This window comes from Larus michahellis, chromosome 3 (genome assembly GCF_964199755.1).
Source record: "Larus michahellis chromosome 3, bLarMic1.1, whole genome shotgun sequence".
NCBI classification, from domain to species: domain Eukaryota; kingdom Metazoa; phylum Chordata; class Aves; order Charadriiformes; family Laridae; genus Larus; species Larus michahellis.
Genome location: NC_133898.1, coordinates 99128990 through 99250188, shown reverse-complemented (window position 1 = coordinate 99250188; position 121199 = coordinate 99128990). Strand labels below are relative to the sequence as shown.

Genomic DNA, 121199 nt, shown 5'->3' with positions numbered 1-121199 from the left:
CTACTATAAAACTTTTATGTTTCTGGGACTTAGAATTCCCTTGACAGTGGCTACTAGCCTTTTATTTTAATTTCACATAGAAGGAGGCAAGCTGGAGTAGGCTTCATACAAAATTATGAATGCAACACAAATTGGAGTGGAAAATTAAGAGGTTATTCCACGTGGCTTATTCATGAGAACACAGTGATCATACTTTTACAGAGATTTACAGCATAAAAGTTGTCAGGGGTGGCAGGTTTTCATAAGAACAGCCTCCCCCCTGTGTTTCTACAATCGAAATGAAGAGCTGAGGGAGGCTTAGCGTATCCTGTACAGCACATACGTACAATGCAATGACTGCGCATGAAGCGATGGCATCTGCTCGGGCGTGCTCTGAAGTTTATTTTACAAGTATAAAAGAATAGCTACAACTGAAGTAAATAAACTATTCCTTTTTTATTTGATGACTGAAGACACATTATTTCTCTGTACATCATACATAGGAATTAAGTCGGGGAGGAGGAGAAATCACAGAAACTCTTTATTAAAAAAAAATAAAAATAAAAAATAGGCAAGTGCCTTTTCCCCCCCCCCCCGCAAAGGGAGAAAGAGCCAGAAGGCATCACCTGTGTATTTCTGTAAGCACCATTGTTCCAGCTTGTGTTGCTAAGTACACCTTTAAAAAGAATGTACAACCACGGTGTTAAAAATGCCTTACTGAAACCTTGGTTGAAAGGTTTCTCCCTGTTTGTATTTCTCCTTCATTCCTTATTTTTTCTCAGCTGTCTGTGCAGGAAGTAAATTGATGCTGACACTTCGTGGCACTTGCGTTGCCCCTTCACGGCCCTTTCATGTTCTTACCAACTCTCTGTCCAGCCTGCATTCTGCAAGACGACGGCTCGCAGTACCCAGGAGGGCCGGGAGGGCCAGGAGGACCAGGAACTCCAGGCTGACCTGCCACCCCAGGGAGACCTCGGTCACCATCACGGCCTTCCCTGCCGTAGCTGGCTTTGCCTGGTTCACCTGGAAAAGTGGATGCAGGTCTAAAAATTGGCATATACATATAACTTTACTGAACATCCTCTTCTTAAAAAGCTGTATGAAGATGGCTTTTTAGTGCTCTTGGTGAATTCCCCAGAGAGGTGCCTACTTGGAGGGACAGTTTTCCTCTAATAGCCAGCCAGGCTGTGTTTACACATCTACAGCAATGCAATGTCAGTCCCAACCCTCTCCCGTTATACTGGAGCAGATCTGCTGCTGTAAAAAGCTCTGCCGTGTAACTGATTGCAGCACTGCGGACAACCCTGTTGGTGAAGTCTATGAAGGCGTAGATGCTACTCACTACTTCAGAGTTACGTTAGCGCTCCAGAAAGAGACACATCAAAAACTTATTTTTATTCTCCACTCAGATGTGTTGGGGAAATAGATACATAGAGTGGAACTGCTGAGCACTAAGGTGTCTTTTTACTGCTCTATCTTCAGTGAAGGGATGAAATGTAGTGATTTTCAGTAAGCCTCTTCCTATGATAAATTTCTAAAGACGACAACTCCGAGTTTCACAGATGTCCTAGGTATCAGTATATACTCAACTGATATTTTTTTCTCCGTTTCACAAAGAGAACAAATTTTGGTAGTTTCGGTCCCCATATACACACAGAAAAGTGCTACAGAGAGATACTGATGGAAATGCCTTTTACTTTCCTTCACTGGCCACTGGAGGCCAGTCGTGCTGCACTCGTCAGCAAGAATCTGTCCTGGACCCCTGTTACGTAACAGTGCAATTAATTACCACAAAAATAAAGGAGAATGGTACTTTGAATGTCCTAAATTACGAATGGAGATTTTTGAAGACTGCTGTGGCTGCCAGTGAGATAATCTAGGGTTTGTGACCTTTTTAGTTTGTTTTTTGTTATATATATGGATAGTTGTATAAAAAAAGAGAGGCGATTTTACACATTTCTGTGTGTGTGTGAGAGAGAGAGAGATTGCCTCTTCTATTTTTTTATGGTTTGTATACATTTTTCCTAATCTTTCTACACTGAGTTAAATGGGGTGGTAGCTCTTTAGTAAAAGAGCTTTTAATTCTGATTTGTGACTGTATCGTTACCTATGTAGTAAAAATTATGAAGTACTGTTATTTGGAAGTTTATTGCTTAATGGACATGTTTTGTCTTTCTAAGGCAGCTTGAGTATCAGTTCTGAATGAATTTTTACTCTCCTCTTTATCTTCACCCTTTTAATATTTACCTGGAAGACCTCTTGGTCCAGGGTAGCCTTTCAGTCCTCTGCCTGGAAATCCTCTTTCTCCTCTTTCTCCTGGTTCACCTAAAGCAAATTCATGAAACATTAGTTACAGCCTGCTTGGAGCATTACTTCCAGTAAGTTCCCTCTCTGAGGTGAATGGCAAATAAGCAGAGAATTCAGGTGGATGTATACACAGTCTTAGCACCGTTGAATGATGTCCTGACACATGCCCTTGTAAGAGGTTTGGGATTTGTTTGGGATTTTTTCCCCCATTTGAGTTATACTCAGATGTGTTGGAGGGGAAAGAAAAATACTTGGGGCTGGACAGTAAGCACCATCAAAATATTCCATTGCCTATATAACAGAAATAAACCAAACTCACGAAGCTACACAGGCTATTTTAGAATACAGGCTGAGGGTACTGGCAAATGGCTTTCACAAGACCACATGAACTCTGCTAATAAGTAAAAATTCTCAGGTGCTGGTCCTTGAGACAGCTAGTGTAGAGAAGAAAAGAGGAGCTGGCTTCCACACATTACAGTATTCTGTTGACAACCACATAAGGTATTCATAAAAGTAAAACAAAGGACTTTGTTCTCCTGTACTGGTATTACGGAGACTTTTCTTTGGTGGGTGCCCAGCTTTTCTTCAAACTCATATGTTGTTCCAAACAAGCATCTTATTAAGAGGAAGCTTTTTTTGTTGTTTTAATTGTAAAGTTCAAATTCTGTTCACTGTATATATTCCATAGCAGTACATGTATCTACCACTCGTGAATACCCTATGTAAACTCTTTTTTTTTTTTCCTGCAAGTCAAGAGTCTCAAGTATATGCCTAATAATGTTTGAGCGAGCTTTATTTTGTACTTCCGTACTTTCTTGTACTGCAGTGAGGAGAGCTGGAATAGACTGTTAAGTATGGGGCTTGCCTAGAAATGGCACAGCAGAAACCAAAGGAGCTATGTAACGGGACACAGGAGTCAGTACAAAAGTCCACGTTTTAATAAAAGAATAGAAGATGCACACGGGGTGCTAGAGGAGGAATCTTATCGCTACATTTCAGACTGCCTAGTCAACATGGAGATCAAGCCTGTCTTTGTAAATGCAGCTACTGGAAGCACCGATGTCAGGATACCCATGTATACTTCTGCTATTTCCAGCTACTGAACGCTTTGGAGTGGTGTTTACTGGTGGTTGTTCCAAATTTCTCCAACTTCTTATATCTGATTCTGCTATCCTTCACTATCCCAGATTGCTCATTAAAGTCACGATAACCTCCTTCCTTGAGGCAACTCTTTTTGACTCTGCTGTTGTCGATGTTGTTAAAAACACTGTACCTTAGTATCTTCTATCTCATGGTTACACATTCTTGTGTTTCTGTCTCCTCTTTATCATGCTCTTCTAAACCATTCTTGACATCCTCTTCCTTTTCCCCTTTTATCAAATGTCCTAGGTACCCTTTTCCTCTCACTCCCATCTCAGACAACCCCCCAAATGGATGGGGAAAGTCAGTTCATCTCTGTGGAACTCTGATAACTACCAGGAAGTCAGAGTGAAGCAGTGGGATTTTCTTCAGTGTACCTGCCATGTACCATTGATAGCACTTCCACATGAGCATTCACCACTTCTCTTGTATCTGTAATTGCATGTCAAGGTCTACTGTAAGGTAACTTGGCATTTGATGACAATTGTGATAGGAAACAAAGCATTTTGCTTGTTTGGGGCTTTTTCAATGCTCTGTAGATGTTTTGTTGTGGTTTTTTTTTTTTTTTTTTTTTAATATTAACACAGTGCAGCCTGCTGTGTGCTGAATCGAATTCAGCATATTAGATCACCTGCGTATCTCAATTTTTTTGTTGCTTCTGCAAATACAGATGACATTACCTTAAATGAAAACAGTAGCAGAGCTCCAGCAACAATGCTGTTAAGGTTTGCTTTGTTTGTATTCTATTTCTTCTCTCAAAGGTTTTCCCAATTTTACTTTCAAATAAAACGTTACACAAAAGTAAATGCTCTAATCCAGCAACGGACCGGCTTTGTGCAGAAATACAATTTTTAAATAAAACCTTCCTTCAAGAAAACAAATTGAAACCACTGATGAATAGAAACTAATACATACATAGTGGACTTTGCAGAAAATTCTACTGTATAATCCTTTGGAGGAATATAGACCCACTCAGTCAGGAACAAAAGAGATTAACTTAGATCGAAGTTTTTTTGTAAAGTGTAAGGTAAGTCAATTTTATTATGGATTTGTTCTTGCCAGAGAATCAATAGGTTGTGGTACAGGGTGCAATGATGTTAAATGGCTTAAGTATTATACCCAAGTAAGAGGCAGACTGTTATCAGTCACTTGTAATGTGACAAACTGGATAGACTTAGAAAAGGAGGCTAGAGATTAGTGAACGACTCTGACTGTTTACGTATGCTTTTGGGACCACAAGTCTCACAGAAGCGATGGTCACAACCAGACTGAGTGGAGGAAAGACAGAATCGCTGCTGGAACTTTTCAGCATAGGAAAAACACAAACCTCAAAAGTCCATGAGAGGGAAAATTAATATTAGGAAACTGACTCCTCTGCTTACTACTAGTTCAAGGCAGATAGATACCTATCCTTTCTCATACTATGTAAGTGATTTGATGACAAAAAACAGATTTATAAATACGTCTTGCTGAGGCCAGGCCAATGTGCCCTTTAATCACTGGGGCAACCGAGGCAACAATTAGAAAAACAGCTTAGGTTCCTAATGCAGGATCTTTTCCACATGTGTACAATGCACAGCTACAGCCAAAGGAGAGGAAACAAAAAAACAAAGAAGCAAAACCAGAAAAAAATAGAGCAGTCAACAACTGAAGGCCAGCTACAGAATTTCTTACCTTTAGGACCTTTACGACCGATCTCACCAGGGGGACCTTTAAGGCCAGGCAAGCCACGGGGTCCAAGCTGTCCTGGGAAGCCATTTTCACCAGCAGGCCCTGGAGCACCTGGTGGCCCTGGTCGGCCAGGCAAACCTGGAGCACCAAATTCTGGCCTCTTAAGACTGGCTGCCAGCTGAGCTAGTTGTTCTGCAATGAACAGGAATTAAGCAGTAAGTGGATCTGAATGGAGAGATTCCCGTGTTCACTGAAGAGCATGTATTCTCTGCTACAGAAACTAACAGGTTACAGTACAGCACCTTCCTTACGTACAACGCTGTTTACAAAGTTTGTTACATATAAGATACTATCTTGGTAGTACTAGAGGGAAACCATAGGCACACTGTGGAGCTGGTCATTCTAAAGCCTACATCGTAAACATTTAATGTTTGCAAGCTGAAAGGACTTAAATGTATATGGTTTATTTAGAAATGCCCTTAGAATTTTCTATGTCATTTAAATTTCAACCATATAGTAAGAAAACTTACTCATGCAGTTGCTGCCTCTTAAAAGAGGTCTCAGTTACTACTTGTTAATCTTTATTTAAATCCGTCTTTGCAAGAACAACAACTAAAAAAGCATGAGGGCAGTCATCTACCTTCTTTTTCAGAGGAAAGAAACCCTCAAATTGGTGCTTCTGGGCTCAAGTTTGATAAATAATTGAACGTTTTACGTTGATCTTTTCTTAAGGTAAATCAGCAGGAGCTTTGTTCTTCATTAGGCATAGGATCAGCTGGCCATTCCTTGGAATCGTTTAAGCTAGCTATTCCCCTTTCCTCATCCCTCTTTCAGGCCACTGCTGCAACAGCATGTGAGCAGTCCTCTCTTCCCTTATCATTTCTGTTCTATAGTTCAAAGCCATCTTCCAAGCATGCCTTAGAAATAACTTTCTCTGGATACAGCCACACAAAACTCCATATGACATTTGCTATCAAGTCTGCATGACTTGGCAAGACTAGTTATTTGCTGTCCGCAACCAAGAAAATTTAAGAAGACGGGGATGGGGGGCAGATGTAAAGGATCTGAAATAAAACAGGAACTATGGCTAGCAGATACCTGAGGAAGACTGGGGATAGCAATCTCCAGGCAAAGCCCACTCAGGACATGACCTTCAATTACGGTTGTCTTTAAGCTGACAAGGTTCCAGGGACACATATGGATTGGTTTCTTCTTTTTGGTTTTGGTTGATTGGTTTTAAGCATGACACTATTGACAATTACAGGGGTTCTCAAGAGGGATGCAATTAAGTTAGTCTAGATTTTTCCCATAGCCTTCTCTTCACTGCTAATTCTGATGGTTATGAATAAATTCAACCATCATACCTGATTTCACTACAATCTTCCTCAGTATTACTGTGTCTTTCAAGAGACCACTTTAAAAGGCCTTATTATCCTATCTATAAAAAGCTTTTTTAAAAAAAACCGAAACCTGTTGGGCAGTGTCAAGAACAATGATGGCTACTGAGATTAGATTAAATCATGAGCAGCAATTTCATTCTGGTAAACTCCTGACATTACAAAGGCATAATACCCCAAAGGGCATCTTCAGTAGCAAGTATGGAAAAGTCTCTTTGGTGCTTACAAGGCAGCATAAATTTTTAAACTCAGTAAAACCCATGCACCCAAGTGTATTAGAAAAGCTCCAGATTTCTGTGTGTGTCAAGAAGAACTAAGCAAATATAATCAGGGTTTTGAACATATGCCTATTGCTTTCATTTTATGGCGTGTTTCCTACACAAAGCCTCTCTCCGGACTTCTCTTTTTTTTTTTTTTTTTTTTTTTTTTTTTACTTATTTTGCACATAGTTTGTTTGCTGTAATCTAATAGCATACAAATGGTAAAACAACCTTTCTGTGAAGTTGTGTATTTTTATATTAGTAAACATAGCAAGCGATTTCTACAGAAAATACATGTATTTCGTAAAAACACTCTGGTATATCATATGGTTACTCTAGTAATAGTGTGGAATCAACAGGTGTTTCAATGAGGCTGCAAAGTATATATAAAATAAGGGACTTCTTTCTCATATTTTCTCATACTGTGTCCACCTTCACATGTGGGAAGATTTTCTGCCAGGTCCCCTGCTGAGGCTGTGGTATTTGTGCTGGATAAGACTGGGAAGATCGTGTTTGCCTCCACAGCAGTAGATTATCCACATTTAAATGCACAAGAAACAAGTACTTTTTAGCGTACTTACCTTGCATGACTCTCATGCAAACCTGCTTAATGTGCTGATCGGTTGGTTCTTTTCCCTAGGATTAAAAAAAAAAAAAAAGTTTATAAAAACAGTTGAGATAACAGTACATCTTGTAAGTGTGCCTGATGTGAAAAATGCTGGCCGGTCGATAAAAAGATGTTCCAATCCCTGCAAGTGCAACTATTCCAGCTGAAGTCAATTTGACTAGCAAGGTAGACACTACGTGTGATACACCCATGTATCAAACATGTGCACCACAGGAGTGGGTGGGTGTAAGAAAATGGAACTGATCAGAAAGCTGAGGACCCAAGGACCTCACTGCATACAACCCTAAGATTTCTCTGGTGCACAAATGTGGCTGTTGTGTGGGACGGTGTATTTCAAACTCTACTGTGGCGCTTCGGTTTCGTATGCACACGCATCTCCCGATGCAAGAAACGGAGTGGAGTGAGTGACAGATGAGTGTCCGAAAGATGCCAATTACATGAAACCAGTACTTACAGCTGGACCTTGGCTGCCAGGGAGCCCTGGGGCACCCTGTTCGCCCTGCAAGCCTCGCGGTCCGGGTGAGCCTCGCGGCCCTTCCATGCCAGGCAGTCCCCGACTTCCCTCAGGGCCACGGGAACCAGAGTCTCCAGGATTACCAACCTGACAGCGAAAGAGAGGAATTGCAATGGACTGCTATACCGGTATTGGACTCGTTCTGACATATCAAAATGGTGACAGGAGCTATTTGCAAATGCAAAACAATGAACGCTGGGATGTAGAGAACAGCTTATTTCTAAATAAGGGACAGGAGTCAGTGGTTATGTGATTTATAAACTTTCAAAGAGGTCTGTGTTCCTCATTTAAACGGGAGAAGTGGAAAAATAATATTCTGTCAAATGACGCAAATTGGCACCCATAGTGATATGCACAAGACATTGGGGTTTTTTTGTCAAGGAACAGATCTCCTATACTTGGTTTCTACTTCTGCCCTTGTGCATGTCAAGTGCGACTTTTCTAGACATCAAGTGCTCCTTAAGTTACAAAAATTCCAGCTCTGTGCTTGCTCCAAATGCCTTTCATGCCTTTTGTAGAGAGTACCACAGTATGAGCCTGTATCATCTAGCCCCCAGCTGCTTGGGAATACACATTTTTGCTTTGTTTACATCTGTCAGAGACACAGCTCACCGCACACAGGTTCTACTGCCTGCACCTGAGCTTGCACATAGTGGAGGGAACACCCTCACACAAACTGATGCTGACAAACTGCCTGAAGAGACGCAATGCCAGCTTATTTCACTCAGGGAAGGGGTAGAAAGAGCTATTTACTGGTAAAGCTTCTTGACCCCTGGCGAATGAAAGGATTGATATGGTTACGTCAATATGTCCACTTACATACATTTAGTAAATAAAGCTATAGCTTCTGCTCCAGTAAGTTTTCTAAAAGTGATTAAATATCATGCAGAGTGAGACCTATGCCAACAGGCACCTCTGAGTTACTTTCAATACAAGTTATTTTACTACAATTAATCAATAGTAATACTAATGAACAAAAAGAATAACAAAAAACAAACAAACCCAAATAAAATTAACACCCTACCCCAAAAAAAAACCAAAACAAACAAACAACATAACAAAACCAAAAACCAAAACAAACAGAAAAAAAAAAATCCTACATACTTATGGCTTCCCAAAGCCAGTGGGAGAAGAACAAAAAAAAAAAAAAAAAAAAAAAGGACAGACAAACAACCCCCACTGAAAGAGATGCTCAAAAACATGGAAATGACTCAACTGCGGTATCAGTTAAAACCACAAGATGGAGCCATTTCAGTTCCACCTATGCTGCATCTCGGACAGCTAATTGCTGTCCCCGTCAGAAGAAAACCCAAAGAACATGCTTCAATAGATATATTAAGAAGAAATTCTCTTCGTGAACTATACAACCAGGAAGGCATCATTCCTTTCTTGCCCATCCTGGTGAGTTATCAGGTTCTCTGATGGATTACTCATCCCTGTGTATGTATTCATGAGGATGACAAGCGCTCTAGGGTCTCATCAAGAGAAGAGGATTTAAAAAATCTAGGGGGAATGCAACTACAGCTTTCTCCTCTACTGCACCTCTTCCTCATAAGATCTTGATCACCAGCACAGAGTCTAGCTTTCGTTTGCTTAGCTTCAAAAATCACACCAACTCCTGAGAACACAAGCATAGCTCTTTTTGTTATGTTCAGCCTCAGTTCCCTGTAGGCAGAACTGTTGATATGTTACTATCATAGCCCAAACTGTCAGCTGCTGTAACGATCCCACTCGTCAGTGATCTTGAAATAAAAGAATGTGTTCAGCTCTCAAATTCTTTTTGTTATGTGACATACAAGCTTCTGCTCACCTTCCACATCAAAGCTATCACTTTGTTATTTCTAAAAAAAAAAAAAAAAAAAAAAAAAAAAAAGGAATCGGGGCCAGAAATACTTCTGCTTTCACAGACATCACAGTCCTGCTGCCAGCTTTTTCACAGTGTAAAGATTATAGGCTGCACGCAGCCACTGCACTGAGCCTCCTTTATATACAACACCTACTGTACAAAGGGTGCATTCATTACCTTTAGAAAAAAAAAAAATTAGTTGGCCAGAAAATTGCCGTTGAATAATGTTTCTCTTTTATGGAGCTTAGAATTCTGGATGTGAATTCCTTTCCAAAGCAAATTCATTTTAATATTAACTGTATTCAAAATCCAAACAGAAGAAATGTTGGGACTCATTCATTTTAACTGCGATGAAGAGCTCAGCTCATTATTTGTGTTTTGTTTCTCAAATCAGAAACCCATCTATCTGATCTACTAGATCTCTGTATTTCTGTAACAGTGCTTGCTATTCATCATACTTACAGCTCCCTTTGCTCCTGGCAATCCCATATCACCCTAAGCGAAAATAAGACAAACTATATTAGAAGAGAGCATCCGTTATCATAGACATTACAAATGCAGTAAACTTGACACAATTTTTTTCACTGTAAAAAAAAAATGCTCACATATTTAGTTGATTTATGCAAAATTGCACCTGAAATGAATAAAAATTCATTTGGAAATAAACCTTAAATTTAAGATTTTTTTTTTTGGTAAAATTCCTTTCTCAAAAACATTTCTGTAAGGTACAAATAAGAAAGCATGTTTATTATAATTGGTTTGGTATTGCTTATCTTAGAATTAGATACACGGCTCTAACCTCTCAAGCCACAGTTACAGCACAGGGAAATCATGGCAGATTGCTTGGAAACCTTTAGAGGAAGCATTATTTAATCAGGAATTTCTAGTTTGACAGAATTATGGATCTTTTACAGTGTTGTGTTAGCCCTGACAAAACTGCAGCAGAAACCAGGCAGGTGTCTACCCAATGTGCTATGAGGAAGCCAAACCCCTAGAAGCTCCTGTTCTCAGCAACCTGGATCCTGGCTTGAACAACCCTGAGATCCCTCTATCACTCAACACAGAATAGTAGTCCAACTCCTCAGAAGTTTTTAATTTTCCCTTTGAATTGGGGGGAAAAAAAAAAAAAGTTTCAAAATCTTGTAATCACCTATGAAATAGATTAACTCATCTTCTTCAGTGTTTTTTTATATTACTCTTAGAGAGCTTTCTGAAAATTGTATTTTCCCAGTTCCCACATGTCATTGGTGAAATAATTGGTTTTTAAAGGTCAGGAAGGCTACTTTGTCTGTTAATGACTGTGCCATAAGTGAAGTAGAAATAACAACTGTTATCAATTTAAAAACAGACTGTCAGCACATTTAAGCAACCCATAGTATTGTATGCTTCCTGGGAATCTCTATAGTGATGGTAAAGCCACATTACTGGGCATCTAGCTCACTAGGGCTGTTAATTAACTTTAGAAGCCTTTCAGAATGGCAGACTGTAGGAAAAAAAGTGCTCATTTCGAGCACAAAACCTGGGTACTGTTTTTTAAATAGGGAGCAGTTTACTTCCTTTTGAAAGCGCAAGTTCCGGGTTTGCTGGATGGGGCCCCATAGGAGCCACTGGATTAGTGCATTTTTCTTTCTGTAGGAAAACAAATCCTCTTTACCCAAGGGGCACATGAGCCAGGCATTACCCGCGTGAATTCACAACATGCCGGATTCCTGTGGTATATACACCTTCCTCCAGCAGTATCACAGTGCCACAGCCTCTTCCCAGACCATCGTTCCTCTCCCTAACAGCTACATGCGACAATTTATTTTCAAAGATAAAGGCAACAGAAAATGTTTCCACCAAGTCTGAGTTGTTAAGGATGTTTATTATCTGTGCTCCTGTTCCACCTGAATTAAACTACCTCCACATTCTCACTGCCTCAAACACAAAGAAGATATACGTGTGTGTGTGTATGCATATATATATATATTTTCATATATAAATGCTTGGTGTATCTCTACATATGTGTGTGTGTGTCTATATATACACACACACACACAGAGACACCCCCTTCAAGGCAGTTTATACTGTATTAAACACCTAATAGAATACACGTGTTTCAAACTGCTTTCAAAACAGCAGGAATGGCGTGACTGGGCTAATAATGCTGTGGTTCTGCAATGCCCAGGTGATATAAAACCATGTAACCACGACAAACTGAAATCTGACTTTCCATGATCAAACCATATACTTGAAGCACTCCAACAACGCTTTAAAGTTTTAACTCATGACAACAAGATATCAGATCAGGTGAAGAGAAAATAACGCCTTACTAAGTCACCCTTTTCTCCTCCATCTCCTTCTGCTCCAGGTGCACCCTATATAAAAAAAATAAAGACATACTATCAGCCTTCAGATTTAGTCAATGCAATGTACTGCACCATTTGGTAGTGCGACTTGAAAGTACCATGACCTGTAACATGACTTACTTGTTCACCCTTTGGTCCTGGTTCACCCACTGAGCCCTAAAAGGTTAAAGATAAAATAAAAAAATAATAATAAAAAAAATAATCAGAATTTGAAACTGCAGGTTCAAAAGCTTACTAAATTATCTTCAGTCCTCCCTACCATCAATTATTAATGCAAGAGACCTTTAAAAGCTGCAGATTTTTAAGAATGACAATGAAAGCACTTAAACCTTACTACATAATTAAGGTGACAGACTGAAGGCAAGTAATAACATGGAACATATACTCCACTGCCACTCTGGGTAGTACAGATTCTGACTGTCAAACAGTAGTTCTCCCCTTTACATGTCAGACGCTCTTGCAGCTGCTACAACTCTGCTCTGCAAATTGGTTAGAAGTTATAAGTAAAAAAAAAAATCCAGTAAATATATCACTTTTTCTAGCCCTATTAAGCATTCTGTATTGCTGTAGGCTATATCAGCCCTGCTAACGTGGGATAAGCACACTGAGATATCCACAAGTTCAGTCACAATCTGTCTTGCTTGCTGTTTAATTCTCAACGTTTTTTAGCAGAACTGTCTCTAGAATTTTGATCATTACGGTCAAAGTCGAATGGCTTGTATCTTAAAGTGGATATTCCTTTAAAAAAATAATAAAAAACATTATGTTGCATCTTAGAATCCTGTGACAAAATGTACCTGTATGGACAGGCAGGAACCAAAGAGGAATACATTAATGACCTGATTCATTTCAAATATATGTAATTTGTTTCTATAGTAAAAGTATTTCATTTGTAGAACAGTGCTATTTAAGAAAAATCTAAGTATTTGTGTCTGTTAGAAAACCAGTCACACCATCCTTAATTCTTTGCAGTCTGTGCACACTCAAATATATACATTCCAAAAGAACTATAGCTGTGCATAAAAAATTTTTCTAAAACAGATGGAGATACAGGATTTTCTCTCACATTTCAGAGATCCATTTAATTCACATAAGATATAGGCACACAAACCAGTGTAACATCTACAATTTAATTAATTCAGATTTGTTCTCATGTTCCTGAGGACAAGGAGTCAATACTAAATTATCCACAAAGCTAAGCAGTGGAAATCGCAGACCTATTTAACATTCCGAATTTGTCAAACAACACTGAAACTAGTTTGTCTGAAGTGTTCTCAAAATCATGCCTTATTAAGGTTTTCCAATTACTCACACAAAAAGACATTGAGTTCCAACGCAACATCATTTTGGGCGTTCTTATTCTCCACTTACTATTCTTTAGAGCAACAAAACTGCCAATAATTAAGGTTGAGATGGGAGAAGCTTTTGCTTTTGTGAAACTTGGCCTGTAATATTTGTATTAGCAAACACAAAAATCACAGCTGAAACTATCTGAATGTATTCTGCCTTAACGCCCAAAATTTCAATGGAGACAATGGGATAAGAAGTCAAAATATGAAAACATCCACTTTTGACATACTGCTTATCTATTTGTAAAAATCACTCTCAAACCATGCCCGGGAATTGTTTGGGAAACTGCTAGTCAGCCAAAACTGTACCAGGGACTACACTGACTATTTAACAGTATAAAGGATCATGTTCCAGTGCCAAGGTCTAGGTCTTGCCCTGGTGCTTTTAATTTACTAACATAGACAGAACCAGAGTGTCTGAAACCAATTCAAAATGCATGAATCAGTAACAGTGCAAGTGATGAATGCTGGGGTTTGGCCATTCTCCACAGCATAACTACTCTGTAAGATTCACTGAAGCACAATCCATCATTGTAACTTCTTTTGTATTGCTGTCTCTGCCAAAATATGTCAGGTGTCAGACGGATGCACTTGACTCCTTGACCAAACTAGTGGCAGTTTGGTTCAGGCTCCAAAAGTAGTAAAGGCCTAGGCCATAACCAGGCCAAGAAATTCTCTACTTCCAAACTCTTCTCTAAAAACCCACAAAGAACACGATGTCATGGTGAGCATTGGTGCACATGCACTTGGAAACTGGAACACCAACCATTCGATTAGCACATGAATAGCAGGTGCTTCTTCCAAGACTCATTTTCAAGGAACAAAGAAAGTTGTGGCTACTTGGAGTCTCATGTAAGTCACATGTAACTTGACTATGAGCCAACCACTTTATTCCATAAATATGACGGTCTGAGTGAGCCTTTTTTGAGCTCTCCTTGCTAAAGCAGTTGGCTGCATGGCATTGATCTCCCCTTGAGCTGGGACGCCTCTCAAGGTTCCTCCTTGAGGCTGAGAGACCCCCATGACCAAACACAGATCTTTGGGAAGTGACTGACATCACGCCTAACCTTGTATTATAGTGCACTAAGATTTTGTGTTGGTAACTTTGATTATGTGTTGTTAATTTTGAATCATTATTATATCCTCTGCAGTAAGTAACACAGTGAACTTTGACATTGAACTTTGTTAAGTCTCACTTTTACAACATCTGACTTCAACAAAACAACTTTTGCTGATGCCTTTGGCAATGGTTCTTTAAGCAGTCTACATCTCCCCCATGACAAATTGGCATAGTCGACAGCATGACAAGTAGTATCACCAGTTACTTACAGAGGCATGGAATAAGTCTGAGTCCCAAATTCTCATAAGAACAGGCTCACAAACATTGGCATAACTGGGGTGCCATTGAAGGACAATTAAAATCAGCAAGAATTTACTGCAGAAGCAGTTACAGGAAGAAAAGGAGAAAAAACAAAAGTTGAAAGAAAATGTCAACATGATGATGCTCATGCGGGCTCCACGTTCCCCTGACACCACGCAGATTAGGAAATTAATTGTGTCCCCAGAGGACTGGGATGGTGACATTTGGGGTGATCCTGATGAATGTGATGAGGGAAATGATGACCCCCTCTTCCCTCTTCAGACACCTCTGAATATGAGGCTAGACCCATCATTAGAGCACTCTGAAGGACCTCAGGGTGGTGCTTCACAGTATACTACACAAACCATTCCTTGGGATCTGTTGCAATTGGCAAACTTACAAGAGAAATACAACAGAAAGCCAGGTGGACCTGTTGGATTGAGTTCAGAGGAAGGCCACGAAGATGATCAGAGAGGTGGAGCACCCCTCCTATGAATACAGGTGGAGAGAGCTGGGGTTGTTGAGCCTGGAGAAGAGAAAGCTCCGCAAAGACCTTATAGAGCCACCCAGGACTTAAAGGGGGCCTACAGGAAAGATGGGGAGAGACTCTTTATCAGGGAGTGTAATGATAAGGTGAGGGGTAACGGTTTTAAACTGAATGAGTGTAGATTTAGATTAGATATTAGGAAGAAATTCTTTACTGTGAGGGTGATGAGATACTAGAACAGGTTGCCCCAAGAAGTTGTGGATGCCCCTGGACATGTTCAAGGACAGGTTGGACGGGGCTTTGGGTAACCTGGTCTAGTGGGAGGTGTCCCTGCCCATGGCAGGGGCATTGGAACTACATGATCTTCCAACCCAAACCATTCTATGATTCTATGAACCTGAAACTGAATATTCATGGCACATACGCCTGAGTGGCAGTGACCGAATAATGTTAAGTGGAGATGAAACAAACTGTTACTGGAGTCCAGGAGTTTTCTTACACCTAGGACCTGCCTGGCGAATGAATCCCATTCTGTCACCCTTAGGGTAGCTTATGGGGCTGGGGGAACAGACGCCTTGAAACGAAGTGAACTTTCTATGATTCTATGATTTTCTTCCATTCCCTAAGCGAGCTCTCCACTGCTGTCACGAAAGCTGCCTGCATACAAGCTATGCACACATGAGGAGAAGCTGGTGATACCCCAATATCCACCATGGTAGGGGGCTTGGAACTAGGTGATCTTTAAGGTCCTTTCCAACCCAAACCATTCTATGATCCTATGATTCTGTGATTATGTAATATTTAAGCCACTAAATGAAGGAGGCACTTACATTTTGATTGGCGGTGGTGTTGTTCTAATAGATATGGGAGCACAAATTTCAGAACTAACCCAACAGGATGCTGAGAAGCTGGGTGTGTGACCCCGGACAGCAAAGAGTTAAAGTCACCGGTGTGAATGGAGCAAGTGTTGTATGCCAAACTTTGAAAATTAATTTATGGCTCCTGGGTGCTTAAAAAGCACAATGAAAATATTTTGAGTTTCAGTGTTTTGACTGGAGGAAACTGGTGCTTGCCAGATGGCAGTATATGGTCCTGCAGTTCAAGTACCAACCCCAACCCTGATAGAAGTTGGGAGGCTACTGTATGTTTACTCTGCGCACCCCCTGCACTCCCCAATTTGAAAACTACCAATGTACCACAGTATCCAGTTTCTGCTATGGCACAAAATGGAATTTCGGACATAACAGCAGACTTGGAAAAATGGCACACTATTTCCAGAACCCTGTCCCCATAAAATTCGCCTATCTGGCCCATCCAAAAGCGGAAATGGGAGATGGCACCTGACAACAGATTATTGGCACCTGAATGTCAACAACACAGCTCCTCTAACGTCTGCAGTACTCAATATTGCGACTTTAACAGGCAGCTGCACACCCACAGATGGCAGTAGAAGATGTTAGAGAGATGTAATTTATGGTCCTTTTGCAGGAGAAGGATAAAGAGGAATTTGCATTTACTTGGGAATTTATACAATATACCTTTTACAGACTCCCACAGGGTTATAAACATTCACGTATGACTGCTCCTGCTGCGCTTGCTGAACTTTTACAGACAGTCTCACTTCCTCAGGATGTGAAACTGTACCAATATGTAGACGATATTCTGATCAGAGAGACTTCCCCTCAAAGAGTAGGGGAAGTGGCAGCAGCAGTGTGGCAAGCACTATATAAAGCAGAAGTTGAGGTTCAACCTGAAAAGTGTCAGGGACAAAGTAGAGAAGTAAAATTTTTAGGTACTTGGTGGATTGCAGATAGTGCGGCAATTCCACCGGACACCCTAAGTGAAATGGAACAATTGCAGATATCCCAATCTAGGAAAGAAACACAACAGCTAATGGGTACTTTAGGGTACTGGAGGAAACGTGTACCTGGATTTTCTATCATTACTCACCCACTGTACTCACTTTTACGAAAAGGAAACCCATGGAAATGGAAGTAAGAACATGCAGAGGCAGTCAAAACCCCAATACAGGAATTAAAGACATCAGCCACTGGGGCCAGTATACCCCCGCAACTCTATTATAGCAGAATGGGCTTTTGCAGAACATGACACTTACTGCAATCTATTCCAAACTGGCCAAAAATCCCTTTATTGTTTTACTCAACTACTTTCAAAGGGACAGAACAGAGATATTGCAAGTGAGAAAAGGGACTTTTGTCTTTAGTTCAAGCAGTTAAACAAATTGAGAAAATACACCAGCAATAACCTGTTCAGGCTAGAGGGGCCATTTAATTTGCTAGAAACAGTTCTGAAGGGAACTGCTGCCCCAGAAGGAACTGCACGGAAACCCACTGTCAGGAAATGATACACCTGCCTGGTGGCAGTAGCAGCCAAAATGCAATTGACTGAAAACCGTACAAAAATTGCCACGTTACAAATGCCTGTGAACACTGACCCATTAGCACTAAACCAGCCATCTAAACCTTCGCCAATTCTACATGCACCTCCCCTCACTGAGAGAACACCAAATGAAGGTATTTGGTTTACTGATGCCTCAGCAAAGAGGGTAAACAATAGATGGTGGTCTGAGGCCGCTGCATTAGACATAACCACTGGCAAACAAATAATGGAAGAAGGTGAAGGTAGTACCCAAGTAGGAAAATTAAAGGCAGTTGTTTTAGCAGCACGAAATGGAGCAAGAGTCATCTATGTTGACTTCAATGCCGTGTGGGCAGGTGCCATGCAATGATTTTGTCAATGGAAGCCCTAAATTGGGAAGTAAATACATCTCCAGTTTGGAGAACTGAAGTTTGACTATTATTATTAGATATAGCTAGACAAGAACAATTTAAACTAGGATGAATAAAAAACCATGTAAAGAATGACCAGCCAGCCACAAAATGGAACCAACAAGTAGGTGAATTAGCCAGAACTAGAGGACTAAAAACAGGAGACATGCCAGGCCAGATCTCAAATGGTACTGACTGGGAGAATCGTTGCACCAGAAATTAGGTCTCACAGGCTAAGAAGCACCTTATTTTGCAGCTCAAAGGTGAGGTTGGCCTCTAGACAGGAAAACGCATTAAATCATCCTTACAGAATGTCCTCAATATAAATTGAAATTGCAAATGGATCACCTGCTAAAGCACCACCCCTACATCTCAATAAAATAAAAACCCTGTGGTCAACGAGGCAAATTGATTACATCGGACCTTTTGATATCAGTACATCCTCGTGGGACTAGAAGTTTTCTCAGGCCCAATTACAGCAACTAAATGTCAGAAGACCATCAGGGGAATACCCTCTTGGTTTTCAGGTTTACCAGCTAAAGTGACAATGACACTCCAGCAAGAAAGTGCAGGAATGAGCAAAGCAGGGAGACATTCAATGAGTATTCTATACCCTCTACTATTCCCAATCAAACATGACAGTAGAAAGAGCAAATGGTCTATTAAAAAGGAGTTGTAAACCACACAAGCCCCACTGAGATCCTCGATTGCCTAAAATGATTCACCAATTGAATAACCAATATAAACTAACAGGGAACCCAGTCACTCATGCATTCTTTCTGTCAGCACCTTATGGAGCACCTCCATCAGATGTAAAAATGTATCCCATTGGCCTTTAACCAGAGAAACCCGTTATGGTAGATTTACCATAAATTGACACTGTCACAACGACACTAACAAAACCCTGCAGTCCTTTGGCCTGGGAAGCAGAAGACAGCAGTGGAGCTAAGCATCGTATTAGCTGCCAGGTGGATACACCCTAGCCACTAACTAGAAGGGCTAACCAGTCCAGAATAATCCGCTGAGACTTGTACTGTTTTTTGTTTTCAGGAATGATACCAGGAATGACATTGGCAAACCTCCCCTGGAGATCAGCTTAACCATTGGCTTATCCTTCTCACAGGAGGAATCATCACCAGCAGGGATGAAATTCGGTTCAGACATCAACAAGCCTCATGCATGGGATGGAAGCCTCCAGTTCTTTTGTTTATGCTGATCAATACAGTAAGCATAGTACATTCTGCACCATACGTATTTAAAATTGATAGGAATACCGGAATATTGGGGACACCAAGGCAAAACCTAATGATGACAATCACAGGTAATCATACAATGATAAAAGCAAATAAAAGTCACCTTATTTCTTCTACACCAGGTGACAAAATCTCTATTGAATGTAATGTAACAAATCATTCAAAGGGAAATACCTACATGGTCATCAAAAGGACAAATCAAACTCAATCAGAAGGCAGAGCAAACTGTTTCTCACAGCCCAGTTGTATAATTACTTTTGTCTTTAATGACACAACTATAGAAGCCTGTGGACAGATACAGGGAAAGATAATGCAAATGGGCTACCCTTAAAGGTCACACTAACACCTATTTCTAGCCCTCACACTACATCAACAGCCACCCCTACTGCCTATTAACCTTCTCCCTGTTTTATTACTCCCACAGCCGACCAAACTACATATCCGCTAATTTCTGAATTCTGACCTTATGCTGTTAAATGCAACCAGCATTAAATGCGACCAGCAACAAATGCTATCTAATCCATCATAGTCCCTCAAACAAGTGGAACTACCAATGCAGATTAATATCTCTGCAGTTAAACCTACCTGCTCACCATTCCTAAATACATCCTATACAGGGTGGTTTGCGTGGTTGCACAGGCAAACCTTCACCTCTCCAAAACGAACAAGGAGAGATGTGACTGGTGTCCTAGGAACAGGATTAGGAGTATTAAACAGCAGAGATGCTGAAGTTTTAGCAAACAAATTAAGCTCAGCAATGAGTGATTTGCATAAATTAGAACATCCACTTCAATCTTCTTTGCTGGCACTGGGAACTAGTCAATGGCTCTTGTCTAATATATTGCCTAAATGGGAAAGAACTAATGAGAAGGACCACCAACTTATTGTAGATGCACTCGGTGTTGCCCAGAATAATATCTCTCTAGCTCTTAGCTGTACCCAAGCTCAGTTATGGGTGCAATCTACTGTAGTGGCAATTATAAGGGAAGGCAATTGAGGTCACCTTGACCACTGAGATTCGAAAGGTAATCTGGGAAAATTAGACTCAATTTGAAAAGGGTTCCCAGTCTTGATGTATTTAGTCAATCTCACTTATGAGCCCATCGACAGTAAAGCATTGCTTTAACAATAGGCAATGCTTCGGTATACACCATATACCCAATCATTGCACTGGGATTAAATCATGGATTAAATCACAATGGAACTGTACTCTACCTGTTACAACATGGAGTATGGGCCCAGCAAAATGGGAACAAATGGCAAACTGTTGATGTGGCACACGTGTTGTGTGGGAACGACAAGGGTTTATTAGTGAAGAAATACCATTAAGGCCCAAGACGTTTGTCTTGACACTGAACAAAATGTTTGTGGTTGGTATTCAGCTCCTGTCACATCCCACCAATTTTTACAATCTAACTATACATTGTATCAAGATTTATTACCAACCCCCATTGGAATGAAGCTCACATTGTTAAGAAAAATGTTGCAACACGATGACCTGCGTCAATTGCTAAAACGAATTCGAAACAATGAGCAAAGAACCCTGATTACTATCTATCATGATGTAGAGAAGATAGAGCACGTCCTAGAAAGAGTGAAAAAAGATGGAGAACATCACTGGCAGAAAACTCTCCTCAGACACTCACCAACATCAACCAGAGCTTTGAATTTGATTTTGTATCCAGCTGTAGTTTTGTTAGTTCTGACTTCATTCTGTTTATTACTCATAATCAGTCATTTGACTTTCAGCTATTTGCAGAGGGCATTAAACTGACCCTAGGATTTAAAAAAGCTCCAGGCGTAAGACGCTGTCATCTGTCAGTTATATAAACAGAAACCTCATGGGTGTAGCCTGAATCTCACTGGGTCTGCTTACGGCATCTACATTCTGCTCTTACCCTAAAGGTCCAGACCTTTTATACAGTAAATGAGGAAATTCAGGCATCTTTGGAGGGAGACTGTCAGCACTGCAACAAATACTAGTTATTTTCCTTCCAGATACGATTCCTCCGGTACATTCAATCTCCCTCTGGAAAATTCTGAAGTATTAACAATGTAATAAAAGAGATGATTGCTTTATGTCAATACTTACTTTTGACCACAAACATACGTTCCTGATCTCAGCATTAAAAAATAAATAAAATAACCAAAAAAAAACCCCATATGAGAATTACCTCAACAACAGCAAAGACTGTATTAGAAACTTGTTTTAAGTACCTGAGCAGCTTTTAAAAACTGCGAAAAACAACTGCAAGCCCTATCTAGCCCCCCCATGATGTAAACTGGGAACACACCAGGGACAGGATTCCTCTGTTCAACTAAAAGACATGTACAGCAGTGATACTTATGTCTCACTAACAATTCCACACTTCCTTGATTATCAGTGGAAAGTTAGAGGCACTTCAAAAGTGCGATTCATTTAATACTGAAGTAGATGTCTCAAGTAAGAAGGATGAAACACAGTGTAGACTATTTCCATAACAAAGATGTCTGAAGTTTAGTAAGTGAATTCCATCCCCTGTAGCCTCCTATAAGCAAGAGGACATATTTTTATATATATATATATAGCCTTCACTGACATTTATTCAGGAAAGCAAGATATCTTCTGCAGGATGTGAGATCCCCAGGGCCCAGTTCTTCCTTCCTAACAAAATACTAGAAGAGGTACTTATATGCCGTAAGTGTGCATGTACGCATAGCTGTCATTAGCTGCATTAGCCTGTGCATTTCCATAGCCAGTCCTAAGACACGTGTAAAAGGCACTGTATCTACTGTAGACTGGGGCTGAAGTTCCAAAGCTGTTTAATGACCAGAGACCATGACTTACAATTTCAGATCTGGCTGAGTCAATGATTTGCAATATGATTTAGGCCTTTAAATGTTTCAAATTCCGAAAAAAGGAAATATTTATACTAGTAATCTTATTTCGGTCCCTTAAGAAATGCTGTCAAGACTTTTCTTGTATATTTTGTGAGCTACAAGTAGTTAATGGGCACCTAGAGCACCGCTTTCAAGTGGTTAACAGATCTACATATAAAAAAAGAAACCAGACATTAATTCATGTAAAACCCACAAAGAATGCTCCAATTACTGTATTTACTCCTGACACCAAACTGTAGTCTGTATGTATGAGTGCATTTCTTACCCGGTCACCCTTACCACCAGGTAGGCCTGGAGGACCTGGCAGTCCAGGAAGTCCAATATCACCCTGGGGACCCTGTAAAAATAAGTCAAGGGTGTAAATAAACTTACCCAATTTGTTTTAGAATTAACAACTAAAGGGTCATACCCTGACAAGCAGATGGGACAGAATCTTATTCCCAGAAAACTCCTAACTTGATGAAAGAGGATTATCTGATGGAAATAGAGTTCATCCAAAATACAGACCTTTAAACAGCATCTTATTATGATTTTATTGCTGACAAACACGAGAAATGACTTACACAGCTTTCGACCCTCCAGTCCCTCAACGACAGTCTGGCTCTCTTAAAAATACTTCCTAAGATCTTGAGCTCTATGATTTGCACATTCCTCTAACAGCAGGCTCTTTCAGCCAAAACCTCCCCAGCTATGCTTCTGACTGTTACTGTGTAAATACTGCTGGAGCACCGGTAAAAGGTGGCATTCATAATCTTCTCCGTTCATTAGTTTCACGCAGCTGTTAGCAGAAAGCTGGTCTTTCACTGCTCCTGTTCCCCGGGTACACGCAGCCCACACAGAAGTGTGCGACCCAGCTTCGCACATCACAGGATTTATGTTTTTTTTAAACAGAAGAAAAAGTCCCACACATCTCCATATACTTTAAAACAGCATTTGCTAATGTTAGCACAGTCACAGAGGACTGAAAAAGAAATTCAACAATCACTCGTTTCAATGTTATTTTCAGTTCACTGCATGGATAAGTGGGTAAGTATAGTTCCAAATGATACCGTAGCTTCTTGAAAGTAAATATGAGCACTGAATATGGAAATAAACTGCTTACCAATTTCCCTGGTAAACCTGGAGGACCTGCAGGACCTGGCTCCCCTCTGCTACCCTTATAGGAAATAGAAGAACATCATTACTTCCTGAAATATTTCCTGTGAACAGGGAATAAAATATGATAATTTTTTTCTTAATGTTTAGTGAATTACACTACTTAGCAGTCGGCGTCCTTTTTTTTTTTTTGGACTTCTGTTTATTAGCGTAAAAATACCACATACATTAAAAATGGTGAAACTTCCTGAGAAATGTAAAGAGTTTATTTAAAAATGGCATGAAATATTTAGTTGGCATTAAATGATTCAACTAATTCATTCTGCTGAGTGATTATGCACAATCAGTTCCCCTTCATGGGACCACACCTGAGAGTTACCTGTCACAAACGCCTTTACTTCACTAAGACAACTCGGACATGCATGCACAGCTTTAGGCTTCTGCTTAGTTTCACCATCTGAACTCTCACATGACCACATACTTTAAAGCATGATACCACATGAACAATGAACAAACGTGAAAAGTGTGTGCAGAAGTCATGCTTAAGACTCATTTAGATTAAAAGAAAAAAGTCTAGACTGTTATAGGGAAGGGTAACGTTTGAATATCGTCCATAATAGTGATAAGTATGAATATGCTTTTTTACTGGATTTTTACTCTATATCTTTACTTCAGATCTGTTTATCCATTCAGATCATCATATTCACATTAGCATTATAAGTCTATCCTTAATGCAGCTATTTGATTATATACTCTGGGTAAACCTGTCACTGAGTCAAATCTTCAACGATTTTAAACAATTTTCAAACTAAAGTACCTCTCTCTAAAGGGTTTTGTCTCTTATGATTAAATTATTCAGAACAGCTCAGTAAGTTTTATACGTTTACTGTCAGCTGTACAGATATATACCTGCACAGATAAATTCAAATACTGTCCCAACACAAGCCTAAGTCTCACTTGAGACACTTTTCTTACTTCCACTGTATGAATACATAAGAGCTACGTGCTATAAAAGCATGATATAGCATTTAAGATCATAAAATATCGAGAACTGAAGTTATTTGATATGTAAGTAGATAACGTGTAATATAACTTAGAAAATACGGAAAAAGAAAGATCTAAGCATTCTAGTGCTGTATACAACAAATAATTTTAAATTCATTTATTTTCTTCATAATAAGAAAAATATTGTGAAATACTAAAAGGAGATGGCAGACATGGCCTTTTACACAAGGTCATAAATGCAATGACAACTTCTCACACAAGCTTAGGAAAAATAACTCCACAATTCAAAAAAATAATTAGGTATTCTGGAGAGATCAGAGAACCAAACATAAACAGACTTTTTCATACATTTCCTTCAAAATATGCTGTGGTGTTAAAATCACTATTCTTTTAAAGTACTTTGCATGATTTCTGAAGCTTTTTAATGTTAAAAAAATAAAAGAAGAAAAAAGCCCCCCACATCACCTTCACCTTACAATCCAGAACATGCATTAACCTTTTTGAAAAATTCTTATTTAATCACATAATTTTGTACTACATCTGTGACCTGGAATGCTACTACATTTCTGATGCAGGGAAGAAAATGATTAGAATTATGATCACTATCAGGAACCCGTCTCCTCGTATATGTCATAACATTCATGCCCGATTGTTATACAGTTGTAAAACAAAAGCAATGTCACCTTCCGTAGAGTTAAAAATAATGTAATAAACCTCTTAAGCATATCAAAGGTTCTGCTGGTCATACAGAATGCAAGAAAAATCTTCCTTTGATTTCAAATGCAAAAAAAATCTTTTATCAAATATACACTACAGGCACTTTTTCAAACACCAATGTTTTTTTTCTAAGGTGGTAAAGAAGCCTAGTATACAGAAGACTGGAATACAAAAGGATAGTATTTCCTGTAAATATTGACATTATGTCTGTAAGGACCGGTTACTTCAAACTAAGGGCCACTACTTCGAGATCTGCAGGAGTTGTGTTTTAGCAAGCAAGAGGGGTACTGTAACCTAAAGAGCAATCAGGAATCCTGTTGGCGTAACTTAAAAAACTGTAAAGCTTCCTCCAAGTTGTACCTGGCTGAAATGGCCCTGGGAGAGGATTTACATTCAGATAGTTGCTCCTGGTTCCCTTCATAGGGGATGAAGAAAAAAAGGCATCTTGAAATGTCCTCATGTAAACATTTAAAATACATCATGAGTCACATCCCAGAAGCATCTACTTTTCCCCCACAGCCTATAAGAGTGTTTCTGTAATAACTGGTTCAGGTGTTGACATCTGTACTTCTTAGATGAAACCTTCCTCTGTGCAGTTTGGCCATGTCCTCAGCCTACCTTTCTTACACAGCGGCCCTATATATAACACAGCCCATAGTTGAAAGGCACTCACAAATCACAGGGCATGCCGCAGTGGTTTTAACCAAGAAAAAAAAAAAGAAGACCAGAATCTGTATGTTTTATGCACTTTTGACAGACTTCAAAAATTCCTACTTTCCTAGAGGTGGAATGCTTTAGGAGGGAAAATAGCTACTCTAGTTTAGCATGAGCTAGGACAGACTGGCTTGCACCCATGCTGGTAGACTTTCCTGGCCTACAATGAAGGGAGGCAGCATTGTCCCTGAAGTACTAGAGATTGTTTCAGTCAATGGCGCTAGACAGTGTGGACCAAAAGTATGTCCAGGACCACTCCAGTACTTTAACAGTACAAAAAATTGATTTCTGTTGAGTATATCACCACTTAGCATGGGAGCACTGCTCAGGATAAGGTCATTCTCTCAAAGGACAGCAAGGCACCTGTGAAATGGTAGGGTGGGAACCTATGGTACAGCTCCGCCATACCAAACATCACCAGGATGCAGCCCTTCCACAGCTGATGAGCTAGACTGTGATTACAACAAAATCTACCTTCCCTTTGTTCCAAGGCAGGATTGCTGCGCCACTCAATACATTTAAATGAAGATGTAGCGTCTCTCTCACAGTTCTGTTAGATCTATATTTAGCCTTTGAATGTAATATACGTAAGGGGGTGTTACAGGGTTTACAGTAGACCTTCCTTTAGGTTGTCTGGGATGGTTTTCATCCTCACTGAAATTTTGAAGACTTGGGTCTTTTGTAGAATTCCCACAAGCAGTTACAGAATGCATTCTTATGCTAAAACAGTTTTGTTCACTGGTTTATTGATTTCCTGTTGACCGATTGATCCTGTTAAGGATGCCTCTGTTAGTGGAACAATAACAAGAATAAGAATATTCCCCAGGTAACTTGCATCTCACTTAGCTGCCCAGATAATCAAAACATTCATGAGAATCTGTTGACAAGTAATTCATGGTGTATACTGTAATAAACTCTCATCTACTTAAGAATTTTTGTTTCATGATATATATCATACCAATTTTTAGCATATTCAACAACAGTGCCATAAAGAATTAAATCTGTGCAGAATAAAAAAGAATAAGCAAAGTACATTTTGGAATGAACTTTTTAAACTTAGTATTCCAAAGTCTTTTGCAAAATGTAACCCATTTATCAATTATATGCTTGTGAGACTTTAAATGACCATCTTTTTTTTTTTCCATCCGAAGTCTCAGAGGAATTATTAATTTAAATTCAATGATTTATCCATGGGAGCATCAACAGGACTCTTCCTTTGACCAAAAAGCCGCCAAAAATATAAACTATTATTTGCTAGAAGAGTAAATACACAGCAAACTTTCTCTGATATTGTAAATGCACCTTTGCACCTTTCTCAGGGTAATAATTAAATTTTACTCCTCAGGATAGTGGTAAGAGATAGGTATAGCATGCAATGTACCTTCCTCTTAACTGTATCATGCTTTGGGCAAAAGCAGCAGCCCAACAGTTGCTCTTCTCTTCAAGGGTGATGCTGTGGCCAAGTATAAAGGACAGGGACATTTCCTATTGGCTGTATCTATAGTTTTAACTGTAGTCTAGGACAGCTTTAGTACACTAACTCCGTAACAATTGCATTTTTTACCCAGGTTATTGTCTACACTGCTTAGGAGAAGCCAACATTGTGATATCTGCTGACATCCAGAGGTCTAGCACACCTGGAAGTCAAAGGGAGCTGTTGTTGGAGGTGAAAGGATAAAGAGAGAGGTATCACACAGGAATCTGACCTTGCGGTTTGAAGAGACAGGAGTGGATAATATGAGAACTGGAGAGGTTCGGAGATATTACTCAGGTTTGTCTGGGAGAGAGGGAGCGAAAGAGGAGGAAGTGCTACCCTGTACAAATCACGCTGCAGAATTGTGCAAGGTCAGAAAGCTTAGTCACATCCATCTAGAGGCTTAGGTTTACTGGATATCAAGCATACCTGGCAGGATGGAAATCCACTTTGTTCTTTTGACTCTGCTATAGTCTGTGCAATGCTAACCCCTTTAGCTGTATCTTATATATAAACTATGACTGACCACTTGTGGAACACCTCTGAAATTATATATACAAAACATCTCCACTAATACCTAAACATATCATACAAACTGAGGCAAGGACATTTCATTCTATCGTACTACCAATACCACTACACCAATACCAACTATGGAAAATGACCCATTATTTCAGTTGAAGTAATGTAAAAAGAATATGATAGAAAAAACTAGATTTCAGTTATAATTGTTAGGGTAACCAAAGACACATTTCAGGGTAGATAAGAAAAAAAATATATTAAAAGACTTGGAAAATGGTTCAGCTGAAAGTAATTTAAGATGCTGAAAACTGTTTTCTCAACTTAAATTTAGGTTATCTGAGATTTTAGTACCAATTCCAATGTACTCTCTTTATAATAGCAAAGGCATCTCCATAGAGCAAGTCAGCCCAACCAACCAGGGCCCCTCAGAAGTCTTTCAGAGGGGGTTGTGGTATCAAGTCTTAGGCAGCTACATACTTAACGTCAGTTGCTAATGTTCGAAAACATGTATTGCATCCTAAACCCTTAACATTGTATACACGCTGGCCTGCATACAAATTGAGTTTGCTCATTTTGCTAGGCAAGCATTGAACTTTAAGTTAAATGGTTACTTAAATGTTCCAAACTCTCTTTTTACTGTAAAACCGCAGGATGGGATACGTGTTCTCCAAATATTAGCAATTTAAAGGTTAAACAGCTGAAGAAAAACAAGGAATGAAAAAAGCAGGGGCAGGGGTCAGTATTTCCTGCAGACACAATATGAAAAAATAAATCTTACTAAATCTCAGCAAATATGAAAGAAAATGGTTAAGCAGCTTAGGGAGCATGGCTACATTCCACTGATTAGGAATGACACTCTGATGTTTGAGAATTGCTTCCTTTGGGCCACCTGCTATGATGACTGGCTTAGAAAGGTTTAAATCACAAATGAGTTTGGTAATTACTTGGATTGGCTAGCATAATGTGAAGCAAACATAAGGTTAACCAACAATTAGAGTGGAATGCAGAATGTGCAGAAAAGAGAAATTTTCCATGTTGCTCCAGTTGTTTTTCTGTTTTACTGAAGGGATGTATAGTAAACTAAATCAACCAAAGTAAAATTCTTTTTCTTCCACTCAGGTGCCAACTTAAGTTTTCTAAGGAAAAGCAATGATAGACTAAAATGGTACCTTTGAAAGTAATTTTCTCCAGCAGTGAGGTAAGAGTCTCCCAACATGAGTTTGCCTATTTTTAATTAAAGCTAGTTATCTCGTTGTGAACTATTTAATATCTTCCCTGTGAAACTGTAAATGTTTACAGACTCACAAAAGGCCAAAATTTGAATCTGCTGCTTAGTAAAAAATGCTGTTCCAAATACATTCCAACAGCTGTTTAATAATGAAAAATAACATTGAAATAACGTGGTTTATGCCAGAGGATGCTACAGGCTATTTGGTAAACAGTATAGTAGCATTCATTTGTCCCACAGAGTCACTGATGATTGCTTAATAGCGCTCCATCGTTTAAATCCTCAAAAAACTACACGTAGTTGAAGTGAAAATTTTCCTTCAAAAAGATGTCTTGTGCAAGTAGCTAAATCTGAAAAGTTAGGCAATTCTTTTAATATAACACAAATGTTGGCATGTTATTTTTCCCTCGTGCAGATATCAGCCTGCTGTCCACATTAGCAGGGCCAGCCTTGTTATCCCCCCACAAACTTTCACTGAGATCCCTTCCTCTACAGTTATGGCCCTCCTGGAGCTACCAGCCATGCTGTCTTTCCCCAGCAGTGATGTGAAGAACAAAGGTAAGTGAAATGGGAAAGTGAAGAGGATCTCTCATGTGGCTGCTGCCATGCAGCAATACATTAAGGGACTGAAGTTCTCCATATCTTGCAAAACATAAAGGTTTTTTCCACCTGCGAGGAAGACAACCAGCCTCTCTTGACTTCTACCCAAGTCTTCTATTACAAACAGTGAAATAGAACAAAGGGTAAAGGAGAAAGAAAAGAACTGAGGTCAGTGCTAAAGAGGATAATTCAAAGTTATCCTCTCTAGGGAAAGAGGAAAAGAGGAAGGAAAAGCAGAAGAAAAGTGCCCGAATAGTAACCACAAAATCCTCAGGCTTTGAAAGTGTTTGGTTACTTTGGTCAAAAACTATCAAAAGTTAAGGTTGTAAGAAAATTTCAAAATCAAAAAAATACAAAAATATTTACAAGAAAAATTCTAAAAAAATTCTCTTTAGAGCAATTATAAAAGCTTTTCTCGACTTATTTTCAAAATTTCTGGGTTTAGAAGTTTGAAAATCATGGCGTGAAGAATTGTTTTACTAGCAGATTTATTTTTTTTCCTGGAAATGTAAGGGCAGAGTCCTAAAAGCTGAGGCTCAAATCTATCTACCACATAAACATGCTGCAGAAGAAAGAGAAAACACTCTTTATTCTGCCCTGAAAATAAATACAAACTCAACTTGGACCAAAGCTCACTAAGGTTCAATAATCCAACCCTGTGTCCTTCCTGATCAAAAAATCCTGATCATTCCAGGTTTTTGTGTAGAAGTGAGATTTTTCCCAGTGTTCCCCCCCCCCCCCAAAAAAAAACCCCACACCAAAAAGCCATTCCAGTCATATGCTGCCTGTAGTCTTGAGCAGAAGAAAGCTAAACCTAGTTATTTTTCAAGTCTCTTTATAGCTTTAAAGGAGCTATAGATGAGAAGTAGATTACTCTTTAATGCTCTACATGAAAAGTTACTTTATTATGAATAATTTACTTCCTTTCTCCATTTTGTATTGACCAAAAGCTTTTTCTTTCTATGCTTTTGTTCTAATGTTCACATGTTTTCCAAAATAAGTGCACTTTGTAAAGACTGAGAAAATAAAGGCAAGATATCCAGATGTCTTGCTGGTCTCTAGAGCGATAAACAGAAAAATCACTGTATTTAGTCTGCATTAAGTATTTCTGTTTGACTACAGGGTTACTAATAATTAACCTTGCATGTCAACTCCTGTTCTATGGACTGCTGATTTTGTAAATTCATGTTCACATTGTAAGGATTAAAAGCATAGTTTAGCAGATTACAGTGCATTATCAGAGTGGGCAATTACTTTGGTCTGATTCAATTATAATTCTTATTCCTATTACAAGTATAGAAAATATCAGCTCAAGAAGAACAGGGCTGAAAACTTTTTCTAGTGCACCCAAAACTTTTAAATACAAACAACGAAAATAAATGTTTGCCAGCTGGCTATATGGGAGCCTGAAGATACCTGTATTCCATCCTAGTAAGTATATGCTCATATAATCTGCTTTTTATGTCTTTCATAGGCAGCTGTGGACACAACATTCAGACAAAGATTCAGTCTAAAATAAATGTGATCTCATGAATGAATGCATCTAGCACATGAAAACACAAAGCATAGAAGAAAACAGAAGAAAATAAAAGAAAACAAAATCCGTTACTTGGCTGACTCCTGTTGTATGTTTAAGAGTGAATTCAGAGAAGATATTCCTGACCCATGAAACACAAATATATCCCTATCAGTAACTCTCTGGGCCCTGTATGAAGATAAGCCTACAACTGCATGTGTAAAATTGTTATGTCACTGCATGATAGCAGAAGCCAGGAAAAATCCAAGAAAGTATCCCTAGGGTATCAGTGGCAAGAGAGAAGTTTGCAAAAGCAATTGGTTACAGAGCCTGGAGCCTTGTCAATGTCGTCAAACTGAATTTTGCTATATGAAAATTTTTTTCAAACCACTGACGCTCTCATCTCTCACAAAAGGATTAACAGCAAAGGGGAATTACATCAACCTTGTATAACTTCAATCCATGCCAGGTCCACTCTACAGGGAATCAGAAGTCTGTACCAAGCGGACTATTGAGTATGCCAAGCATGCCATCGGTTCACTTTCCTTAGCACATTTATTTCCTGCAGCAAGCTACCTGCCCAGCGATTCCTCCAGTCTTCCGAATCTTTCTAGTGTTAAGGAAAATCTCCAGTGAAAGAAACTACAGCATCAATGATTCCAAGCAGAGATAAATGTTACACTTCACATCACTGTACCTACACCCATAGTGCCCACCAGAAAAGGCCGAGGCACAGGCCTGAGCAGCATCCCACCACGATCCATGATAAATGGTTAGCATGCTTTTGTCTCAGGCGAACTGGACTTTCCTAGAGAATGCCCTGGAACAGTTTTGGGAACACAGGCAAGAGACTGTTCCCCATATGCAACTTGTTTGCACCCAGCCTGCTCTTAGACATGAGAGGTTGTTAAGGGAGTTTAGCAGTATGAAGACAAATCACACCATGCCAGTTGACCAAGGGGGCTGAGGACAGTCTCTAGCCATTTTCTTTACTAGGTAGGACATACAGCTATCTTTCCTTCATACCTTGCTTCACTGTTCACATTAGATGTGTAAGAAATAGGTCCTAGCCAAAAAAAAAAAAAATAAAAAAAAATCATGTTCTGAATACTTAACTCCAAAGTCCAAAACCTTGTAATACACAGTTAAGCTTTGTAATATACAGCACAAGCTTCTTTAAGAGGCTGAAACAGTTAAAGACAAGAGCAAGCAATCTGCTGACAGCCAGTGAATTTAAACTTTTCAATACCAGCTGTGGGAGTTGACTGTTGCACTGGAAGAAGGGGAGTTTGGTTCCAGCTTTTTGTCACAAACCATCCTCATTCCCTCTGTTTGGGCTTTTACTCGGCACATTTAAAAACAAAGACCAGAATGATATAAACAAAGACCAGAAGAATATAAACAAAGGTTTAAAATTTAATTTATCACCAAAGCCAGAAACAGTCATAGGACATGTGCTTCTGGATTTCTCTATGTGATGATGCACATCCACCTCGTACAAAAGGGGGGTAAGAACACCTAGTATTTACCTTAAAAATTAGCACTTGCACTGAATAATATTTTTATTTCATGGTTAGTTTCAGCAACCATGACTTGAGACGCTGCAGTATTACATATGCTCAGTTAGAAATTTACTCAATACTTACTGGTGGTCCCCGGGGTCCTGTTGGACCTGCTTCTCCCTCTGGCCCCCGTTCACCCTGGTTTTGGGATAGGAAGAATACAACAAATTTGAAAAGTGATTTCTTGCACAAAGCAAAACTTTTTGTTTTTCTAGATCTTCTGAATAAGATTAATGATCTCACCGGTTTACCAGAATTTCCCATCAAACCTGGCACCCCAGGGGGACCTCTATTACCCTGTTGGACAAAAGATGAAAGATATTAGCCAAATCAATTGTTTACTGTTGCATTTTAAAATAAAAAAATAAGGAAATCAACAGTGTCCAAAAAAGTCAGCCTGTATTCATGTTTTAACTTCCATCTTTATTTTGGTTTTCATTTAACTTTCACCTAATTCCTTCTAATGTTTCAAAAGTCAGATTTCAGTTCTTTTGTTGTTTACATCCTGACAAATCCCAAATAGACTTGACTGCTGCTCTCAAATCACTGAAGGATAATATAATTCTATGTAATTTCAGAAGAAATTCACATCTCAATCTAGTTTTCTTTTTCAATTACTTATCATTAAACCTAAACATTTTTGTCTGAAGCATTCCATAGTCTCAATCATACAGTACTTTCTTAAACTTAATTGGAATTGATGTTGCAATTTGGTGGTACATAGATATCACAATCTCTGATTTAATCAACTTATGGCAGCTAAAAAATACTATTCTTATTATGAGACCCCACATTTCAAACTGTAGTGAGATAGCCATGTCACATGCCTCCTCTAGCAATGACTTCCACAAATTTAAAAGGAAATGGCCTTTTTTAGGTATTATTTAATGCCTGGAGTCATTAAAACCACATCATGTAGCAAAATAATAATGAAAAACCACAGTACTAAAGTCGATAAAAGAATGTCTTTAATTCTTTCAGCCAAAGGCTTGTCTCTTACCCCAACAGAAAGTTAATAAAATTTCACTGAATACTTTGGAACTTGATAAGCACAAGTACAATATTATAATAAAGTCAATACCCAAGATGATTTACCTTTGTCCCAGGAATGCCTTTCACACCCGGAGAGCCTGGCAAACCCTGAAAGAAGTAATATTTACAGTATTTATTTGTTGTTAAGGGGATTGGAAATGGTGTTAAAAAACATCTTTATCATGTTAAAGTATTTTTAGTCCTTTAACTTGATATCCAATAGCTTTTATGCAATAATGATTTTTTTTTTTAATCCAATCGCACTTTTATCCAATAATGGACCAAGCTTGAATTCTTTCTACTCTCAAATTAACACAAAAGGAGTATTATTCCTACTTCATAAATTGGCAAAAGGAGCATGGAAAAGTGAGTTGTGGCTTTTCCTGGCTTATACTACAAATAGATTCTTTGTCGCAGTATTCTGAGGCTGTAGGTGGAGAGTTTAGTAAATGCTTTTTGTTTGCATTTCATCCCCCTCCTCACTTCTACTTGACAGTTCAGAGCAAGTATGCTTTTACCAAATTTTCTTCCAAGCTCAAGAGCTTACTTCGTATGACAAATTTACTTCCAGTTCTGTTTTAATACAGCTCCTTCACTATATCCTCAGAGCAATTACTCCTGTAGCATAGTGTTTCAAAGAAATTTCTGTTTAGCTTTTGACAATTGGCACGGTTTTCAAACTTACTGAGTTAATGTGCAAGGATTACCTTCTAAAAGGGTCCATGAAGCACTACTGATTCCCCATAACCTCACCACAGGGGATACACTAGAAAACTTGGTCCCCCCCATGGAAAGAAGTATGAGCGTGATGCATTCCAGATGTTCTGAGACAGCAGAATATCAAAAGGAGGTGATTGTTCATCTAAGGTATGTTAGACTAGCAGGACAGCTCTTCCAGTTCACCCTGGGAATCGGTTTGGCCCTGGTCAATACAATGAGACCAGCTCTAATCGTGGGGTCACACCATAATATCCACAGGGTCTCAGACATAAGAAACGCTAAAAGAATTGCATACTGTCCGCAAACATTTCGTAAGACCGAGTTCCTTACTACAGTGTCATGAGGAGATTTAGGCTTTTGTGCAAGTTTTGGATACACATAGCGGAATTTGCCCTTGCATTACACGTACTCTTCCTGAGCCTTTTGCTTAGGTTTTCACTTAATTTACTCCAACATTGGCATCAAACTAACCTATATGTGGCCTTTGTGTGATTTGAACTCAGCTAACATTCAAAGGTAAAGTACGAGATACTTACTGGCAGTCCCTGAAGCCCTGCATCACCTGGAGCTCCAGGTTTTCCTGGTTCGCCCTGAAAAATATTTTAAGTTGTAATTTATGCAAATCAAACAAAAGGGAAAATTTTATTTCTGGAACACAGAGCTGCAGTACTTTTGGATCTGCAGGATGGGAAAGTTCATTCAGTGACCCTAATAATGTGCATAAAGCCTTGGGCAGCAGCACAATAAAAAGCCACAAATGAGTGAATAAATCTGGGACACTACCAAAGCCTTACTTTTGCTCCAGGCATTCCAGGGATCCCTTCCCGGCCATCAACTCCTGGTAAGCCCTTGAAAGAAAAAAAAAAAAAAAAACAAAAAAAGGGAAAAAAAAAAAAAGAATGTATTGTTGGAGACTCTTTGCCTAAGTACTCTGATATACAAATTAGCATGACATGAAGCAAATGAAGGAATTAAATATACGTACAGACTCGCCTTTAGGCCCAGGGAGACCATTTATTCCTCTTGTACCTTGAGGGCCCTAAGAATAATAATAATTTTTAAACACACTGAAATGACAGATGCAAAGGATGTCAACACATACTCATTCAGATATGCATTACTTTGAGAGTACAAATTATGCTGTATGTTTATATGCTATAAGTAACCAATGTTTGCAAGTCAACATGAGTTGAAATTTGTCTGTGCTCACCCTTTCTCCCTTCGGACCTTCCTCTCCCAGTGGACCTCTCTGTCCTTGATCCCCCTATAAGAAAAAAGAAAAAAAAAAAAAAGATTATTTTAGCAATAAAACCAGAATAAACTTAGTTGTATTATTAGCTAAAACCACCAGTAAATCAACAACAGTACAATTCACACTTGGTTAAAGCAGACATCTTAAACTCATACTATATTTAAAAATGCAGTTTCTTAACACTGCAGCTAACAGCTACATTTAAAAAAACACAGCTCAAGCCATCCCCTAGGAATTCAGGAGTGTCTAAGCAAAGGATGTTGCACTCACTTCTTCAATCCATACAGTTGCTGGCTATTCCAAGCATAAATTCCAGCTGGGGGGGCAGGAAGTGGGGAAGAATTATAAAAAAAAAAAAAAAAAAAAAGAAGGCACAAATTGCCCTGTACTGGTTTTGTTCTAATGAATGAATATTTTCCAGTTTAAAACCTGAAAATTCCAAGCCATCCTAGTGCACAGTAGGACTCAGAATGAAGAGGTAACAATAACATAGTGAGGCTAAAATGTGTTTGTCTACTCCATAATTCCTTGGAGACAGTAAGGGATTCTGGACTTGACATCACTGTCATATCATTTATTCATCTATGGGAAATCAATGGAACTGGATTAATCAGAGGCTTTTCTGATCGACAGCCACTAATTTTCAGGACTTAGTATCTAACTGGGTAGTCCCTGGGAAGTGTTTGGCTAACACACACTCTACTTACAGGCGCACCAGGAAGACCTTGAGGACCAGGGTCACCATCAAGCCCACGAGCTCCCTACAAAACAAGCAGGTAATGCAAGACATTAAAATGAAGTACTGAAACACTAACAATTTATGCTCCCTAGTGGTTTGCTGGGAGCTGCAAATTCTCTACAGCTGAGGGATTTTTTTATAGCTTTAATTTAATTTTTAAAAAAGAAACACCAACCCAAACAAACAAAAAAACAAACAAAGGAATTCTGGCAAACTTTATATTTTTTTTAATCTGTCCTGTTTTTTTGTGGAGGTATGAAAGGTGTTGTTTTTAACTATGGAAAAATGTCATTCAAAAAATGACATTCAGTTCATTCTCTAAAAAAGAAAAAAATCATATCAGACAGCGAGGAGGTAGACCTTTTCACGCTGCTTCAGAAAATGTTCGTATCTTCCTTAATAATACTATATACTTCACCACATAATAGAATAGCATTAAAATGTGAACTGAAATCAAGTGCAGTGCAGCTATTTTTCTCACATATGTTTCAAGAAAACAAAGCAACTGCTACCCTGTAACTAATTTAAAATGGAGAGAAAAAATAAATGTTCTCAAAAAGATTTACTGAGAATAAGGAATTCCTTTGTGAAACAGATGTAGTAAATATTTCAAATAGGCAAAAGAGCACAAAAATGAAGGTAAATAACTACGAAGAATTAGAAGATACAAAGAAGGCCAGAAAAGCAAAGAAAGATAGTAATAGCTTAGCAAAGGTGTCTGAGAGGTTAGGAAGGATCACTCGTGAGAAGGCTCATAATCAGGACAAAATTGATGTTTCTGAACACAGACGATCACGGAATAAGATTTCCAAGGTTTCATTTCTGGAGAAGGAGACAATGGCATGATTGCTACATTTTACTCCTTCCAGAAGTTTTTGGCATATAGATTGAGCAAGAACATAAGAATACAAATGTAACAGTCAGTTTTGAAATAACAGTTAGAAACACATTGATGAACAGCAGGAAAATTACTCAGCAAAGACCATATAAACATGAATCCTAATGGCAGCAATTTAAGACACAAAAGATATAAGAGACAGAAAGAATGGAAAAAGAACAAACTCTCAATAAAAAAATCCTGACAAAAACTGGGACAGTGGAAGCAAAAGCCTTCAAGAAGATGCAAATCACAGGAGGGACTGCTTAATAAATTTTAGCTTTAAATAAAATATGCTGTAGCTTATAACAGCTGTAACTTGCTACCTTGCTAACTACATACTTGCAGACATGCCAAACTGCTATAAATCCAAGGATCAGAGGAAAAGGTGTAAAGAGTACATATACTTCATTAATGAGAAGGACCAAGCTTCTTTTTTTCCTAGCCAGAAGTACAGTAGCTGTGGAAATACAGCTATCGGGAGAGAGAAAGTGTAGGGGAAAAAAGGAGAAATTTAAATAAGCTTTAAAAACATGCAGGGGTGTACATTTTTTTATCCAGGCCATTTTATGGAAAGCAAGGTTAATACTTACTTTGGTACCTTTAGGTCCCATTATACCAGTTATACCTCTGATACCCAGGATGCCCTAAAAATGAAAAGTATACACAAATTATGCTTAAATCTTTTCATGCTGGTTTTCAGGCAGAAGACTCAGAGTTTTACATGCTTTTTTAATGCTTATTGTACTATTTTCTTAGTATAAAAGGAGAAATCCAGCTACTTCTGTATTAGGATTCTTAATTGATATAGTAATGTAGTATTTTATTAATTTAAGACTTTTTAAAATAATAACAAAACCATCGGGTTGAATGCTACAACCACAAATAGGCCTTAAGGACTGAAAAAACCCACTGATTTCTCTTCTTGACTACCACAGAGTTGAAGCATTTTCCCTGTGCAGCCTGTGTGACAGGAACACACGAAGGCCTTCTTTGCAAAAGTGCTGTGTTGTCTTAAGTGGGGTATAGAATGGATGCAGGAGAAACGTACCATCAGACTTTATAGAACTCTAGAGGTAGACAAAAAATCAGGCAATGTTTTTGAGAATACAGGTGCTAAGTTTATATGCCCACCACACCTGAGAGGCTGGACTGATTAGACATCCAAGTGCAGCACGATATTTCATAACTGTCATCATTTCCCTTGAAAATACAGTCTCGTGGGAAATTTGGCTTCAATTATTTCCTCTTCCTGAGAGACTGAAATTACATGACATGTCTGCTCTCTGAGAGACCAAACCCGCAGGGCATTTGTCCTGCAACAAGTATTGTTTCATTAACAACTGTGTTAATGAAACAGCTACAGGCGCTTCAACGCAGCATAGGCAAACCTTCTTCTTGACCAGACTCTACATGAGCAGCCCTTTTACTTGACGCCAATGAAGTCAGATGGAACCTTGCACACAACATTTAAAGCTGTGTCAGCCCAAAATGTGAGAAAAAAATCACGATAACGCAGCAATGACTCCATCAGACCAACAGGGGAGAGACCCACGGTCTAATCCTTGTTCCAAGATCAGAGATGGAAGTAGGCACACTGTGGTACTTGCTACTTTCAAACAAAAGCAACACCTCTCCCAGAGGTGGCTATCTTATGCAAGTCTTCTTGGCAATGCATTACAAAAAAGTGTCTGATTACTGGTGTTGCTGTGGAGACCGGATTCCTAATCCCTTCTGTGGATCTGAGCCTTACATTCGTTTAGGTAAGAAACATACAAGAAAACACAACAGAGCCTACAGCCTCTCTGTCTGTGCCTCTGAAACCTTGTCTATCCTCTTTTCCACATGAATCTTTTCCACAGATTGTCTATCTGACATCACTTTCTGCATATTATGAATCCTACCTTTCAATAAGAAACAATTATTTTAAAGCTTATTTGTAAGGTCATCAACTGGTGAAACAGTAAAGTGAAATGAGTAATGCGTTTTAAAAAAAAAAAAGGGGGGGGGGCAGAAGGAAAGCCAGTCTCTAATTGTTTTTTAATTCTACTGTGTTATTTCACAGTGATTGGAACTTTACCAAACCACATTAAATGAATCAATCCCCACAGGCCCTTCAGACAGCGGAGGCTGCATCTTACACAAAGACTTTCTCTGCATCAGGGCACCAGGGATATTTTTTTTCAGCATCAAACACAAGAAGGATTACACCCTTTCCTTTATTTAGTCTCTGTTCTTTCTTTATCTTTCTCTAGTCCTAATCCAGAGGTTTATGTTGTCTTATGTTCATAAAGAATTCTGTAATTTAGGATTTGGATGTCATGTGCATCAATGTAAGCTCCTCTACAATATCACATCCAGACACCAATGGCGTTAAAGAAATAGTTTCACACCTAGGAAAAAAGCACAAGACCACATCAGAAAATAAATTATAGAAATTAAATATGTCATGCCTGTGCCTATTTCTCTTACTTAGAATGAGCCCTTTGTTCTGTTCAGCTGTGGTAACCATAAGAAGAGCTCCTCATTAGGAAACTAGCTGAGGAGGTATGTGCTAGAACAAAGTCAAGTGAAGCAGGACAAGAAAATAATTCCAAAATCATAGATGTGATTGAAAGATCCTTCCTTGACATGCTAAAAGCCAAAAAAAAATAAGAAAAATAATAAAAAAAAAAATCTGTTCTTCAGTGGTTGCTACTTCACCCTCAAGTTTTAGCTAAGCCTGAATTTCACAGTTGACCATGTTTTAAACAAACAGTAGCTTTGCAAGGATGAAGTCAGAGTCATCAAAATTGTGGAAAGGAAGGGCAATGAAAAAAACAAAACAAAACCAGCAAAAGAACCACAAATAAAAAAAAACCAAGTACTTGCACAATCTAAGCACAACACAAGATTTAGGACATGAAATACTTTTTAAAATAAGCCTTTCCACAGAACTATCTAGAGCTTTGTGCCAAGCAATAATGTAGCTTTTTGGAGGGACTTAAATAATTCTACTTTCACTCACAGACAATGTGGCAGAATAAAGAGGAAGGTGCGTGGAGATTTTATAATATCTGTTTTCTTACAGTAATAAGAAAAAAAAGATATGACATAATAAAGCAAATGGGTAACACTATTTAAGAGGAAATACTTTACTGGAGGGCCTTGAGCTCCCACTTCACCAATGGGTCCTTGGTCTCCTTCTTCACCCTGGGAAAGCAAAAGGAATACATCTGTAGCTAATCCATAGCATGCATATTGCTCCCTCATCATAGAAGGGACATTTACTGCGTGCTGTTTTCTATCACCATGTCCTTCTTGAAGGAAACCCAAATGAAGTCATACTACTTCCTCAGAACATAGACAGATACCCATTTAGGTTCACTTTCCATTCAACTATTAGTCAAAAGGGTAATTTCAAAGCAACCCCAGTATAAAAAAGAATAATGGTATTTTACTCTTAATCTGTCCTTCCTTTGATGTTGTTTTTTTCCCTGATGTTAATCTCTTTAGCTTTTGTTCTTCTTTTACACTAAAAGTGTAATGAAAGTATATTCATATATGTGAACAGACTGGATATGTTAGTAGCTTTGCATCACAATATCTCATTGCGCTTCAGAATTTTTGAAAACTAAAATGGTAAAATGCCTTATCCTAAGAAACCCCTATATGATTCGATGATAACCTCTCTCATACAGTCACAGTGCACTGTAATGGAACAACAGTACTTACTGCCAGTTTAATTTGCAAAAAGAGAATTTGGAGCAGAAGACAACTGTTTAATAACCAGGAAGAAATAGGTGAACTGTTTCTGATAAATTAAATTTGTTTTCCATATGCTTGGGAATAGAAAGCCTTTTTTTTAAAAAAAAAAACAAAAACAAAAACAAAAAGAAACAAAAAAAAACCAAACACTTCTCTGCTTTTTCTCCTCCAGCATTGAAGCATGGATCAAGGCAGTGCATTTCTTCCCAACTTTTCTTATTTCATTATTAAACAAGATTAATTCAAATGAAACACCTTAAAAGAGTTCACATTTCAGTCTTCAAGCTGAATCAGACTTTGCCTCTTTATTGCAGTTATAACCTTTATTTGCCTATGAACATCTACAGTGTCCTTTCCCTCACAAACACATTTTTCCCCCCTCTCATTCTTCCTGTTACTAGTCATCTGTGCCACAGAACAATTTACTTGGCAAATACACAGATTTCTTCTGCGTTTAACTGTTTGGAAGTTTTCCAATTAATAAATTTTACTTCAGTTTTGGTCATAGGTTCCATATTAATTAAATTGAATGATATCACAATAAAAAGCAAGAGAAGTATGACTTCTTCATCGTAATAAATACAGAGTACAGTTGAATGAAGAATAGAGCTATGCCTTTGGTTAATCTGGAGCGTTATGATATGTAGTATATCTTTATGCATTCTGGTAAAACAATTAATAGTTCTCACGAAATATAACACTGCTTTTGAAGAAGAGGCTAAACTACTATTAGCTTGCTAAAAACAAGAGCAGGTTTTCCTCTTAATTTTTTTTCTTTTTTTACCTTATAACCTTGTTTTCCTGGTTCACCAGATTCTCCTTTTGAACCTTTCTGTCCCTAAAATAAATGTAAAAACCAAAATAAATAAATAAATAAATATTACTAAAGTGCCTCTGTAAGGAATGCTCAAACAAACAGATTCTCTTACCTTCATTCCCATTAAGCCAGCATGTCCTGGGCGGCCAGGTGGACAAGCATTGGGACACTGGAGAAGCATCCACATAATTAGGACCACATAGGTTGAATAAAGTTATCTGAGACTATTTAAAAAAAAAAAAAAAAAACATGGACAACTATCTTACCAACGGGTCACCATCTTGCAGGCCAATTGTTCCCTAAATTAAATGAAATTAATCAAAGTCAGTAAAAGAGAAACAACCAGACCTGACTCATTAGACACTATAGTCATTAAACAAAACAGAAAATACTACTATCTAAAGAGGGAATCAGAAGTATAATCAACCAAAGAATCTCTGACGTGAAAAGCACCTAAACTGTAGGATCTTATTGTAGGATTGCAGGTGCCTACAAAATCCTGTCCTCTAACTTAGATCAACTTTTCTGAAAAACGAAGTATTTCTTTTGGTTTTTATGCTACCTAAAACATGTTTTCTATTAAATACAGAGCAAATATATCCAAACCTCATGAATTTCCAACAAAACCCAAGACAATTTCTGTAATAAGGATAATTTTTTACTTTTCCAATTTACTACCATTCAGCAAAAGGTAGTAGATCTCGGTTTAGATCTTTACTGAGAAAATAATCTTCCCACCACACACGTATTGGTAGAGGAGCAAGATGTCTGGCAGTTAATGGAATTGCAATAAACTAGAGATCAGTGTACAATGACATGGACTCAGTGGGGGGAAGACCATTCCTCATATTAAATCAAATACTTGATGGAAGTTAATGGGCGGCTTATGAGGCACAACAGGGAAAAATACGATTTCACAGCAGCAGCTGGATTCTTTAAAGCCCAGCGGGAGGGAGCACGCTGTTTCAGAGAGCAACAAAGGGGAGTTTAAGGAATGAGCTGGTCTCCTTTTATACAGAAGGATTGAAAAAACGCTGAGAGTATGTTTGGGTCCATAATGTCATCAACTGGAGTGGGATTGTGGCACTTCAGAAATCTAAAAAGGACAAAACTGGCAAGGAATAGAAGCAGCATACGACATTGTTGAGAATTCGTTTTTACTTGTTTCCTAAATACTCTTCTCTACTTTACCGTTCCCATCTTTTACAATGCCTCTGCCAATTTTCTGGCAACTTTCATGAAAACAAGAAACATGGCATAAATAAAGCATATGGATTTAGGGTCTGTCCAGCAAAGGAACAGTACAGCTTTTAAAAAGAGGTTAGTATGACACACGTTTCCCAGCAGTTTGCATTTCACAGCACCCAGCCTCTGATGTGTCTGCCAAGCCCACCGTTTCCTCTCTCTGGGTAGGTAAAATAGCCACAAGACAAAGGCATAACGCGCATCCCTCCTCCCAAGAGCCTCAAATAAGATAACCGTTCCCCAGGAGAGGCAAAGCACTGGTGTAAAGCTCTCTTCTACCCCCTGCAAGTAGCAGGCCTGGTTGCAAGAAAGACATTAGAACTTAACCCAGTTGGGAGCACGCATTTCTGTCTCATGAGCCAAATATTAAATTTTTGTCCTCCTAGAGAAAGGCATACCTCTGATGAAGTACTACCGGTGAGGCCCAACAGAGACTATAGTTACAGTAATACTAAAATGCACAGGGAAGTTTTAAACACCTGTAAAAGTTACAGTTTCAGACCATTTGCAGAAATGGGAAGATGTCATGACAGAAGTTACACAGTTTGCATTTCAAACTAGCTTTTATAACCATAAAGACTAGAAACTTGCTTTCTAAATGAAAGATCAAATGTTGATATGATTAAATGAGTTGTATCTCAGGCTTTGAATGCAAACCTTTAGACATTATGAATTAATATAGCCTGCTGACATCCAGCAGTCGGTATTCAGTTGAAGGACTCAGCTGTAAGACTTGAGAGTTTTGTTCAAGCAGCAACAATACATAATTCAGACATTAGCCCATATTAAAGGCAATCACTTACCCGAGGACCCGGTGGTCCTGGTGGCCCTGGTGGCCCTCTTTTTCCTGGATCTCCCTAAAAAAAGGTAAAGTAATTTCGTTGATTCATAGTAATAACGAAAAACAGCAGTTACATATGATATCACCCAACAACAGTGAGAAATGAAGTAGCTACAGAAGGACAGGCTAGGTAGCTAATTAAAACCTAAGCCCACAACATGGCTCCCATAGTAGAATGGGAAAACCGATTTTTTAGTAGAATGGGAACGATGTTGTTGAATAGGAGTCACAAAAAACAAAATAATTTTCAGATGCTTTAGAAAGCTGAAACATCTGACTACAGGATCCTCTATGCACTCCTCTGTCTTATAACTGTTAAAGTTCTCAATTAGAAGAATCATAATAACTGGCAAAAATGCCCAAAGCACAGAGAGGAAAAAATCCCCTTTATCAGAGCCCAAGATGAATTTACAGAGTCAGAATCTTCTCCTGTTTATGAAGTTTTGATGCCCAGTGCTTTCAGAAGTAAAGACAACACAGGACCTCTGCAAATTATTTTTTGAATGCTTTTAAGTAAAATAAATCTAATATTCTGACAGGGACAGCCTTTAACTTAATATTGTCATTTCAATATTATGTTTGATATGTTATTAAATCAAAAATGAAATTAACAAGATGAATACAGAAAAATTATTCACTAATTCTCACAATGCATGAGTTATAGAGCCATAGGTTTAAAAACACTAAAAAGGAATATTTGTCTTCCGTACAGGGTATAATTACATTGTAGGACTCATGATCACAGTGTGTCGTGGAGGCCCATGATATATATGTATCCAAAAAGGGACTGATTGCGTTAATGGAGGATAAGCTTATATGTAGCTTTTGAAAACGGCAGCACAGATGCAGTTTCTGATTCAGGCAGTCTCTGAACTGCCAACTGCCAGAACGTGGCACAGTGTGACAGAAAAATGCCATTTTACAAATAGCCTGTACACTTCCCTAGGTATCCATTATTGCCATTGCTACAGACAAGACAGTGAGCTAGATGGATCTTCCTCTGAAATAAATTGGCAGTTTTTAATATTCTTTTTTATATTCATTAATATGACTGAGTGCAACACACGGGGAGAGGTGCGCATTAAAAAGGAGGCTTCATTAAAGAAAATTTTAATGCTATTTCAGATTTCAAGTAAAAAATTAACAATTGGTTTCAATTTGCATGCCAGTGGTAAAGCATGAAGTCAAAATATGATGGTGTGCTGAAACTGAGTGCACAGTTTAGCATTAAGGTCAGTAGATGGAGTCACATCTAAAATGAGACTAAGAAGAAATACTGAATTGCCTTGTTCACTGATATGCAAACGGCAAACATAAATAGTATGTGGTCATGTACCATAATGTACATGTGAGAAGACAGGAGTAAAGCTAAAGCTCTGCATGTAATGTTAAGTTTTACATTTCCTGTATTTCTGGCAGGTTTGATTTTAGCTTTCCTTGAATAAGAGGAGAAGAAGAGCTTGGGACACTCTATGAAACATTTAGTTCTAACCTAATGGGTGGCCCTGACTTTGTGATATTGTTCCTTATTTCTGACGAGCTTCAAACACAATCTTTCCTCTACCGGTGATTACTGGAAAAAGTGTATTTTCAAGTGCTGTTGTAATCCAAATAGTGTTTAGACGGCACAGTGACTATTCATTTTTTTCCTATAAGCACCTTCTAGCAATTGAATAAATCTACATTTTCAGCAAACATGGTAGTACTTACAGGTGGACCAGCACGACCTACTTCCCCAGGAAGTCCTGCTGCACCAGCTGGACCCTGTAACAACCAAGTTAAATAGTATTTAGACCATACAATACCTCTATAACAAGCATTCAAGGAGTGAGAACATGTAATTCTCTCTAACAAAAAACTATGCCTTCAGAAACCAGTATTTTTGCCCTACATAGCATAGACCTAAGCAACCCCAGTAGCAGCTGAAGAAAGCATACATAATAGACGTAAAATGTCAGGATTAAAACAGTCTCTTTTTTCACTGAATTACTTTTTATTACAGTATAACAGCTTTATTGAATATTTAAATGGATCCATTAAACTGTATATTTATGAATTGTAAAAATTATACTTACAGGTGGTCCAAGAAGTCCCTTGCCCTGTGAAATATGAAAAAGGTCAGAAATGTGGGGAGGGTTCCACACCTAGTCAAGCTGTTTGCCAAGAACAGAATATTTAGGATTAAAAGGTACCAAAAAAAATGATGTTTGATTCTGCAAAATCATTTTGAAAACTTGTTTCACTAATGTCAAATATCAGTTGTATTACTAGATAATCAATATCAGGAGAAAAATTAAACTATTGATTAAGTTGCCTTGCAGTAGCATTTATTTACACATATTTATAAATATATATACTTCCACAAAAGAATGAAGACATTGAAGTCTTTGGGTTTAGCTAATTATCAAGTACCATGACAAACACATCTATGCTATAATAATTTCCTTCTAACAGTGCATTTAAATTGATAATAAAAGAGGGTTTTTTTAAAAGTTGGGGTTTTTTTTGCTAGCGCTTCCCCGAGGTCTATGTCCATTAAACTAGCACTTTTTGGTAATCAGAAAGAGCACAAAACTGCTTCTGTTTACATTTTCCATCGGTATTGCTCTGAATCATTTTAATGAGAAGTGTCCAAGATACAAATTTGTTTCTGCCTATTTGGACAATACACTCCCTCTAAGAAAACAGATCCCCCTCAGTCTTGCATTACTAAAGCAAATGGATAATTTTATGGAGAACAGCGTCAATGGTGTGTATAACGCTGGCATATAAAATCACAAACATACTCAAATCTTCAGGAGATTTGATGTAATAAAGTGCCTGGGCCGAGTGGAGCTTAAAAGCCACAGAATACCATACCAGGACCGTATCGGCAAGGTTGTCTTTAAAAAACTTGGTATAACACAGGGAAAATGTCAAGCATTTATCAGAGTCATTCCATTTTAACCATTTAATATGCAGTAGAAAGTAAACTTTCATCTTGCATAACCTACATAATTTCTCTGGTATTACTTAACACTTCTTTGCTGCAATTCATTGTATTATAAATGTCTATATTTGACTATACAAATCAAACTTTCACTGCATCGCATATATGATATTAAAATATCATCTGCCTCTGAAAGAAAGAAACTTGTATGTTCCCACTGGAGTATCCCCTTCCTAGTCCACCTCTAAGTGGCCAGGAAAGTCAGTGATATGATACCAAAAGAAGCAGCTACAGTTAACTGTGTCCAGCCCACACACAGGCCTAGGAGAAGCCAGTCCCCAACTTTGCCCGTTCCATTGCCCATTCCTCACCCTCCTAAGCAGGACTCCCAGAAGCAGGGGCTGTCCCCCAGCAACCCATGCCTCCCCCTTACCCAGCTACTCCATCCTCCTGGCCACGAACTCCCTGCAAGTAGACCAAGTTGTGGAGTTGAGAGCTCCAGGGCAATCAGCCAGGAAGAACCTACGCAGAGCAGTTAATGATCCCAACCAGCTGCCCGTGTTCCTGCCTCTGCTTGTGTCCTAAAGAGGAAGCTTCTACCAGGCAGCCTGGGACTGTGGCCTTACATCCCGAGATGCCTGCTGCCTGCTTTGGAGGTGCTTATCTGCTCCATGGAGCACAAGGAGTGCATGGGCAATGTAATCAACTGGTTCAGGGGCACTCACCCTGTAGATCTGGTAAGTACCTTCACATGATCAACACAGATCCGCCTCCATCCACCACGAAGAGTCACATACCAGTATTTGTATATGCACCCTGTGCCGGAAGCTGTGCTTTAGCAGACCTTAAAATATTAATTTCTCTATCACTAAATAGACACAATCCTACCCATGTGCCAGATCTGTAAAACACTAGTAATATCAACTAATAGAAAGAGGGAACGAAACTAAAAGAGAACAGAGTGAAGGGTGCAAAGCACGTACTGAATGTAGCAGCCGCAGGTCCATTTACCAGGGCCAGATCAGAGATATCACCAATATTTGGTGGTAAATTACCCAAATTAATTTTGTAAATCTGTCATTTGAGAGACTATCCACAAAAGAGACGAGACAAAGAGAACAAATTAAAACTAAATGATGAAGCAGGAAAAAAATAGAGGAAAGGGGGAGTAGAGAAGATAACTGAAGATTGCCAGGATACATTCTGGGGAACAAAGGGTGACAGAAGCAGAAAAGCAAATGCTGTATATAAAACTTCAGATACTTAATATGCTTTCTTTCAGTTACCCTGAATTCCTAACTCAGCCAATAAATTCCACTGGATGAGCTTGAAAAACAGTGATAATAATTTACAACTAAATAATGTTGTAGCCAAGACTTCTGACTTTCTGTTTTCACCGAGCATGTTAACAACTTAAGCAAGTGGTTTTGTGAGAATTAAGTCTTTGGATAACCATCCAGAGACTACTCCACTTGCAAAAGGCCACTGCGTGAATTCAAAGCAGTGCATAATTACACCTAAATACTCAAATAATCATGTACCTATTATGCAGACTCATAAGTGTGCTCACTGTGTTTCTAATAAACAAGGTCTCATGGATCAAACCAAAGACCCGCAAAGGTTAAACAGCCCCCTTATGTCACACTTGTAGTAAGAGCTTCTCAAAAAGTCTCTGAACCTGAGAATTAGAACCATCACACTCCAGCTCTACCACTTCTACTCTTTTTTCCTTTTTTTTTTTTTTAATTAGGTTTAAACTCTAAATTTAATCTCACTAAAGGTGAGATGACCGGTGTTGGCCATTTTGAGAAACTTTCATTAACTGCTCTATTTCTTCAGCAGCTTAAAGCCATTCATCAAAAGGAAAGCCTGTATAAATGGAATTTTGCCAAGAAATTTATTTTGAGCATTAATCTTTCCACATGGATTCAGTATGTATGGGTTAACAACCATGGAGCTACAAAATCAAACACTAGGCTTCTTCCTAAAATGTGAGGTCTAAGGATTAACCTGAACCTTAATAATTACAAAGGTAATGACAGGAGGTGACTAAGTATATCCATCTTTTCTTTACCTTTAAATAACTAAGAATTCTCATTTCCTCATTATAAATATTCCTGCAGATTCACCTTTAAATACAAAGGCAGAACAACTCCAAAGGCAATTCTTACTGAGGTTCATCGAAGCATTATCACCTTAAGACTGAAAATCTCAGAGCAAACAAACAAACAAACAAACAAAAAAAATCACTAAACTTTGAACAATGGTCCAAAATCTCATCAGATTTATTGCTTTTACAGTATCAAAATATGGTCACAAAAGACCTGAACCAGTTAAGTGCTGCTCTGAGTGGAATCAGCATTCTACTTTGACAAATTGGTCCAGTTTGCAGCTTTCCCATAGTAACATCTCCACTTCTAAATTGAGATTAACCCTCTTTATGTATATTTTATATACCCACTTTTTCTGAAGGCTCTTAAATTATTCATTCTCACATTAGTCTGTTAATGGTGAGGTAAAATCATGCATATTTTCCTCGGGTCAGCTTTTATTTCAGTTGACAGGCTAAAATACTACAGTATTTTAACCTAGTATTTCAGTAATTCAGCTTTAATTCCCCATTTTATTCTTCTGCCATAGTAGTTCATTTCATATACACATTTTTCCATATCATCCAGGTAACATATCTGACAGGAGTTAAGCTGTCTCTTGATTTCAGCTACACATTTTAAAATGCATATGGCCCAGAAATTATATTCCCATCTACTTGACAGCAAAAATTTAAAATAAACAAACAAACAAACTCACTCAGCCCCCTGGCAGAAAAACACAGGGCTGTCCATCTGCCTAGAAGCTCTCTCAGTTCTGCTATTTTCTGTGACTAAATTTAGCTCATATACTGAGTCTACAGATTGACCAGCCATTAGAAAAGTATTACCTATTTTCCAGATTGTTAGGTAAGAAACAGCACCCATGAAAATTAAGTGCAAATACCTACATAGAATGATTCATCTTAAGTTTGAACATGCCTATAATGTAACATCTTGAAGAGTAATGTTATAATTTCCTCTCTGGACAAACATCAAAATTATAGTTTAATATAAATTTAATGAAAGTTAATGGGACAGGGTCAAAAATACAAAGATACAGTCAAAGATACAGAATTTCACCTCAGGGAGTGTTATATCAGAATACAATGCCTCTTTTATTTGATTCCATTAATTTCTCCAAAAATAATCTAATTTGCAATTAAATTTTCATTATGTGCAGCCCTATCATGCCAGCCATCTTGCTGAATTACTTATTTTCCTTGAGGCTTTTCCTGGATTCCTATATAATCTAAGTTTCTACATTCCAACCATCATTCACTTCTTCAACCCTGAAAAATTCCTAAAATTCACAATTCTTTTCAGCCCCCAAAGATGGATGTTAAATCCAGCTGCATGCCAACCGGAACAGTAATCTTTGCATATCCTTTCCTCATATTTTTTTGTTTTCATATGGAACAGCACAGGAAGTCCCATCCAGCATTTACACTTCAGTTATCCTATCTAGACACACGGCAAGGAGCTGAAACAGGAATAACTGTCACAGGAATAACAGGAATAATTTATGCAAATAAAACATGGACTTTCCTGTCTCTACAGCATTTTCACAAAGAGATGGAAAATAATGATATGCATCCAAAACTTGTGACCACATCACACATGCTCCTTTCCTTTCTACAGCCTACAAGCCAAACATATCCTTTCAGTAATATCTGCACACCTTGATATAAAGACAAAAAGGTTCCTTAATGTACTACTTTAATATCTTATGAGTTCTTTGAAACCTCAGAAATAGTTTCTGGCTTTTCTTCACGACATTTAATGGTAAGGATCCTTCACAGTGGTACTGAAGGTCTAAAAAGCCGCTTCATATACTAAATGTATTACTTACTGGAAGTCCATGAGCACCTGGCAGTCCTGGCTCACCCTTTAAAAGATAAAAAGTGAGTGTTTCAAGAGGCATTAGGGTAAAGTTTTGTAAACAACATACAGGATGATGCTCTCACCTTTTGGAAGGTATCATTTAGTGGACATATTCTGCAAGTATTATTCACTTCATTAATGCTATGCTGGTTTCAGTGAGACTTGATAGAAAGGAAAGTCTTTCTCAATATTAAAAAGATACAGCCTCAAGCCTTCTTTCCCCCCCAAAAAAATAATTGAAACTTGCTGGTTATTCTCACTTCTGAAGTATATTTCATTTGTCTGATTGCCGATGAAGTCAGGTTTCACTGTTCTGGTTCCCACTGCGTATTACTATGAGATAATTATGGTACAACAAGATGACTGAAGATGCTCAACCTTAATGTCACCAATGTAACGCCACCGTTCCTTACTGCTGGCTGGGGGAGTGGAATTGGCTTTGTACCATGTGAAAAAGGCCCAATGGGTCTGTATGCTATAGATGTTTTAATACTGTAAGAAAGGCTGCAGCATATCATTAATCCTGCTTTAAAAAAAAAATAATAATTTAATGCATAATTTTGTTCTTACCTTCTGCCCTTTTGGTCCTGTGGCTCCACGTGAGCCATCAGGTCCTGTGAATCCCTTTGGAAGCAATGTATACAATGTTAATGCAAAGGTTATGTTGTCTTCTTAACCACAAAATAAAACATTCTGAAACATAGAATAACGAAGTTATTAAATGACATAAGCTACTGCAGAAGAATTACAACTCAAACACCTATTTACATGTACAGATAGAACTACACAAGTCCAAAGTACTAGCTTCTGATGACAAACACCAGTGCTTGTGATATGCCTTTCAAAAATTATTTAGTAAAATCACAATTAAACTAAACACGTGATCTCACATGACCTTATTTCCTCTCAATGGGACACTGATGAATTTAGTTCATGACTCAGGTTAAAAACAAGAACTGTCAGTATTTTCCATGTCAAATAAATTATTCATTGACAAAAACAAACAAAAAAAATTCAACAAAGCTGCCAGGCTGGATTTGAGGTTAGTCTTTGAACCACACTTGCTTATCTGGCTAAAATTAAAAAGCAATCATTATATTATAACTATGAATTCATTTGGAGATTTTTTGTTTTCCTTTGCTTCCAAAATTTTAACCAGTTTATTTGGCTTGGAAATTTCCAGATATCCATAAGAAACACCTTGCTTTTACATTTGTCACTTTTCTTTTTCAGTCCACTTCCAGCAATTCAGTGTTCACCAAAGGGATCTTGTCTCTGATAATTTGCTTTCAAAAGCTTACACGATCATTACAGGCAATTACTGTACAGTATCTTTACTCAGTCTATTAAACATGACATTGAAATTGCCTGTGAAAGAAAAACGAGATTTAAAAAGTCAGAACTGTCTCACCAATTAAACATGGAAGAAGGTGTTATAAATCTAAAATCCCAATTAAAAGCTGAGCGCACAGTGGGAGGACAATAAGGTCCCATGTTTTGTCTTCAAGTGAAAATAAAAAAGGTTCACCATTTCAGAATGCAGTATTCTAGTATTACGGTGTCACTCATCCACTGAGGGAATATGCAAGTGTGAAGAAATATCAAAAGCTGAGCTGAGTTTAAAATGTTCTGTTTCACCTGTTTGTGTTACCATGAATTCTGGTACGGAAAACATGCCTTAAGCGAAAATTATAAGAGGCAATGGTTTTTAAAGATCTGCTTATGGGGTTTTCACATGTACAAATGGGTTGTGGTCCTGCATTGTTTTCAGGAAAAAACGAAGTGGTACGAGATGCCACTCATGGCAACACCGTTTCCTCTTACAGATTTGAAATTTGAACAGTTTAACTAAAGACTGTTTCAGCTTCGTGTCCACTAAATCTCTTTTCAAAAGCAAATTAAAAATTAACCTCTAACAGCACTGCAATCTTCAATAAATATTAGGCTTTTTCATTTATATAATTTGCAATATTCTCTAATATATGGGTTTGTTGAATATAATCTTTATTTTTGATGCTTTAAACTACAAAAGGATTCTAACACTTACGTAAATTAAACATAAGCTTGCTTACCTCCTGGCATGAGATCTAAGTACTAATGTAACGATCTTGCTGCGTAGCAAGAAATACCTTCAAACACTGCTCTCAAGAGAAATATGAAGTTTTCCAAAAATGTATGAAGGTGTTTTTATTGACAGTAATTTATTCAAGAGATACAACCTAACGGGCCATCAACACCAGGTGATGTTGAAACTTTATTCTTCTGTATTAATTTCCACAGAGGAAGGAAGATACATCAGCAAGTACAGGCTCTGCAGTGGCTGAAGTCTGGGAGGTTGTTGGGGTGTTTTTAAAATCATAGAATAGTTGGGGTTGGAAGAAACCTTTAGAGGTCAAGGACTAGAGTCCAACCTTCCCTGCAATGAACAGTGACATCTTCAACTAGATCAGGTTACTCACAGCCCCATCCAACCTGACCTTGGCTGTTTCCGGGGATGGGGCATCTACCACCTCTCTGGGCCAGTGTTTCACCACCCTCATTGTAAAAAATTTCTTCTTTTTATCTAGTCTAAATCTTCCCTCTTTTAGTTTAAAGCCATTACCCCTTGTCCTATCGCAACAGACCCTGCTAAGTTTGTCCCCATCTCTCCTGTAGGTCCCCATTAGGTACTGGAAGGCTGCTATAAGGTCTCCCCAAAGCCTTCTCTTCTCCAAGCTGAAGAACCCCAACTCTCAGCCTGTCCTCATAGGAGAGGCGTTCCACCCCTCTGAACACCTTTGTGGCCCTCCTCTGGACCCACTAAAACAGGTCCATGTCTTTTCTATGCTGAGGGCTCCAGAGCCGGGCACAGTAATAACTGTGTTTTTAATAACACTTTGGTGTAACATCAGTGTAACACAGGGCTGATCTGACTTTTTGTTCCTTCCTATTTTCTCTGTTTTAGGGAATGAGACCTAAAATTACTAAACACAACCCCTCCACAGACCCCCTTCAGTCAGGAAACATGCCCTGCCAGCCACCCCCCTCCCCATTGCCCTCAGCCACTGTGGGCCCTCCTGCCCAGGCCTGGGCTTGGGTCCCCCCTCTTGCCCTTCCTGCACTGCAGGGTGCTGAGCTGGGGCTGCTTCCACCCTCTGAAGCCAGGGTGGCAGCACCCAACAGCCGTTGCTCTGTTCCTCAGCTGCCACCCCGGCCATCCGCAGCCTGGCTGCACTCCTCCAAGAGAGCATCTTCCAGCCTGGAGAAAAGCGCCACTCCCCCATGTGTGCCACTGGCACTCACTGGCTGCTGCAAGGAAGCCAGAGACCTCAAAAGGAGGTCGTGCTTCTCCAGAAATAGACTAAACCCAAGTATTTTTCATTAAAAAAAAAAAAAAAAAAAAGAGGAAATTCCAGAAAAATCGAGTGTACTCACATCAGCTCCCGGCTCTCCAGGCAGGCCGGGGGATCCTGGTTTGCCTGCATCCCCATCCGGACCCTTCAGGATTTAAATGGACGGTTAAGCATGTTTCAGAGAGGGAAGCAGAAACAAAACTCAAAACCTCTTCTCTCGCAGGGGCGAATGCAAAGTAGCTGAAATCACTTACCGGTGGACCAGGGGGGCCATTCGGACCTCTCTCCCCCTAACAGGATATGTAAAAGAAGGTATTAGTCAGAGCTACAGTGACCTTTTATGGTCCCTCGTGAAAAACAATGATTTGCAGATTACCAGGAATAATTGCAAACTGTTTCTTATTGTAGCAAATTAATATTAACATATTAATTAGACATATTAATATGTATATAATAACACATGTACAAATACGTTATATTAATTATTAACATAACAGACTAACAGAAATGACCACAGAAACTTCAGATAGGAATTGAGGGAAAATACACAGTAGCTCCTTTCAGGAATAATGCCACAAATCCTTACCAAGCTTTAGTATGAGTGATACTACATAATCTCTTTTGAGATTAGAATTATAAATCCCCTACACCCCATTTCAGGCAAACAATCATAGCATATGAGGCTGATTAGATAAAATAAGTAATCCTATATTTTCCATATCAGAGATAATCTGAAAGGCTACCTTCTCCCCCCACCCCAGCCTGCTACAGAGTACAAAACCCATGAATTCCCATGTGGATCTGCAGCCAAATTTAAACTCCTCAGGGTCAAATGCTGACAGCAAGGACAATGCGGGAACATCTCGAGGTATTTTCAATTTCCTAGGGAGGGCATGGGAAACACTTACATCGATACCATCAATACCAGGAACTCCTGGTGGCCCTGGTGGACCCGGGGGGCCTGGCGGACCAGGGAGACCTCTCTGACAAAGAAGAAAAAAAAAAAGGAGCAATTAGATCCCAGCAAACCTGTGCGAGCCAGTCGGGGGGGACCAGCACAATGAGAAGCAGCTTTTATGGGTTAGTCAGGGGGTCACAGCTGTGGTGAGGAGTTGTGTCCTCACTCCACGCTTGTCAGGACCCTTGGGACCTGTATCCCATCTTAGCTGTCGCTGCCACAACCAGCAATGCTCCCCCCGTGGGCAGAAGGCGGGTGAGGTGTTAAACCCCCCATCCCCAGGCCCACCTGCCCTCCTGTGCCCCTCGATGCTGGCAGGGCCAGGGCAAGGCCGGGGGGGCTCGACTCCCTGACCCAGCAGGATCTGAACGACGAATGGCAATGACAGGGTGGCAGAAATTTTGAGTGATCTTTGCGAATCAAACACTGAAATTCACTAAGCTACTCTAATTACTCATTCAGCCAACACAAAGGAGACAGTCTTCCTAAGAAGAAAATCTGAAACAACCTTTTCCCTGCTTCACTGACGAGCTCGGCGGTTTCCCCTGTTTCCTCAGGATTACATTAGCATCTACAGAGGCGCTTTCTCAAAGCCCCGGGCTCCCGAGGGGGAGGCGGGAGGCGCCACACGCCTGTGGAAACTGAGGGAAAGGTTTTTACAAGTCTCCATCCCTATAATGGGGGGCTCTGTTCTCCTCGGAGCGAGCTCTGGCTGTGGCCCCACAACAGTGCTCTGTGAGCAGGAGGCCGGCCCGGGGCCGGCTGGGGCCCTGAGCTTGGCCCCTTGCTCCCCACTGCGCTGCTGCTCTGGACACCTTTCCTCCCCACACCAGTCTTCCCAGCAATAATCCACCCAGCATTAGTTGTGGATGGAACTCAAGCCCCGCCATGTCACCAAGTGCCTGCCCGATGCCCACCAGGTAGCACCGTAGAATCACAGAATTGTCTCGGTTGGAAGGGACCTTTAAGATCATTAAGTCCAACCGTTAACCTAACACTGCCAAAACCACCACTAAACCGTGTCCCCAAGCACCATGTCTCCCCATTTTTTAAATACCTCCAGAAATGATGATTCCACCACTTCCCTAGAGAGCCTGTTCCAATGTTTGACAACCCTTTCTGTGAAGAAATTTTTCCTAATACCCAATCTAAACCTCCCCTGGCACAACTTGAGGCCATTTCTGCTTGTCCTATCCATGTAGGCGCACACACACATGGCACCCACCGCCCTGCGGTCAGCTCGCCTTTGCCAGCAGCACGTCAGGGTCAGCTACAGCTACTGAGGGGGAGAAAAGGGTCAAAAACCCCGCAGCGGGTCGGTGGCAGGGCATGGCAGAGAGTGGCCTTCAGTCCCTCTTCACCCACACCCTTTCCCTGAGCACGGAGCATGGTCCCTTCCCTCACACTTACCTCGATTACCGTCTGGCTTATCTGCAGGGGGAGAAAAACAGAGTCAAAGTCAGAATAAACTTACTTGTGCCAGGCAGAGGCAAACAACCTGCAGGAAAAGCCCTGGCGGCAGGAGGCCCCGGAGAGCCCGGGCCATGGCGATGGAGGGACCGGCCTGCGGCTACTGGGGCGGGCAGGCGGGCGACCGAAAGGTGGTGTCGGCTCCTACAGCCCCTCACGGCGGCGGGCGAACGCCTCGGGGGAGGGTCGCGGGGATTGGAGGAAGGCTGAAGGCTGGGAAGGGGAGGACTGAATGCCAGCAGGCAGCGCCTTAACCCTTTGCCCTGCTGCTGTTGCTTTGGCCACCGACCCTCACCTTCCCCCCCACCCCAGCCCCCGCCACGGGTTTCCCGCCCTCAGGCTCCCCGGTGAGGGGACGGCGGCTGCCAAAATCCCTCCCGCCTGCAAAGCAGAGCTTTCCGACGTCTCCCACCCAAGCAGCGAGAAGGATGGGAAGGGAAGGGAAGGGAAGGTGTGGAGGGGGGGAGAAAGTAAGTCACGGAAGGGTTAAAATGAGACTGCTGCTGTGCTGGGGGGTTGGATTTCTAAAGGCACCGAATGCCAGGCAGGTGTGGGGAAAACGGGCGTCTCGGGGCAGAAAGGGGGAGTAAAAATGAGGGTCCTGGGGGCTCCTGGGACTCGGTGGCGGCAGGGCAGTGTCGGGCAGGGCGCTCACCCGGGCCGGCAGCTCGCCGCAGCCTTCGCGCTGGGGTCGCAGGGGGTCGCAGTGAATCACCATCCACTGGATCTCGAACTGGCGAAGGAGATAAAAATCACGTTAATTCGGGTCAAGGGAGGGGGGTGGGGGTGTGTGTCACACTGGCCGAGGGTGCAATAGGAGGAACACCGGTCGGGCTAGCGGCGTGTTTTGAACGGGAGGTATTTAGCGATAATAGTTATGGGTGTATCAGAGAGCACAGTTCAGAGCAGGGCTTCACCCTGCGCTTCCCCACGCCCCAGCCGGGTAATATACATCTGTGAAATTTCACATCTTCTTTGAACATTTGTATTTGGCACAGGAAAACGACACAGGATTAAGGCAAACCTCTTCTCAGAAGCTGCAACTGAAACTCACTTGATGTGCTATACAGATTAAAAAACATATTCTCTGCTGAAAGTTACTGAATAGCGCAAACATACAGCTTCAGAGGTATATCCATTGATATATAGCGCATCACGTGGAATTTTAAGTACCAGAAGCATATTAAATTGTGCATACTTATTGTACCTAGGTTTTAAATCTTGGGTTGTTTTTCCCTTCCCATCACAAATAGTATCAGTTTGGCTTATGAACCACTAATGAGTGGTTTCTCCAGAGATTTCTCAGTTTGATGATAACACTCAGAGGCTCCTACTCCTTTCTTTTCATTATAGATGGCTCAGGAGTTAGGGGGAAAAGAAAGTTTTGGGTTTTTTTTCTTGTTACAACAGAGTCCTGGTATTGAAAAGACTGAGTTCATTTTTCTGAGAAGCTGAAAATAGAAGCGAGTGTCCGGGGGCTTTCACTTCTTATTTCTTTGCTTCTCTGAGTCTTTCTTTTTATTCTGTTGAGCTAAAGTAGTTCACCACCATCCCTTCCACAACATAATATCTCAGTGTTGCCTGGCTGCCTTCTGTGCTCCCTCTGGGATATCTCATTGCTCTGTTTGGTCCCAACCCATAACTGATGCAGAAGGTGGAATGTCACTCTGACATGCTTTCCTCTCCCGCCACCATCTTTAAATTGACTTAGTTGCATACTGCTAGACCTAATAAACGCTTTGAGACTGAAGTCCTTTAAGATCTCTGCAAGACTTTTTTTTTTTTTTTGCTTTCACCTTCACGGCTTCAGCGCTGCCACTCCTGAAATCCTCGCTATCACATCTCTACTGCTCTGTTTACTTTGCTGTCATCACAGTTTCCAGAGTGCTGAGACTGGAGCACAAAAGAGCCTGTACCCTCCTTTCTTTTACCTGTTACCTGACACCACTATCTGTGAGTCAAGCCTCTACCTCCTTTATCCAGTTCTCATTTTAAAACCTTTCCCAGTCCTCAATAATAGACAATTGAGTGTATCCTACAATGTAATACTACAAGGCAGCAATACAATAATAAAAATAAGAGGGTATCTGGAATCTGAAGGTGAGGATTCATAAAAAGCCCTAAAAATGGGATCAAATTATATGATAGCTTGCTTCATACCGCACAACTAGATTCTAAGTCCTGAGTCTCTACCTTATTCACCTCCAAAGCTCACTTGCAGAGGGGAAAGAGATCCATAACTGTCTCTAAAGCAGTTTATAATCTTTTTCTGATTTAAATTAAAATAGAAATTGTTTTAAGTGACAGAATTTCTACTTTTTCAGTTTAATTTTAAATTAAAATTATATTAAATAATATTAAAATTGAAAAGTCATCAATTCAGTAGCTGGAAATCCCATAATTAAGATTGCCTGTACAAATGTAATCTGTATATAATCTGAAATTGTGTGATTCCACACTTTTTTCCTTAGAACACTTCTCTCATTCACAAGACTGATGAGGAAGGCCATACTGCAGAAACTGTAAGTTTGGAAGTAAATGAGGCAAAAGGTAGTAAAAAAAGAAAGGATGGCTTTGTGGAAAAGGCAGAGAGATGCCACTGAATGAGCCTGCTTTTGCATCACAATTCTTACATAGTGCCAACAAGTTATTTAAAACAAAATAGCTACATTAGGGAGCATTCTGCATGGGGCGGGAGTAGGAAATTGGATGCCTGAAATGAAGTATCTGGGTACAAGTTACACAAAAAGGCTGATCAGTAACAACTGTAACTGAAATCAATAGTCTTGAGCTGTGCTTTCAACTTTTAACATGGTACAAAATCCGTAAACACTGAAATAATGACTTTTAGGACATACCACCAGCAGTCAATATCTGCATCAGCACAATCCGGGATTTTTATGTACATAATCATTGCCTCTTTATTTTCTTTTGTGTGTGTATGTGTGTCTGGCTGTCTGTCTGGTTTTTGGTTTCCGTACTAAGGTGAGAAAGATTTGAGACAATAAAATGCTAATTACTGGGTTGCGTTAGACTTTGATGCATGACTGTCCAAGTGCCAATATCTGTGTCTTAAGACAATACTACTACACATTTTTTAAGTTTGGACCCAGTTTTTCAACTTTGAAAATAAGCAATATTAAAATGGAGATAAATTTCTTAATGAGATTAGAAGACATGATTGCTCGCTGCAGTGGGAACTTGATTCACTGAGTCAGGAAATCCCTTTAGTGTCTCATGTTTTCTTCCAGGGCTCTTGAATGGCCAAACAGTCACTTTGTTTTGTTCCAGACGGGATTTGAGCGGTGAGCATTAGGTAAGGCCTGGTACTCTCAGGAGTTTAAGACATACAAAAAACATCTGAATAAATGATGCAGGCATCCTATGCAGAAAAAATACCTAGCATTATTTACAAAACACTGTACCATAATGTGAATGTAAAAGAAGTTAAAATATTTTGAACATGCAGCTTTAATTTGACATTTCTTAGTTCACGGTTCCTTAGTTAGGCAGCATTATTTTTTGAAAAATAAACTGTGGTTGCTCTGTAAACTTTTTCTTAGAGCTTTTGTTATTGTTTTGTGGCTATATAAAGCAAAAATTGAGATGAATCCCATCTGACTTTTTTTAAAATGAAAAATAAAACTCTTTAGCTGTCAAGGTAGTAAAAGGTGTGACTGGCCTCCCATTGATTTAGGAGAGGTGAGAGAAGGGCAAATATGTCCTAGCCTTGCTGTCAAGATGCCTTTTCCCTGGCCAGTATTTCACAATGGTCATGTTGATTATGTTAAGCTGATTTAAAGGATGACACTATTTGGAAGACGTCTCATGTAGATGCTCTATTGATATCAGTACAAAGTGTTCCTAAGGATGAAGTACAGGCACAAAATTCTCAGAAATTAACCTCAGATAAATCAGGGGTAATCATAAATAAAAGTTATTAAAATGTAAACTTTTCAGACCCATAGGTGTTTAAGATCAAGATCAAGATTTCTATCATCTGTTTTCCGTTTCATCTTAATTTCTTATTCAGCACAGATATAACTGGATTAGCTGTGTCTGCCTGTTCACTGTTTTGTCCTCTTAAATTCTGTGGAAATGCCTGCAAATGCACCTAGCTTTGCGCATCTCAGTATCAGCTATGCAATTCAGTTGTCTTATTAGTGCTTTAGATGAGAGAGGTGAAGCTTAAGTAAGATGTAAATGAAACCTAAATATCTAGGGTAGTATTTTTCAGCGTAGCATCAGTCACAGGGAAGCATTTAGCAGTACCGTAGGCTTTCAGGAAAACCGTGACCCTCAGATCATGTTTGTAGGTGCCTCCTGGGAGTACTGGCTCCCTGTGACCCCCTGGGCTATTGCTGCCTTGGGGGTGATTCAAGGGAGGACATCCCTTCAGGGGAAGCACAACTCAGCTAAGCAATTTGCAGGAGAAGGTTTTCTGCAACTTTTCATCAATGATATCTGTTTTTTCTAAGGGAAGACTGCTATCGACTGTTTGTACAATTGTCAAGTGACCAAGAATAAGCTACACATATTTAAACACATCTCATTCTAGAGCTATTTTAAACAGGTTTTATCCATTTTCCAACATTTCTGTAATGGGTTTTTAGAGCTCTAACTTTCCTTGCATCTTTTTTAAGAACCTTAGAACAGTACAGCAAATTCTGGTCTTATTTGACTTTCCATAGCAAGGGTTCAGCCTGCTGAACGTGAGATTTCACAGGGTGAAAAAAACCTGAGACGTGACTTTTTGCAATACACGGGCACAATCTGTTCTACTGTGTAAATTAAGTTCTGTTCAGCAAATATTGATAAGCAGCTTCCTCTTAGTCATGTAGCTGCCCTGAACTAGTTAGCAGCATTAAATATCAATTAAGTAGTGACCAAGGACCACTTCTAGCAAAGCGTTTGATATCTATTAAGAAAAAATCAGGGTAATGCCTCTGAAATCACAGAAACTAAGGCAATTTATATCATCTCACAGCAGTTAATCTTTGAGCAGTAAGAAATGAATGCCCTTACCTTTCTATAACAAAAATGTGACTTAGGAAATAAGTTCCTTTTCAGTTTTGAAATGATGATATATCTTTTATTGCTTAGGGTTTACAGTAGATTATTTGAATTACTTTTAGATAAAAAAGTGCTATTTTGGTTTTTATCTAAAAAAAGATAAAATGCAGCTGTAAACCTGTATAAAAATTTGCCCCCCATAAAACATTCCAGAAATCCTGGAATAAATCTTTGTAAAGGCTCAAAGGCAAGCCATAGTTTCTAATGGAACTCTATTACTCTCCTAGGCAATCATAGCAACAACAAACAATAAAGAATCTCTTTTAAAATGACGTGTATTACAGTGCACCTATAAGAAGTTGACCTATTCTGCAAGATAAATAGAGCACTCACAGAATACTGAAAAAAAAAAAGAAGAATAGGAAACACATAATTTACGTCCTTTAAAAATTATACCACTGGAAGTAATATACTTTAACAATGCCTGGAAATAAATTAGAAATCGTGCCTTGGACATACTAAATAACTAAGAGAGTTGTTTAAACTGATTATACTCAAGGAAGTTATCCCTGAACATAGATTTATTTACTTGATTTGAAGATAAACTAATGCACAGGCTAAAACAGAAACTTGTGCAATATAAACAGACATTTTAAAATTACTAGTTCATCAGATTATGTGATTTATCATAATTTCAGAGAATATGGTCTTCCTAAATCTACATTTTTATAATATCAGGTTGGACTCCTACTATTGTCATTTTTGGCTTCATAGCATAGCACAGGCCATGCAATTCAGTCTAGTGAGTCCTTGTCAAACCCACAGTTCCATCTGAATTAAAGTGTATTTTTCGACATCCAAACTTGGTTTAAAAATGTAATGTGATGCTTACCTTCTTCCTTCCCTTATAGTTTGTTCCAGTGCTTCATTATTCTTTTTGTCAAAAAATGTGCATCGTATTCCCATTTTAAGGCCTACCTTACGCAAAGATTTCATATTTTTTTTCATAAAATACACTAAATGTGACTAAATCTTCCCAGAAACATGCTAAAGGAGTAAACAAATATTTTGCACGCTAAGTGGTGAATTGTAAAAATCACAACTCTGTTTTGTCCTTTCATCCTTGATGGTTTCCTGTACTTAACGCAGCTTCACACTAGTGCCTAATGATGTACGTGCTTAAACACAGATGAAGCAGAAGTCAGTGCTAGACACTCTCCCCTACCAGATGCCTGAAGACCTTTCGGTAATCAGCGTTCCTCATTTGTATACCTTGCTGAAAACTATACTTGCAAGTCTCTGCAAAATATGGGCTGGAGAGAAAGGGGGATAAAATTCCAGATTTCCTCTGCTGCTTTTCCTGACTTCTTTAATTCCAGCCAAAGGCCAGCCAGAGCATCAACAGAGAAGGGGGAAAAGTCCAACTTCTTGCCAAGGTGACCTTAACAGCACATCTCTCTCCTTGGTTTTAGGCTGCCATTTCTAATTTTTACTTCAAGAGGCAGCAGGAACCCTCCTCATTCTTAAAGGAATGACTCTGTGTCTAACTCGAGGGCACAGTTTACCGTAGCACTGTATACTGGGTGTTGTAATACTATTACGTTAATACCTATAGCTCTCTGTGCATTTAATCTAAACATCTTTCCAAAGAGGAATACAGTATTGGGGTAGAAATTTCTCCATCCTAGTAACATCCATAGAATATGTAATGTTTTCATCATCTCATCCATCCATTCATCCACCAGTATCCCTCAGACCACTTAGAAAAGCTAAGATACGTATGCAGCTAATCGCTACCTTATCAGCTCCAGCTGATTACTTTGGAATGACATTTTCAAAGACTAACTTTTGTGTTCAACAGAACTAATATAACTTTTCAACTGTTGATATTTCCTAATCCACAACTGTAGCAACATACTAGATAGACACTTTCAGACACCTGGGGCAGCTTTCTGACATCTTTTTTCAGGTAAAACTGATTTCTACACAGTGCAATATAGTAACCTATACATACAGAGGTGATGAAGCATGAGATGCTTTTCTTCTTGCAAGATTTCCCCTTACAAGTTTATACTTTGCTGGTTCTCCTGTGGCCACATCTTTTGCAAACAATATGAAATATCTTTAAAAGATTATATCTCACTTCACTGTTTTTATTTCAAAGTTGATGCAGAACTTTAATGGAGGGATATGGAAAATGGTTACAATATATTAAGCGGCCAATTCTCTTTTGCCATTCAACTAATTTTGAAATGAGTACCCTATATATTTGTGTGAGTGTGTGTGTATCTTACCATTTACATGCCTTTAACACTTGTTAGGAGGATCCTTGGAAAAGGAACAGGATAACATATGGAACTTTGCAATGTTTTCTGTAATTTTTCAATTGTGTTTTGAAACTATTTCCTTTTAATCTACAAAGTGAATTCAGAAATAGCCTTCCTATCATTTAGTGCCACCGTGAGACAAAATTGTTACCTTATTCAACATAAAGTGCAGTATAACTCCTTAGCTGAAAAAAACACTAGCTGAGAAAACACTTTCATGGATGTCTGACAGGCAAAATGCAAACGTGACAGCTACAAACTTTTTTCTCTGTCAGAAATTACAGGTATGTCACTTTGTATGTGTTTTAAATTAATTGCTCATCTCAGAAACTAAATCAGATAATCAAATCACAACCCCCCTGAGGTTTTTCATATTCAGTTTTCGTTGTTGAAGGGCACAAAAGCATTCAATATTTACCTTATGTCACCCCCAGTGTTATTTTCTCCATCAAAACAACTCTCATTGAAGTGTAGTAGCATGAAGAGGATATTTTCAGCATTAAATCCCCTAATAGGATATAGAATAAGCCTTTCACTGCCTACTCTGGCTACACAGAAGCAGCACTCTGCAGTGAGTTTAGGTATCTACCGCAATGCACAGGGGAAGTTAAATGTCTACCAAAGGGATTCACGGCAGCCATGACATGGGGGTGTGATGTCCTGAGCTAGCCAGGAGAAGGTATTGTGGAGATGAGTGATGTCTCAGCTCTGCTGGGCCCTTCGCTTGGATTGGATTTAGTCTCTGATGCCATACTTATCACTCGTTGGATTCATAAACAAGAACCTGCTTTAAGAGTTCACTGTCTACTCCAGGACAGTCTTTTTCAAAAAACTCAAGCTAATTAAAGAGGAAAAGTGACTGTTAACATGATCATACCAGGTCGGACAATGAGATTAGAGCAGTCTCCTGAGATATAAGGTAGTCACGTTAATCTCTGATTTAGCGCTGAGATTTAAACGTAGGTCTCTTTTTTCCTGCGTGAACGTCAGAGTAGATCAAAAAGGACCTCCGTCGATCTCCCTTACAGGAGGTATTCCCTTTTTATTAAGGATTTAAAATATTTATTCCATCAGAGACACATTTAATTATCTCTGGCTGATGATTGGTGCACACATATGAGAGAGGGGTCCCAGTTCTTGCTCAATGAATGTTTTGCTCTCTCTGGTGTGAGATGCAGCCCACAAATCCATGTCCTGAGACTTTCTTCTAGATCAAGCTCCGCATATGAGATAAGCAGAGGAACACACAACTGGTACATCCAGACAGAGCAGATTCCAGTGACAGAAGTGTGGATGTCTGAGAAATTTCACTTAGACATAATCTTAGTCATCTCTTACCTTACACAGTATTTATATGTGCAAACTTTAAAAAGTAATGCTAGTACTTACCTGCCAAGGAGTTGTTATTTTCTGCCATTTCTGCTTCCAGAAAACTTTTGAAGATGCATTCCACAAAAAAATACTAAGTGTAAAGATCCTATAAAATACTTTTTGCAGTAATAAAATATTTTGGAACTTACCGGAACTGAAATTTCAGGATTATTTTTAAGTTTTCCAAGCACAGCAAAGCCATCAACGCTGATTTTGCCTTTTGGTTTTATGTTTAAGGATTCTATTTTAATGCAGTCTATAAAAAGTGTGACACTGTTTGCTTCCACACTTATCATAAGCTTGTGCCATTGGGAGTCAAACAAGAATGGCAAATGCAAAAATGATGCAGTTTGGGGACTTCCATCCGCTCCCTTATAAGAAAATTCAACACTTTTCATTTGACCATTAAGATTCACTCCAACTTGTTCTTTTCCTGAAGAATCCTGAATCTGCCAAATAGTCCAGTATTTCTGAAGTGTGGCCCCAGTCATCCGAAAAGTAGTTAGAAAGGAATATTCATCAGGCAATCCGTTGGAATATATGGCACTGTGTAGGATCAAAATAAAGTTAAATTGTTGTGAGTTCTGAAAAGCTCCACGTATCACCACAGAGCAATGAGAAACAGTTACTCAGTGGAACCATATTTCAACCATGCTTTTACCAGTGCTCTTCCACATATAGAATCCCCAAACGGGATGTCCTTTTGAGTCATTAGTGTTGCTAATGGTAAAAGGAACTAGTTCAGAAATGTGTGTTCTTCCAACGTTGTACAATATTTATGAGAACCTTTTCTCAGTGTAATGCATGGAGCAACGACAGACTTCACACTTAGAAAGTATATCCTACAATTATGCTATTTCCTAGTATTACACTTACAAAATCAGTCAACATAGTGTGACTTTATAATTGACCAAGTAGATAGCCAGTGCAGATCTAATTTGGTTTTGAAGATATAAGAATGTCTTTTGCAAATGCATTTTCTTGCTCAGCCTGACGATAACTAGTTTGTTAACGTATTAACTATCACTTCCGCAGAAATCAGTCAACAAATCATTCATAGACAAATATACGCATAGTAAGAACCCACACTAAAAATGTATTATGTCTTGCAATATTCAACCACAAGACTACAAGTAGCGGGGAACATATTTTCTACATATAAAACATTTCATTCTTTTGCATTTCCTATAACATGACATTTGAAAACCCAAACAAGTACAGGCTGTGTCACTGTGCAAAACAGTAATATCATTTTTTATCTCAAATATGTCAGTGAATCCAGTAGCATGTTTTTAAAATATGCCTTTTCCTATTCTATGAATTGTAAAATTGTAGTGTCATGGTCCAGTGGACATCAACACATCGATACATTATTTGCCATCTATTCACATTTAAGAATAAGTTGCATTTGAATAAATTTATTAATTACAGAGACACGCAGAGCTATTTTGTCACTAGCTTTCATTAGAATAACTTCTCAGGCAAGTAAGCATTTTGAACAAAGATTATTTTTGAGTGGCAGATCGATCCTACATCAGCACTAATTTAGACATTATTAGTGAGTCTTAGGCCTTAGGCTAAGGGAAAAAAAAAAGGCAAAAATTGAATAAATTAGTTCTCATTCTGTATGCCTGATAACTAACGATTTAGTAAGAGAGTACTTCCAGATAAAGCCTCCACAATTTGTAGTTTGATGTTTAAGTGTCCAAAGCTGTAGTGCAATCATATTCCAGCAGGCGACGGCACAGCCTCAGCAAGATTTCAGTGAGGACCAAGGAAAGGCTGGAAGCAGCAGCAGCAGCTTCGTCTTATTAATAAGCTACCCAAACTGCTGGTGTTTCTCCCTTTTCCCCACAAGCCTTTACATACACCTGAAAGCTGGTTTATGAGGAAGAGGAATGTTTAACTGGGAGATTATTTCATTACACAAGGTGTGGAAATACACAAAGGTGGGAGAGGGGGTTCCTTGCCATTATCTTTATTGCTATGACTGGTGACTCTGGTGGCTGCAGATGCAGTAGTCTGTCCCAGCTGGCTTTGTCTGATAGCATTTTATCTAACTTGTGTTATTTTATTGTTCAGTTTCAGTTTGTACCTTACCATCTTAAATGCAACTGTCAATGCATGGACACTGTACCTTTCCTCCTATGAGCCATTTCCAGTGTGTGCTGCTGTCCCCTATCATTTTGTTAGGCTTCTAGCTTACACAATATATTATATATTCTTTCCCGCTCCAGGAACATACTCCCTCTCCCCATCCAGACACACATTAGACCCTTGCTAAGCTCCTGATCCATTTCAGCACATCTTTTATGTCCCTTTGTGTCCTTCTTCCTCCATAATATATCTTAAATAAGTATTCAATGTCCTCTGCTGCTAAAACCTTAGCTCATCTGAGTCGTTTATCTCTTCATTTGCTGAATCACACTGTTTGTTCTTGCACATGAGCTGGTTTTCCTACCACCTTATTGAAAGTGGCATTGTTAGGCAATCTTTTAACTAGCCTCTGTGTGACATTCCACTTTCTCTCTATCGAGTTCAGTGACTCTAGGGAACCTGATACACCAAGCTCTGCAGTTAAAGGAGGCATTGCTAATCCCAGCTCCTCTGAGGAGAGATTTTCATTCTTTCTCTGCACTGACAAATTTTGCTGTCATGGCAATAGTGGTTAAAATGTCACACACATTCTCACCCCACCTCAGCTGACATAACTACATTGGGGAAAAAAACCCAAACAAACAAACAAAAATACTAGTAAGTATTTCTATTAGAAGATTGTTTATACCAGATTGGCAACAGGATTCTTTGCACCATATTTAGCTATAGCGCTAGTCCTTTACAAGCCATCATATGTGTCCTCCTTCTTTTTCAGAAATTAAAATAGAAAAGAAATATGTTAGCTTTTTCAAGTGAGATATAAAGAAGAGAAGTTGTATAAGCACTTCTGACATTAGTAAGAGAAAACTAAATTATAAGAAACGTATACAGAATAGTAAAGAAAGCGCACAAACATGGAGAAATATTTACATTTTAAAAAACTTTTAATACCCTATCAGAAGAACTGCTGCCTTTAAACTAAAGACTCAGTATCAGTAACATGACTCAACACAACGAAGCACACCATGACCCATCGCCAGAAAGGTACTCTGCAGGGGACTGTTACTGTGTAAGATTTATACCTATAATTCTACAAGTAAAGCAGAGACAGATTCTCATCTCAGTTACTCCAACAGTAACACAAAGCAATTCCATTGGCTTTAGCAGTATCAATGTATTTCAGTACACAGTTTTTCCCAAAGCCTGTGATCTTTATGTAGGCAAAAACCCTACTGAGGTCAGCAGCTTAAAATGCTAAGTATTTGGAAAATAAGGCAAATTTAAAATGATATTTCAAGCACACAGGCCAAATTCAGTCCTGATCCATTTCCTACCCACTTAAAATTGCCAGGGATATAAGCCATCAGATAACTTTTTTCATTCATTTTTGTATCGTAAGTTTGTAAGATGGCAGTCTAGTCCTGCTTTCCTTGTGTACTCAGACTATTCTGAACTCCTTTATGTGTGAAATGAGTGCAAGATCAGTATGTTTGATTTTTTAAATATAGTTGGGGGGTGATAGATATAGTTGGGGGTGTGAAACATTTGTAATTCATCTAAGGGAACTTCTGAAACACTATTGCTTTCTTTTAATCTCTTTCATAAATACCCAAGAGTCTTATTAATCCCATAGCTTGAGTGCTTACCAGGAAGATTTCTTTAAGATTTCAAGGCTAAATCCTGTCAAGACATCAATATAACCAAGATAAGTCATCTGGCTGAGCAGCAGAAACCCTGAATAATCCCACTGACTTCAGAATTCATCAGGAACAGCAAGTATTTTAAAAAGTTAACTATGTATTGATTTGAATACCACAAAATAACTGCTTATTTTATCAAATGCGTTTCTTTAAAAGTTAATTTCTTAGGTGAGCTCCATTGCCTACTGAGATAACTTACTCCTTGCTAAATGAAGATTTTAGAAATGTTAGTACAATCCACTAGAGATGGCTCCTCTGGCCAACATCATGATAATGCAGTACCATGTACCCAGGGGTGGGCGTTCCTTTGCTCAAGCTGGAGACACCTGTGTCTGCACCTCCTGAAGCTTCCTAGAATCACAGTTGACCTGGCAGACACTACCTGGCAGCCATCAAATAAGCAACAACAATAAAATCTAGATAAGCATTTTTAAAAGCAACCGTCCTAAGTCATTAACGAGAAGTCATTTGCTAGGACTCATTACCCTCAGCTGGTCTCTGTTCTTCAGAAACATACAGTTCTGAGCTAATTATTTCTCTTATGAGCTAATTAACTTCTTAGCTCCATTTTGTCCTTTCCATTACAGTGTCATCATCAATATGAAAGGAGAGATACTATGTAAGATATCTTTCTGGTAATGCAAAAGGAAAAGCATGTGAAGAACTTTGGTGGCTGAATGTGGAAATGCCAGACCTTCAGGAATAAGCATTTCAGCATTACTTCACAGAGAAGCATTATTCCCAAAGGAAAAATCAGGAAATCCTCCTATGAAATTCTCTGGATGTTCCAAGCTTACCGATAAAGCTTTATAAACTTCCAATTTTCATTTTATAATTTCTAATTATACTGTGGGTTGTTGTATCATCTGCTAAAGTGGTCCACAGAACACCACTACCCCAAATATAAACACTGCTTGAAAAGCAGCTTACATTTTTATATTGCTCTGCTGTCTACTGAGATGAGGATGCAGGCAAAGAGGTAACATTTCTAGAAGGCTACCTTCATGCTACTAAATTCAATATGCCCAAGACTGTTCTCTGATACTAAGTTCAGCTGGCATGAAAAAGTTTAAACCTGCTTACTTCCAAAATATGATGACTATATGCAAGCTGCTTGTTGGGAATAGTCCATGGCCTATGCTAGCTGCCAAGCTGTGCCCAGGAATTGTTTCAAGAGTGCTAATTAGTCTGGACCCAAAACATGCCAAAGTCCTGTATAATATTTTAACAGTATAGACGATCAGGTGTGAATGCCTTGGAATGGTCCCTGATGTTACTTTATTCATGTGGACACAGGGGCCTTGTGATGTGACAGCTGCATTTGTGAAGTCAAAGGATTAAGATTTCACCTAGTGCATAAAGATAGCTAGCCCTTTTCCCCCACATGAAAACATATCATGAACATATTCTTTTGTGCTAATATTTTTTTCAAAGCTTGCAATTAAAAATCAACACTATTATTACCCAAATTGCCTGTATTAATTTTGTACTTACTAACAAATGAACACCTACAACAGGTACATAGATTAAATTGAAAACTGACAGGTTCACCGTGTCAGAGACAATGGGTATGAGTCATGGCAGTTTCACAGGTTCTTACTACACAAAGAACGCTATGTGATTCTTCAGCAGATTTTACGCTAGAAGAAGCAGTGGCCAATAGGAATTTATGTAGATGATGGGAGAAGCTTAAGACTTGTGTGCAATCATTTCTGTTCATTCTGGGATGTACTTCTGGATCTTGGCAAGTACACTAAGTAGCAAAAAGATCAAGCTACAATTTAGCAGTGGTTTAAGGAAGCTATGTAAGCTTTTCAAGGCATAAGCTATTGCTATAGCAAAAACTGAATAAATATGCTGAGCCATGCCCATTTAATTGAGCCATTCCCATGCCATAGCCACTGTAACATGGGCTTGTTTGAATTAGTATAATGATCATATGCTAGTCTAAAAAACTATTTTACTAATCCTGATAAATAGACTGAACAGTGACAGTCAGGCAAGTGCTCTGAGCTGATACTGTAATTGGCTTGCACGCCATTTCTACATGTGTGCCCACCTCCCCATCCCTTCCTCAAAAGGCTTGAATGCCTTATGCCAAGGAATGGACTTAATTACGGTGACCCTTCCCTATTCCATAAAGCAAGAGAAGACACTGTCCATGGCCATCGGGTTCCTTGCTAGTAATATGGCTGTGAGAGGACATCTCTGCAGCATGGGGGCTGCTGTTGCCTGCTGTGTTCATTGAGGGTCCCTCCCCGGTGCTCCTGTAGCACTTACGCCTTGATACCTATGTCAGCGGCCCCCCTGAGGAAAACATCTCTTTGTATTTTTTCCCATCTGACTCTAGTTTTGCCTCCCCCATCTCCTGGCGAAGCAGGAGCTCACAGCCATGGGGTCACGAACCGTTGGGTGACACCCTCTCCGTGCCTGCCCGGCGACAGCCACGGCGGCCCCCGCCGCTCCCCCGCTCCCCTGTGGCCGGCGCAGGGCGGTGTTTCAGGACCGCGGGCGCGGACAGCTCCGCGGAGCGGGGGCGGCTCGGGCGGCCCCTTCCTTCCCCTCCCCTCCCCTGCGCTTCCCGCCGCCGCCCGAACCCCGGGAAAAGTTCCCATTATCCAGGTGTGAATAAAGGACAGCAGGGGGGCGGCCGGAGGGAAATGCAGCAGGAAGTCAGGGTTGCTGCAATGCCGGGGTCTGAGAAAGCCAGAGCTACGCCCCTGCCGTCAAAGACGCTCAGCCTTGCTTGAGGTGCTCTGCATGACTTGCTAACTCATGTAATGCTTCTCAGGCGTTTCATCATCGCAAGTTCATCCCAGTAAAACCAAGCTACCATGCCACATTATAAAGATTATGTGAAGAGTTCTATTTTTTAAAAAATATCTTGGAAATAGCCTAAGGTGTGCCTCTCCTGAGCTGTTAGCCTCAGCTACTTTCTGCCAACTTCACTCCTTCTGAGTCAGCTTATGGAGAGGGGCACACTCTAAAATAACTCTGGAGCAGAGCAGAAAGATCAGGCTCAGTGACAGAGGAGCTGCACACTGATGCACTAGAGAACCGTTGGGAGTCAAGCCTTAACCCACTCCCTTGGACAAGACACTCAGCTCAAGTGCAGGTGACTTTTTAGTTTGAGTCAGAGCCAAATTTCAGCTATACCGTGAGCTAGCAATGTAGTGTGACAGCACCATGAGGACTGAAAGTGACAGTCAGTGTCTTGAATGTGGTAAATTCATGGTACTACAGCACCGTACACAGCCAACAAGTCCGGTGGCGGTAGTCAGCTCAGATGCCATGGTGTATTAATGCAGCTGGTATCGGCTTGATCAGGGGTAACCTGTGTATATCAAGCATATATCTCACTAAAGCCATCTACAGCAATAACTCTAAGGTTTCTTAAAAATGAAAATGTTACAGCTTTGACTGCTGCTGAGCTAAGAAGCATGAGTTGAGAATCTGAGAATCTCCAACTTCTAGTGAAATAAAGATCCCATTTGCTGTCTGTGGTTGAATTCATGTTTATGCACTAGCGGCCTTGACTTGCCACTGGGATGGAAAGTAGTCACGAGTCCCATGTAACCAGCCAGTTAAGCTGTAAACTATCTTAGCTTAACAGTTACAAAGGTAGAAGCCAGGGAGGACTGCAGCAAGCAAAAGCTGTGATAGCTGGAGTATGAGAGAAACATTTTGCACTCCAAATATTCCTAGCTGAAATGGTAGTTCAATTAAAGGTTTTGCCAGTTAATTGCTAAGTAAAAGCATTCTTAATTACATAAGGTGCTGGACCAGAATCCAGACTTGCCTAAGTTTGGCAAAGACATCTCTACCCTGCTGTACTGTCTTTATTCCCTCACTGGCAGCATGTCTGGCCTGTAAAGTCCAAACACAATTATATTCCTAAATCCTGGCTCCTATTGCAACTTGCCTGTGACATGCTGGCAACAGTTTATAGATTAAGTGACCATAAATCAGCAAGGAACATAAATGTACCGGTTACTCAAAAATCAAAAAAAAAAGGACCCTTACCATACAATTAATCAGCTTTTAACCTACCTTGTCTCTGCAGTCCTTACATGATCAGAAAGATCTCTTTGTGTCACTGTTTTGAGAAGACATTCCTCACTCTCCTCCTGTTATCTTTTCTTTGCCTCCCTTCCTCTTTTCAAGTCATCAACAACTTTTGTCTTCACTTCCTAGAGGTAGATCTCTTTCTATCGGCAAATCTTGAGGCATCCTGATCAATATCATTGGTAGAGGAAAGTGGAAGTCCCTGAAATTGCTGTTACAGAATCAGTCTGGTCTGTTGGTAGCAATGAAAATAAAGTTGAACTCCTCTTTCCCCTTCCAAAAGCTTTGCAAATGAGGTGATCTAGTTGGCCAGAGGATCTATCCCTTAAACAATAATATTGCAAGATATGTATATTTTAAAAGTAAAAAAAAAAATGCATTACCTGGTTGGGATCCTGAAGTCTACATTGGGTCCCAATTTATAAGCCACTTGTAGAGAAGTGGAGCCCACTACTCTCTGGATAATTCCTTGGGATGCAGCTTTTTCTATTTGGAACTGAGAAATCAGGTCAAAGCCTACAAGAAAAAAAAAGTATGTCCAGATTGTAACTTTCATTTTAATTCCGTTAGAGAACTGTGCAGTCGCAGAGCTGAATATAACCCAACAAAGTTTCTGAACAGCAGCTTTTTCCTGAAAAAGTTGGGATGCTACTTGCCTGGTAAGTCATCTTGGCCAATCCTTATTGTTGGGCAGAGATCAGTTCTACGACTGGCACCCAGAATGACTGGTAGTCCTGCAAAAAAGGGTGAATTTATTAACTATGCGCCTGCACATTGCCTCAGATCACCTTAAAAAAATTAAGTGAAGCAACAGTAAGAATATTATGAATTAAGTAGAACTACAAATAATAATAAAAGTAGATGTATATAATAATCCATTTAAACTGTATTTAGAGAAATCAGAGGTCTAAGTAAATAAGCATCTGTTTCTAGAAAGCTCCAAATTTAAAATTATAAATTGATTGATTACTTGATTATTTTCTTAAACCTTTAAATGAGAGGGTTATAATAATTCTTCTCTTTCAGGGTTATGGAGAAATAGTTGTGGCATAAGAAGGTCCGCTGTGTGAGGAGTTTTTGGTTTGGAACTTTTGGTGGTTTAAGCAAACTTTGAAAAAAAAGCCAGTTACCTAAATCAACAGTGTCCCTAGTCCCAAGGAAACTTAAACAAACCTCATGCCAACTAAAGAGGCTGTTGAAAAAATGTTGGTATCTTTTCCATCCTCTCTGGTATTCCATGTGTTCCCACCTTCCTCTGTGCCACATTTCATCAGAGAATGGTTATTCATGAAATATAGAGAGGGGGCAAGAAGAACTTACAGACCTTTTTTGTTGACCCAAACAAGAATGTAGAAAAGAATGTAGAATAAATTTGTTTGAGGAAACCAAATTTTAAAATCTAATTTTTCAGAATCTTATCTGTCAAAAATCCCTGTAGTGAGCATGAAAACCTGGCCGATCCCCCTAATTTAAGGAAGAAAGAAGGAAAAATAAACATCTTTTAGAAGTTTAAGGGTCCTGTACAAGTCCAGCATCAGGTCAATGTGGAAAATGTTAGTAGAGTCTGGACGGGGAAGACTGAAGCATGCGAGTTGGAAGGAGATGCATTTCTAACCTACAGAGAGCCTCTTGTGTGCTGCAAAGGCTCAACCATAAATGTGGGTTTCCTTCTGACAACATAGGCTTAAAGGGAACATTCAGGTTGACATGTTACACCTTAGAAACAGGCTCATTCTATATTATTTGATGAGACATATGGCTGACTTCCAGCCATTTACATTTTGTGCCCAGCAAATAAAGTGGAACCAGTTTGTCACCACACGTAGCAGAAGAATATCTAACTAGAAGCGCGGAAAGACTGGGGGAGGTTTGTGTATTGTATCTACCACCTATATCCAGATTTTAATCCTTACCTTAAAACTTTATCTAATAGTGAGTTTACAATAACACACACAGCTCTTGGTTTTTCCCCTCTTTGCCTTATCCATCCATCCGTACAATCATACATACACATACACAGTTAGTTCTCCCTTTCTATGATGGCTAGCTAGAGAGGATTTTAATTTTGAATAAACTCAGAATAATTCTCCTGACAGTGAAAATTACAGAAAGATGAAATGCAGATAAAGTCTGTCTTCTTACTTGATTGTTGCTGGATGGTGGCTGAGATGAAAGACCACAGAAAACTACACACGTAAAAGAAGCCTGAAATTTTCCTGTGAACAGAAAGAAAACTCCGGTATGAATCTATAGTTTCTGACAGATTCTGTTATTGACTTTCTCCTCAGAGCCATGCATATTAAATGTATAAAAACACAAGTTCAGGATTTACTAACAGATTTGACAAGACAATTTCTTTACATGAAAACTTTTTATCTTTGCCTTATAATAAAACATGTCAATGAAGCTCTTCCTATTTAGATTTCCTCCATATAATGCTGTCATAAAAGCAAACCACAAAGGCAGCAGCTGGCAAGGACAGCTTTAACTGTTCTAATCTCTTATTTACAGATTTCTCTAAATCCCACTTGTTCTCTTACCAGTTGCTTTTCATCTTCACTGCTGGCTTTCTTCACTTCTCTCATGTGAATATGTGGTGTATATAGTCACACTGTCGGTTCCCCTCTCGTTAGCCCTGTAGAAGAGAGCGGCAATGGGTGCAGACGGCTCCTCCTGCCCCACGCAGGACCCAGCAGGGAGGGAGGTGCGGGCTGCTGGCTCTGTTTTAATCTTGCGAAGGGAAGGAGGTGGAGGCTGGACAGGCATGTGTGTCCTGGTGGGCTCTGAGGGCGGATCTCTGGAGCCAGTGGAATATAAAGAAGCCAAGAGAGTGAAGAAAAGGCTGCTGCTTGTGCCAGCATCAGGGCAGGGAGATTAAGAAAATGTGAGTTCGGCGATGCTAGTCGTTGACTGGTGGGGTCTGCTGTTCAGCCAGGCAGATGAAAGAATAATATGTACCGGGGGGGTTGAGGGAGCTGGTGGCCCTGACGCAGTGTTAAGACTAAAAGCTTTGAAAACAAGACAACCCCAGTCCTATAAAGAAGGCATTTCCATTTCTTGCTGGTTTACTTGCTGTGGGAGAAGCCTAGCTGGTGATGTCCCATTTGGTTCTTCTGAATAAAACCAATTATTTAAAAGGATTTTCATTTCTTAAACTTGAACCTTTTCAAGGAATACGCATAGGCATTACTAAGCAGACTCCTGTTCTGCAGCTGTCATTAATAAAGCACTCACTTTCCATAGGCTGGACATATTTGGACACACAAAGACATTTATTCGTATTTGGTCACATGGATGTAAAGAGAGAGAGAGAGACACTAAAATTTGTAAGCATGAAAAGACCAATGAAAAGAGGTGAACAGCCAAAAGATCACAATCATTACCATCATCAAAATTCATGTATATATGGAAAAGTATGCTAGTTTGTGCTAATGCATCACATTTATAAAGTTTCGTCTTCTCTAGATTCTTAATATTCTAAGGTAGTTTAAATCTCCAGATTTATTTTTTTTTTAGGTGTGGGATATATCAAATGCAATGATCTCTGCTGTCTGCTGTGAGTCTGAAGCAATAACTGAGTGATGAACTACCACATTCATCCCAATTTGCTGTAACTCACATTCCCAGTATTGGGAATTCCAGTGTCAATGTTGTTCACACCTTTATGTATATTCTTAGAAAGGGAGAGGCTGGATAATAGACATGAACAGTTTGCCATGAATAATGTCTCATTTTCATGCCTAAGCAAGCAGATCTTGGGTGATACCACTTTCTCCCCCTTCAAGAGAAATGTGGCACAGATACCATATGTTCATCATTGTGATGCTGGACTGCAAGGCTCCCTGAGCGTACATTTCTCACAAACTCTATTTCTGAACAATCTGTAATCAATTTTCATTTGTATTTAATTGCAGCAATTCTCATGGGTGAAACTTCTCTCATGCCTGGAATATTTTCCTAATCCAGGATCTTCAGAAGTCATGCTTACTGAAATAAAACATGGGAGACACTATGCAACTAAAGTTGTAAACCCCATTTAGTATTCTATTTGTGGGCAAAGGGAAAACTCTTTAGAAGATGATAATAAGCTCTGGTTGTCCTGTGTGCATTTTGATGTCTTCATCTTGAAACAAAATTCACAATCTATGATGAAATTCCTGATTAAGTGTCCTAATAATAATTATCACATTATCTTCAAAGAGACAGAAAAGTATTAGCAGACAAACTAATCATAGCTGATTTATTAGCCCCATGATCTCATCAATACTATTGCCATTTCATGCAAATGTAAATCAAGACAGATGGAGTAGATATCTTTATTACTTGCTGAGGGCCACAGAGACAGTCCCCATCCTGCTAGTGCTCGTGTCTAGATGATCTGACTATTTTGATGTGCCTCTTTTTATGAGTTGGGCTAATACAGATTTTCTTCAGAAAATCCCAGTGCACAGTGATTGCTGTTTAGTCAGTTGCTCAGGGATCCATCATCTAAGCACTAACTGATCAACTGTTGAAAGCAGATTGATTAAACAACGGAGAACATGATTGTCCAAAAGATCTCTGTTCTTTAGCTAAGGTATGGTGACTTTGTTCAAATACTATCACCTGAAAACAAGCTATGTAGGAATGTCATCAACTCACTAGCATTTTAAAGTGTGCTTACACATATGACTTCACATTCCTCTCCTCAAATATCTGATTCCATATTCCTGTTCTTCTGTGTAGCTTGTGTTGGAGAACATGTATTCGTACAGCTGTCTGGTGAGACTGCAGCTGGATTGGACGGAAATAGCAAACAAATCAGGTGGACCCAGCTTCTCTTTTGCTTATAAAGGTTGCTCTCTGTGACAAAAAAGGTTGCAGTGAGATGGCTCTAGTTAGACTTTCATAAGGCTCAATCCAACAGAAACCACAGAAACCAATATTTGGCTAAGTAGCAGCTGTTAACTGTGGCAGAGAAGAAGGTTCCTCAGTTCAGGCTTAGGCTGATGGCAATTTAGGATAGCTAAATTAAGCCATCTCCTGATGTTTATTGTTTGACTGAGCTTGAAGGAGCTTAATGTCACTGGCTTGTACTTTCAAGAAGGATTTTTAGGAGGGATTAGGCAACTAGGCAAGTTTGTTCTTCCTCTGAAAAGTATTTGTGGCATATATATGCATGTACTGAGGACTCAACATCAGGCTTGGGAACTGGAGGAACCAACGTCCAATTCGCTTTGCTGAAGTGAGGCCCCTGCCCACGTGAGTGGTCTCACAAAGGAGCAATGGTTGGTGCCCCCAGCCCTGCCCCACTCTTCCCCACATGGCTGGAGGGGAGAGGAGCAGTGAGGAAGATTGGAGGGAGGTCACTTCTTATCTATCTCGTATCTCCTGGAAAGTTGCTTTTCTCTCAGGTGGTCTTCTCTCAGTTATGCCTTCAGTCTTTTCATTTAACTTCAGCTTCTTAAGGTGTTCAGTTTACAATAACAACAATCTGCTTTATACATTTCAACCTTCTTTCTCCTTACCTATAGCACAAGGGTCACTGCTCTCTTTGTAGTTTAGCAGACTGTAGTTTAGGAGACTTTAGGTTAAGTGCATACCACTCACTTAAAACTTGTGTGAGGTTGTTGTTATGTTGTGTTTGGCTCTGATAGCTCAGGATGAACTGTGTGTGACTGTGAGTGATGGCCTTACTGAAAGACCTGCTCTTTATTAATGACTCTAAGAGTTAAGACAACTTGGACCTGCAACCGATCTCACTGACATCAGGGGCAAAACTTGCACTGACTTAAGCGCCTTTTAATTAAACCAGCAACAAATAATTAAACCAGCATCCAAAAGTGTAGGGTAATTGAATTGACAGCAAAACTATAACCCTTGTCAGGCTCCAACGCATTATTGGAATTTAACAAATAGTTTACTATCCAATAAATTCTTACCTTCATCATAAAAATGTACTTTTCTGTCCAAAATTTTATTAATTTTGGCAAGGGAAGGAAACCAGCTTTTCTTTCCAAGCTGTCAGATGCCACTTTTTGTAAAGACCAAACAGCTTCTTTCTAGGAGAGGTCGCTCCAAGAAACCTGGGAAAACGTGGGGCCAGATTCTCATCTCCTCAGCGCAATCATCTTTCCAGGTGAGCCTCACTGTAATGGCATTGCAGCTAGTTTGTGAACTCCCAGGCTGTCCCAATGTAGTCTCCAAAATTGAACAAATCCCCCTGGAGTATTCTTGGAGCACAAACAGAGATGGTCTATACATGGGGCCAGACAAACTTCCACCATAGTTCCACGTCCTTGCCATAATAATTCTTTGTATGGTTGAGGTTTGCAGTTCCCATTACCTTTGGATGAGAGTCTAGGTTGTGGTATCTTTCTTATTTTAATTTCTTTCTAGGTCAGAAGATTTGTACTTTGTCTCCAGGGGTGCCAGACAGTGATTATCCCTGAGTGTTACAGTCAGTGATTCCAATTACCTTAAATACAGGAGAATTTATTTGCTAGGGGAAAGGCAGAGAAAATCAAAAGAAAAGTTAAGTAGACTCCAAGCAGAACTATGCTAATATTGCAATGAACACAGTTGGGTTTTGGCAGAAATTAGGATTCTGATCTCACTTAACCTACATCTGTGTCCATCTACTGATCACACTGATTTTACTGATTCTCAACAACCGAAATAAGATCAGACAGAGACTTTGCCTGTTTGTGTTAGTTATTTGGTGAGCATAAAATGTAATGACGAATTTCTCATTTATACTAACAAATAGTATTTCTAAGAGCTGTGTCCAAAATTCACAATTAGATCTAACTAAAGGCAAAAATACTCCAAATTTGGAAGTATTTTCAGTCACAGTGTAGTAAGTCTTAACAATATTGTTTCATGGTATTCTCTATCACTGCACATCACCTAAATATTATCCCAGCTCACTAGCACATCATTTAGATGATGAAAAACTGTTTTTTCATGTTTCAACAGAACTGGGAAAATATAATATACCTCTAAATACATTCAGATTCTTTTTGAGCCAAAATTACGTTACCTGAACATAAATGTCAATTCTTAAAACCAGAACTTTTCATAATTGTTGACCTGATGGAACTTAGTTCCATTGATATTCATCTCTAAATTCTGCGGCAAGCATAATTTATTCTACTATTACGAAGTACTCTTTGCGAGAAATCATGTTCTTGCTAACACCAGTAACAAAATGTCAGTTGATTTAAATGGGATCAGGATTTCCTTCTCTTGCACAAGCATATATGCACCACAGCACTGGTTCAAAGCTAAAAATACTCATCAAAATAAAATTAGTGCATGGTTATTTTGGACAGTGACAACTTTAAAGGGCGTGCTTTCTCCAGCACTCCCTGCCTTCCCTGGCCAGGCTCGGCACCCTGCCTCCCGTCCTCAGCCCAGCCGGGATCCAGCTGCACGGCCACAAGGATTGCGCAGGTTTCCCTCAGCCCAGCTTGATGCCCCTTGTGAGAAAAAGTCAAATGAGACATGGCAGAGGCTGGGAGGTCCTGACAGGGCACGGAAGGAAAGAAATACTCATTTCCACAAAAGAGCAAATTCTATGGCACAAATTCTGATTTCAGTGGCAGCTGGAAATAAAAGCCAGATTTCACAGTGTTGAAGACCATGAGGTTTCTGTAGCAGCTTTTTTTTCTAAAATTGGGATCTCCCATGTCCTCAGCAATCCCCTAAGTCATTTCAGGCTTTTTGCAGACTTAGGGCATCACTGTGTCAGTTCACACTTGTCTGAAGAACTCTGGGATGGGAAGAGTTAGATGGACTGTTTGTTCTATAATGAAAGCTAGGTTTCAACGAAGTATGGTATTAGGGCAGATTCTAGGACCACAGAAAGCTGGCACATACAGGTCTCTATACAGAATTAATGACATTTAGAATATATATTTTAATCTGCAATATATATTCTGTAGCAAAAGAACTGTGCCAAAATGTAAAACTCGCTATTTTCTCTCATCTGAGAAACATAAAGGACATAAACATGTAAGAATAACACAATAATAAAGTAATATGAAGTATAATTATAAGAGTTTGTAAGTATTTAATTATTTATAACAAGTCCTGCATTTCCATTGCACTGATTTTGCACTTCCACATACCTGGTTATTGATCTCAACAGAGTTTTCTGGGTTTCTGGTCAGAAGCTCATTTGGAGAATGCTAAGACAACAAAAATTTGTTAACATTATTCCCCCTGTTTCCTCTCAGTGAATCCACCGTTACGCTACAACTGGCAGTGTGCTTCTGAGCAATGTGCCACCAAAATGATAACTATGGAGGAGAAAACAAAGGGTAGATTTAATGAACATTTTCAGAGCAGAAGGCAGCTTATTAACGAAGTCCCACAGAGATTTGTACAAAGGCCTGCGCCATTCAAAATATTCATACGCGTGATCTGGAAGGAGTGTGAATAATGGGGAGGTAACATCTGCAGACAGGAGGAAGTTACTTGAACAATAAAAATGAAAACTGAGGGTGTGAACTGCTGGAAGGTCTCAAAATACCTGGTAAGCTTTTGATAAAATAGCAGGTGAAATTCCACATAAATAAAGAGGAAATAATTGGTAATGAAAAAGCAGTTCTAAATTTATGGTTGCTTCTACCATTCCAGAAAGGTATCTGTCAGCTGCAATAGGAAGAGCTATGAAAACATACCTCAGCGCTCAGTAGTGGGCAAAAAGCTAACTGCTTGTTAGGAACAATTAGGAAAGCAATAGTGAACAAAGCAGAAACCATCAAACTGCTGCTGTATAAACCATGGTGAGCAGGGATGATCAAAGGTTTGGACTGGTTTCAGTATGAAAAACAATTAAATAGATGAGGATTCTTCAACCCTGAAAAAAAAAAAAAAAGAGAGATCTAATGAAGTCTAAGCAGCATGGGAAAAGAGAATAAAGAACAACTGTTGCTCTCTTGCAGAACAAGGACCAAGTTTATCAACTGACGCTGGAAACCAGAAGATTCAAAACAAGCAACAGCATTTCCCCATACAACATGTAGGCGAGTGGCGGGATACTTTTCCATCACTTTTAGCGTTCACAATGGTGAATGCTAACACAAAGTTGTATGGGATCAAAAAGAGTCGTGGCAGATTAATGGAGGAAAAATCCACCAGGAACCACCTCCAACTCTCAAAGTCCCTGGACCACAAATCACTGCAGACTGGGAAAATACATGGGAGAAGTGTTCCTATGTACTTGTTCCATTCCTATATGCTTCTCTAGGCATCCACTATTAATACCTTGACCAGAGAAAGTATGCTGTACCAGATGGACCTTTGGTCTGACCTGATACAGCTGTTCTTATCTTTTAATACTTAAAAGACTTGCAACACTGAAAATCCAAAAAGGAAAGACCGCCCTTGTAATTCCAGAACACGTTTCAGAGGACTTAGACCCGAAACAAAGCCAGCCATGGTCTGAGAAGGAAAGGAGTTTCTTTCTGCTATTTCCTAACTTTTCAAAATGTGAGATACCGGGATGGAAGTTTTGTTCTTGTATACAGAGAGGACTCTCAAAGATCATCTCAAAGACTGCATGTTAGAGAAGAACCCAAAAAGCATAGAAACATAGCAAAATTTAGACCAGGGAGGACCTGTGGAGGTCACCTGGTCCAATCTCCTCACAAGACAGACTCATATTTCAGAGTCAGAGCAGGTTGCTTAGGGCCTTTCCAGGCCGGGACCTGAGTATCTCCAAGGACAGAGACTCCAGAAACACCAAAAGCAACCGCATCAGGGTGTAGCCACTACTGTGGTGACAACTTTTTCTGTTTGTTCAAGCAGAATTTTCATTGCTGCAACTTACGAACACCTCGGTACCTGTGTTTGTTAGCACTCAGAGCTTTTGGGCCTTGTTCCCCACTGTCCTGCCCTTGAGAAGGAGTGAGAGAAAGACTTTCACTACCAGGAACATGTGATTTGATAGTTACTGTCTATCTAGTTCGTATAGCTATACGTAGCTATACGTGCTGCAAGAACATGAAGAATTAAGTGCTCAGACACTTTAAGAGCAACTGCATGAATTCAGTAAAGAAAAATATCTTACAGTGATATCTGGGGGATATTTCTTCTGGAAGACGACATGAAGAACTTTTCTTAAGAAACAAAACCACAAAAAAGAGGCTGACCAGGAAAGTGTTTATAATCTTGATTTATTTTTTAATGGTTGGCTTTATAAAAGATTGGTAAATGTTTTACTGCAGGCTCACTTAAGAAGGAATGTAACATGCCTATAAATAAATCCATGTTGATTATCTAGCAGCATAAGCTTCTCTGTCTCTCATGTTACTGAAGCAATGCTCTGAAGTGTATCTCATCAGATATGATTAGATATTTTCTGTTGTCATGTGTAAATTAGTCACTCACTCCTGAAAATGTCAAAGAACTTGTTTTGCTACTTTCTCATTTATTTTTGTATGTCCTACAGTTGGACTGCCCAAGACACCCGCTGTTACCATTTTTTTTTTTTTCCTTGGGGGTCTTTTGCCACCAGTGGGCTTCTTGTACAACAAGCCTGAAAAGTCTTACTATCCAAAGAAGCTACATTTTCTGGATCTCTTTTGGTTAAATTTTTGTATGTAGGTTTGAAGAATGTATTTTTCACAGTAAAACTTATTGTAATACACCTCAAGATTTCTCACCTTTGCTTACAGCTGACATGGTACCTGTGTTCATATGCTTTCCTAAAACTAAGTACTTTACAGTCAATGGCCAGAACTTGTGTCCTTACAAATTACGGATTGAGAAATCTGTAACATTTATAACTACAATTTTTTTGAGGGAAGATATTTTTTGTAAAGCCAATATCAATTAAAAAAAAAAATCCCCTGCAAAAGCATTGGGAACGTAATAATGGAAATCTATCTTATATTGTGGCTGACAAATCAAGAGTCAAGTGACTCACCATGAAAACCAAGTAGGAATGTTTCCTATGTATGGGATTCTCATCTCCATCCATGGGAGCCGTGCACAAAAAATGGGAATAAAAATAACCTAGGTACAATGCTCTGAAATACCAAACGCATTTCTTCCCAGAAATTGTGATCTTGCCTGGGTTATGCGGACTGCGTTGCATGCTGCAGCCACTCTGGAAAGCAGCCAGTTACTGCAAAGATTTACAGCATACTTTAAATAGTTGAGAGGGAAAGACACGTGTTCAAGGGGGAGGCAGTGACGCGGAGGATTAACAGTGGGAGAGGACTTCTGCCACTTCTAGGTCAGCGCTCTGAGTCAAGCCTTGCTCGGAGCCAAACAAAAGTTATTACTATCTCATGTCTGCTAGTCCGTGCGAAATGAGTTAATGATCACAGGCCAGCCCTTGGCAGACAAGCATCCCACTGCAAAATCACTCTCCCTTCTCGAAACATTGTAAGAAAACCAAGGACTAATTGGGCATGGAAAATGAACTACCTTGCCTCCCCTAACCGAGGTCTTCCAGGCCAAGGATGAAACCAGGTGGTGGGGAAGGGTGAGCAAGCACCTGCTTCTGTGGTACTAGCAATTTTGAGGATAACCAGAGGACTTTACAGCAGCGCTAAAATGATCTTTCCAGCCCTTGTAAACCCATTTGAAAAACAGGTATGTATGAACAGCACTCTGTTTGGTACTATATTCTGAACAATATTTGAAGCAGAGAGTTATGGTTGAATTCTTAAGAATATTTAGATTTGTTGTAAGAATTTGAAAGACCAATTCAGGTGTGAGTTCTCTTGAGCCAAATCTTCAAAAAATGAAGGTAGTGGACTGAAGAGGACAAACATCCTGTTTGTGTTGGGGCAGACTGAATTTATCGAAAGTGTATCAGAGGCTCATATACTAATTTAGCTTTACAGGGATTTCTGGAGGTCCTCCAGTCCAACCCCCTGCCCAGAGCAGCGCTATCTTCGAGTTCCTGAGGACCTGTAAGTTTTGGTTATCTCCAAGGATGGAGATCCTTCAGCCTCTCTGGACAACTTGTTCCAGCATTCAATTACTGTCTCACATAGATACTTTGCAAATATACTTATTTAGACCATTCGAGCTGAACTAGTTAGCAGTCCTGGAGTAAAGAAGTGCCAGCAAAACTTCTTGCCACAATCAGCATGTAAAAACAAGTGAGAACCTTTTCTACATGTGCTGTCACTCAGGCTGTCTCCTGTACCTCTAGAACATTTCTCAGAGTATTGCAGATGCTTTGATGTAATTGGGAAGAATACTCCAGGGCACTGAACACAATTTTCAAGGTAATGCAGCTCAAATTTGACACGCAGTGTTCTCCGGGTCTGTGAAATTTCAATACTTTTCTTCAGGAACTTTCCTGTTTTCGAGCTATCTGTGTCTTTAAGCCTCCTCCGTAATCCTGTTTAATGCCGCTTATGGGAAACGTGGGGTTTTTTTAGGCTGAGTTCAGGTCTATATTGGAGGAGCCTTTCCTGGCATAATAATGACAGAGCGTGGGATTTCTTACGACATTTTTATACTGGAAAAGTCCTAGTATATATATACAGTTAAATCAGATAAATGGGCTTTCATCAGCATAGTGTATCTCACTTGCTGAACTGGCATAAGCCATTCCAGGAAAAGCAGAGCTTCATTTGAAGGAAATTATCTAAATTGAGGGCACAAATAAACTGTCTGTGGCAATGTGATTAGTGAACTTATTTTTCCGTCCGATAGGTGGAGTTTTACAATCACCGATGCTCAGATTCTCATGCTATGCTTTTCATTCATTATAAATTAAATTAGTCCTAACCACATATTAGTACTGTTTAATATTGATAATGACAGATGAATGTATGCATAGATGAATGAATTATCGTCCCTTTTCATCTTTAGGTAGTGTGCAGGTTGTTAAGACACCCAAAGTCAGCAGTGATGATTCTATCTTTAGTTATATTGCTGAGATATTCAAGAAATGGCATCTTTCAATTTTTGTTTTCAAGCTCTCTAACATTACCTTCAAGACATACACCTTGTTGAAAAAGAACTTTCTGCAAAAATATCAGAACACTTTGTTCTGTCAAATATTTATAAGCTTAACATTCTGGTATTATGTTGCCTGTTATTCATCTGATGTAAATGATCTTTCAGTCTTTTCTGCACTCTCTGCATCTTTGGCAGAATTAGTAATACATGTTAATGATTGTCCACCTTTTAATTACATAAAGACATTTCAATAACTTCCCCATCATGATCCCATATTTTTGATAAGCTGATTTCTTACTTGTATATTTGCTTAACACTGTGCATTCTGCAGAGTTTTCATTCACTTTCCGACACAATAATCCTCTTACTGTAACTGTAAAAACACCTAAAAACAAATGCAACTGCAACAGCCAGGAGAGTGATCATTGACCAAGCTGGGATGGATGGATGGATGGATGGATGGATGGATGGATGGATGGATGAAGAGCTGTGGACTGACAGCTGCTCCTCAGCCTTATCAGAAGCTAGATCTATTCCTTTGGGGTTTAGCTCCAAATTCTCATGTTTAAGTCATGCTCCTGTATTGTATCCTGTCCTTCTGACCCGTGCATCACTCTCTGCACATGGTGTAGGCAGCAGCACACCTGGAATGGCAGGACTTCAGTCAATCCCAACAAATGGAAGAAGAAATTGAAGCTTGAGCTCACATATGCTGGACGTGTGTGCAACCCGGTTTGTTATTACATACAAAACAGGTGTGGCAATACCATTATCTGTAAGCATCCTGATTATTGCTGATTTGAAAAGGTTGTGCCCTGATTATTCTTTCAAAGATGGGTTGCAAAGACCCGACCTCTGGGGTGGAATCCATGTTCTGGATCCCAGAGGCAGGGAGGAAACTTGCTGAAACCTTGAGTCAGGTACTTAGGCTCCAGGTGAGGATTTGAAGCATGTTCCTATACCTACCATTTCCTGTTGGTTCCCCATTTTGGAGGAGTAAGCCTTAAGGTATGCCTGCCTCTCCCTGTGCTCCGTGTAGGTAGCGTAGGTGACTAATTCTGTGACCTGCATTCTGTTTGAGGAAGAGAGGCTAAAATTAAACAGTTGGGTATGTATGCATTTAAATCTTGTTTAGTCTAATACATATTTCTTTTTAAAAAACTTTCTGGGCATTTCAGTTGTTATATAATCTTGGCATTTACCCTGGGAAGTGCCTGGGAGAGTTATCTTCTGCTACATTTTGTACAAATACTTAGGTGAAAAAAAAGAAGGCACACTGAGATGGGCTTGATGGAACGCATCAGTCAGGTGAGAGAGAGCCTCTAGAGATGCTGTCTGTTGAATTAATCCTAAAAATTTATTCAACCAACTATTACAAAGTGGTAAAGAAGCTAAAGAAAATAATTAATTGACTGGCGTCATCCATTACTGATCATATCTTTCCCTTTTGCAACTGAGGCTGAGAAATCGCAACTTTAGCAGGTTTTTTTCTTTGTGGGTGTCCTCTTAAACCAGGTATATTGAATTGGATAGAAGCCAAAGGTAGAAATGTCTGTAACTTATCACACGTTCCAGAACAGTAATAGTTTAGGAGTCTCTCTTACATTCAGAAGAAGAAAATATTACTTGGCTAGAAATTTCTATCTGATAGCAAAGAAAGAGGCCCAGAAAATACTGTAAATGCTGCAGGCAAGAAAATTATTAAGTACATACCATGCTGTATGCAGATTCATACGCTATAGTCTGGCATGCGGTTACAAGTAGTAAAAAGGAGCTAGAATTAGGTTTTCTTCACTAAATTATAGCTATATTTATTAATATTTATATAATCTCTCAGCACTAAATGTCAGGATTATTTGGATGCTGGGTTCATCACTACTTACCCAGTGGAATAACATGTTGATAACCGAAGGATGTCCAGCATTCTGAAATGCTGATCCATAATATTTTCCTTGCTGGATAAATATGGATTTAGCTGAACTGGTGAAATCAGATCACCCATAGGGCAGCTGGCTGTAGAACAAGAATTACTACCTTCAAATATACTTCAAGGTCATCATATTTTTACGTTGGATCTCAGTGAAACCAAGACAGAAGAGAGGGGAAGCACACATCCTACAATAGCCCAAACCTGCTCCAAAGGCATTGATCAGCCCTTTTCTTGGCCTAGGCTTGCTTATGGGAACAGGGGGCTGCTGCCTGTGTCTCTAAGGCTACAACGCGCTTAAAAGACCTGTGCCAGCTTTGGGCTCAGGCTGACTACAAAACCCACCTGCTCTTGTGGGAAAGACCTAAGTCGTCCTTTCAGCCCCACAGTGGGTGTCACAAGAGCAGGCAGGATATAATGGGCAACCTAGCAAACAAGTGGAGTCTTGGCACATCTAGACTGTGGGGAAATGTACACTCAGGACTAGTGTGGGTACAAGTTTTCTCCAGTATTTCCTCAAAGTCACTTTTCTACCATTGAGAAAGATGGTGGAGTGGACAGCTGTCACTTAGGACAGGATATGAGTTGGTTTTCATACTGCACAGTGTAGGTATATCGTGTGGATTCCCTGAGCACTGGTACCCTCTGTCTTTCACCGTTGTAGTCGTACAAAACCATTGGACAGCCATACAAATTCAATGGAGATTCTTCCTTACAGCATTATCAACCACCTTACAAAAAGATGCTCCAAAGAACGCACTATACAAGATTCAGCTGAGATTTCCATTTCTCTGGACATACTTCTGGACGTGAAGTGAAACTGATATGTATTAAATGCCGGACTGTGACCCTGGACCGAGTGCCAGATGCAGATGGGAGGACTATGGTCTCCAGAGAGAGCAGTGCCCTTCCTTTAGGGAATCCCTCCATCTCAGAACCAGCAAGAATGAGGAAAGTCACATCATCTCTTATTCGTTAAACACTCAGGGCTAGAACAAATTTTACACTTACCATTTAAGCTAAGTGCTTTGTACAAACCACATAAAACACAACTCCTTTTCCCAAAGGCTAAGATTAAAAAAGAAGAAAAAGACTGATGGTGCTGAGTGTTTAATGGGTTGCAACTTAAGAGATCTGATTTGGAGAGGACAGCCAGCTCACACTGTTTAGGGAGCACGGCCTTCAAAGGAGTCTGCCTGGAGTAGCGAGGGCTGGCAGCATCCTGGGGGTTCTCCAGGGCAGGGTCTGGCTCTGCTGTGGCATTGCTGGGGCGGGACCAACAGCCCCAGGGGTCTGGTATGGGGTCTTGGGCCAGGGCAGGGTAGGGGGAGACCAATCAGGGACAATATGGCCCCGTTAGTGCCTTCAGATTTTCAGACGATATATCCAGAGTCAGCAGATCTTCCTGAAAACCTTGGTGCCAAAATCTAAATGATAATTGTAACATGTGAAGGAAGCTACTCTACCCACAGGGAATGGCTTGTCCAGGAGGGACTTCAGCTGTGGCTACACCAACTCATTTTAGTACGTGATACCTCATGACAGTCTGCAGTCTTCTTGTTTAAAGCCTGGAGAAGAAGGAGGAGATTTAATTTGACATGCAGTTCAATAAGCAACCATGGGAAGTAACTCGAAAAGGGGCTGGTGTTCTCATCCAGTTTCAGCATTTGAGACGATGGTGATGAGAGGAGTAAATTTTAGTATCAAAAAGACTAGGGGATTGAACCATTGGAATCAGGAATATGGTCAGCTCAGGAGATGGTAGATTTAAGAGAAACCCTTTTTTTCTAAAGAAAAAACAAAACAAAACAAAACAAACAACCCCCCCCCAAAAAAAAACAAACCAAAAGAACACCTAGATCTTTGTCAGAGAATGAACATGAGAGAACTAAGAGAGACAGAAATTAACATGATCCCTAGGTTGTGATTCACGCTAGGGAATGGAGCCCTGGAGAAAGGGTATTTACTCTGTGTGGGACACCTTGAGTTTAAGAAGTTTGTGTGATATCCAGATTGTAATGGAGACCATTCCCCTCAGTAGAGAGGGGAAGTATATTTTAGAGTCGCTGTCTTAGAAGAGCATCTTGGGCAGTACATTAACGTCCATGAGTTGCCTACAAAACACTGGGGACAAAACCAAAGCTCTGAGGGATGCCGAGAAAGATTGAAAGAACGGCTAGGGCGTAGAAGGAGACCCAGGTGAACAGCCTGGAAACCATGGAAGGTAGAACATCAAGGAGCAGAAAATGATCCAGAGTCTAAAAGTCAACAAATATGAGAGGAAGACAGCATAAAGCACTTGAAGCTCAGCCAGGAAAATATGTATTCAGACTGTGTGCACAGTTTCTGCTGCAGTTGTTCTGTGATAAAGTATCTGTTTCTGGCAAAACCAATCCAGATTACAACATTTATAAAGATCTATACTTTTCAAAGAATATAGATAGACATTTCACTACCGCTCTCTTTTATTGTCTTCCTGAGTTACTCCCCACAATGTCTACAGAAATCAGTGGAATTAGTCCTGATTTTCAAAGACACAGACAAGGCTGGAATCTGGCCCAGGAACATATATTTCAAAATAGCTGGTGGACACTGGATATGAAAGCCCTCTAAATAAGTAATGGACCCTTTCAGTGTGGCTGCTTGGTCTGTGTGCGTCCTACCGGCTGCTTGCACAGCTGACACTGTAAGAGCTGCCGGAGGAAAGACAGAGACAGTAGACAACTAGGTTGAACATAAGCGGTGATAGTAACAGGGCTTGGGCAGCAGCTCTTCAGTGAGACCAAAGACACTCCACTGGGAGACAAGTTTATGTCTGCCCAATTTTTTTTCTCACTGAACACAGAGATTTTTTAGAATTTGTTATGGTGTTCCCATGGAAACTTTCTCTATGTCACGCACATTTGCCTTGCTATGGGTCACATCCTGTTTCATTTTCAGTCATTATTATCATTAATGTAGACGGCGGTTGCTTTATGACCACCTTGCATCTCTGTAGCTTACATACGCCTAAGACGACTCCTTAAGATTAAGATTTAATTGTCCCAATTGTTAGGATTTAGTCTCTCATTTGCTTCCTGTATACGATATGGCAAGGAAAAGATCCTCATGGGCTTTGTTTTCCAAAGCAAGCAAACTGTTTCAAGTAAATTGTTCTAAAATAGCATCTGATGCAGTTTGCATAGGATATTCTCATTCTGATGTCTATAATGTTCTGAACCCCTAATACAACTAGTGAAGGGTCATTAATTGTAGTCTAATAGTCGGACCTGTTATAGGGCATTATCCACAAGACAATTTGCTGTTTAGTGTTTTAAAAACCTGTATTTGGGAAAAAATGGCCAGTTGTGCTTTTCTTCATTTTAACTACTAATATTCAAGCTGTGAACATTTTCAGACAGATGCTGTAGTGCTCCCATTATGATCGTCTTTTTTCCATATATTCCTTCCAGAAATTTTTACCTGTTGGAGCCAGGTCACTGTAGTCCAAGATAAAGCAATTTTGGATCTTGACAGAGTAAAGAAACATATATATATATTAAAAAATATATGTATATATATGTACATATGTACACATGTATATATATAAAAATATATATGTACATGCGTATGCCTTTAAATAGATGGAGTTCTGCATTTGCTTGGCTGGAAAATTGGTTTTTAGCAAAATAGCCCTCAAAGAGGAAAAGCATATGAATATGTTGATGAAAATCAGTTTAGATCTGGCCAAGTTACAGCTTGCTGAAAATAACACCTTGCGCAAAAGCAATCTTTTTTTAGAATGAGCACTTAAAATTAAAAAAATACTGCATGAGTGCACAGCTAATATGATCACATATTTTCTCCAATAACAGCTGTTTCTCAAACAACTCACGGTAACACCCAGCTTTTTGCTGCAGCTCCTTCCAGCACTTTCTAATAAATAGCATTCTGTGTTTCCATATGCCATATGCACAATATGTAATAAGATAGAAGAAAACACTATACGTTTATATTTAAGATATAGAATCAGCATGTCAGTGTGTAGCTGCGTGATCCAAAAGAGCTAATGGAGCAGATGGAGAGTTGGTGAGGACTGATGCCCCGTTTCCTCCTGTTTCTACAGGAGAATTTATCCTGGCTCCTTTGTCACTTTAAGAGGATGGAAAGCACATCGCCCTATTGGCAATGGGCTGTTGTCACGTGTCTGCCTGGTTACAATTCCTTATCACCCACAACAGAGCACAAGAAACCTACAGGCGGGGAGTAAGAAGTTCATCAGCGACTCCAGCAATGGTGCTTTCCCTTCGGCGGGCTGGAAAGGGGGAAATTAAATTGTCTTCTTGTTCTTTCACTATATTGCAACAAAAGAAGTCCTGACATACCTGCCTTTTACAAGTGCTTTTAAAATATTTTTTATCATGTACCTTTGTCTTCTTGGTAAAATATGCAGTGCCAGTATTTTCAGTCTCTTTTCAGTGCAGAGACATTTGCTGCACCTTTATCATTTTCCTCATTCTTTTCTGAGCTTATATAAGGTACAGTGTCTCTGAGGTAGATCGATCGGTGTAGTACAGCGTATGCAGGTGAAGCTGCACCACTGATTTGACTAATGGCTGCCTTCTCTTCTTATTTGCATCTTTTTCCTCCTGCGTCCTAACACGGTTTTGTTTTTCAGTGCCCAGCTGCTTGTAAGCGTGATACCGCTTTTGCTACAACTTGTTCTCTTCCCAACAATATGTTTGTCTCTTTTGTTGGGTTGATAGGAAACAGAAGGCAAGCCTGTGATCATAGGAAACTTTTTAATATCCAGCCACAGAAGAGGGCATCCATATTGACAATGCACCCTTAATTCTAGGTGGCTCTATTGTCAGTTCTATAATTCTAGTGTTGAATGTATTTTTGAAGCACTACAGAAGTCATCACAGTGGAAGAAAGAAAAATCTTGAGAGAACTCTACTTTGTTGGAATTCATGCTTTATCGAAATTATCAGAATAATAAGATCAGGATGAGAAATATCTCTCCTCCCAGCATTTCGTGGATCTCCTCCTCTGCAATAATGTCAGCGTCTTCAATCAACTAGCTGATCTACTGAGAGCATTTTCATTAGCAGAAAGGAAGTATGACATATCCCATGCTCTTTTTGAAATTGTAATAAAAATTAAAATGATTTTTTTAAATCTAGTTCAGATAAAAAGCAGGCAATCGCCCATAACTGATTCTGTAAGTCTTAATCTAAAGCAATGACTGGATAAAACACAACACCTTTGTTTAGGTCTCAGTCTTTTTCTGACTGCAGTAGAAGATTATTCCGTTTAAACTATTTTCGTATCTCCTAAACTGTTGCAGAAAACCACCCAAACATACTACCTCTAATTTCCTCAGGATGTAATGTCTACAGAACATGAAAGTGTGTCCTGTGTTAGAATGCACAATCCATCATGCAAGATAAGACAAAAGCATATAATTACAAATTATTCTGTTCCATAAACATAGCTTCACAGTTGTGCTACCTTTAAATACTCACCTTTATTGGGAAATAAGACAAGCTCAGACACAGATCGAACAAGTTAGCTACAGCGTTACTCCAATTCCCACAGATCCCCCAGTATTATAAGAGGGATTTGTTAGAACAGGAATGTTATCTCAAGCCTCCTGTGTTACGGATGTATTTGTACTCTAAATGGAGATGCGGGGGACAGAACTCTATGCCCTGTTCAAGGTCTCTCTTAAACTCACAGTTTGGCAGCTACAACAGACCATGGGTGAGAATAGTGTCCAGGCAAGGAAAAGATATTCAGAAATAAACTGGAGTGATTGTAAGAACAAATTTAACTTAATGAAAACAAAAGGGCCCCTGAGCCGTTTTACTTCCATAACTCTAATTAATCAGAATTAATTTTTCCTCATTCTCAAATGTGCTTAAAAGTCAGATTTTCTTTTAAAATGTATTTTAAATGCCACCCCATTTATCTTAGATGCCCAAAGTCTGCCAGCTCTCTGTATGCACCCCAGAGCCTCTGTGGCTGTACCCATTGATAGATACAAAACGTTGGGTTTGGATTGTAACATCCTCCACTAAATTTCACAAAAATAGTTTGCACAAACTTGCATAGCCCCAGGTCCTTATCATCTATGCATGACCATCTAAGCTAATTTTAACTTGCAGAGTTTCTTGAATACTCTGCAAACCTCTAGTTGCCATGGAAACCCCTGCACCTCAGCATGCACGTATAAAACTTCCACAAGGAAAACCACGGAGGGAAATAGTGCCTCTTCTCAGGTTAAAGGCCAGTTAGACTTTACGAATACTACACATCTCTAAATCAGTATTTATGCATTTCAGCAACTGACATGGTTTCACCCACAACAGATTGCATGCAATGGTACTGCGTAAATGTCCCACATAACAGAGAGAAAATCATGCTTTGCTATTGTCAGCCTGGACAACACAATAAGAACTTTGCAAAATTCTTATTAAAAAATTACCAGCCCTTGTATAAAAGTCATCTTGTCCACCCTTATCACGCCAAGGATGAGAACTGAAAAGAATAATGATGTTTTTACTTGTCCTTATAAAAAGTTGCTTCTCCCAGGCAAACAGGCAGCTGGAATTTTGAAATGAAGTCTCAATAATAAGCGCTTCAATGAACTTTACAATACTAATCTGAACAAAAACAATCAGCTGAAATAAACAATGCACATAGAACCACATTAAAACATTAGTCAGTGGCCATAAATGCATGCTATTTTTGGTGGCTTTTGTAGCAAGAGCAAGCTAGTGATAAGCAAGAGAGACGTACCACAGGAAAGGGGAAGAGAGGAGTATGAGCCATCTGAAACGCTCTTCCAGATGTAGCTTACCATGGGGCATCATTAGTACCCACTTATAGTGCATGTTGGTTCTTTCCGTATTGATTGTATCAGATGGTTAGATCTGGGTTTTTTTACCTTCCCTTTATATTGGAAAATATAAACAATATATTCTAAAACATCATAAGCAGAAAAAATGAGTCAACGAATCTAAAGGTCACAAAGGATATCCTATACGCTTCCACTCCACTGGTTATAGCTAATGTTGTTTACATTGTTGTGCCTTTTACCACCCCTCTGGACTTTGCTGTTGTTGTAGCGCGTTAAATCTGGATTAGAATTGAGGCACGCCTGATTTCGGTTCCTGGTACTGACACTTTCTGACCGTTTCAGATGGTTCATTTAACCCCTCTCTCTTCAGTCTCCACATGTGTGTAACGGGAGGGCACATTATTTATTTCCAGTGGGTACTTTTGGTTTGAATTTATTATACAGCATTGCAAATAGATAAACCAATGTCTATACTAAACATTGTTGTTATGCATATAAATATTATTGCTAGATTGAAAAATGAAGAAAAAGAACAATATCAAATCAAGAAGCCACAGTCAATTTATGGTTTGTATGGTTCTGATCCCAGCTTACATTACTTCGAAAGCTAATGTATGAATTTTAATCAGAATGGTTATAAATTTTTTATATAAAATAAAAGAAATATCTGCAGTGCAGGGCTCACTAAGATCCATTAAGAAATAGCACAAGAGATAATTCTCTGTCACTTTCAGTAGATTACCTCTTCCCGATAAAATACTTTTTTATTGATTTCTTGCCTATTAAAGTCCATGGGGTCTTTCCAGAAGGGATGCTTACCAGCTTTTAACTAATAGCATTACAACATCACTTCCACCTTCTCTATCAGTAATAAAAAGTAACAAAACAAATCATCTGCAGTGCAACATCTGCTGTGGAAAATGAAACTGCTCTGTTCACCTTTATGTTAATGGACAAAGGTCATGACAAATGGAAAACTAATCCAAAGTTTTTAGCAATTTTCATATGCATCCTACATGATTTGAAAATGGGCTCACTGTTCTGAAGGCATTTGGTATCCATCATACAGGGTTGGGTTTATACAGCTGGTTTTCAGTCCGTCAGCTGATGATGGCATCAAACGCAACAGAAACAGAACACACCATCAATAGCATCATCAGCATCTTTCTTATGATTAAAACTATTGCAATTCCAGTATGTACCCCGAATAGAAATGTAAGGAGAGAGTGATAAGATGCTGAGCATAATACAGAATCACAGAATCATAGGGTTGGAAGGGACCTTCGAAGATCATCTAGTCCCATCCCCCTGCCAGAGCAGGGTCACCTAGAGCAGGTTGCACAGGAATGCGTCCAGGGGGGTTTTGAATGTCTTCAGAGACGGAGACTCCACCACCTCTCTGGGCAGCCTGTTTCAGTGCTCTGTCATCCTCAAAGTAAAGAAGTTCCTCCTCATGTTGAGGTAGAACTTCCTATGCTCAAGTTTGTGCCTGTTACCTCTTGTCCTGTCCCCGGGCACCACTGACAAGAGCCTGGCCCCATCCTCCTGACACCCACCCTTTAAGTATTTATAAGTGTTGATAAGATCCCCCCTCAGCTGTCTTTTTTCCAGACTGAAGAGACTCAAATCCTTCAGCCTTTCTTCATGAGAGAGGTGTTCCAGTCCCCTAATCATCTTCGTAGCCCTACGTCTTCATTTAGAAGTTAGACTGGATTAAAAGTCCTTGTTCAGGTCAGGTGCCCTCTTTATTGTAATGCTAGAAATCCAATAATCTAGATGAAAATACACAAAATATAACAAATGTATGAACTTTATAAAGTTCTTGTTTTTTAAAAAAAGGATGACTAACATGTGCAGGCCTGAATCCTGACTTGATAAGGGTTACATTTGATTTCTTTGCTATTAACCATCCAATGGAAGAGAGTGACTCAGTAAGTCTTTTGACAATGCAAGAGCCTAGAAAAGCAACGATGCCTAGCATGATCCCAACAGATCCCATTTAAGACCAAGGAGGGATTTTACACGCCATAACAAACAACAACAGTAAAATAATGTTTCAGGAAGGTGTATTTTATTTTGGTTTTACAGATGGAAAAACTTGGGAAAATTACAGTACCAAAGATCAGACAATGCATCAACAAGAAAACCAATACAGAAGCCCAGAGTCCCGACAACTTCAGTTAAGAGAACAGTAACCCACAAATTCATAGCATGGCAATGTAGGTTGTGAAGAAGTTGATGTGTTGAATAATGCCGTGAAGATGCAAATTACTATTTTCTTAAAACAAGGTGTTAGGACTCCTGGCCTCTGTGCTGAAGATGCTAACTTCCCGAATATTTTGAAAGATGTTGAAGTCAGAAAAATACACCAAAGAACATGTCAGAAGGTATTGTAGTAACTTGTGGACATAAAATTATTTTTAAGGGGTGGGAACATTGTTCTTTCTCTTTTCTTATGTGCCTGTGCATCAGACAAGATCTGGAACCATGTTGCAAAAGGAAGGCAACAGGTGAGGCAGAGGAAAGTTCTTCTCCCATAAACGTTTGTTTGACCCAGTAGGATGAGGTTGAAAGAGGAAGTGCATACAGTATTCCCTCTATGAAGGCTACTTTATTAACTTTCCTAGTCCTTTTCTTAATGGTTTCACAGGTTTTTTTGTCTGTTAGTCTTGGGATATTTTTTCAGTGAAATCACTTTGGCAGAGGTGGGGATGGAGAGAAGAAAGATGTCAATGGAAATCATGTTATCATGCTGTTTTGACTGTAGATGCTGTATTGGACACTTCTTTGCTGAACTGTGGCCAAAGTGAATCCATTTGGAAGATATGATCTTTATCTTTTGACAAGCAGTTACACTGCTGCCAATGCCAATTTGAATGTTAGCATATGGTTTTGTGCTGCCTGTCTTTAGCTATATGCTCAGCTACTTAAATTCAGGTGTTTTTTTCACTGTATGTGAACATGCATGTAGAATCTTTTGAACCCTCAGTGCCAGTTAGTATTTAATAACTGCAAACACAGGATACCTGTCATGGGGCATCTGAATGACCTCAGCATTTCAGCCTGCAGGGCTTGCGAAGCTCATCCTAAGCAAAGGTGGAGAAGTCAGGGTGACGGTGCCAGGGCAAGCCAGGTAGGAAGGAGGGCCAGGCTGCACAGTCGAACCATGCCAGAGGAGGGGAGCAGCCTCTCACACCCACACCAAAGGCAGAGGCTTCCACACAACCCTTCACTTTGGCACTAGTAGAGAAAACTCCCTCTTCCTACTTTTTTCACAGGAGCTCTTTTATGTGCTTTGCACCCTGGTGATGAGGGGCCATCTCACCAGACTTTACATCCAGTTTACACTGGAGATGTTTTTTCTGCCTTCCTCTCTTCTAAGTGATTGATTGCTTTAACATACTCTCTCATTCATTCCTCCTTTGTCCCTTCCTTCATGGTTCTTTTTTTTTTTATTCCCCCTTCTCCATACCAAAATAAAACTGTTTCCTATTTTCACATTATTAATTCCTCTACCCCCAGCTCAAATATCCATAATATGTTAAAATGTCTATGACCCAAAGAAGACCAAAAAACCCCAAGCACCAGAATGACATTTTTTATTCACAGCCAGATCCCTCCATTTGTATGATGTATAAATTGCATATATATTATAATCTTTAAGTTGAAAAAGAAAGGAATAAAGAGATTCATTAAAATCTTGGACAATTTTTACCAAAAAAAAAAAAAAGGCAGCATAAATCTCAGCAGAGGGATACTTATTAAAACGCGTTATGATATATCTCATTAAAAAGTTTGGTAATCTTGTAATAAAGCCTATCTCAAGCAAAATTCAGTTTAGGAAAAGCCTAGGAAGAGTCTCTGAGGAGGAAAACCACTCCTGATGAAGCTTAATTGTGACTTCCCACAGTGAATAAACTCTGTGAACTGAGACGTGGTAAACTTGGGAGGCAGCGGATTAGATGGATGAAGCAAACATTCTGATTGTTATCATGTGTATACTGCTTGACAAAAGACCAGGGCAGCTCCTTTTTAGCAGCTCATAATTCCTATAGCCTGTGTACCTGCTAAGTAGAGAGGAGAAACTGTGGGATGCTAAGCGCAGTTTACTGCTGCTGCAGAAATGATGTTAGACATTCACTGGCGTTTCTCATACATCAAAAGCAAGTAAATGACATACAGAAGATCAGTGAATTATGTCCTCAGAAGCTATGTGGGTTTAGATTAGCTTTAATCACAAGCATTTGTTTACACAGCATCGCATTATATTTCAAACCACATTCTCAGCAGCTCTGATGTGTCACACAGCCTCACTTGATCATAAATATTTAAAGAGGAGCACGTCCTAATCCAGATTTTAACCTCACATGTTTTTCTCTACCCTTTCTACATAGTGTCACTGCACGGCCTCGCTCCCTTGCCCTCATGATTCTCCCCTTCCTTCTATCATGGATTTTGTCCTTCCTCCAGCCTCAGCATTGGACCTGACCTGACAGTGCCATGGGAAGAACAGGGTCTAGGCAGGAGCGGGCAGTCCCACCCAGCCGGCACTTCCAGCTCTGGGCTTCTACTGTAAGAAAGAGTCCACGGGCTAGAGAAATTCAACCGTGAGTGAGCAAAAACAAAGAGCAGCCTCCCATGTGACAGACACTGTCAACAACACTCGATATTTTTGGTTTTCATTGTTTCCATTTTAATTTATGCTTAGTGTTCACTATAAAGCTTTCCAGCCATTTCCTTCACACTTTTTTCAACTCCACCTCAGTTCAGCTGTCCTCAGCATGTATTCCTTCCTTCTTGCCTTCCTCTCCCCTGGCCTATTCCCCCATCTTTTTTTTTCCTCTGTACTTATCTTTCTGTCCACCAATTCTCTTTAAACAAAATTCAGCTCCAGGAATGAAAGCATCCTTCCATTTACTTCATGGAGAGGGAACTAAAAATCATGGAAGCAGCAGAATATTTTCACATAGACCCTCTGCTTGTAGGATTTATCCTTTCCTTAAATCCTTTCTCTCTCATGACTGTTTTGTTTGTAACAATTTCAGAAAATGTGATATGAGTTTCATTATGACCTCTTTTTGCTAGGGTGGTTTACATGATGATGGTATTTTGTGATGAAAGGCCATCCAGGGTGGTCTATAATTTACTACAATATGGTCTTCCAGTTGCAGCTTTTCAACAATGCAATCCTTAGAATATAAGGATTTTATTAGCTATAACTAAATGCAACCTCCTATCATAGAGACCATTCCAGCCAGGAGGTAATGAAGGTGTGAATAAAATCCAGCTTATTACCCACCGGCGTGGGATAGAAACTTTTAGCCACCTGATGATCGTAGAAAGTACCACTTATGAATACATTGCATGTGATAAGGTGGTAGTTTAATACAGGTGGTTGTTCTTTGTAGTATCTGATCAAGTCATTTAGCGGATGCAAGCAGATGTTGAAAAGGATCAAGAAAACGTGGATGTTGACACGGAACATTATGTGTTAATATGTTCATAATCCCGTACGTTATGTGTTAATTGGTGAATGTAGAGCTTCCAACAGCTTTCATTAGAAGCATTCCTCCAAACTGTTTTGTGGTTTTCCTTCTTATTTCAGCTTCTGTGAAACTCACAGAGAAAGGATTATCCATCAATGCCAATACATGAAATAAAACAATACAAATGGGCAAGAGCTTTCCTTATGCGAACAGATGATCATCAGAGACTTTAGTGAACGGAGCTCTAGTACAAAATCTCTGAATCTGTTCACTTACTCCAGGGCTGAGCTCAGTTTTGCAACACAGCCCTTTCTTCTCTTCCGCGTCCTGCACGCTGCCTCATATGCTACACAACAGACATGTTCCTGCTGGGTTTCAAATTGCTCAACGGGTAGAGATTTGCATAAAAGCAAGGAAAGAAAAGAAAAGCACTGTGACCATGCGGTGTGGAATGTACAGGATAGCTAGAGACGGGTATTTTAAGGGAAATCATAGTGCAAAAGCCAGCTGCTGCGTGGTGCGGATGACAAAGTCAGAGTTCAGGTTGCCTTTGTGGCAGCCGTCACACAATACTGTGCAGCTTTGCTTTCTACTCCAGCTTCTCAGATTGTCACGGATGTCTTTGAAGATGTGATTGTGTAGCCCAGCTGATAAATGTCTTTAGTGTTACGGAAAAAACCAATTGTTTACAAGATAAGACATGTTTTGAAAGTCTGCGTTCAGTAAACTATGAAGTACCGTAGTCTGTTTTGTAATACTCTGGTTTTGTGGTTAGAAAGTAAGTTTTGGTAGCTAAAGAAGTGTTACAAAACAGGCCCATTAAGCAATCACGTATTCAGATGACTGTACAGAGAGAGACTAATTCCTGTTTAGGTTTAGCTAAGTACACATGGTGAAAGAATACCATTAGCTTAAGTTTTCTTGTTTTTCTTACTCTAGTAATGTTGTAACTTCAGCCCATGGGAAAAATGGGGTGCTACTTCTATCATGTCAAGAAAACATGGCAAATAAGTGGTTCATGCAGTGCTCGCTGGCCGTTTTACTAAATAATTTCATGCTCTGATCTGGTATAGAGACAGAGATCCTAGCCTATCCTAATTGCTTGGCTGACACAGCACACAGCCCTAACCCTCTGTCTTGGGATTCTCCAACATGCTGATGTTCTTCGTAGAGACAGGACCAGCACAGTTATCTTCTACACCCTCCTTTGCACACACAGCCTTTGGTGTAAAGGTCATTTTAGGGATAAGAGAGGTAAGTGGTGTGCTTTGAGGTGCTAGTTCCCAGGTTGTCTGCATCAAGGACTTCATCTGGGAATGCCATTACTCCCTTCTAGCTCTTACAGATGAGTTTCCTCATGAAAACAAAGTTTTCTGTGGGAAAATAAGGATTGGGTGAGATGAGGGAAGGTGTGGTGAATGATGAGATCTTATTCTGATGTGAAGGTGACCCATGAGAAATAAGGAGAGGAGGCTGGAATTACAAGCCTGGAAATGTTCCTAAATCCTTCAGGACAGACATAACCCTGACCTGGTTTTAGGATTTCAGTTTATCCCAGGGCTGGGGCCAAACTGGACTGATCCTGTTCTCAGTTACAGTGCTGTAACAGTCCTTTGGATGAAATCCTGACTTTACTGAAACCTGCTGAACTCCTCCAAGTCCTTAGCAGGACTAGAATTTTAGCCTTTATTTTATGATTTTTTTTTCTCTAAATACATATATATGTGTATAAAAAAAAAGGAATCAGAGATATTGCTATCATCTGTCCATTGATTCACTGAACATGGTTTGTAGATTTGCTGTCCCTCTACTCAAACCACGAACTGAGGCCAAATATTCCTTTTTATTTAAACTGGATACTGTGATTTTAAAGAAGAATCACAAGGTGTTTTTTTCATAATAAATTTGAATTCATTGTTTTTAAATATAGTTGACAATCAGAACTTTTCATTTAGAGTTGTTTACAGTTAGTAGTTTCTCAGTGGCAACATTTATGTGTCGGTTGGAAATGAGAGCCATCACACCAGCGAACCAAGAATAAAATATGAAAACTACGCTTGTTATGACAATTGTACTAGCAATCTTTTGCTATGAGTGCCTGTAAAACTGTGTTTGGAGAAGGACCTCACCATCTCTATGTTATATATCTTCACTAATTAGAAATGTCTACTACCAGACTGCTAAGTATCCATTTAAGTTCTCAAACCCCTTTTTCTTCCTACCTCTCTCAGTATCCTTTTTACTTTACCTGAATATGAAGGTGAATATATTACTGTTTTCACAGATGTCGACAGTAGAAAATCCTTGTTAATTCTCATTCTTTATGTTTACATTAAAGATACTGTCATCTGTCATAGCAACAAAATCTAAGCTCAGCATGTAACCTAAGGGAATAACTATAACTTTGAAAGACAAACAAACTTTTCTTGTGAGGAATTTGCAAATGAATATCCCTTGTTCATATTGTTAATTAACAACTATGTATGTGTTGTGTTTTGGGCTGAACTGGCCGCTGAGACAAACAACAGACGCCCTCCCCCATCTCTCTCTCCAAGGAGAGGAGGGAGAGAGATAAAGAGATTTATGAGTCTAGAAAAAACCTTAACTACTTTAATGAAAATATTAATAAATTAATAAAATAATAAAAAATAAAATAATGAAATATATAATATATAATATATATATAAAACCATACCAAGCTCCCAGGATGATGATCACATCACCAGCAGGCGCTGGGAAAGTCCCGGTCTGGACCCAGTGACAGACAGGAACTGGATTCCAGATCTGGATTCAGGAACACAGGGATCGGGACAAAAGGCAGACAAACAGACAGGGTCTTCCTCGGACATTGGCCTCTGAAGAAAGAGAGCTGACCCTTTGATCCCTCAGCTTTTATACTGAGCGTGGGGCAAATGGGATGGAATACCCCGTTGGTCAGTTTTGGGTCACCTGTCCTGTCCGCTCCTCCCCCAGGTGGGACCCCTCTGTGCTTTTCTGCTTCTGACCCTCCAACGGGGCAAGTAACAAAGTTAGCTGGCCTTGGTTGTTGTAGCAATAAGTATAAGCAGGAGCCTCTCTGCATACCATTCCTTGGCATAATCAGGTTTTATCACTCTGAGAACAAAAAGTTTCTCAACAATATGCTGTTAATTTCAGAGAGATTAGTTAGTTAGAAGAGGCTTAGCTAAAAGGTAAAATTGGTTCTGTTTTACCTCGAACCAGGACAGTATGACTCACCAGATGTAGAATTCCAAAGAATAGATTACACCATTTGTCTAAGATCATATGGCATAAGTGCATCATAATTTAAAATAATACTTATTTCCAGCCAGTACTCCTCTGTTTAACCATAACTTGATGGTATTGAAGGCAGCTGTTTATACCTGATAGTTTTACCTTTTGCTGGGTGAATACAATGGTGGTAGTCTAACTCCTGCGTAAAATTCTTTTTCCCAGTGATTGCCCTTTTAATTAACCAGATGAAGTCACACTTAATATCAGTTCAGAAATTCTAAAAAGTTCTGATTGTTAACTTTATTTTTTGAAATACAAACATGAGGCTATTAAGAAAAATATATGATGGACCTTTGAAAGTCATTTATTTCTGTGTTTAAATAAATATTGAATTATTTTAAAATCCTTAAGTTGTAAACTATAAAAAATACATTAAGAAATACATCGCTTTTTAATAGTCCTGATTCTAACTTTTGATTTCCTCCCACTCATTTTAAATCTTATGAAATATTGAAAAAATTTAAAAGTGAAACCTTTAATTTACGGAAAAGGAAATGTGGTATAGACATTGTAGATTCCAAGTGCTGTATTCCTCTGAAGCCAATGTGCATTTGCAGTGCTGCTTTTGCTATGCACACATGTGTATAGCACTGTAATGCCAGGAAACATTAACATGATAATGGCTGCAAGTAGGTAATAAAATTTAGAATGTAGAATATGTCTGCGTATTACTAAAAAAATAAACAAAAAATTAACAGGCTTTCCCCCATCAGTTTTAAGATATTAAACAGTATGTTGGTGGCTACACTTATTCTGCAGGCTATTGGAAGATGGCATTTAATGCCTTTGCTAGCTCAAGTAGAGCCTGATATCTGTTCAACTGAGTTTGCCTTTCAGGCATTTCTAGAGATACTTACAGTCTCTGCACACATATAATGCTTTCTGTCTGAAAATGAAACCATTATCCCAGTGAGCTTTCAAAACTGCTGAACTCTTAGGCGACCGTGCAGCCTGCAGTATTTGGAGGAAAAGTCACATTACACTTGTTCTGCATTTTTATTTTTATAAGAATTGTCAACAGTTCAACAGTGTTTTTGTGAACACAGAGCTACACAAAAGGTACACATCTGTAATACTCAAAACCTTGATGTATACAGAAGACAGACTAAGGACCATATGGTGTTTTCCCTTTATAGGGTATAGAATTGTATTTAGGATTTTTGCTAGTAGCACTACATTTAACTTACAAAGTGTTTAAATCAATGTGATGAAATAGCACAGACGTACCCTGTGTTGTAAATACACCCACTGGGCCTCCTATTCGGTTAGTTAATTGGGGGCATAAAGGAGCTGAACTTTTAAATTCACAGTGTAAAAAGGTCTCCTGACTTTTATAGTTTTCTGAAAACTACCCGTCAAACCTTAGGATGACCTATCGGTATTGCTGTTATGTCGCATTCTTTCTACATTACCATAACCATAGTAATTAGTTACTTTGCATTAAGTACAATATTTTTTTTAAAGGGAAGGTGGACATAAGGGAGTCATTTTTAGATCCAAGTCTCTTTTTTGCACGATGTAATATTCATACGTACAGGATCTGTCCCAAAAATTGCCAACCATTCTACTGTTGTTTAATCCTTTTTCTTAATTGATCTTAACTTTCTTAATTAATCTTGCAATTCAGTTACACTCTAAAATTTCCTTTACCGCACAGACATTTTATGTACATAACTCATGGCACTGATGTTTTTCTTCTTTCCTTTAGGGTGGGCTATCCCACTGCGCTGTTGATACACTGTAGTAGTCATGCATCAGAGCTGTGTTCCCCGTATCTTTGGAAGAATATTGCTCCCCATTTTTAGAATTGAGATTCGGTTGACACTCCAGATTCTATATAATTTCTTTCAGAAATGTTAAGGAAATTTAATGACGAGTCAGGGACTACTCATGCCAAACACTGCCATCAGTCACTCTTATTTTACAGACTTATCCTTTTATCTGTCAGCACATTGTACATCCTGAAAATTCACTACAAAGGAGTTGACTGGGGACTTGAACTCTGGCATTTATGCAAAGCATGAAGGGACATATTTGCTTTCATACTGAGAGGGTTCCTTATGCAAATCACATGGTAAACAGAGAAAAAACTGAAAAATGGCTGATTTATTGGAAGAGACTTGGATTACCAGTCTCTCTCTCTGAGAAGATGGCATTTATAATCTTGATGTTGGCATTTATGTCATAGCGTTAGGTGTTTTGAAAGTTCTGTTGTCGTGTTTGCTCATATTCCATAATATGCTTTGGACAGATGATTCCCACATGCTTTATCCATTCTTCTCGCTCAAAAGGAAGGACGGGATTACCTGCTTGAGCCAAAAAGGATACGCAGCACAAAGATGTTGGAAAATGGGTGATTACAGAGCTGATGATCCTGTTAGCACTGTGATGAACTTGGCATTATGATTGTTTTTACCTAAGCCAAGAGGTTGAGATTATTTTCCATAAACTGAGATGAGAAAATTCACAGCCTACACTTATGTTCCAAACATAGAGACTTTTTTCCACGTTTCCTTTTTAAGTATGTAATTGCTAAGTTCATCCATAATAACCAGAGATTGTTTAATTTTACTATAAATGCTGAGACAGTGGGTCTTGGAGATAGATTTATTGGAATTGCAGCCCCAGTTACTACAGAATTCATAGCTGACATGTTTAGCATGTCTTTTGCAGTGGTAAATTACCATTTTGCTCGGCAGTGTATTGAAATTAATCTACTACATAGAGAACCCTGTCTTCTCATTTAAATAATTATTGACCTACTTCTTTTTTTTCCTTTTTTTTTAGTGAACCCGACGGCAAAAACTGCACACTGCCAGTAAGACAGGGTTAGCTTTCTGCATAAAGTGACTGACTGCATTTTAATCAAGCAGAAATAAGAGTTCAGAGGTAAGTGACAAAAATAATTAGACTCAAGGAAAGTCTTCCATACGAATAAGAACTGAAAAGTTTAGGTTCAAAAGGAAATGAATAAGAAGAGACATGAAGAAGTATACTGTTAATGATATGGTGCATTAAAAAGAGCGTAGCCAGCAGACTGAGGGAGGTCATACTCCCCCTCTGCTCTGCCCTGCCCTGGTGAGGCCCCATCTGGAATACTGTGTCCAGTTCTGGGCTCCCCAGTTCAAAAAGGACAAGGAACTGCTGGAGACAGTCCAGTGGAGGGCTGTAAAGGTGATCAAGGGACTTCCTCTTATGTGGAAAGGCTGAGAGAACTGGGTCTGTTTAGCCTGGAGAAGAGAAGACTGAAAGGGGACTTCATCAATGTTTATAAATATCTAGAGGGCAGTTGTCAAGAGGATGGGGCCAGACTCTCTTCAGTGGTGCCCAGCGACGGGCATAAACTGGAACACAGGAAATTCCATCTCAACATGAGCAGGAACTTCTTTACTTTGAGGGTGGCAGAGCACTGGAACAGGCTGCCCAGAGTGATGGTGGAGTCTCCATCTCTGGAGACATTCAAAACCTGCCTGGATGCATTCCTGTGCAACCTGCTCTAGGTGAACCTGGTTTGGCAGGGGGATGGGACTAGATGATCTCCGAAGGTCGCTTACAACCCTACCATTCTGTGATTCTGTGTGATTCTGTAATATTTGCCAACTGCAAGCTGTGGGGATTCTCCCACCTTCCTTCCTCTTAAGCATTTTCTGGAAGCCCAGAAACTGAAAAATAATGTTCAATCACTTGCCTAACTCTGCTGTGTCAGTCCAAAATTTGCCTAAGTCACCCTTAAATTAAAATGCATAAACATGCTGCACCTTTTACCCCACAAATCTGGAAACACTTTCTTACCTTCTTCCTAAACATTTCCCATGTTTTAAACATTCATCATTAAAGGGAGAATGAACAAGCCCCCTCAGAAGTCTTGGGCAGAGCCCACAGGCCACATCAATCCTGCCTGACGAGTGCTGACCAAAGCTTTCCTAAAGGCTGCCCTCACCTCCTTCTCCTTCAGCCGGACATAGAGATGATGCCATCAAGAAAACAGGAGCAGAGAAAGGGAGAAGTGGGACCCAGCTTGTCCAGTTTGGAATGAGCCCAAGGACCCTTCTTCCTGACGTATGGGCATGGCCACTGCTCCCTCTGACAGGAAAAATTCTCCACTGCCTGTCCCCGACTGCTGCGGAGTAGTATCGCGTGGCTAGTAGATAAGTGGGTAGATTTATTGACCCTTCTTCTTACGAGGGTTTCGTAGTGTATACAGCAAGGGATGAGTGAAGATGTATGCAGCTGAGCTAAGGCTTTCTACATCACATGTGTCAAGTATACTGCTGTCCTTAAGAGATAATATGGACATAACCATTATCTTTTTTTTTTATTGCTGTTGTGATACTTCTGTGCAGAGTTTTTATTTTCTGAAAACTGTTGCACAACTTTTCTTTCACTTGGATTATACAAATGACATTTAAGGACATACTCCGTATGAAAACCTGAGGTAGTAACTGTTTCAATGTACCATAAAAGTCAGGAAATGAGCTTTGTTTCACCAAGAGAAAAGCCCTTTCTGGCCTGAGCTCTTCTTTTTAGACCTACCTCAATGTGGATGTTCCTGTTCAGTCATTTCATTGGTGCAAAGAAAGTACAGGAATCTTTTTATACCAGCGTTTCACTTATCTCTTTAAAACACTTATGTGCTGTGCAAGAGACTGTTTAAGGAAATGGATCATGGAAAAGCAGGTGTGCCGAGATATGTGTGTGAAGGAAGTGAGCATAGCTGCCCATCCCTGTACTGTGAGCATTCACAGTTTTTCCATGGTGTCCATACCTCCTCTGTCTCTATCAGTGTACTGTGCTGCACCACCCACTGTATATATGTATGTGCATGAATAGGTGTGCCTGTGTGGATGTGCAGGAAGCAACAAATAGAATCATAGAATCATAGAATCATTTAGGTTGGAAAAGACCCTTGGGATCATCAAGTCCAACCATCAACTCCCTTACGCCATATCCCTTAACACCACATCTAAACGAGTCTGAAACACATCCAGGAATGGTGGCTCCACCACCTCCCTGGGCAGCCTATTCCAGTGTCTGGTCAGACACTGGAATAGGAGTAGGAGTAGGACAGTCGTGTTGACAGTAATGGCAGGTTTGTGTGGGTGAAGGTAGATGCACTCTGTCTTACAAACCTAGGACAACAGGAAACAACGTCTCATTAAAGCCGTATGTAAGAAACAGGCGACTCATCTAATAAGTCATGATTGATTCATGTGCCAAAGCCCCCATATTGAGATTCAGAGCAATTACAGTTGAGTCACGCAGATAAGGAGACAAACTCCAAGCTGGCGCAGGTATTGCCAAGACATGATACAGCATCAGTCACCTGGGGTGGGGTGAAGGGAGGTGCCGCTTCAAAATCCTGGGCAGGGCTCAAGGCCACATGATGAGATCAAAGGAGCAGTGTTCATTTTAAAAGAAAACATTCCTCCTTCTGTCTGGATATGAAGAAAAGCTTAAAAATGTAACAGACTACCTGTTGCTTAATGTACAGTCTGAAATATTAGCCTAATTAGGAGTAAACTGTCCTGCTGTGCCTCTCTGAAATGTGTTGCCAGCTAAAGGAGGAGCGTGTACGGTAGGGGCGAGGAGGAGCAGAAGCAAGGAGATGGTCAACCACTGCAGTTGAATGCAAAACCGGGCCTTCCTTTGACCCTGGAGGGGCCCTGGGCATGATCTTCTTCATGAAAAACCTATCCGCTCACATTTTCTTTCTCCCCTTCACGTGGTGATTTCGTGAAGCTATGAAAAGATGATTTATGCATGAAATACAAGAGGGCTATGAGTCACAGTCAAGCTGCACGAGTTCATTCAATGAAGCGTTCCACACTAGACCAGCTATTATTCGCATTCACTGCCTTGGTTGAAGATTCCTCCACTGCTTTGCACTGCAAACAAATAAAGCACATAGTTAACTACGCTACCTACTGGGAACACAGCCACGCATCTTTGGGAGACTTGCCCTGACACGGCAAGGGATCAAACAAAGTGCGCTTAGGGGAGATGGTAGCCCTCAGGAGAGTTCAAAGTGTCAAAGCGTTCTGTCAGCATCGTCTAATGAACCAAGTATTTCCAGGCGCCTAGTCTCCGTGCAGCGGAGGTGCAATGCGGATGTGTTGCAAGAAGTCTCACTCTGAAGCTGCAGAGTGCTGCACTTCTTCCTTGGCCTGTTGCCTCTCTCGCAATGTCCCTGTGTCGCAGGACGGAGGTTGTCACTTCAGACTAGGTTTTTATGGATCTTCAGCCCCCGTTCTTTTCTCTAGCAGAAGTCTGCCAATCCTGATGTCTATTTAAACCTGCCAGGTTTCTCCTACATGAGTTTATTGTAGCAGCTCCCCACTTACTTATTTAAAATGTGCAGAAATTTATAGAAATACATCCACTCTGATACAATCATTTAAATTACAAAATCTTAGTACTCCCCAAATGTATAATACATTGGAAATACAACAGGTTTAGTAAGATTTTTGTCTAAATGAGTAAATGTATCTCTGGGTAATAAATTTCCATTATTACTTTGAGAGAAAAATTAATTCTGTCAGTCACTACCTAAAATAAAAGTGGCATTGTTATTTCCTAAGTCACTCTCACTCTGCATTCTTTGCTTAGGGAGTATTGATTTGAGACTTTGAGAATCTGGAAATGGAAAAATTACAAAATAAAACAATGCACTGAGAAATGCTTGTGATTAGCTTTTCTTTAGTTAACACAAAAATAAATATAAATACAAAAATAACATTTCCAACTTAATACATGCACTGCGTATCATTCTGTGCATGTTCTCTTCGTGGATGCATAGGAATATAGATACAATGACAATTAATGAAAAAAAATGCAGAGGTGTCTTTCAGTACTTGGACTAGAACTAAGTTCACATCCTGGGATGCATGTGAGGTAAAAAAGGCTGTTTCATCAGACAGAAAATTACCTAAAAAGAGCTAAAAATGTACAGTATAGAGTAACAAAAGCCACAGGACAAACTGGAATAGCTGCTGCCTTTGGAGTCTGTTATCTCAAGCCTCTGTTTGGTCATGTCAGTCTGCTTGTTGGACATTAGGAACTACCATGATTGAAATCAATCAAAATAATTGCCATTAATAATGACTATTTTGTTATTAACAAAAGGAAAGGATAATTCAGGAGGAACAGCAGTGCAAAGAACAGTAATTTCCTTTTTTTCTGTACCTCTTTGTAGAAAGTTTAAGCTGATGATGACACCTTTGAGAGCGAGCCTGTTCTTGGAGATACCTAACAAATCTTGGTCTCACAGGGAGACGGGGGATAAAAGCTCTAAAGCTGAGGGTGGAACAGAAATCCAACTATTGGTTACTCTAGAGGACATTTCTAATCTCTTTGTTCCCTTAATAAAAAGAAGAGTCTTATTGGAATCTACCACAAATACCTGAAAAAAATGTATAGAAAGACTGATAAATTCTTCTGCAGAAAGATAGAATCTGTGTGCCGTATCACAGATAATCTACGCAGTTTATTACCTGTATACTGTTTATTAACTGTATAAGTTATTTATTATATTGATAACTGAGAGAAATCATGAGGATCAGCTTTTCAGTAAACTTCTTTCTTTTGAACAGCATTTAAAGAGGCCAGTTTTTATACTTTCAAAGTTGAAAATCTGTTTCAAATAAATCCAAATAACATTGCTCATGCAAATCTTTCATCTCACTAAATTAATGAAGGGTTTCTGACTTTTAAGTAGTTATTCAAGAATGCATTACCTTGTTTTCATAATATGTCTTCTCTTAAAAGAGTGGGTGTAATGTGAGTCATTTCTTTTTGAGTTGCATAAGCCATCAGTTGTGTATGACAGCTGGCCAAATTAACTTCTCAATTAATGTAAATATTCTAACATAAATAGCTACTTTTCTTAGTGACCAAAATACCACCTTGCTATACTGTACATAGTATGCATTCAGACAATAAGGGTACCGAAAAATAACTATCTGGCATGTGCTAAGGTATAGAACATTTGCACCTGTAATCTTAAAAGAGAGCCACTGTCTCAAACACTTAAATAAACAAGGTTTTCATCCAAGAAAGAGAAGACAAATTATACAGAGGCAACAAACAGTCTTAGTAGAACATTTTGAATGGTCAAGGCTTGTTTTGAGATGAAAGCATTCAAAACGTTCCCAGAAGAAAATGTCTCCAGTAAGAAAAACTGCAGCATCTTTTGAATATATTTAAATGGAAAACTGGTGCCATGAAAGAAGGTGTCACGGCCCTGAAGGCACTAATGGGCCTGACTGTCCCTCCCCCCATTGCCCTGGAGTTCCTCCACGATGCCCACGGCCCAGGACCCCAAGTCAACGCCCAGGGCTCCTGCCCCAGCCCCAGCATCGCTGCAGCAGGGACGGTCTCCAGCTCCCCACAGCCCTGACCTGCCCCACCATAGGCCAAGCTGAGCCGGGCCCACATCCCGTCCCGGCCTTGGCTCGTCCCCATCCCCAGGGAGGGGACCCTCGGCCGCTCCCAGCCCCAGCCCCAGGGAGCTGCCGTGGGTGCCCTGACAGGGTGGACACTTTACAGGGCTGCTTTCAGCTCTGCAAAAACATACCTACATTCCTTAGCCAAATTTCTTTGCAGTGTTTTTTCAATCCACAAATTTCTGTTTAAAACATGAAAACGTTAGAAAGCCTGCTTTCTTGAGATGAAGAACATACACATGCTAAAGCTTGAAAGGCAGAGATTTCCCATTCTTCCCCTCAATCATAGGAACACTGGTTGTCAGATTTTATAGACTGCTTCTTGACCAAGTAGCTTTTTTAATATATTTTAACTTCCAACTGAACACTTGCAGTAAGTATGTCATATGAATCGCAACGTCCCAGGCTCACCTAGATTTTCTAACACCGATTAGAGAGAACGATATGGAAAGCTGAAGCAAGTAAAATCTGTAAAATACAACTTTTAAAATATCACAGAATCATGAGGCAATTTACACTGGAAGGGACCTCTGGAGGCTGTTGAGGCAAATGTCCTGCCCAAAGTGGGGTGGGCTCATAAGTTTGATCGAGTTGGTTTTTTTGTCCAGTCAAGTTCTGAATTTCTCAAAGGATGGGGATGCCACAGCCGCTTTGGATGCCTGTTACAGTGCCCACACATGTCCAACAGAGACAATTGTTCCCTCAGACCCAGCTGAAATTTTCATTGTGGCAACTTGTGTAGGCTGTCTCTCGCCCTTTCGGTGTGCACCTCTGAGGAGAGTCTGGCTCTGTTTTCTCTGTAACTTCCCCCCTTCCCCCATTAGATATTTGAAGACAGTAACAGGAATCCCCCTGAGCCCTCCCCTCCTCCAGGCTGAACAAGCCCAGCTCCTTCAGTCTCTCCTTGTACATCGTGGCCTCCAGACCCCTGACTATTTTAGTGTCCCTCCAGTGGACTCACTCAGGTTTAGCAACGGCTGCCTTGTAACAAGGAGCCCGTACCAGGACACATTACCCCAGATGCAGCCTCAGAAGCACTGAGTGGAAGGATCCCCCCCCCGGCCTGCTCTTTGTGCTCCATCCAATGCAGCACAGTGTGTGGTTGGTCTTCACCACATGGGTGAACTTCTGACTCCTGGCCAACTTCTTGTTTGTGAGTTCCTCTTCTGCAAATCTGCTTTCTACCCAGTCAGCAGCCAGGCTGCATGGTTGCATGATATTTTCACATCCCAGATGCAAGACTTTGCATTTATCTTTCATGAACTTAATGAGGTTTCTTTTCATGAGGATTTCTCCAGCCTACCAGAGTCCCTCTCAAAGACAACCCTGCCCTCCAGCATTTTGGTGTTATCTGCAAATATGCTGAGGGTGTGTTCCACCCTGTCATCCACATCATCAATGAACATGTTAAACAGTTTTGACCCCAGTATCAGTCCCTGGGGAACATGGTTATAACTGGACAGCAATTGGACTACAAACCCCTTGAGTCCAGTTGTTGTTGGTAAATACATGCTGGCCATTCCCAATCCCTTTCTTGTCCTTCATGCCCTTGGAAATGGCTTCAAAGATCATAGAATCATAGAATTTTTTAGGTTGGAAGAGGCCCTTTAAGATCATCGAGTCCAACCGTAGACTTAACACTGCCAAGTCCAACACTAAATCATGTCCCTAAGCGTCACTTTTACACATCTTTTAAATATCTCCAGGGATGGTGACTTATCCACTTCCTTGGGCAGCCCGTTCCAATGCTTGATAACCCTTTCAGTGAAGAAATTTTTCCTAATATCCAGCCTAAACCTCCCCTGGTGCAAGATAATTTCTCCATAACTTTGCCAGGAATTGAGTTGGGGCCAACTGTCCTGTAGTTGTCCTGTAGATAGACCTTCCTTCAAGCAATTCTTCAAGATGCCTTTTTCCAGTCACTGGGAATGCCCCCCTGACCATCACGGCCTTTCAAAGGTGATAGAGCCTGGTCTTATAATCCTGTGGCCAGTTTCCTCAGCGTGCTGTCTGGACCTAGAGATTTCTTTATGTCCAATGTGCTTAAGCAGTCCATAACTCAATTCTCTTTTATTATGGTCAGTACTTCTTTCCCCCAAACCAAATCAGTCAGTACAGAGATCTGGAGATGCCTGAGGAAATACCTACTCAGTAAAGACTGAGGCAAAGAACATACTTCTTTGTGTTTTCCATGTTCTTTTTCAACCACCCCATTCAGCAGCTGGCTGCATTTTTGCTGATCTTCATTTTGCTGACGAGGTACCTACAGAAGACCTTTTCACCTTTTACATTTCTCACCAGCTTCAAATCCAGCTGAGCTTTGGCTTTTCCCTGCATGCCTGGGCAATGCCTCTGCGCTCCTCCCGGGTAGGCTGGCCCCAATTCCACCTTCTTTACATTTCCTCTTTGTATTTAGGCTCAGTGATGTGCTCTCCTTTCAACCAAGTTGGCTCCCAGTCATACCTGCTCGATTGCCTGCTTAAACATATTTAGGATTTTCAGGAAAAAAACCCAAAACTATAAACTTGTTATATACTTCAAGCATCTTGGTTATAAAATGTGTAGGTGTCATCAATAGCTCTTTTGAATAGCTTTGATGTGCCTGAGTCAAGAATATATCTCCTTTGACATCTAGATTCATCGATAAAAAATAAATTTTAAAAAAATGAAAATATCTATCTAAAATTTGTCTTCTTCCTAGATTTCTTATACTTATTTCTTACAAGTCTCTAAGATCCTTTCCTGCTTCCCTTCTGTATAGATGTACAGATGCATGGATAAAGTAACGTGCTATCAGCCTGTATATTTACTGTGTGAGTAAAAGAACACGGTAACTCATCCAATAAGTAGCGCTCCTTTGCAGTAGTAATTTCAGCTATTTTATTGACTATTAGAAATTCAAATTGCTTCATTGTTTTGTCTTTATTAGTCATCTATTTAATTTTATTCTAACAAGTCTATTATTCTGCTACCTCTTGTATTCTACTATGCCTAATGCATCTTAATATATCTAATACGTTCTAACACATCTTGGTACAGAATGAAAACTGTTGAATCACAGATTGGTAGAATCATGCACACTTTTATGCTTCATTACAACCATTATAAGTCATACACAAATTGCCTTCTCTCATTTACTGTTTTAACTGCCGTGTAAAATGAAAAAAATAAAAAAATCTGAAGAAAGTTGTAGGAAGAAATGGAAATTGCATAGAATTTACTTACAAGTGTTGGAAAAGTCCTTTGAAAGCAAACCATATAGATCATGAGATGATAACAAAATATTGTCTTTCAGCTGTGTTATTATTTGCACTTATGACATGAAGGTTATTTACCCTAAGAACTGAAAACTCTTTAACCATCTGGCTTCCATTATCTCCTCACATCTCACAGATTGAGCAGGAGGAGGATGTGTCACTACCCAGGTAGTATTTAGGTAAGGACAGCAACTGGGAGGATTAATTGTTCATACGTGAAGTGTGGTGACTCAGTGCCTCTGGTTGGAAGTGCTCCACCTTTGAGCTGAGAGAATGACAGAGAAATCCTCTCTCCCATCTGAGGACCATGGCACATAGCTTCATAATTATGACTTGCATTCTACTTCTGGTTCTGCCGTGCCACATTGGCCCCGAATCCCGACAGTCCCAGGGGAGTAAAGGAAGCTATTTAGTCTAACCACCTCGTTCCCAAGACTGACACTGACTTATTAATGTGTCATATGTAATTGCTTTAAAAGGTACTTATGATATGTGGGTTGCAAAATGTTACAAAACCCAGATACTTTCACAAGGTAAGCTTGTAGCTGCAAGTCAACTCAATTGGTGAGCTAAAAGACATACGGATGAAAGAGTCAACCTTCTGAATCCCCTCTACTTACACCAAGGGAGCGTCATTGCCAGTCAGCCAAAAGATGCCTCGTTTGGATTCACATTGCAGGTCTTGAGGCAAAAAGATCCAGTCTTTTACCCCTGGATGTGCTTTGGTAAAAATCAAAGATGTGTAAAATGCAGAGATAGAAATCGATTATCATCAGGTGTATTAACAGCTGACTTACTTGTTGAAATGAAAATTTAAAAAATTAATAAAGAAAATGCATGTGCTTGTAAGTTACAGTGCGTATCTGAGACCCACCAATAAGGACAAGATTTTTCACATGAAGACAATATTTCTGGAGTGACATATGTGTTTGTATTTATGACTATAGCTGAATCACTCTGAAATGTATTCACATATTTTTCCAGATCGTCCAACAGAAAATCATATATATTAGGATATTCAAATACTGCTAAGAAAACAGGCAACATTATTGAGGCCACCAAAAGTGTAGGCCATGTTTACCCACCTTTTTGCTCTACTTGCTCATAGTAACCCATCCCAGATCTCATCACCCACTTTGCACACAGCTGGGATGCGTCAGCCCGAGCTGTGGATTCTTCTAGAGGAGTCAAGGACCTAAAGGTTCAATGTTGCAATTATTTCCCAAAAATCAAGTGCCAAAGTGCATGTATTGCTTTTGGGAGGAGAGAGTAGGTCTGTATTCATGTTATGAAATCTCAGAGAGGATATGCATATATATATACACTCCTGCAGGAAGCTGGATTTCTTGAGCTAGAAGTAAGGCAGATTTCTCGTCAGTCCCCCCCTTGCAGGATTAATACTCTATTTCTTCTTCTAAGTATTGAAGCAGGATAAATTGTTGACAGCAGAGAAAACTACTAAACTTTTGAGCCCTTTATCGGTAACTTCACAGGGTTTGATCTGCAGAGTTTACGCTGGTGTAGTTCATTGCAGGTTGAAGATGGGACATTGACACCTTGTCTGTGTCACCTGGGGATGGAGCTGGTGCAGGTAGAGAGCAGCTTCCAGGGTGGTACATGGAAACCAAATGCCTGGAGCATCAACATGCACCAGCACATGCTGAGCGCTTGATCCTGCTGATACTTTGCAGTGGGACAATCCTCGATTCCTCAAATTGGCATCTGATTTCCATCCTGGACTCAGTGGTGCTCCACATTGCTCAGAATGCCTGACACTTCCAGGGAAGGCTGATCCTGCTGCTTCTGTACAGGACCAAGAACATGCATGAACAGTAGAGCTGCTGATCCCCAAAAGTGCCAGAATGACGACATGTGCACAATGAGCTCATCTGCTTGAAAGAGTGACAATGGTGTGAAGCATCTTGGCTGGGATGGTGCTGTGCCCTGTGGCAGTAGGGCCAAGGGCCAAGTTTACCTTGCAGACTGACTTGCGCAGTGGCTGAATGCCCCCAGGGACATGATCTTGATACTCATCAGGTACTCATCAGGAAATACATTTATAAAGAATTCCATAAAATTATACTCTTCAGGACACAAGTCAATTATTAAACAAAAGAAAATAAGAATAATCCCTGGCAATTGGGTGTTACGGTGCTGCATAAGGCTTTTAAAATTCTGTTGCAGTTTTGGTACGTGCCATTTGCTGACATTTTCTGAAGTATAGAGGAGGTAGGAAACAGAATCTGAACCCAACGCTTGGTGCGAACAGCAGTAGTTTCTAGAATTCAGGCTGTTTAAGCAAGTTATGCACTCAAAATCTACTCAAAGTCTATTGAAAGATTTTCTTTGTTAGGATGCCTTAAATTCCCAGTAGTCCCAGTTTCTCTATGTAATCTGGCTGTATGCAGTATTCTTAAGAGTCCATTCTCCCTACCCTGATTCCCTTTTGCAGGAGAGTTCCACCCACTTGAAGCTTCCAAACCAGTTTGTCATGTCTCTCCATGCTGATACTAATTTAGTTTTGGAGTTAAGTCCTGTGCAAATGAAAATATTTCATTGTAGAAACAGAGAAGATAGAAAGTTGCTCATTGTTTTTGGTCTGTCCTACTGGACAAGTCCCTCTTTAAAGGGTTCATATGCTTATACTCATCTCCGAAGCTCCTTGTGCTTACCTCATGCTTGTGGTGGTTATTTCCACCTACGCCACACTTTCAGAGATTACCGGGTTTTGACTTGACTGTTCAGATGTGGTTATTAATGATAAATAGCATGTGGTAACCTCAGAAAAATACCTAAATACTCCTTGGTGCCTGAGGAGAATGCCTTAGAGCGCTCCAGGTTTCCTCAGAAATTCTATGTATTTCTTCCACCGGGCCATGACAAATGTCTTCATGACAAATGCAAATATTCTTTTGATGGGTGTTACCTGCAGTCTTTTAAAAGAAACTGAATACATGATTTCCAAGAAGAAAAAGAAACTGAACATATAATCTTTGGTAATCTGAATGCATCTTCCAAGCTAATAAGTAAAAAATAAAAAAAAAGGCTGGTTGTTATAAATACTATGCAAGATTTCTGAGAGTGAACAAGATGAGAGAAAGAAGTCTTTTTTTTTTTTTTTTTTTTTGCATTTACTTCATGCAGTTGATAGTATTTATCTGACTGCTTTTCCCTAGTGAGGCCAGATCAAGCAGATACTTGCTTAATTTTACAGACATGAGTAACTAACTCCACACGCTTGAACACCACCAGGCATTACAAAACCAGCGTTCTCACCAGCTTGCAGATGATAACATGGATCACCTTTGCAGCAGGTCATGAATGACAGTGTAAAATCAGAGAACTGCTTAGGCAGACACATATATTTTTCACGCCAGTGTAAGTGACTGTCAGGCACAGCCGCCCCGGGCTTTCCTCCCAGCCCACGTGGCCTCCACTGCAGTGGCAAAACACTCACTGGACATGGGCAGTTTGTATAAAGAACCAGTAGAAAACGATTTACTTTATATTTTTAGTAGGAGGCATTCTCTGATCATTTATTTCCTGGGATGAGCTGCCCATGGAAGCAGGAGGAGCCAGCACTGGAGATGAGGTAGGGTGAGGAGTATTTACGGCTTTGGGAGAGAAGAGCAGGAATGTAACAGGCCCACTTGAGGTCAGTTTAAGTCGCTGTAGTACCACACCCGATAGGCAAACATATTACCTGAAATTACTTTCAACTATTATTAAACTTGATTAACTTTCATACTGGCTGTTTCTCTGAAATACCAGCTGGCTCTTTTTTTTCCCTGTCCAGAGAAATGATTCTGAGATGTTAGTACAATGAAACCAAACATGCTGAGGGGAACATTAATAGGGTCATGAATACAAAAACACCCTCCTCTCTTAAAAGCTCCAAGCTGTTCTAGTGGTAGGGCAGAAGTGGTTTGAGTTTTGGATTGTTGTTTTTACAAGGCAGACTACAATATTAAAATAAGCAGATCCATCAGGGGACATGTGTCATAATGTATCTCTGGGGTTTAAAGCATGCAAACAAGTAAAGCAGTTTCTTGACCTAACAGTGTTCTTTCAATTTTATACTAACTTTGATTTATAAGAACCAGCTGTTTTGGCTCTAAGGCACTGCTAGAAATTATTAAGTCATTTAGCAAAACTTGAAATGACTACATGAAGCACAAAGCAGTAAAGCATCAGGGCTTTGGGTCTGAAACCCGAAGGGGTTTTAGATGCCTTACATCAAAACTCAGTCAACAGTACTCTCTGAACCCCCACTTTGCTTCAGTGTGTTTACTGCCCAGACGATTATTTCTTCTACTAAAATAAATTTCTGTCCTAAAGACTCTTGTACAACCCCTTGTGCTTCTCCACCCTTAGACCTCAGTAAGAGTCACAAAATAGGCTGTCCTCTATCTGCCTTAATGCATGACCCATATGAAAGTCATTCTCAAAGCAGTGTCAGTGGTTTTTTAATAAGTCTTAATACCTGCGGTGCCTAGCCTAGATGGCCTCTTTCCTAGCTTGCTGGGTTCTTTCAATCCTTTTTTTAGGTTCTACATGAGCACCTACAGGCTGAAAGTTGGGCTAATGAGGAATTTGGAGACGTAAAGTCAAGGAGTAGGGAATCCCCACAAATCTTTTTATTTGTTGAAGTCTTTGGGCATGTCTGTTTTCACCAGAACAGTTCCTGAGGCACATTTAGTTGTTTTTGTGGACTAAACTGGGTTTCTCATTACCTAAAAGTGTTTGGATCCACCTGCTAGTAGTCTTTCCATCTAAGTCTCAGTCCGGTAGGCAGAAGATGTTTGCTAGAATTACTTCTCTATCTTATATCAAACTTTATTAAAAGTACCTCTGACTCTGACCTCTGATCTCTCAGACATCAGTATTTTTCATGGCCAAATTTTTTTTAATAATGCATTTTTTAAAAATGTTATGAAAGTGTGTTTTTGTCATGTTCTTAGTCTTGGTTTTCTTGTATCATTTGAAGTTCCAGAGGAAAATTGGGAACTACAAGACAGTGCTTCCAGTATAAATATTTTTCATTAAATGATGTCCTTTCTTCACTGTTTCATTTCCCCATGACACCCGTCAGGTGCATTATTTCCTCCTTTCTTGATTTTTCTTTAAATCCATCTTCCTTAAAACATGGCTACACTGCTAAAACTCAAGGTTCTTTTGCTTTGCTTCACACTGTGTTGTGCCTACAATTTTAGGTATTCTCATAAAACAGATAGAGCATTTGTGCTGAAGAGTAGAGACAACAGAAATAGTAATATCAGAACTGAGAGCACAAAAATCACCAGGAATCAGATCTTCCTCCAAATGCTTTCGGAATGAGGTACAATGCATTGAGTGAGAGGGACAATACCTGTTGTCTACCCATGCTGTAGACTTTCCTGAAGGCTTTAATAAGCCTTTTCTTGCCCCCAAATCCAAGCTATTTCAGTTCAGCTTTCAAAACTGAATATGCTTTCTCATATATTTATATGACATTGCAGTGCTTGGTTTAGGCCTCAGCTACAGGCAGATCGGCAATTCTAATGCTACAAGGACAAAACACATGTACGCAGGCAGAAAAGGTTAAAATTAGATGGGTTGTTTGTTATTTGTCACACGCTGTTGTAGGTTGCATCAGGTCCATGTGTGTTATACCATAAAAATTTAATCCAAGCCAATGAAAGGAAAATAATGAAATTTTAATACACTGGGAAGGAAAAACAAAAATAACTGTATACCGTTAAGAGTCCAAGTCTTACCCTCAATCACAATTTTTTTTGGTATTTTTTTATTGGCATTTTGCCCACTTCATTTATAAAGTTATAGTATATCTTTAGGGAAAGCAACCAGTTTACAAGATTACAGCATTTTATTATACGCCAAAATAGAAAAAA

The 121199-nt window shown here is 39.6% G+C and overlaps 1 protein-coding gene across 2 annotated transcripts; it reads right to left on the bottom strand.

Moving 5' to 3' along the window:
- Window positions 1-518: 518 nt before the first annotated feature.
- COL9A1 (collagen type IX alpha 1 chain) lies at window positions 519-75698 on the bottom strand. Of its 2 annotated transcripts, none has more exons than XM_074581455.1 (38): window positions 75685-75698; window positions 75287-75360; window positions 73801-73878; window positions 73528-73660; window positions 65432-65828; window positions 57221-57304; window positions 56512-56532; window positions 55052-55126; window positions 54398-54433; window positions 54226-54288; window positions 51382-51435; window positions 50780-50815; window positions 45987-46010; window positions 45622-45675; window positions 43874-43927; window positions 42092-42124; window positions 41938-41994; window positions 41793-41846; window positions 40400-40453; window positions 37855-37908; window positions 36353-36406; window positions 35604-35657; window positions 35379-35432; window positions 35188-35241; window positions 34930-34983; window positions 33737-33781; window positions 32885-32938; window positions 32726-32779; window positions 23311-23364; window positions 22474-22545; window positions 12211-12246; window positions 12055-12099; window positions 10205-10237; window positions 7837-7983; window positions 7336-7390; window positions 5101-5289; window positions 2227-2304; window positions 519-1002 (listed from the first exon to the last, which is right to left on the bottom strand). In XM_074581455.1, the coding sequence occupies exons 1-38, from the start codon at window positions 75696-75698 to the stop codon at window positions 818-820; spliced, it is 2766 nt and encodes a 921-aa protein (XP_074437556.1). In that variant the 3' UTR covers window positions 519-817. The 2 variants fall into 2 exon arrangements, with proteins under 2 accessions (XP_074437556.1, XP_074437557.1); XM_074581456.1 differs by having other exon boundaries at window positions 57227-57304.
- Between the last annotated feature and the right edge of the window lie 45501 nt (window positions 75699-121199).

Coding starts and splice junctions, on each gene's coding strand:
- COL9A1 (XM_074581455.1), bottom strand. Junction 34,984..35,187: donor CTGGAATGCCTGGAGCAAAA/GTAAGGCTTTGG, acceptor AATATTTTTCAG/GGCGAACCAGGAAAACCTGG. Junction 32,780..32,884: donor TGGGAAATTCTGGTAAACCG/GTGAGATCATTA, acceptor TCCCAAAACCAG/GGTGAACGGGGGCCAGAGGG.